Source organism: Pelmatolapia mariae, linkage group LG7, assembly GCF_036321145.2.
Source record: "Pelmatolapia mariae isolate MD_Pm_ZW linkage group LG7, Pm_UMD_F_2, whole genome shotgun sequence".
Classification (NCBI taxonomy): Eukaryota; Metazoa; Chordata; class Actinopteri; order Cichliformes; family Cichlidae; genus Pelmatolapia; species Pelmatolapia mariae.
In genome coordinates this window covers 29,791,471-29,935,649 of record NC_086233.1, presented here as the reverse complement: position 1 = coordinate 29,935,649, position 144,179 = coordinate 29,791,471, and the positions used below count along the sequence as shown (strand labels likewise).

Here is a 144,179-nt window from a genome sequence, read left to right as displayed (position 1 = left end):
GATTAGAATAACTAGTGTGATACATATTAGCATACTTGATTATTTCTATAGCATATTTTCTGCATTTCTGTGACTAAGAATGTCATATTAAACCAGTTTCTCCATTTTATTTTGCATTATTGTGAAACACAACTATTTTGTTTTCTTTGTTATGCTCAAATATGGAACAGGAATGCTTTAAACTTTTTTTTCCTCCCATATTTTAATTCCTCCAATACATTGTTTATGTACCCGGTCCCAAATTATATATTCTGAATAGTCCAGTGAAATTTTCAGGCTTTTGACTTTACAAGTATTTATGTTCAAATATTGTCTCAGATTTCAAAGGAGAAAAAAGGCCTGAAAGTGGATGGATGGGCCTTTTAAAAAAATTAAGCTAAAATTTCCCAATTAAAATAAATAAATAAATACAATTGTCAGTTTGAGATGGACTGATGCAAAGAAAATCAAAAGATTGTCAGAGTATGTACTAGCTTACCTACAACAAGCTATTCAAGTGTTTTAAATAGCTAAAAGAGGAATTCACATTCCCTATCACAGAGCCTACATAGACTCCTACTGGTATCTTCAACTAAAGACTTAAATATAAGGAATGGGGAAGAGTTTTTAATAAAACTGCAAACTGGGAAGCAAACTAAAGTTATCTTAACAGGATATTTTGGGGTATGAATTTGAGCAATACGCTTCACATGGGAAGCTAACATTAATACAGCTATATCACAAGATGACGGGTGAGCTACCCGCAGTGATGCAAGAGTTAAATAATGTCTTGGAATATTTCTAACTGAAGCAATCAAGTGTATCACAGTTAAAGTGGCTCAGACCTGAAGCATATATCAGATGGAACAAATAACATACTCAACGAGACTTCAAAACGATATATTTATCAAACGTTGGAGGCCGACTCAGTTTGCTAATCTGAGTTAACTGACAGAAACAATACGCATAAATATGTCCTAGAAAGTTACTTACTGCTCACGCATATGCACATACAATGGTGGGGTCTTCTTCCCTCTCTCTCATGCTGTTATTTTTGGTTTTTTGCAGCTATTTTTTCCAGTTTTCATCTTTATTTATTTTAATTTTATTTATCTATTTAATTTTGTAGCTGTCTCCTTACTCCTTGCAGAGGAGACGGGATAGTTATGTATCTTACTATCCAGACAAAGACAGCGTAGATGAGGCTTAAAAATGGAAAACAAGTGTCTGAATGCATAAAGGTCAAAATTTACTATGACTACAACCCCATTTTCCAAAAAAGTGGCACGTGGTTAAAATGTGAATAAAAGTAAAACACAGTGATTTTTTAAATCTCAAAATCCTATACTTTATTCACAGTAGAACATAGAAAAAATATCAAATGTTTAAACTGGGACATTTTACTATTTCATGAAAAATATTACCTCATTTTGAATTTGATGGCAGCAACACATCTCAAAAAAGACAGGGGCAACAAAAGGGTTGAAAAGTAAGTGCTAAAGTATTAAAAAGGAAAAAAAAAAAACCTGGAGGAATATTTTCCAATTAAGGGTGTTCTGTAACAGGTCAGTAACATGATTGGGTTTAAACAGAAGCATGTTAGAGAGGCAGAGCTTCTCACAAACACCAATCTGCAAAAAGCTGCATTTTTATAATGTGAAACAATTTCAGAATAATGTTTCTCAATTACGAAGTATAAAGTACTGGCCATTGTAGGTTGAATGCATGTTTTTCTATCAAAATGATAAGTAGTCTCTCTTTATATGACATTCTTTTGTTTGTTAACCAATTTTAATTAACAATAATATTAGTAATTGTGATAATAAATCACACCCACAGGTGTTTCTCTAAAGACACAGTTTAATTTAAGTGTTAAACATTAAAAAAACATTTGATGATGTTGAACGTCAACTCTGTCTCTAAGTGGAGAATCAAGGAAACTCCTGCTAAAAACAAAAGTCACTATCACGATTCCAGTTTTTTTTTAAAAAAATCTTAGAAATGGTAGATGACAACATAAATGTATGAAAATAATGATTTTCTAAATTTACAGTTGTCTCATGTCCGCATCATATTACCGTGACAGTTTTTCAACACTTGAGCCTAACATATCATTTTTTTATTGATATAGGTAGTCTCAGTTATTATTATTTTTTAAATTTTAAAATAAAACACTCGGTCCCAAGAGATTTAAGGAGATCAAGAAAAATTGTGGTTTAGCAAAGATACAAGAGTCAGAATTTAACAATCAATGGCAGTGAATCAGTCCACGTTTATGGTATCACCCTGTTGCCGTCGATTCAAAGCACCAGTTTTTGTTTTAATTTTCACCTGAGCAAAGTCCCCATATACATCTTAATCATATGTTACTATTTTTGTCCATGCTTTTTTCCCCCATTTGGGCCATTGGAACAGTCCAATAGTACTAGCATGTTGTAATGAGCCCTCACCTAGCTCATAGTGAGAAAAGCACATAGTCCTCGTGTGTCATGTATAACTTTCCTTCCTGGTGTCAGGAAAACTTTAACCAGCCTTTTACGAATGATTTAACGTCCAAGGTAATAGCTGGCACTAAGATGAATCTCTAAATCTGGATTCTACAACCCCGGGTTAAAGCCATTACGGACTTTGGCCAAGAGGTTCAAGGTATATAAACTGAACTGACTTATCTTTCATTGCAATAAACAATACTTTCATATTGTGGCACATGTGTGTTGTATTTAAACTGCACACAGAGCATTAGTCAGAAACTGAGTGGAAACTAGCTTGGGAATGAAAAAAAAGGTAAAAAAAAATAAAATAAAAACAAACAAACATCCATCCAGTTATGCACTACAGGCAAGCATGCAGAGATTCAGAGTTCATCAGTGCTTACTCTGCTATTACAACTTATTTACTGATGTCACTAATGCTTTTTCAGGGGTAGCTCCTGAAAAACATTCAGGTTCACTTAACTCTAGACTATGTAAAACTGTTGTCTGAACACTAATTGCAAAAGTCTATATTCAGTCGTTAGCACTGAAAAGTTTAAAAGCTATGTGTTTGTTTGTGTCGCTACTCCTCCAGCTCATTTCCTTTTCCTGCAAAGAGGAAACTTCATGACAGAACAAAACAAAACTGACTGCTACTGACTGAGAACACCTACTGCAGCTCTTTTTGAACCATTAATTTCACAATTTTCTTCATCTTACTTGGAAAAAATTAAGTAATGAAGTACACTTTAAAAGGATTTTAAAAATGCATGTAGCAAAGTCGGATTTCATACCTTAACTGTTTTTTTTACTTTTAAAAGCAGAACATTTGTTATATTTTAAGCCATTTCTCTCTCATTGGTTTATTAGTGGATATGTGTCTTCATCATATTGTTCATTTGCTCTGGCTCGCGTAACTCATTGCCAACTTGAATCCATTTCTTTATATCTTTGAAACAGAAGGCTTTGGATCAAATTCAATAGGCACAAAGCTTAAAAAATATCTTTTCCACTGTTTTCTAAAAAGAAGGGTTACAAAAAAGCATTTAATGCCCAAACTGATACTGCCTAAGCATTTTTTCACAATACCAGTGGGAAATCAAACAGAGGAACGAACCGGGCACATATTTTCTCTTTTCTCTTTCTCCTCTGGCTCACCTACACCTCAGAGTCCTCTGACCTGCTCTCTGCGGCTGCAGCTGCCCTGTTAGCATGGACAACAGCAGCGTGAACTGTGTGAAACAGAAGGCTGCCCATGTCTTCGTCATTCTTACCAAACAATTTTCCCTTCTGCAGGGTATCAATGAGTGAGGTGTTACAACAGGCAAGGAGTACACTCACACCAATCCCTTTATATTCCTTGACCAGCCCTAGAAAAGCAGCCAAGCCTGCTGAATCTATGAAAGGGATTGCAGAACAGTCTAAAACTATTGTGTGGAACTCCAGTTCTCTTTGGACCAGTCTCACTACAACATCTCCATTGTTTTTCTCTCCGTTCGCCTTGGCCTGCTTCGCAGATGCATCTTTGGCCTTCTTCTCTGCCTTTTTCCTTTTGGTCAGCTCCAAGAAGGGTTCGACTCCGACAGCTTTGTAGAGAGACTTGAGAAAAGTCTCCTTATTGGCGTAGTACAAAGGAGCCTGGAAGCGAAAAATCTGAACCCGAGATGGTGCCACAAGGTTCTTATACTCTTCCAAGTCCTCGTAAAAATCGGAGTCATCAACCCGGCCCAGGAGGGAGACCTGACATCAAACCCCAGAGTGTTGAGATTATTCAAAATTACTTGAATCATTTTCCAATTATTAGTATAAGCTTCATTTAAAATGACCTTATTTGCTTACCTTTGGATTTTGAGTCCTAAAGATGAAGCAGATCATGGAAAAGATTATTCCTACAAGGAGGCCCAGCTCCACACTGATCAGAGCCGTGGCTGACATGGCAACCAGCCAAACGATGGCGTCATTTCGGCTCGCACGCCACTTAGCCGGAACATCCCTGAACTTTCTCAGTGCCCCCCGAAGGCTAACAATTATGATACAAGCAAGCACGCATTTCTGGAGAGCTTGGAAGAAAGGTGCAAAGAAGAGGAGGACAAGGAGGACTACCAGGGCACTGATCAGACTTGATACCTGGTGGAGATGGTGGAAGACAGACAGAGCTGATAGTTAAGGTTATGAAGAAATCAAATTACCACATAAATACTAATACTGGACACTTGACGTCAGGACAGGTTACAAGAAAATGTTTTCTCTCACAGGAAAGTTTGAGCAGGATAATAACGTGGAGGTCTAAGCTGTCACCAGTGATGAACCTAACCCTGGATAATCAGACTAAGTCTTGGCAATCAGCAAAAAAAAGAAAATGATCTAATTGACATACATCAAAAAAACATTCACATTTTTTGCAAAAAAGTCAGTTTAGGTTAGGGTTAGGGTTGTCACCAGTGATGACTTACAACTCAGAGGGTATTCCCCAAGGCATTTTTAGTACGTCACTTGCTTTCACCAGCAATTTCACAACTAAATGTAGTGAGAACACTTTTTTCCAAGATCTTCAAGTGAGAGATTTTAGAGTATTCTTTCAGGTCAAAGAAGAAATTTACCTGTGTCTTGCAGCCAGTTGAGTCCTTCACCATTGTTTTTGCCAGTGCTGCACTGGTGGTGAATGAGTGGAAGAAGGAGGGAATGATATTACAGAAGCCGATAGCCAGCATCTCCTGGTTGGGACGAACGGTGTAGCCATGTTTCTTAGCAAACATTTCAGACAAAGACACCGTGAAGGCAAAACTACAAGACAAAAATAATATTTTTGGTGAATATTTAAGTTTGCAAATTCATCTCACCTGAGGTGAGCATGTTTTCTAGTAACTTATCAAACAGGATTTAACGGATCAAGAAGGCTTTTTAGAAAGTTCAGCAGTTTGAACAATCTAACTTCCCATACCACTTTCCTTTTTAAAAAAAATGCAAACAATAGAGGCGGAAATGACCCTAGTTATGTGTGTTTTGAAAGGAAAGCCCAGTCAAAACTCAAAGTCATGCATCCCGTCCAGACAATAATGTGGCTACTGATAGAGGCACAAGTTCCTCCAAAGTCAACCTGCTGTTAAACTGGTTTTACTTTACCTAATGACTGCCAAAGGAATGGCATCCAGCACCACACGGGACATCAGACTAAAGCCGGGCAGCTGGGGAGGCATGAACCCTGTGGGGATGTGACCAGAAACGCTAGAGCCATAACGGCTGTTCAGCTCTCCAAAATGACTGGCCAGTGTAGCTCCGGCCACTACTACAAGCTCAGTGGGTAGAGGCATCTTCAGACGATCCTTATAGCGTTCCTGAATCTCTTTTGCTGCCACTGAAATAAAAATGTATTGTGAAATAAAAATCCATGTTAAAGAAAATTTTATTTTTCCAGGTTACATTATATTGAGTGACGTATCAAAACGTGACTGACCTAATATTGAGATACAGATGGCACTAGTGATGAGGTCACACAGGTTGGTCTTGTGAATGTTAGAGAAGATGTTGACCCAGGTAACGACTACTGTGCCATAGCCCTGGTGACGTGGAATCTTTAGACCCAGGAGGTATTTAGCCTGCACGGTCAGGATGGTGAAGGACGCTCCGGTGGCAAAGCCATCAAGCATGGGAGCCGAAAGGTAAACTGAGACAAATCCCAGTCGAAACACTGCCATCAAAACCTGCCGAGGAGACAAGGATGTAGAGGATGGAGAGAGTAAAAAGACAAAACATGCTGGTTTGTTAAGTGTTTGCAGGTGTTTTGATCGATTTGTGAAAAAGGTTCAGGTTAGAAGCATACAGAAACCAAAGTGCAGTTTGACATGTGTGGAAATTTAAGCCCAAAAAGGAAAATAATAAATACCAGAAAACTGGAAAAATTCTAATGCAATAGCTGTGAGATCATCATCATAATAATGACCCTTCCACAGAAACACATCGTCTAACTGTGCTGTATTATTTTACCATCTTTAATTAAAGCATTATCACTGTAGTAAGATGAAACACTTGGCCAGGCTGCATACATTGTGTGAAAAAGTAATTGCTCCCTTGTTAAAAAGTAATTACCCCCTTGTTAAATCATGAATTAACTGTGATTGAGCCCATTTTTTGAAAAACCAAGCTCAATTTCAGTAGCTACACTCTGACCTGGTTACTAACAAAACTGCAGAATAAAAAAAATACCTTCAATAGAACCTGTCTGACAAACTGAAGTAGGCTGAAAGAGCTAAAAATGAAATGTATCATGCCACAATTTAAATACATTTAAATCAACAGCTGAGAATCAAAGTCATAATGTCTTAATGTCAGTGTAAATGATTCAACAATAAGAAAGAGACTGGGTAAAAATGGCATCCATGGGCAGTGAAAACCACTGGTGACCAAAAAGAGCGCAAAGGGTCATCTTATCCGGGTCGCTGCTCGTGCGGTCGACCGGCCAGTCAGCTGATTCTGATTATCAAACAACATCCTGACCATCCCAAAGACTTTGGGGACTTTTTGGAAGGTTTGAATCCCATTACATCTGGCATAAAACTAACATTTAACAAAGAACAGACAAACATGATGATCTCGGGCTGCTTTGCTGCTTAAGGATCTGGGTGACTTGCTGTAATTGATGGAACTGAATGAATTCTCTTCTCTACCAGAAAATTCTGATGGAAGATGTCTGGCCATCAATTTGTGCCCTGAAGCTCAAGGGTACTTGGGTTATGCGGCAGAACAATAATCCAAAACACACCAGCAAGTCCACCTCTGAATGGCTCAAAAAGGACAAAATGAAGTTTTGGAGTAGCCTAGACTTAAATCAGATCGAGATGCTTAACTAGGTTTAAATCGGTTATTCATGATCAAAACCCCCAATGTGGCTGATTTAAAATGATTTTGCAAAGAAGAGTAGGCCAAATTCTTCCACAGTGATGTGAAAGACTCATTGTCTGTTATCACAAATGGTTGATTGCAGTTCTTGCTGCAAAGAACTGCAAAACCAGTTATTAGGTTTAGGGTGCAATTACTGTTTTGCACAGAGTAAGATAGATTTTAATAACTTTTTTTCTCTTTATTAAATGAAATCAACGTTTATAAAACTACATTTTTGTATTTACTCTGGTTATCTTTGTATAATAATAAAATATGTTTGATGATCAGAAACATGAAACTGCAACAAATCTGCAAAAAACTAAGAAAACAGGAAGAGGGCCAACACTTTTTCATAGCACTGTATCAGTGTGTGCATCTTGCCAACAAAGGTGCTTGAAAAACAGAATACACAGAAAAACAATTGTGTTCTTTACCTGGTAGACACCGGCCAGGAATGTAACAGCAACAGCAATGCTGATGGCGTAACACTCCTTCCCACACTGCATACCCATTAACTCCACAGTGTGAACTTTAGTGACTGTGAGGTTTATGCCCACTGTATCATTAAGGACATCAATATTAGACACTGCTGAGTCCTCATTGAGGTCAAAACCTGCCCGGAACACCTCCCTATCCACCACCTGTAGAAAAAAGAAAATGACAACATAAAATCTTTAGCTGCATGCTTAACATGCACGTGGGAGATTGACCAGATTCTGATTTATTACCTGTCCAATCATGAGGCTCATGAGGCTGAAGATGCCTACAGACACATGCCTGGATGTCCCCATGAGGAAGTAGATGATGTTAGCATAAAACGAGGTGTATAGGCCATAGATGGGCTCCACCCCTGCCAGCAGGCAGTAAGCAATGGCCTGTGGTACCAAGATGATACCTACAATCATCCCAGACATCACATCACCCCAGACATACTCTTTAACGTTGTATTTAGGCAACCAGCGCATCACAGGGAAGAACCCCGACAGGGTGGATCGGATTCTGGGCACAGAGCAAGTTACAGCTTGCTTAAGCTTTGATTTAAGGACTGACACTGCAGGCTTTTGCTGGCGAACTTGTCGCTCCAAGAGAACTGGTACAGCTGGTGGGGTTTCTGTGATGTTGGCAGCTTCCTCCATGGTCTCAGAGAGGAAGAGGAGGGAGCACAGTGTAAGGAAAAGGGAAGGGTGGACGATGAAGTGGTCAGCTGTGCTCCTGCAAAAGAGAGGGACAAATACAGTTTTATATAATAATAATAATAATAGATTGCATTTATATAGCGCTTTTCAAGACCCTCAAAGCGCTTTACAATTCCACTATTTATTCACTCTCACACTGGTGGAGGCAAGCTACAGTTGTAGCCACAGCTGCCCTGGGGCAGACTGACAGAAGCAAGGCTGCCATATCACGCCATCGGCCCCTCTGGCCATCACCAGTAGGCGGTAGGTGAAGTGTCTTGCCCAAGGACACAGCAACTGAGACTGTCCAAGCCGGGGCTCGAACCGGCAACCTTCCAATTACAAGACGAACTGCCAACTCTTGAGCCACGATCGCCACAATATTCAGTGATTCCTACTTGAGTGCATTGTTTGTATCTTTGAGGTCTAACAAATTTGTTGACGGCTGTCAGGATGGTCCATTTAAACCATTTTCATCCAAAAGTTCAGCTTGGACCAAACAACAAATGCACTCCATCTTTTATGGATTCCTTAAGTCACAGTTCTCATGACATGCAAATGCTGTTCTCTGTAGCGGTCCCTAGTTTTTGTGATGACATAGTGTAATTTTGCTGATGTTTTTTCTTTGTGCATTCTTCCACGTCCTTTAAACTGCTGATTCAGAACTCTGTGTGAGAACGTCCACTCGGGGTTATGAATTAACTGAACACTATCTTTCTTTGTAAATAAACTAACAACAGGGCAAGGGTTAATTAGCTCCATTGAAAAGCAATGACAAGATGTGCCATTAAGTTAAACTTCCTCACTGTCTAGAAGCGAACATACCATACACACACACACACACACACACACACACACACACACACACACACACACACACACACACACACACACACACAGATCCTGTCATTAAAGATTTAAATACAATATGGACAAGGTTAAATTGTGATATGTAAGGCACAAGTGAAACATAGCTTATCTTATACCCCTGCAGTCTTTTATTGTGGCTATGCTGGGGTTGAGTGGGGACAAGGTTACTGAAGACCAAAGTGATGGGAAATTACTGACAATGGCCATATAAGCACAGAACAAAACATGACTGCAGTCGTTATAAAATGATCCCTGGTGCTGGTTTTGGAAAAGAGAAATATAAATGGAAAGGAATGCCCATGTGATGGATAGACCTATCCAGTAGTGCCTTCCCCCCCAATAACAGCTAGAAAAGGCTCCAGCCCCACATGCAACCCTAAATTGAGTAAGAGGTTAAGAAAATGAATGAGAAAACTAAGGTTTGTCTAGTTGGAAGCTTGCATTCATTTGAGTTTACTTTGTCATATCTGAACATTCCAATAGTTTAGTGGATGGATTCACTTATGTGCAAACCATTACAGCTCCCAGTAGATGAAACCTAATGACTGTGGTGAATTTCATATTTTGACCTAGTGCCACACTGAGTTAATGTTTGGTATTTTTAGTGAAATTTATTCAAAACTATTACCATGAAAATTGTTTCAGGGATTCAAAGGACAAAGCCTAATCTTACGGCTATCATGTATTACTTATCCATATCGCAATATATTTTATAGCCTCCAAATATGTGAGATTCCCAGACAATTAATCCAAATGTGTTTTGACACATTTCTTGAGTAAAATGTTTCAACAAATATGAATGAAATATGCAACAGCACTTACATCATCAGGTCATTTAAGCAATATTTTAACCATATTCGATACACTTCAAGCACTTTTCTACCTCACATCTACTGCCAATTTAGAATCACTAATTAAGCTAGCATACATTTCTTTGGACTGTGAGAGGAAACCTTAAGGGCAAATATGCAATCTCAGCACAGAACCAGGAAACGTCTTGCTGTGAGAACAACTGCACAAACATGCAGTCCAAATGCCTGCAGAACTTGTGTTTTGCTCTGTTTAGCATGCTAAAACTAGCCATGATGAAAATAAAATTGAAATTGTCAGTATGAGCTTGCTAGATTCTTTTTATTATCACCTAGCTTAAAGTAGGCATGAAACACTATACATGCTACGCTTTAGTACATGAACTCTAACTCTAAAATTTGTCATAGGTTTTCAAGTTGTACTGAAACTGGGTCAAAAGTGTCTAAATGTAGCATAGCAACATATTTGTCCCAAAGCACAGACGGTCATGAGGTGGTTGATGGGCTAACTATTACACCACATACAATAACTAACTCAAAATAAGTAAAATTAAACAAAAAAATGCTTCAAGTACTGTTTTTGGTTACAGGGATGAATTTTATTTTTTTTTTAATAAGAAAAAATTATCCACTATCTATCCAGGTGATGCTATAGCTAGCTATTTCATAAATGAGGACTATGTGGAGGACAGGGTTTTTTGAGCTAGGTGTATTGGTAGGCCACTCTATGTTTGATTTTTCCTCCTTCAATGTCATCAGGATCAGGATCGGCTCTGAGGCTTATTAGTTACTCAGCATTTTGACTGCATACGTTTTAACATTTATTGGAATGAAGCCTCAATACTATTTACTGAAGTGTTAAATTAACCAAACCTCTAATTTTTTAAAAACTTTTTTGTCCTAAATTTGAAGGCTTTAATATATCTAGGGGAGATTATCAGAGCTTTGTCGCTTGTAAACACATAATGTTCAACTAGCTTTTAAAAGCCATTACAGTTTCACCGAGTATAATTTATATATAGATATTAACTTATCACGTGGTCAGCACATTCCTGGTGTTCAACAATACAGGAGGGCAGAAGTCTTTTTTTTTTTTACAAGGCTAATTGTTTTCAGTAGCAGCAGCGCTGCAGCTAAGATAACATGTCTCAGAAACCATAAAAAAACAAGTGACATGTAATCTGTCTGTGCCATCAGAACGCTGGCATGTGCTGTGATTTACTGTAGACTTCCTGTGGCAGCGCTGGCTGTTATGTAGTCAATGGCTTGATAGGAATTGTTTATCTTTTATATATTTGCTGTTTTTGTTTCTGATTAGTTTTGCTCATATTTAACTTTTATGTTGCTTTTTATTAAACTCGCTGTCTCTGGGTAGTTTTGTTTTGAGATCAAAAACTGTTCAGGCAGCACAGAATCGGCTCCTTTGAAGCAACAAACAAGTCTATGTTCATGTGGGTATCATAAATCTCACCTGAAGTTTCTAACTGATAGAAGTGACAGGAGATAAATTGTGACCCTTCTCATTGACGAAAAACACATAAAAAGAAGTCAAGAGCTGCCTTGCTGTTTGCTTGGTAGCTCACCCCCGCCAGCAGATACAATCTGTAAAGATTAACTGCTTTGAGGAATAGGACTCACACTGAGGACCCAAACAAATTTAGTTAATTTAGTTCAGTGTCAGCCCCGAAAAGCACCGAAACCAACTGATTAAAGGTGTGACAGTCAGCCGTTTCTAATCAATGTTTTCTGCCTTTAATCATGTGATGAAAGCACTTTTCAGCTGCTTAGAATTCACCTTGAAGTCCATCCCAGCTGTCATTTAATCTCAAAATAAAAATTTATGACAGGGTTGACCGTGTATACCACAAAAAGTGATTAAATTATGACAGGTCTGCATATTATGTGCATACGCAGAAAATTTCATAGTATTGCAGTGGCCTAAAGTACACAGATAGAAAATGTGGCATTCCACATAATGAGTACTAAATCTCATGTCTTCCAAAGCCAATAGTCCTTCTGCAGGCAATTTGTGTTGAAGCTAACTTCAAGTCAGAGAACCGGCATTTTTGCAAGTCATTACACACGTTTAAGTCAGGCTGCAGAATTGTTTCACACAGATGTGATGTCAAAGACGACAGCGAGGATAACATCTAGAGAGAAAAACAATGAGTAAGCTAAAATGTCACACAACCATGCCAGCTTAGCACAGTAGGTGTAATTTATCATTAATACCTCTGAAACATCTCTAATCTGAAATGGGTGGAACTAAATAAAACACCTTTCTCTGTGGTGTTCAAAACCTTTGCAAATGGGGAATAAATAATTACAAATACTCCTGAAATAACACAGACACCTGTTCCCTGCAGACTAACTACTCTCACTATAAAGAACAACTTCGAACTGTGCTTCCCAGTGAAACACAAACTCAACTTTCAAAGCCAAAACTTCCTCTACGTCCAAATCCAAATTCATAGAAAAGTTCCAGTCAGTGAAATATAATAATGCACTCACCTGTAGAGTCACTGGCACAACTACAAACAGCCGTCTTCACTGTGTCATATTTAAGTCAACTCTGAGTGTATTTTTCTCTTCCTGTCCTCAAATCTCACATGTCATGCAAGCAGTCAGACCAGTCGATGTGAGAGCTGAATGTATATGGTGAGATAAGAGCAGCGCTTTGTTCCCCCTCCCTACTGGGTTGATAGCTGGGAGTGGGTGGGTCTTGTATTTATATGCAAGTGTGTTTGTTGGCAAGAGGTTAAATTGAGTCAATTTTTTACTGGATCACAGTGTTTATCCACTCTGTTGGATGGCTCGGGCCGTGATTGTGTTTGCAATGTTAAAATGGACCTAGACTCTGTGTCAACATATTCATAGTATTTAAATATACCTTGTAGACAGAGTGGATTACAAGGCAAACAGAAGATAAACCAAACCTGAGGTGTGACAAGCAGAGAATTGCTGTTGGGAAACAGCTTTCCTTAAAATAAACTCATGTTACCTGTGAGTTAAGTGGTCTTTGCATAATGATTTAAACAATGATTTGTTCCTATATGACTGGATTAAAAAACACAAAGCACACACAGAATGAGTAACATTGCACCAATAGTGTATTAATGAATTAGCATCTTAATCTAATCTGAGGTTATATCAGCTATTTTATAAGGTACAAGGTTCGGTAATTGATTAAAGTTCTTAATACACACACATATAATCATTTAAAAATAATTCAGTATTGTGTAATATAAAGCAAAATCTGACATGGTAGTATTTTTTGTTATTTATTTTTTTCATCAAAGCACATTTAATTAGGATTTACAATAAATATGGTATTTGTGCTTCCGGATAAAAAGGCATTAGTATCTTATTAACCAATTTACATGTGTTTTTTTCGTCTCATAGGCAGCTGCAGGTGTCAAATTGCTTCATTAGCGTGTAAATCTTCTAACAGCGATTGTGAATCCCTGTCACTAGAGAAGGGAAGGCAACGCTTTGCCTACATTTGTCAGAGATCTTGATGAAAATAAACATATACATACTGTTTTACAAGGCGTTACCTGCTTCGCGAAAGCTGTAAAAGCAAAACCAAAGAGGCACCTTGGAGGTGGAAAAACAAATTCAGCAGTCAAAATGTGCCAACATAACATTTAACAGTAGTGCGCATGGACACTGAAAGCTTTCGTTTTTAGTGTAAAGACTGAATATTGCAGAGAAACTGTGAAACATCAACCCTTTACAAACTGAAGTACCTATACTGACTCAGTAGCTGTGTTACTGATTGAATCAGTAGCTTTTTAAAGATGATCTCGCCTGATGGGGGACTGTGAGAGTTGCTCCAGGCTGAAATGAAATTACTTGGTTACTCTGGTTAAAATCTTTCTGAAAGATCAGGAAAACAGTCCTGGTATCTTTGCACTGAGCTTATTACACTTTAACAGGTTAAACCAGCATTTTTTAACAGCTATGCAGCTGTTCCACTTCATACTTCATCACTGTATTCCAAGGCAGTGCACTGTGAAGTGTGAGGTCGTGTGGATGAGCAGTTGTTATATTCAGCTTAATCTGTTTTATATTAGCAGCTCATTCCAATAAGCATTTGCATGTGAGATGTTTATGAAACATTGGTGAATTGCATTGTACAGAATCTGCAATTGTGGCATTAAGCATTTATTAAATAAACTCAATCACAATCCTGGGACACCAACTGATCTCAGCGTTATCGCACATCAGCTAACGGCTCTCCTGATGCCTTTTCACACATCCACTTGGTGGATGTGTGAAAATTTAGGTCCAATATTTAGGTCCAATATTTAAGCTGCTCAAGTCTTAATGCTGCCGTGCATTTAGCCAAGCCAGCCCGGTCCTGCTCTAAATGATGTTTCTGACCTAATCAGATAATCACAGTATCAATTGTCATTGATGCCTGTCTCTTTTGCTTGGTCTCAGCTGGTAGAAATGCCATCTTCTGATCAAATTAATGGTTCGACTACTGGCTAGTTTCCATGGACAAGATACAGAGTCTGAATATGACAGAAGGTGTTTGATGGCACAGAAGTTCTGTATGAATGGTTGAACGTTGATTGTAGTAAAAAGTGATTTGAGTTCTCAGAGTAGAAAAGCATTATATAGAGTATTGGGAAAAATAATGTCTTCATAGGACCTTGACTAATCGATCAATTGATTAACTGATTGTGAGTGTGAGTTTGGCAGTACGAGCGTTCAGTTGCAGTATGTCTCTTGGGAGTATGAAAAGGGGAATACTGGCAATTAATGACCCATACTTACACAGACATTCGGGTGTGTCTAAACATGATGCCACGTGAGAAAGACAACTCACAGGTGGAAAACATTCAAAATAGTTGCCAGTCTTCCCAGGAGTGGATGTCCCAGCAAATCTACCTCAAGGTGCAATCACAGAAATTGCCCAAAAAAAACCCCAAAAACCCAAAAGCTACATTTCAGACTCTGCAAGCTTTCGTTAGTATTTTAAATGACAGCACAATTTAAAAAAGACTGAAAAAGCATGGTTAGTTGGGTTGTTTTGCTAAGAGAAAGTCCCTTCTCTAAAAAGAACATAGTAGCATGGCTTAGATTTGCAAAGTTGCACCAGATCAAAGCAGTACAAATACCTCATATAAGCACAATGGTGGAACGGTGATGGGGATGTTTTGCAACCACAGGACCAGGGGACCATCCAGTAATTGAGTGGGCCATGAACTCCTCTCTATACCAAAGTATTCAAGAGTCAAATGTGAGGCTATCTGTCCGACACCTACAACTTGGCCGAAACAGAGTCATGCGACAGGACAATGATACCAAGTATAGTAGTAAATCTTCAACAGAATGGATAAAAACTAAAAGAATCAAGATGGTGCAATAGGTCAGTCTAATGCTGTGGCAGGACCTCAAGAGAGCTATGCCTGAAAACCTCAATAACCTTAAGTAACTTTGTAAAGAAGAGTGGACCAAAATTCCTAAAAGTCAGACTTTATAAGCATTACATAGCCATTGCTGCTAAAGATGGTTCTGCAAGCTACTGAAGGACGGGATGGATATTTATTTTCAAAGGGCTGTGAAAACTATTTTTTTACATTAATGTAGGACTGTTTACCTCGATACAATTGGGTAGACAAAACAGAAAGCTGAACATGACATACTGCTAATAAGACCATTTCGATAAGATACTACACGAAAAGAATTACGAGTTTACGAGATTTAATAGCCACACTTTGTCACATAGCTAAATTCAACATCCAAACAGCCTCCAGGGATGTTTTGCTGTTTCTGTTGCAGCTGTGACCCAGGGTTTCTAATATGAAGATAAATGCTTGGCAGGGCATGAGGGGCCAAAACTATTAAGCCTATTTTGAAAGAAGAATTTCAATATAAATGTGGACTGAACAAACCCGAGGATATCGTTAATGAGAAAAACGATAATGTGGGGAAAAGCAATTGGTAAAAGCACTTTACCATGGAGTAAGCTAGGAGAGAGTAGAATAAAGAAAACACTAAGTAACCTTATGAAACTGATAGTGTACTTATATTAGTTACATAAGTAAACCAATAAAACAAATCATCAGTCTGTCATCTCATAGTAAAAAGATTCTAGGTTTAAAGCTGTTCAAAGACATGACCGTCAGGTTATTTGATGATTCCAGAATACCTGGTGGCGTGCATGGATTGGTTATTTGAAAAATACTACTACTAATAATAATAATAAATTAATTATGAGAGAGTTAAGCCAAGGGTAACAGAGCCTTCATGCATTGACTACATGAAATTCACAGAATTCCACAGGAATAAATTGGCATCCAATAAATGTTAAATGTCCAAATGTAGCTGTACAGGACCTAGTGCTATCAATCGCCTGTCAGTGCGCCCCAGGGCAGCTATGGCTACAATGTAGCTTGCCATCACCAGTGTGTGAATGTGTGTGTGAATGGGTGGATGACTGATTGTAGCGTAAAGCGCTTTGGGGTCCATAGGGACTAAGTAAAGCGGTATACAAATACAGACCATTTACCATCGAACCACTGGATCAACATGAAACGTATGTGTCATGACAATTACAGTGCTGTGCAAAAAAACCCAAAAACAACTCTTCTTGAGCAACCCTTCATTTCTTTATATTTTGCTTCCAAGGAGCCAGACTTTCTTGTGATTTTTAAAAATGGTCGTGAGAAGGCTTTCTGAAGGTCCTTCAAAGTTCTTCTTTAAACATTGGTTGCTTTTTCACTGACTTTCAATCCAATCTTTGCACCGGTAATTTTCAGAGGAAACAGATTTTTGTTAAGCTACTTATCACTGACCTATGAATCATTCAAACTTAAAAAACACACCTGAGTCGAACCAGTGTTGTTTCTACACATAAAAAGAATCAATTTTAAATTGTATCTTTAGGAACTTTGTTACAAACAATTTGTTACAATTTGGTCACTTTTCTTTTTGTTCAATCTCCAAATAATGCCAAAGAAAGTGGCAGGCCTAAAACTACAGTGGCTTGCAAAAGTATTCGGCCCCCTTGAACTTTCCCACATTTTGTCACATTACAGCCACAAACATAAATCAATTTTATTGGAATTCCACGTGAAAGACCAATACAAAGTGGTGTACACGTAAGAAGTGGAATGAAAATCATACATGATTCCAAACATTTTTTACAAATAAATAACTGAAAAGTGGGGTGTGCGTAATTATTCAGCCCCCTTTGGTCTGAGTGCAGTCAGTTGCCCATAGACATTGCCTGATGAGTGCTAATGACTAAATAGAGTGCACCTGTGTGTAATCTAATGTCAGTACAAATACAGCTGCTCTGTGACGGCCTCAGAGGTTGTCTAAGAGAATATTGGGAGCAACAACACCATGAAGTCCAAAGAACACACCAGACAGGTCAGGGATAAAGTTATTGAGAAATTTAAAGCAGGCTTAGGCTACAAAAAGATTTCCCAAGCCTTGAACATCCCACGGAGCACTGTTCAAGTGATCATTTAGAAATGAAAGGAGTATGGCACAACTGTAAACCTACCAAGACAAGGCCGTCCACCTAAACTCACAGGCCGAACAAGGAGAGCGCTGATCAGAAATGCAGCCAAGAGGCCCATGGTGACTCTGGACGAGCTGCAGAGATCTACAGCTCAGGTGGGGGAATCTGTCCATAGGACAACTATTAGTCGTGCACTGCACTGCAGTTGGCCTTTATGGAAGAGTGGCAAGAAGAAAGCCATTGTTAACAGAAAACCATAAGAAGTCCAGTTTGCAGTTTGCCACAAGCCATGTGGGGGACACAGCAAACATGTGGAAGAAGGTGCTCTGGTCAGATGAGACCAAAATGGAACTTTTTGGCCAAAATGCAAAACGCTATGTGTGGCAGAAAACTAACACTGCACATCACTCTGAACACACCATCCCCAGTGTCAAATATGGTGGTGGCAGCATCATGCTCTGGGGGTGCTTCTCTTCAGCAGGGACAGGGAAGCTGGTCAGAGTTGATGGGAAGATGGATGGAGCCAAATACAGGGCAATCTTGGAAGAAAACCTCTTGGAGTCTGCAAAAGACTTGAGACTGGGGCGGAGGTTCACCTTCCAGCAGGACAACGACCCTAAACATAAAGCCAGGGCAACAATGGAATGGTTTAAAACAAAACATATCCATGTGTTAGAATGGCCCAGTCAAAGTCCAGATCTAAATCCCATCGAGAATCTGTGGCAAGATCTGAAAACTGCTGTTCACAAACGCTGTCCATCTAATCTGGCTGAGCTGGAGCTGTTTTGCAAAGAAGAATGGGCAAGGATTTCAGTCTCTAGATGTGCAAAGCTGGTAGAGACATACCCTAAAAGACTGGCAGCTGTAATTGCAGCAAAAGGTGGTTCTACAAAGTATTGACTCAGGGGGCTGAATAATTACGCACACCCCACTTTTCAGTTATTTATTTGTAAAAAATGTTTGGAATCATGTATGATTTTCGTTCCACTTCTCACGTGTACACCACTTTGTATTGGTCTTTCACGTGGAATTCCAATAAAATTGATTCATGTTTGTGGCTGTAATGTGACAAAATGTGGAAAAGTTCAAGGGGGCCGAATACTTTTGCAAGCCACTGTATCTATAGCAGATGAACAGTATCTGAAATTTATGACCTTAAGAAACAAGAAAAAAGACTGGACACCGGGGCGGATCTAGAGAAATTTTCTTAGGGTGGCATGGAAATCAGATGGGGTGGCAAAATCAAAGCAATTTCTTCACACGTATGCAGGTGTTACTTCTGTAGTATGTACTATTTATGGTTAAAATACATCAAATAGAGCAAGTATACACAGTTTTTATATAAATATAGTCTGTAATTTTCTTATTGGTTTCAGCCCAGATAATTAGACACTCGGTTACATAAAAAAGTTAATTTTGATTTTGTGTACTGTATAATCTATATAATAAATTAGCATGTAGTCCAATAAGAATAAAATCAAGAAAGCTACACAACATGAGGTGGATCAGTTAGAAATACAAGTCTAACTAGAAGTCTAAGTTTCACTCTTTTGGGGCTTTTTGTCTTTTTTATTTATTTTTTATTAATTTTTTGGAAATAATCAAATTGTTAAATGCTCAAATGTACACAAAATTTCAAATATCTGCACTGTCATGAACAAATGTACCTATTTTTCACAAAACTTCTAAACCCCCATTTTTGATTTATTAGTGCATAACACTCACCATGGCATTTCAAGAGTGCAACAGAAATATATGTAAACAAGAAATAAAGCAGTTTCAAATGCTATGGGCTGAACCATTTTTAATGGGGGGTGGGGGTAACATTATGTAATATTTTCAGTTATAGAATTTCTATTCAATGTTAATTGCAGCTAAGCTCAATGTGCTAGCTTACTTTAATAAACAACACTGCCATATGCAAAACCAGGGTGGCACTAGGGATGGCTAGAGATTACTTTAGGGTGGCACATGCCACCACAGTAGATCTGCTCCTACTGGCCACACAGCCTGAGAAGTGCATCTGTTGATGCTAAAAATCAGTGGTAACAGGTCTTATAAAGTGATGACTTTGTGATGATCCAAATTTGAATGTTTTTTTTTTTTTCAACTCATAAAGTGAAGGAAGTCAGATAAGAGGTACCACAGAGGTACCATTGTATTTTAGAGCATCCTATAAAACACAGCAGAGGCTCTGACATAGTTTGGGGCTGCATGTAGAAAACTCGAGTCAAATTTTGATCCATCATGCAAAACCAAGTATCTGATTGATAACAGGTTCATTTTTCTGCATGAGCATCATCCCAAACACACTCCCAGCGCACTAAAAACAGGCAGTAAAAACAGGCATGGATTGGCCTTCCCTCCCCACAGCCTGGACCTCAACATTACTGAGGCAGTTTGGGATCATGCTGACAGAGAACAGAACAAAAGGCAGTCAATATTAAATAAAAAGCTGTAAAGCCTGGAGAAATTTTCCTGAAGACGACTTAAAGAAATTACAAGAAAGCTTGCCAAAGAGGGTTCAGGCTGTGTTTAAAGAATAAAGATGGTCAAACCAAATACTGACTTTCAAGTTTGTTAGCAATGTACAAACTCTGTTTTTGGATATTGTACTGTATTTCCGTGTAATTTTGCCCTTTAGAAGAATCCTTGCACTTATTTCCCATTACTTTAGCTAAACAAAATGACACAAGAGCACTGTGAGTGCACACCGCCCCTCCCGGAAGGGCAAGAGTTATACTAAAACAGTGATGTTTATGATGTTTTTATTACAACATGCTGACGTTAGTCTGTTTTTATTACAACACGCTGCTGTCTGACCTATGACCTATGACTTTGAAGCATTACATACCAAATTGTTGTATTTTATTATCTTTACCTCTGTGATTGGAGCCGAGTTGCTCTCTCCATGCTGTACATGCTCGCTCCATATTTGTGATAGATTACTCGATTTTTTTGTCTAGGTGAACTTTGACCTTGTCCACTAACAATGAAGTTCAAGGTCAAATGCTTAGCCCGTCAGGCTATTCATGTCATCCACGGCCTAGTATATTGTCATTAAATTTGAAGACAATGAATAAAAACACTGTGGGTAATATAATGTTTTTACTGATTTTCACATTTGGTGTGACCTTGTTTGGTTTCACCAAAATTAAATCAGCTTGAGCTGTTACTGACAAAATTTGAACATATCTTAAAAACTGAGCACACTAGACTGCTAACAAACAGACATACAGACAAACAAACATGACCGATTACGTCCTCCCTCCCTCAGGGGTGTGAATGAGAGGTGGCTAAATCATAGTATTTATATGTTGTTTTAACAACAAAGGAGCTCTGAAGAAGTTTTTAAAACTCTAAACTTGACGTAGTTATAGTCAAAACCTTCAAGAGTAAGACCTCAGAAATGTAACAGGCAGTTGAAATTCGCCAGTAAAACAGTGCAATGATAACATAATTGGAATATGTCAAACTTTTTAAAATTCTGTAGCTTTTTTTTTTTTTTTTTTTTTTTCTCAGATTAATTGTTCCTGAGGGACAAACATGCAAATTTTGGCACAGATTGTTTGTTACCTGCTTGTTGCTGTTATCTAAATAAGTCTGCAAGGGATAATAAATAGGGCTGAAATTCACAGTAAAGGACACTGTGTCTCTCTGTGTGTGCAAGTGTGTGGGTGTGTCCCTCAATGCATTATATGCTAGACTGAATGGCATATTTGTCAGTGAGATGTGGCAATTTGCTTCTTTATCTTCACTCAGTCACTGTTGCACTGTTGATATTGGACTCGTCTTTGAAGTGACAGTTTCTTCAGTCTTGTAGCATTTGCTTGTCTCTTTCAGTAAAGGAAGAAAAAAAGACCCTTATCTTTTTCCATCTGAAAGGATTACTGCACTGCCCCTTTAAATCCACCGGCAGCATGCATATGTCTGCAAGCCTGCTCCACCATCTACATGCTTCATCATGATTTTCGGACGCAGTCTTGGTTAAACACAAGCAAAGTGAGGCAGGACTTACCTAGAGCGAAAGAGCTTGAATGTGTCCTGAAGGCAACACCGGCCATAACTCCCTCAGTCCTGCCTCCTCGTTCACTATCAGTCTGTTTTCCTCTGTACTGTCGTCCACTTTGCTGCTTGCTGACAATGTCTGGCTTCTTCCTGCTTCCTACTGCAAAGCATGATGGGAGCAGCAGCCCCTATACCTCTTGTCTGTGGAGAAGAGTCTGGCGGGGGGATGGGGAGAGAATGTGAGAGGAGGAGGGAGTGAGAGAGGGGAACCGTTGTCTGTGGATGATGGAAACCATGGTAACTAAGCTCCTGCTAGTGCGTGTGTGTCTGTGTGTGCATATTTGTAAAGATGATGTATTTTGAGTATAAAATTTCATCATATTCCAGTATTATCATAAGGGAACAAACAAATGCTGTTCTTTCGTATTCAGCTCATAAACACAGCTCATATTTACACTGTAATTAATTAAACTCTTAATGATGTCTTTTAAATAACAGATAAAAATATTCTGTGCCTCTCATGATCATCTGGAAAAGGGGCAGAATTATGCTCATTTCCTGCTTTAAGAGCTTAGTGTTGTGATTAGTGTAATTCACTATGTGAAACAAGCTGTTTTAGCTCCCTTCTCTCTAATTGCTTTCCTTCAATAACAGCAGGTTTGAACAGCAGGTGAAAGCAGGTGACAACGACCTTATTATTAAAACAATAGTAACTGTATATACTAGGGGTGCAACAATACTCGTATCGATATTGAACCGTTCGATACAGTGCTTTTGTATGTATCGAACAATACAAAATTTTTTATTTACTTTATCAACTTCTGACGACGCTGTCTGTGTTGAGCGCTCAGTGGATCTGCGTTCGACTACTCCGCCTAGGCTGCACTGTCGAGTGCAGATCCACTGAGCGCAGCGCAAGCTAGCAAGACAGAAGCTAAGCTCGTTGCAACATGGCAACTGCCTCAACGCTACCGAAATTGAACCTCCCCCACCCTCATTCAGATCTGGCGTTTGGAACTATCTTGGTTTTCATGTGAAGCATGACCCTGATGGTAAGCGCGTCATGGACAAAAGTAAAACAGTATGTCGGATGTGCCACCCAGCCCCACGCACGGACGATCCGCGGTAACTCGTTAACGGAGATTTACCGCCTTATGGCGTTAATGTCATTTTAACGAGATTAACGCTGACAGCACTAGTGGGAACACAACGAATATGGCTGCACATTTACGCCGCCATCATCCTAGTGCAAAGACAAGTGGAAGCAGACAAAAACAACAAGCACGCATGCTACAAACTTTACCCGAGTCATTTAGACAGCCGTTAGCACATGATTCTCCTTATGGGGACCTGATATGTTTAATATGCTGCTGAGAGTATATCCCAGAAGAAGCGTATAGTATAGCTTTTATTTTGGAAAGAGCCATTTCTCTGTAATAAACTCTCTTTTCCAAAGATGAGTGATTTCTCGATCAGATAGATTTATTTATTTTTTATTATTATTTTGTTGTTTCAGCAGCATTAAATTTAAAAACTGTACTTTTGAGTTAAAATATATATTTATAATTTTAATAAATGACAAATTAAAAAGGCATGAACATTTTTTTTGTATCGAAAAAATATCGAACCGTGACACCAAAGTACCGAACCGAACAGAAACCGTGAATTTTGTGTATCGTTGCACCCCTAGTATATACTGTTGTGTGTAAAAGAAATCACACGTTTAGGACATCATCAGTCATCTGGTCCTTATCAGGTTTTGAAATATTTACATCCAACAACACATGAAATATTCCACTTTTCCATTATTTAATTAACAAAAATGAAGCAGCAATGCAGGAGCAGCATGTGAAAAACAAAGGACACCCAATGCACTTGATTAACTGAGCACCAATGAGTGTGAGTGTTGTGAATTTGGTGGTCTGGAGCGTTCCAAGGAGGAAGATTATCAGCAGTGAACTTGCCCACTGTTGCTTCTAACAGTATAACATTCTAATTATAACAGTATAAAAAGACTGAACAAGTATGTCTTGTTTGAAAGGGATGCCAGGAGAAAGTTTCTTCTCAGGTTAGGTGGAGACGTCTAGCAATATCACACAAATACAGTATTTCCCAGCACATACATACCACAGCAGCTGTCAAACCTGGTGGTGATGATTTGGGCTTGTTTTGTAGTCGCTGAGTTGAACGTGAGCTCGTCTGTATACCAAAGTATTTTAGAGTCAAATGTGAGGTCATCTGTCATCTCCTTGGGTCATATTAGGTCACCAAACAGGAGAATGATTTTAAGCAAATCTTTAACCGAATGGCTGAAAATGAAAAGAATCAAGCTGTTGCAATGGCCCAGTCAAAGTACAGACTTCAAGCCGATTGAAATGATGTGTCGAGATCTTAAGAGAGCTGAGCCTAAACAAACATCAATATTTAAAAACCTCAGTAAACTGAAGTAATGTTGTAAAGAAGAGTGGGTCGAAATTCCTTAACAACAATGTGAGACTGATAAAGTCATAAAGAAAACATTTGCTTCAAGTTATTGCTGCTAAAGGTGGTTCTACAAGCTAATCAATCATAGGCTGTGCTTAGTTTTTTGTAGGACTGCAGAGAACACTTATTTCTGCAAGAAGCACCTGGTGAGACAAAGGTTCGTGTTATACACATCAACTGATATCCTTGGATTTCTGTAATCTGGTTTAATTTTTTTTTTAATTTTTAAAGCATTTAATCCAAGTGTTCCTAGCCGTAGTTGTTGCCACATTTAACTGCTTAACTGCCCTGTCAAAACGTTAAACAGTAATTTGCCACAAGTCCAAAGTTACATCTTGACAACCTCATGACACGACATCACCTTCTCTGCACCTTCAGGATTTCTCAACAGTTCAATGGATCCCACAGAAGACACTGATGGATTCATCCAAGGGCTCCATCAACTACATTTTAACTCCATTTGTCTAGAATTAACCATTGTCCTGGAATGTAAATGTTTAGGGAAGATTAGCAGTTTATGGAAGGTAACTTGAGTTTTAGAGCCCCATGCACAAAGAGCCATTGTGGTGCTCCGGTACAACCCTTCTTCAAACTTCCCTTGAATGATGATAATAATGTTTCCGTTAAAAAGTTACCCAAAGCAGCTGTTTGCTGACAAAGCACTAACATATCAACCGATAACCAAAAGACCTAGTTATTTATTTTACACAGGCAAAAGGTGAACTCCAAGCATGTTGTTTACTGTTTATAAAGTGGAGCATGCAGGAAAGAGACACACAGAAAAACACATGTCATCAAAGAATAATAACTGAAATATGCATAAAGAAAGAAATGCATGCCTAAACAATATCCCAAAAGTCTTAATTAGCTCATTTCTTTCTTTCTTTTCTTCTTTCTTGCATTAATTCATTCATTTTCAAAACATGCTCTTTGGTAGAAGTTCCTCATTCCCATTAATTCAGCTCTTGGCTCACTGATTACACTTGTACCTTTTAGATTTAAATGAATGCAAACAAGACTCTACAACCACTGATGTACATCAGACGGAAAGAAATGTTTGCTACTTTCTTTCAGTATGAAAGACATTTGTGCAGTGTGAAAGAAGACACGATAGAGAACATGGAGCAACATGGAGGTTGGGGAAACCTGCAGTCAGCTGAGACTAAAGAAGTCACTTGGATGAGTGACAAAATGTTTCTCCCACTGAAAATGCTATGTCCAGATGAACAGAATCAACCTTTTGGGATGCATGAAGTGACTTTGCAGTTTGGGCTTTGCTGCAGAACCATGCTATTATAACGGGTGCAGCTGTGCGTTGATAGCAAGCCTTTCTCTGTGTGAAAATGCCTTTATGATGTCAGAGGAAAAGGGTCAGACTGCAGCTGATGAAAGGCAAGTAACTCAAATAACCATTTGTTACAAACAAGGTATGCATTAAAGGATCTGTGAATGCACAACATGCCAAACTGAAGAATGTGGACTACAGCAGCAGAAGACTACACCAGGTTCCACTCTTGTGTGCTAAGAAAGGAAACTTACACAAGATCATGGGAAACAAACAACAGGAATATGGAAAAACATCGCCTGGTCTGGTGAATCTTGATTTCTGCTGTGACATTTGGATGGTACGGTGAGAAGATAAAGGCGTGGATCCCTCCTGACTTGTACCAATGGTTCCTGTCCCGTAGTATCAACTGTGCTTTAAATGCCACAGTCTTCCTTAGCAATGCTGCTGACCATGCTCATCCCTTTATGATCACAGCGTCTAATGGCTCTTCCAGCAGGATAGCATGGACAACATCTCTAAGGAATGTTTCCCGCACCTTGAATCACAAAGAATTTAGGCAGCTTAGAAGCCAATAGGGGGACCCGGCCCATTAAGAGCAATCTGTACCTAATAAATTGTCAGGTATATTTTATAAAGTGATATTTGTGTTTAATACAATGTGGCGTAATGGCCTGAAGAGCACAGTCAAAACTGATTTTCAGCTTTATCAGTTGTGTGTGTATATAGATTTTTCAGCATTTGGTCGGTTATTACTTTATTGTTTTGGATTAAATATAGACTTGAAGTTATTTAACAATCATTGAATTTGGATGACACTCCTGTGAGATTTCCATTTCATACCTTAATAATAATAGTAATAATAATAACAATAAAGCAATCATAAAGAGATAGTTTAGCTTAAGTTCCAGCGGTAGACTTGTAGCTCATAGCACTTATCATAGTGATGGAGGCTTTTCTGTGTTGGAAAGCTGACACTTATAACAGGCATGATGCTTTTCCTGTCAAAATCTGAACAAACAAACAAACAGAAGCCTTTTTCCCCCTCAGTAATATGAAATCCTACTCTACCCGCTGAATAGAAAAGCCCATTACAGTTAGTAGTGTTGCGACGACATCTGGTGGTATTAAGCAGGAAGTCTATGAGAGTCTCTGATTTCTGCTTTCTTTATCCCCATCCCATTTTTCTCTGCACTGCACCAGTCATTTTCTAAACTTTCAAAACCATTAAAGACATCTACACTCCGTCGCTTTATAAGTCTAATGGGTAAAAACAAACCCCCTCACCTGTATTGGCTCATCTGTTGTATTCCAAGTAGCACCGTGTGTCAGTACTAGTTTTTGTTGCGCAGCTGGATGTCTTCTGCTCATTTTTTACTTGGCTTGGAGAAACAACTGTTTGCGTGTGAGACAGGCCCGGGTGGTGCTGGTTGTGGCTATGCACTGTTCTTTAGCCCAGTTTTCCCAATAAAAATTACCTACAAATTTGCCCAACCAGTGGGATTTGTTTTGAGCTCTGATAACAGGGGGCAGTAGAGAGCCCGCTACAACTTGGTGTACACAATGAGTAAAACTTACTGCATGTTAAAGTAAGATTTGTGCTTCACTGAAGGAATTTTCAAAATCTTTTTTTTTTGGTGTTATGAAAGAAAATACTTTAAGGTTGAGACTAACAGGTTGGTTGAGCAGGAGCATGTCTAATAAGCTTAGTGAACTGCTTACAGTTAGCTTATTTAAGTTTTTCCAGTAGGAACCATGTGGGACTGCTTCCCAATGAATGAGACACACCTAAAAGTGGCTCTTGGGGCCGTGCTTTGAAGTAAACTCTAAGATCTTGCCTCCATGTGGAAAGAGTGATAAACCCCCATGATGAGGTACCACATTTTATATCCTCAAACAAATTGTTTTGCGTTGTGCAGGCCTGTTTGCTATAAGAGATCAGACGGTGTTCACCCTGAAACAAAAACATCTCCATTGCAGTCAACATTTTTTTTTTCAGTACCATAGATGGAAGTATGAATCTATGTCTTGTTAGGTTAAAAATAATGTTCTGTTCCTGTGTTAGCTTCAGATTAATCCTCGAGCCAAATGTTTTTAGAAGACCGGGTCCAGCTCTGGCACTGTGGTGCTATATGAGCCAGAGCCTTGAGATCTCCAGGTCTTGGACAGGATATAATCCCAGAAGGATTGCAGTGGAGTCAGAGAGTTGTGAGAAGGCTCACAACATAATGAATTCACCATTTAGTTAACGGCCAGCAAACTCCCAACCTAAGTCATTTGTTTTGTTTTTTCATTTTTTTTCAGCAGCAGTGGGAATGATTGGAGATATTCACGTTTGCTGTTACCAAACAGGATTCTGATGAGGGGCTTTGTGTGTAATTACTGCCTACCACCTCCAACAATAATGAAAGCTTGTTAAAAATGCTTCAGCCTCACAGAGTGCCTGCTTTCTCATGCCGGCTTGCTGAAGAAAGGATCACATCACAGGGCTCAATTTGGGACATTTGAACATTCAATAGAAGGCACAAATACTACAATAGGCTTCCTCCTGCCAAAATCTGGGGAAAAGAGGACAATCTGCTTAAAATACAGACTCTAAGGACCATATATGTGTATTTTCTTTTCCAGCAGAAGATGGATCTTAATGACTTTAGCAATCAGCTGGACTGTATAAAAGAGACAGAGCTAAAAGGAGCTTGTCTATTGGATGTTATTCTGTTAGGTGGCCAAAAACACTACCAAGTAAACGCTAATGTTGCCTGGTGCAGAGTCAATGTGTAAATAAACCGCTCTTTGATAACATGTGCAACATATGAACCTTATATGACAAATCTATTAATTTTTGTTTACACCTTGTTGCAGATTGGAAGCCATAATGTTTAAAATTCTTTCATTTCTTGGCATCTTTATCACGTCTAATAAACATGAAATACATGGAGGCTGTGGACTGAGAAGAAAAAGAAAGAAGAGGTGTTAACTGATGCTTTAAATGCAGAAGGACAATATAACGCAGATATTAGTGATGACAGACAGTAGGCGGATAATAGCTTCACGCCTTTGTAAGTCAAACTCAAAATGCGCTGTGATAGATGGAGACCAACTTAGACAGACAACATGTGGGCTAAACTTAGAATAAACCTTGGAATCAAAGGAGTCTGGAAAATGTAAAGGAGTCACCAGTGGTGCCAAACTGTACTGCTTTTAGTTGTTTTTAAATGTAGGCACTATGTCACGTCAACTTGTTTTCATATGTTCAATTAGACAAAATTAGTACTAAAAGCAGAGTAATTACAGGTACTTCCTTTAAAGTCTGATTTAGGCTTATGCACTGAATTTATGTAGAGCCTGTGCTGCAGGCTGTGCAACTGTTCTGCAGTTTCACTAATGAAACACTAGATGGTGCTGGAATAGGCAAATTAGAGTCGTTACAAGCTGCATTAGCACATACCTAGGGAAGTAAGTTATAGTGTAGATTTAACATTGAGGTGTAAATCCCACTGAAGGCCTCTTTGAGGTTGTTTTACAGTGTTTCTGCCCTCTAGTGGTCAAATGTCACCTAATTTGCCTTTAAAACAGTCCACTTGATCAGTCCACTGATCAAGCAACTCAAAAACTCCAAGTCTGTTATTCTTCGTTTGTGAAATTCCACACCTTCATACCCACCTCAGCTGAAAACTGCCTTTGTGCAAAATAAACCCGATCCTGAATTTATTACAATCTACAGCAGATGCAGTGCTTCTGTAAATGCAAGCATGAGGCTGCTGATATTTTTTTCATGTTGTAAAACATGACATCTAACAGGGAGGGCAACTGATTATATGAGCAATTGTCAGACTTTGTTCCAGTGAGTGTATTCAAGTCTGATGTGCTATGTGTATGTATTTCTCTGTGTGTGTTTTTTCCTTCCCACTGATGCCAAGTGTTTCCTCACTGGGGGGTCACCTGGTTGGGGTTTTCTCTGTATTATTGTAGGTCTTTAATTTACAACATAAAACACCTTAAGGCTATAACAGATTTGCAGCCAACAAATCTCCAGCAACTTCATCATGTCAATATGGGCCAAATTTCTCTGAGGAATGTTTCCACCACCTTGTTGAATCTGTGACACAGAATTAGGGCAATTTTGAAGGCAAAGGGGGTCCAACCCAGTACTGGCAGTCTAATACTTATAGCTCATAAAGCACCCAGTGAGTCGCTATATTGGTATATACATGTACTTATTTGTGCTCCACTGACATAAAGTCTCCTACTTCTCTAAATTATAATTGGTGCACCTTGGCTGAAAAGATTTTCTCCTGTTTCAGTAAAATTTTGTAAGATTTCTTTTGACTTTCCTTAAGTCACACATAATGAAATACATGATTGACAAAGGTTTGCAGGATTTAAGGCCCAACTTTGAGATAAACTGAATATGTGACAGAAGGTCGCAGGTATTTCCTGCTCCTGATCCATGTACAGCTGGTTCAGTTTGTAAATTGTACATTGACCTGCATATACTACGCTTTGGCTACTAGAAATTACTTCTGCTGTTCTAATATATTGCTGTTGTATCTATTTTCTGATATGTGAGACTGCTTCTTGTTTCAAAGTGTCTTATTCATCCAACTACAGTCACTGGCCACTTGATTAGTTATGCCTTGTTAGTACAAGGTTGGACCCTCTTTTTCCTCCAGAGCTCAGCAGTTTGTCTTGACTATGTGTAAATGCCAAAATGCACAGAGTTGCTGCCATGTGATTAACTAACTGAATGTTTGCACCTACAGGTGGTTTCACAGATGTACCTAACAAAGTGGCCGGTGACTGTATGCTCCAGTGATTTCTCTTCATGTTTCACAGCAGCCTTATTTACATTAAAGAATACAGGAAACTGGACTCATTCACAAGCACAAACACCAGAGCGTTTTTTTCTTCACATTCCTGAAACCTTCACTTTTTCAGACACATTTATGGCAATGTGCCTGAACTTTCAGTGCTTTGTTACAGAAGTTTATCTTATAAATTTACAAAAGTAAAGCATATTCTCCAACACAGATCACTGTCATTCTCTGTACGATCAATGAAAACCACGATAAATGTTTTGACATACATTTTTTCACATTGGCGTAAAGCTGCACTTCAACTTTGCCGCTGGCCTGCAGACAAAAGTCCAGCCATGTTTTATGTTCCATGAAAACGTTACGCACGTGCTTCAGCACTGTTTGAACTGCATGATGCCGCTGATGCCTTTCCTGGGAGAAATCAAATCAAAATGACCATGTCTTCAGTCTTTGGTGTTTTTGTTCACAGCAGGATTAGAAATGAAAAACAGAAATTATGAAGTCCTTTTTTAAAAAACTGTATGTCAGACTCCAGCGCCACCTTAGTTGTTTAGTTTATGCTGGTAAAAGACAGGAAAAGAAAGCAGTACTGTAAAAGAAGCCGTATTCTTATATGAACAAACATTTGTATGACCAGCAGGCAGGTAGCTCTGCTACAGCTTGTTGTTTTAAATTAGGTTAATGAGTCTCACATTATGTTAACATGGATGGGCTTGCAGTTCGCTGATCCCAGGATCCAGACTAGTTCTTTGGGTTTTATAATAAGAGCATGACTGGAAACATTTGCACAGTTCCTTGATCCAACTATTTTATAACAAACAAGTCAGTTCTGATGCTCCACACTTGAGTAATGAACATCTTTAGAGGTCCATGGACAGGACCAGTAAGTAAAGTAAATCAGACAATGATGATGCATTATCATAGCTCGAATATCCAGAAGGGACACGATCACTATTATTTGAGGAAGTCCACCTCAAGGTTCATCACAGTTCTGTTTTTTTAAAATAGTCATCCTCATAGAGGTCCAAGAGAGTCCTGGGATTCCTGCTCATTGGCCAGAATTGTCCGTCCATTGTCGCTGTAGCTCCGGTTTGGCAGGAAGGACAATCTGAAAATTAGACAGAGGTGCCTTTAGTAAACTTTAGTTAAGCCTTAAGTCAGACAGTCTTAAAGTAAACTTCATATACACTTCACATCTACAATGCTATAGGCAGAGGCAGAAAGAAAGCTGACATGTTAAATGAGGTCATTTAAAAGCCCTGTTTGTTTTTTTTTCATGCTAATCATGGAAGATGAATTCTTTTTAGCGATTTTTCTCCCTTCAGCAGAGGTCAAAGGGAAGCACCCCAACCTGTACATACAGTACATACAGTCATGCGAAAAAGAAAGTATCCCTCTTTTAGCTCTAAGGTTTTATGTGTGTTTATATGTATACATATCTAAAATTATTTAGTACCTTGGATGCACAACAACACACATGTCATTATTTATTTAAAAAACACTGACCTAAAAAACCGGAAGCAGTGTCTGAAAAACTAAGTCCACCACGTGATTCAGTAGATCAGCAGCATAAACTTGAAGTAATAATTTGCTGTATGACTTTATCAGTCTCTCATTCAGGAGGAATTTTGGCCCACTCTTCTTTACTGCATTGCTCCAGTTCATTGAGATTTGTGGACATGCTGTGCTGTCCTGCCACAGCATTTCAGCTGGTCTGGACTGTCTCTCGCAGATTTGCTGCTGTGCTTTGGGTCATTGTTCTGCTGCACAGCTCAAGGTACGCCAAGCTTTAGCTGTCAGACAGATTGCCTCATGTTTGACTCTAGAATACGTTGGTATACAGATGAGTTCTTGGTCGATTCAATGACTGCAAGGAGTCCAGGTCCTGTAGTTGTGAACCCCCCCCCCCCCCCCCCCCCCCCAAATTATCACCCCTGCACCACTGTGCATGGTGGTGATATGAGGTATTTGTCTTGATATTCTGGGTTTTAGTTGATGCTCTGCATTATATACAGACATCTATACACTGGTCTTCTGGACAGAAGGCTTGTGATTTGTTCAGATGTAACTTTGCAAACCTAAGCTCTGTCTAGTTCTTTTTAGAGAAAAGAGTCTTTCTCCTGGCAAACAAGACATACTTGTGCAATCTTTTTCCAATTGTATTATCAAAAACTTTAACATGTAACATGCTAACTTTTTTGGGAGTTTCTTTGAGCACTGCACAATCTGACCATGGTGTGAATTTGCTGGAATGTCCACTTCTAGGAAGAATGCAACTGTTCTCACAATAGAGTAATGGAAGAAATGGCCATATAACCATTCCCTGACTGAGCTCCAATGGCTTCTCATTCATCACTGCTGATGTCTTTCCTACTTGGCATTGTGTTAACACACACCTGAAAACTCCAGAGCAGCAAACTGCCAAAACTTCTGCTTTTATAGAGATGGCCACACTTGCTGATGATGATTACTCTCTTAATTCCTGTGGAAGCAGTAAAGGTGTAGTTAGTTTTTCACACACTGCTTCTGCATTTTGCCTTACTTTTTTTTTTTTAAATAAACACTGATATGATGAACTATATCATGTCATTCTGGTCATCTGAGGTCAGCGATTCTTTTTTTTTTTTTTTTTTATTATGCTCAGATACATAAAACCATGGAGTACTTTCTTTTTCACCCCACTGTAAATGTGCTTCTGTTTCTAACGGGTAATGTCACTTACTGTATGTCATATAGAGTGAAATTTTAAGTTCCATGTTTGAAGGATGAGTTGAGGTCAAGGCAAACACAAATGTATCATAGCTCTGCTGGTAGAAACAACCAGAGGAGAGCTTTTGTGGAAAAGTCGGTGGGAATATGAGAGGAAGAAGGCATGGGAAATCAGAAAAAAGGGGAACTGCTGTCAAAGCAAGGCACAAAGTTCCCCTGGAAAAGAGGGAGGACGGGGGAATGGGAGAAAGGGAGCAAACAGAGAAAATACTTCAAAATGGAAAAGGGAGAATTGTAGCATTTGTTTTTGCAAGGACCGTTTATTTAGAGTACAAATCAAAATTAAAATAAAAATAAAAAGCTCTAGATAGCACAAGTGAAGATATTTTGTGATTTAGTGTGCATGTCTGGCTCCACTGGTGTGTTTGCAACCCACTGAAGCAAGCCGAAGAAAACAGCAGCAAAATTTATATGTTTATATTCCAAATGAAGGCGCTGGTTGTTTTACAGCTGGGATACTTCTACTGTTTCCAAATTATGTAGAAACATACATATATCAGGCTTTTAACTGTAGATATCAACCAACACATGTAAAGATTACTTATAATGACGAAGCCAGTCCGTTTATAAAGCACATTGTGGTGCTTTTGGAAATATTGTCAGAGTGAATACTTCCTACAGCCTAAAGAAACCTACTTAAAGAGCATCATCAAGTCATTTTTGGCATTTGATGATTAAGTTCCCAATGATTCTAGTTGAAAGATAATGCAGTAACATTAAAAACTGCTGCTCAATTGACATTTCCTCATTAACCAGCCTTGTGTTAATGGAAACCTTTGGTATATTATTATGGATATATAGTGTGGATACTCTCACATAAATAAAATGAAATTACATTCTCATCCTGCTTCTCAAAGTAACTAAAACAGCAAAATATTTTTTGAAAGAATTAAATGAAAATTCCCAGTTTTCAGGTACTTAGGCAAACTGGTCTTCATTATATAGACACTAAGTTTAGAATTGATGTGATGTCCTGGTTTTTATCTCTGAACTCAGCTAATGGTATTTACTAATGTCTCTGCAGCTCAGAGAGAAAATATTTCTAATTGAGTACGCAAACCGAGGCCGTCCAGGGGTGACGATTATCCAACCTTTTCACATGAGTCATAATGGTGAGTCTGATAACTGTCAGCAGTATCAGTCAACTGGAGCTGTGGCCGACAACGAGAGGCAGAGTGATGATACAGGATCCCAAACACATTGTGTATTGGATTGTTTTCTCTTCTTTTGTTCTGAAAGCTAGTTCAGGCAGTGGACATGAGCTGCATCATGTACACACAGGCCACTTTTTTCAACTGCTCACTAACCCAACTATCCAATCAGCCAACCACATGATAGCAAGTCAATGCATTTAGGCATGTAGACGTGGTCAAGAGAGCCTGGTGAAGTTCAAACAGAGTATCGGAATAGAAAAAAAAGATGATTTTAGTGACCTAAATGTGGCACGGTTGTTATGTTGTGCTATTTTGATCATTTTGGAGAATGCTGATCTAATGGGAATTTTCTGCCCAACCACCTCTAATTCATTGAGTCACAACAACAACATTAAGACAGTAGGGTCAAAATTAGGTGTGAGCCACATGAAAGCCTGGATTCATCCTGGCTTGTATACACAGTTCAGGTGCTGGTGGTGTATTGGTGCGGGGGGTATTTTCTTGGGACACTTTGGGCTCCTTAGTACCAACTGAGCATTATTTAACCACCACAGCCTATCTGAGTATTATTGCTGACAATGTACATCCCATTGTGTCCACAGAGTACTCAATTTGCAATGGCTGCTTCCAGCAGGACAATTTGTTATGTCATGCTCAGATCTTCTCAAACTGGTTTCTTGAACACAACATACTCAAATGACTACCACAGTCACTGGATCACGATCCAATAGAGCATGTTTGGGATGTAGTGGAATGGGAGGTTTGCATCATGGATGTGCAGTTGAGAAATCTGCAGCAACTATTTGATGTTATCATTTCAATATGGACCAAAATCTCTGAGGGATGGTTCCAGCACCTTGTTGAATCTATTCCATTAAGAATTTAAGCTAGCTCTAAAGGTAAAAAGAACTCCAACCCAGTACCAGCAAGGTCAACCTAATAAAGTGTCAGATGAATATACATCTATATATCAGTTTGCTTGTAGTTAAAGAGTAAATTAACATTTCCATTCAAACACAGTACGAGTCACAAACCCAAAAACATGCAGTTGGAGAGGCACAACATCTAATTTTCCCTTTTGAGTGAAGACTGGTGACCGACCACAGAGGATCAACAGGATTAGCTCCTTCTTATCAGATCATTCACCACAGTGACCACAGTGACCACACACACACACACACACACACACACACACACACACACACACACACACACACACACACACACACACACACACACACACACACAGAGAGGCATACACTGAGTCCCATGTGGAGGCATGCCCCGGGTGAGGAGGCAATGGGAGAAAGACAAACAGAAATGTTCCGTTAGCTTCTGCTCCTCTCTTTTTTGTGTGTTTTCAGTACAGCAAGTTTGTTTACTGTTCAAACACAGCTCTATCTCTGTCCGTCTGTCCGTCTGTCACACAGTCATGGAAGAGATGCCTATCACTCAGCAGCCAGTAGAGGGATCAGCGTGAGTATCTGGCAAAACAACGCTCAAGCTCTGAGGATCTGACTCAAGGAAACGGGCATACAATTAAATACATACTGACAGTGTGTGGGGTAAAAAACAAACTATTAACATATCCTCAAAATCTACACTTCTAAACAACTAATTGTCACTGGCAAATATGCATCTGAGGAAAGGTAACTGTAGCAACAATTTGCTTTTGTTTTAGTCTAATGCTCAGGAGGAACAGTTTAGTGCCAAAAAGGCAACAGCGATCAGGATCAGTGGTAAAATTACAGTTTAGGATACCAAAACCTTTGAAAAAAGATGTGAAAAAAGTCACAATCTTACATAAAAATGGAACACTTTATGAGGATTGAATTGCCACTTTCTGTAAAACTTTTAATCTCTCACATTTTTTTTGTTTTGTCCCACTCTTCTTTGCTTTAGTTCATTGAGGACTGTGGGAATTTACTTCGGGACATCTCTCTTAAGGTCCCAGAAAAGGTCCCCAAAAAGCATTTCAATCGGGCTGAGTTCTGGACTGGGACATTATCTTTTAGGTTTCATGTGCTTGGGATTATTGTCCAATAGGAAGAGGTGTTTATGGTTGAATCAGTGACTGCAAGGTGCCCGAAGTCTTGTGTTTGCAAAACAAGCCCAAATCATCACCACCCCTCCACCACCGTGCTTGACATTTGATTTGAGGTGTTGAAGTACTGCGCTGCCATGTCTGGTTTTTACCAAACATGAAGATATACATTGTGGTCTCAACTGTCCAAATGACATTGTTCCAGAAGTCTTGTGATTTGTTCGGATTCAACTTTCCAAATGTAAGAAGTGCTGCCATCTTCTTTTTAGAGAAAACAGTCTCTCTCCTGGAAAACCGTAGTTGTTCAGTCTTTTTATAACTTACTTTCATGGACTTTAATATTTAACGTGCTAACTTAGAGTCAGTGGTGTCGCTCTTGGGCTTTCCTCTGAGCACACTCATTTTTTGCAAGTAGGTAGAAAAACAATATCATAAAAATAATTGAAACTTTTGTCTCTTCAAAAAATACATTTCTCATGTTCTGGCACACAAAGCTGTCCCTACTGTCTTTGAGGAAGTTTAGACATTTATTGAGTTTAATTCTATTCTTTTGTCTTCAATAGCTCTCCGTCCAACAGAAATTTATCTCATTGCTCTTTCTGATTCAAAATAAAACCCTGCTAATCCCAGTACTCTGAATGTGAAAGCTACACACACTATCTAACTGGGGATAGATAAAATCCCTGTTAATGCCATGATAAACAAATCCAAGCCTAGTTCTACAACTGCATATAAACTCCTTCCTTGATCTGACTTTGGATTTGGTTTTATTCTGCATCTTAAGAATGGTTCACAAACATGTTGTTTATGCTGCTTATCACTACAAAGAAAAGCTCACTTCCTGTGCTTACTTATATGGTATTGTTCAAGAGCAAAACATGAACATGAAGCGTGTTCTCTGACTGCAGTCAGTCAGTGTCAGACACATTCACAAAAAATATTAGCACACACAGTCCTCAGCCCGTTAGCAGCAGTCGTGTGAACAAGTGAATGTACTCTCTCGTGTAATCTCTCGTGCTAACCCATATGGAAAATATATATATAAATCTTATAAAGTTTGTATCTGTCTTGTGTGAAACTTGTATGAAAAGCATACAAGAGTGAAAACAGATATAAGATCCCTTGAAAAATCATATAAATGAAACTTGTATGTTTTGGATACTTACTAAAACAATATATGAAAGTAATGAGAAAGTGGCCACTTTCATGAGTAAATCATATAGGCCTTATATGATTCACTATATGAAGTAGGCCACATCTTATGCAAGTCTTTTATAAGTTTTTACTATTTCTTTTCCATATGGGAATTGTCATGGGAAGATAGATTTTAACCTTTTAAACTTAACTTTTGGTGCCTAATCCTAGCAATTCTGTTTGTTTTTTTGCCTAAAACCAATAAAATGTGACTCAAAATGAAAAGTTTGAATAAATTTTTCTTGGCTAAAAGTCATGGATGAGGTCACTTATTATACTTATAGTAACTGATGACAGGCATTTAATGGAGTCTCCCCTCTCCCATTAAAAGAGACCTAGTATGTGTTGTCTTATTTTCTGTCATATCTATGAATAGTAATTTCTCCTCTCTTCCCTTTTGTGGGGGTTGTGTATACATGTGTGCGTTCCTCAAGCTTGGACTCTCTACTAGAGGCCTGGGAGTTTGCGGGTTCTGCTGGATTGGATCAAGCCACTCTTCCAGTTTGGGGGTCAGAGCTCCAAAAGCTCCTATTACCACTGGGACCACTTTGGACTTTACTTTCAGCAGCTGCTCCAGTTGTTCTTCCAACCCCTGGTACTTTTTGATTTTCTCATGCTCCTTCTTTCTGATATCACTGTTGGCTGGGATTGCCACATCTATCACAACTTTCTCGTGCTGGGCGTGGTTGCTATGACGCCTGAGAGGCGCTTCCATGTTATAGAGAGGCGGGTAATTGTTTGTGTCGCTACAACATGGAATTTGACGATTTATTTATTTATTTATTTTCCAAGTAATTTTTTATCTGGTCTTGAGCGATAGTTGTCCAGGCTTTCTGGAGGCTTTTCTGGACAAAAATGTTCTGTGGCATTTTACTAATTTGTCTCAAGGGAAGATGCCTATTTTTACTCTAACAGCAGGTAATGAGGCTGAACTGAACAAACAGGGAAAGGGTAACAAAGATCATACACACAGAAATTTTAAACTCTGGAAGAGTTTTATGACTTGAAGCCAAACCGTTAGCAGTATTTGCGGATTGTATTTTACTTTACAGTACTAAACTGGATATGTTTATACCACAGTGACGACCAGGAACTGAAGTTTTACACCAAGTAAGAGATATGGTGCTACTTTAAATTACATATCAGAAAGGTTGCACTTGGTGAAATTTTAGGAACTCATATAAATAATTTAATTAAATAGGAAATAATAAATTAACTGATCTGCCAATTATGGAAAACAGTACTCTTCAGCTGTGCTGCATTAGATTCTAAAGAAAATAACTATTAACAACTTTATTTAAAACGAATGGAAACATTTCTTAGATACTGAGCAGCAGTTCTAAGTCAGAAGGTTGAAAACAGCCAAATGCAGCACATTTCATAACTGCATCTGGCATCTATAAGCTGCCAGCTTTGATCTTATCCGTCAGTTTGATCTGTGGCTCAAATCCAGTCTGACAAATTGAGGCTGTAGATCAAACCGTCACTCAAGAATAAAGGAGGGAACTTGGTCTCCTTGAACAAATGTTTAAAGAGACTGTGGTTGTTTTGGTAAAGAGGAAGTTTAAAAGGCGAGCAGGCAGTTCACATGAGCTTTATTTTTTCTTCACGCTGCTTTTTGTGTGCGATGGTGATTTCCTCTGTTTCTTTGCAGTGTCAACATTTGCTCCATTTTTCTTCTGGAAAATTTACTCTGATGCTTAAGTAAAGTTTGAAAACTTACCGACAGCATCAATGTAACTTTCTGAACTTTTAAAGACCCCAAAATGAGTTTTGAAGATACCAGTAAAAACGTACATTTTTATCTAGCATCTTTTACTTTTTGAAGGATTGTTTTAAAAAATACTTGAGCAAAGTCCCTACATTTTCTCAGGAAAATATCTGAAGCTTGAATGTTGGAATCCATATGAATGGAACGGTGTCATATCTGGAGATTAATACATCAAACTCAGATGAAAATGTGTCCATTTTTAAAAAGCTTTACCTTCTGTGAAGCCCTTTGACTGATTTGGACAGTTTGAAAGAGTATCATGTGCCTTGTTCACGAGAGGCTATAAACAAAATCTCAGCCCCCTGCACGAAAGACTGTGGTTCCTACAGGCCTCCAAATCTGCTGTCAGAGATCAGACATCGGAATATCTTTCAAGCATCAATCATTTTATGTCAACTTGAGCTCCATATTCATAGTACCAGATATTTGCCCCCAACTTTTAAGGTCCTGAAACTGCAGTCTCTGTACTGTGATGCTGTCCAAAACCTGAGTGAAGTTTCTTAGAGATGTTCTGATGTAATGCTCGTAGACTGACAGTCCTCTCTAATCTGATGGGTCAAGGCCAGGTTTTTGACTGAGTGATTGCGCACACAGGCTGTCTTCAAGTATTCTGGGACACAGCCAGAGGACAGAGAACGGTTAATTATTGAAAGCAATCAAGGGGCAGCGACTTCCACTGCTTCACAAATACATTTTTGGAGGTGTCGTATCTACGCAGCTTGAGGAGCGTTTCAGTTACACCACAGCTCAATCTAGACAGATGAACGGCACTACGAGGGAAACATTCAGGTTCATATATAGTTCAGCTTTGTGCCAGGAAATGATTCACATGAACAATACTGTACATATTATTTGAGCAACTTTATCCAATTAGTAGCTGCCTGCAGTGTGCACATTTCAATAAGCCATACTACCTATACTCCACGTAGCTTCTCAAATTTCCACTATTTTTCCACATATTTCCACTTCCTCTCGCTTGGTCTTCAATAATTCCTCATCTCCTTCTCAACCGCAAGACAACATCAGCGTCCTAAACTACAGACACCGAGTCGCTTGCATGAAAACATCATCTGATCCGCAACGTGACCTTAGAATAGATCAAGACGAGATAGAGGAGAGGTTTGTGTTCCTTTAATTTTGTCCTAATATCTTTTGAGGACATTAAATAATCAAATTTCACTCTGTGTGTGTGAGACAGAGAGAGCGCCGATAGAGAAAAAAAGACAAGTTTTCCCACAGGAACGCCAAGAAGCAGGTTAGCGAGATAAAGTGGGGACGTCAGCCTCAACGTTACAAGTTGGATGGTTGCCCTTTTAAAGGTGTTAATGAGTTGGCCATGTGAGGCGTTTGGGCTCAATAAGTGTGTGTAATTTACATAACCATTACCATTAAGCAAAGCATTTAGATCCACTGTATTTAGGCCAGAAAACAAAGTCACAAAAAACTAATAAATGCTCAAAAGATTTTATTAAAAAAACAAATAAATAAATTCAGTATATTTATTTCTCTGTCCTCATTTGTGTTTATATTTGCAATTCATCATCCATTCTCAAACATAAACACACACACAGATAGAACATCAAGTACAGGCTAAGACTCTGCACCAGAAAATTCACAAACTAATTGACTGTACGGTATGAACTGAACTGATACCCCAGATTCTGGGCCAGTAAGGCTTTAGTGTTTCCAGGTCAACAGACAGATCAGCTGGGAGTCAAAGGATGCAATGACCTCAAATCCAAGCATGACTTAAGGTGAATGTAAATTCTGGCCTTAATCAGTGAGTAGTTACAGTTGGCTAGACGTGGTTTTTATAATTTAGTAGCATGGGACCTGACCCGAACTGCACTGACACAAAGTCCTCTGAACAAAACATGACTCGAAAGCTAAAATTGGAAACAGAACTACTACTCTACAGGCCTCGGTTATCATGTTATGATAGTACAACAAGAGAAAGACTGAACAAGTACGGCATGTTTGGAAGGTTTGTCAGGACAAATCCTCTTGCCTATAAAAAGAACGTTGCTGCAAAGCTTAGATGTGCAAAGCTGCATCAGAACAGACCACATGAGCAATTTTCTTTAGATTGATGATACAAAAGTGGAGACAGCATATCATATCACTGCAAATCACAGTATATCACAGCATATCAGCACAAAAACCTGATACCTCAGCTGCTAAGCATGGCGGTGGGGGGATAACGATTTGGGCTTGTATTGCAGCCACATGACCCGGCAACTTGCAGATATTGATTTGACAATGAATCGGTGACATGAGTAAAATGTGAGGCCAACTGTTGGACAGCTAATGTTGTCTCAAGGTGCAGCAAGACAATGATCGCAAGCACAGCAGGAATTCTACAAAAGAGCATCGTGAACGATTGAAATGCTGTGGCAGGATAATCAGACAGAAGCATATGTCTGCAAACTTCAGTGAAATTATTATTTTAAGTTGTTTCTGCTAAAGATGGTCTACAAGCTACTGAATCGTGGAGTGTACTTGGTCTTTGACAGGACTGCAGAGAGTCCTGAGAAAGCTTTTCTTTCTCATCTGTACAGGCTGTGAAGCCTAAAAAACAGGTGGCTGTTTTTTAGGCTTCACCTCCACTGATTAGATTCGCTGAGCTTTATCTGTGGATCTGTGACTGTATGTGTGCATTTTGACCATTACAACTTTTGAAGAAGCCTCTGATTCGCTTTGGGTGAGTCAAATTCTAGTTTTTTAAAAAATTAATTATGAGCACTAATTATTAACTAATATAGTAAACTAAACTAATTATGTGCATCTGTGTTACACAGCCATATAGTCTATAGCCCCTCCTTGATGACCATGCTCATATTCATATTTTAATAAACCAGCTTATGATGATGTTACAGCGCTTATGCCCGTTATCGATGCCACTGCTGGTATTGGATCGATACTAGTGTGACCGGATTGTTGCTTTAGTTTGCTTACACATGACCTCTCACGCGGGCACACTTTGATCTGCTCCCTCCTCCCTGTTCTGCTGTGTTTAGTTGTCCAGCGATCATGTGACTCGGTGACACCAAGAAGAGCCATGCAGGCAGTAAGTGAGAAAGCAGAGCAACGCGTGGAACTACTTTACAGCTGTAAATGAAAACACTGCAAACATCATGCATGTTGGAAGATAAGTCTACACTGTGGCAACACTGGCAACTTATATAAAGACATGAAAGACCACAAAAAAGAGAACTTGGTCCCAGAACAAGCAGCAAAAGAAATGAGAGGATGAAGGAAATTCCTCAGTCATACCCAGACTGTCAGCACGGAGTCAGAGCTCACTGTCACAGTCCTTTTAGAGACGCAAAGAATAACCAGGTAGCTCATGTAACAATAACGGTGATTTAGTTGTCATTAAGATGTATTCAGAATTTGCAAATTGATGATGATTCATCTCATAAATCATGACACACTGCTCTCCCCTGCATAAGCTGCCTTTATAATTTTGGCTGTACTGGCTCTGAATTTACTTGGTCTCAGATTGATACTAAAATCTGCAGTATTGCACACCAGTAGCGGTGCCTCAGAGGAGTGTGTAGCCACACAGCATCCATTTGCTTATTTGGATAATTATCTCCGCTATTAGCAGATTAATGCCCGCACACTACAGTTCATGCATTACATGTGATCTGTACATGGGAACTGTGCATGAAGTTTAGAATCTAATTCAGCATACACGGCCATTTTAACAATAATTGATAATAATTTCTTCTTTCTTTCCCAGCACCCTGTGCACTTTCACTTCCACCCGTTTCCCTGAGATTTGTTTTGGCACTGGTAGTAAATGCATGAGATGTCTCATGGCTGCATGTAAGCCAACTTAATTTAAGAGTTTCTTCACAAAAGCCACAAGCAATTCCAAACTGAAGGGCTACGTTATTCAAAGTGAAATGTTCCACATTAAGGATCAGCTATTGGAGAGGCAATGCACATATATTTATGATGAGAGTTTATGCCTAATTACCTTGGTGTTATAATATGCGAGCCCTCATGCTAAAGACAACAGAAGACAAGGGCCCCGAGTCAGAATGATTTTCTCAATTAAAAAAAAACATGTTCTGGAGCCCTTGACTCTCAGAAAATGAAAACTCAAAAGTGGCAACACTGAGGCAAAAAAAGAAATAAAAATGATAATAACAGCTAAAATAAGCTTTGAAAACAAACTTTAATAATAACCAGCAAACCACAAACGGTACCATCAATCTGTGCTGCTTTTCTAGGACAGAAAATCCTCTGAGTGTTTGCTATGGATGAATGTGAGGCCATTCTGACTGAAGGCTGAGCTCAAGACATTACTCAAGAGAAACTATAATGAGCACAGGCTTGATTACAAATTCATAACATGACATTTTTATTGACTTTATTTTCCTTTCCATCGCAGACCACTACGCTATGATGTCCTAAATTATCATGGGGATGTTTTTAGAAGCATTGGTTACATTTGATTTTATGTGGTTACATAGCACAGCGTGATTAAATCAGTTTAAATATTTAATCTGGTTCTGGGTGTATCATTATCTTAAATTTCTTCGTATGTGAACAGATTAATTCTCACCATATCGCTCTGCCTCAGTGCTGTGCAGCTGTGTCTGCGGAGGCTCCCTTCATATATCCAGCACTGACTTTAAGAAAACAAAGGGTAAATCCCCTCCTTTCTCCAAACAGACCTTGTTTTGTTAGAGAAGTATGAAAATGATTTCATCTGACTGACATTTGGTCCTGATTCGCTCCCACTGAAGTTAAGTCAACTAACTTCCTGCTCAAAGATCGACTACCTGATAATGAGGTGCTGCTCCTATATTTGACGTTGGTCTTTCATTTGCATTTTTTAAAAGTCGTTTTATCTTTGGGTTTTGTGAAGCCTTGCCAAACGTAACTGAACCTTGTGACTCAGAGCTAGTTATTTATGAATACTACAGTGTGCTTCGCACCATTTTCTGGGACCCATAGTTTTCTTGAGATCCCAGCCATCACTGAGTTATCAAACTAATAATGGAACACAACTACGATTTGTGAGGCAACTACCAGTTAAAGTGAATTCTTTACAAGTTTCAAACACTTTATGCCAGTTTTCACCCTCCACAAGTTTTTTTAAAGCAACCTCCCTTTGACAGAGTAATATGAAAGATGGATATAGTCTTGATTTTAGCTGTAACAGGAGGTCTTTATCCTTCAAAATCGGATCCTCTACCAGAGGCCTGGGACCTTGAGTGTCCACCACTACTTTGTCCGGCTGGTTAGCCATCACCAGTTTGTCAGTCTGTATCTGGAAGTATCCACAGGATCTTAGCTCAGTCATTCCCAACCACCCTAGGAGGCGTATCCCATGTTGACCTGGGACTTCCAGGCCATACTCGGCACAGATGTTCCTATGCCAGCCACTCAGTTATGGCGTTCCATGTATGCCATCCCTGCTAGCATCTTGCACCCTGCTATTATGTGCTGGACTGTCTCAGGGGCATCTTTGGACAACCTGAACTTGGGGTCTTGCCTGATGTGGTAGACCCCAGCCTCTATCGGGCTTGTGCTTAGAGCTTGTCCCTGTGCTGCCATGATTAGTGTCTCTCTGCTGTCTTTTAGACCAGCTTTGTCCAGCCATTTATAGATTATTTCAATACCAGCCACTCCTTCTATCTGGTACATGCTGTGAAGAGGCCTGTCTTTTCATGATGGTTTCTCTTCTTGCTCTTCTTCTTTCTTGTGTTTTTGCTGCCTGAGATAGTCACAAAACATGATTAGTTATGGCTATCTTCCTAATGTACTCATGGAACTTTTTTTGTTCCATCCTGGACAGTGGTTCTAACACTCACTAGTCCTCAGGTCCTTCCTTCTCCTTAGCACGCAGTCTTAGGATGCTGTGCTTGCATGCATTTTCTTGATATCAGTGAATTCTATCTAAACCTTTGGCCAGCTGTCCCAGCAAAGTATCTGATGACCAGCAGGGGGTAGGTGTTGGTAAATGGACTGGTTCTTATATAGCACTTTTCTACTCTAGCTGAGCACTCAAAGTGCTTTACACAACTTGTACATTCATCGATTTACACAAGCACTTTTTTTTGTCATTGTTGATTGCCTGGATCTTGTTCTTCCCATTCAGCTGACTTCCCAGGCTTGTCTTTGGTGATTGCGGCTTTCCTAGTGGCCTCTTGGCCTCTTCATGGTTCCCATTTGCCACTGGGATTCCTTCTTGTCTTTTCTGACATGTGTGCAGTGTGTGTGTGTGTGTGTGTGTGTGTGTGTGTGTGTGTGTGTGTGTGTGTGTGTGTGTGTGTGTGTGTGTGTGTGCGTGTGTGTGTGTGTGTGTTTGAGGATCAATTCTGCTAATAAAGTTTTTCTACCTAAGAGATTTGCTAAAGTATATCTATCTGTAGCCAAGAGAGAAAGTTGTTATTATTTAATAAAAACTGGTTAAAATAAAAGGAGCGATCTACACTGAGTTTTATTTGGCATCACCAGAAATGTTGGAAGAAGCTCTGAGGACTTGAAAACTATGGAAATTGTTCACCTCAGACAAAAGAACAGGCGACTATCTTTCTGTCGATCGAACTCACAGCTATGCTGATGGGTCATGGTAAGTGGAATATTTGAAACGAGTCTCACAGATAGAATCTTTTGGCTAAAGCTGGAACACACAGGGATCAAGAAGTTCAGTTCAGTGACTTTAACTGGTGGAGTTGAAGCAGATAGTTCCTGGCTACAGCTGCCTGAGTGCATCATACACTTTATATAAAAGATGGACGTAGCTTCCAAGACAAAAAAACCCACCATCCATCTTCTGGCAAAATGTAACAATTAAAGTGAAAAGTCCAACTCAAAAGCAGCAGCAGAAGAACATCAGAACTGATGGATGATGGTAGCTCTGAGAGCTCTTTCCTCTCTTCAGTCCATCAGACTCTTTACAGATAGGTTTCATGCCACGAACCCCCAGGTTTCTGCAAGTCAGACTTAATTCTGTCATCCACCAGGAGTTAAATCAGTTTGATGACTAACAGGTCAGTTAAAATTAATTGTTTTTTCTCTCAAATTCTGTCTCTTTTAGCTTAATACAACGTTTAAAATGTGTGATTTGTTGGAGAGCTTATTCCAAGACACAAAAATCTGGGCTCAAAGCAAAGCTCATGGAGCAGCTTAGCAGGGAAACAGCAAAGCCTTGAGGCTAAACCGAGCTATGTGGATATGTGTGACTCGCTGAGAACCAGGCTTTTCTAAAAATACACAGTAAGGCTTGTCTGAATAAACAAAGCAAAAAAAAACAACAACAACAAAAGAAAAACTGAAGATCAATTACATAGTGAGCATGTGCTGATACTGAGGTACTGAAGGAAGTAGTGCTAATCAGATTGGGAAGTGACCTTGTTTAGCCTCTGCTGCAGTCTGTCTACAGCCTGCAGAACTGTGTCATCTTATTTTTAGTTCAATATCAGCCTGACAGTCTCATTCAAAATATTAACAAGCTTTAACCAAAACAAAATCAAAGTTCTCACTGAGATTATGATTATATACAGTGGTTTTAGACATTTAATAGCTAACTGGGGAAATAAGTAAACTGTGTGCTGAATATCAACCTTCATTTAAATCAAAGGGTTTAACAACAGTATTGCATGAACTTTTTAGGAATTACAATGACTTTTATTTATAGCTTCCCAATTTTTGCCTTTGTTTTCCAGCAACAGAATTCCATCAAAGTATTAACAGACCATTGAGCTGTCCATGGTGTAGCTAGCAGCTGATCCATAGATCCTAAATTGGACAGGCGAAAGTGAATGGAAGGGATGGGTTGTACTTCTGCTCTGGAAAACAAACAGCCTGTGGTTTCCACCTTGTTGCATGTAAACCCTCTGTAGTTAGACCTATGAAGGCATCTCTGGATTACAGTGAGATGCAGACCTTATAAGAGTGTTCTCAACTTGGTTCGATGTTGTGAAAGCTGTTTTCTTGACTTTGGAAATAATTCTCGAATCATGAACTTTTGATGTCTTATGTGATCTTTCAGACCTTTTGGTGTCGCTGAGCTGATCAGGGTAACCCTTCTTTTTAAGAATCTACCAGATCGTTGATGAGGTTAAAGGTTAACCTAATCATGACCTCCTTCACTTACATCCATATCTCTTTGGACCTCTTAGCCTCTTGTCTAAATGATACAAATTAAAACTCACTGACCTCTTGTCTAAACTTCAACGAAAAAAATGTTACCACGCAAGTCAAAAATAAAAAAGTAATAAAAACACTGATCACATTTGTCTCTTTTGTTTTATTTTTTTCATACTGAAGCACTTTATTATATTTTTGGAATTATAGTTTTTGCTGCATGTTTAAATCCAGTGTTTTGTTGTGCTTTCATTGTATCAGTCTTTCTCAGAATAATATCTGTATTTAGCTTGCTGTACATTTTACAACCTATAAAACACATAAATAAACTGTCAGATCTTGTCTACACACACTTACATAAAACAGAGAGTGACACTGGAATCAGTTTATAGTCCCTCATGCAACAAGGGGCAGTAAAGTCATATTTATTGTCAGGCATGCAGGGAGAGGCCTCTGAAGTCCTACCTGACATCAGAACAACTAGTTTCCTCAAAAACAATTTAACTCAAGTGAGCTGAATGACATCTTTACTGCTCTGCAGTCAGTCTGGAATAAAAACACACACAAGCAGAGCAATGGAAACATGAAATGAGCACACAAATCCTTGAACGTCTCAATCTCAACCCCAAAGTTAATTTAAGCTTTGTGCGGTGCACATATTCGTGGCTTGAGTTTATGTCAGATTTAAACTTTCCCATCGTTTGTATCGAACATGAGTCCGTTATTCTTCACTCTTTTGGGCAGACTGAGAAATGTAAAGTATGTGATTCACCTGAAGCTAAAATAAGTAGTTGAAGACTTCTGCCAAGCAACACAGAGACACAAATGTAATGTATAAAACTGAGCATTCAGAGAGGAAAGAAGTATCTGAATATTTTGCTACATGTGTTTTTAGCATTATTTTTGTTACAGACTATTCACTTAAGCTAATAGCATACTTTATGTCATTACTGAAAAAAATCACTGAAAAAATCAATTAAAAACACCATGCTGGTGAAACTCTTGGATTTAATATAAAAAGTGGCCAGAGCTCTGCAGACAGGACTGACTTTGAACAAGCATTTCCTGTTTCTGATCAGGAGGGATTTCGAACCAGTATTTCTTACATTGGTTACACCCTTCTTTTTGATAGCAAAACTCCAAAGTTAGCTTTTATTCAAATAGATTAACTAAGCCAGACTTTATTGTAATTTTTTTTAAGTGCCTGTTGCAAAAACACATTCTGTTCTGATTTCCTGAGTTGAATTTATGGAAAAATTCCAACAATAACAAAGTTTGAGAAGAATAAAATATTACTTTTGCACCAACAAATTCCCAAAGAGCTATTTGCCAAAAACTTCTCAGCATACTGAGCAGTGTGTCCTTAAAAATTTGAGGAAACTGGACAAGAGGAGGACAAAAGAAGTGATCCTAATAATCTATCTATTGCAGATGAACAGCATCTGAAAGTCATGTCCAGAAGAAATAGGAAAAAAATCCAGTAAAAGTTCTGAAGCAGGAATTCATCAGGGCCATCAGTTGATCCATCTCATGTCATAAGTCAACCTTAAGGAAGGGAAGCCGGGAGAAAAGGCTGAGCTATGCTGACTTACACAAGAACCGGTCTGAAAATCAGTGGCAACAGGTCTTATGGAGTGATGAATGCAAATTTGAATTTCTAGTGAAATATATGTCAGTGTGTACAGAGGAGGTGAAGAGAGAGGTATAACAGTGAGTGTCTACAGTCATCCTCACCATAACTATTTACTTTAATACAAAATTTTAACTTATTTAAACATAAAGATATTAATTGAAATATTTGAACTCTCTTTATTTACCAGAACACTGCTAAGTGTCAAGAATCTAAGTATAGCCGCCTAAAGGATAATGCTACATGATCTACTGTATAGATATTTAAAAACTTGTTCAGCTCTTGTTTAGGATGCTGACTAAATATGAAGAGCCGAAGGCAGCGAAAGGTTTCAAAAAGTCCTAAATTGTATTCAAAGAAAGCAAATAAAAAAACAACCCACATCTTTTGTCCCTCTCAGAAAATAGGCTGATTAAATGAGATTTCAAAGACCTGATTAGCCAGTGTGGGTCAATTTTACTGTCTGACTTGTCACAATTACAGTACAGAAGCGCAGAGACAGAGATGGATAGTGGCTCTAAGGGCTATATGAGTGTCTTTAAGAGTCACCAGTGAGGTTCAGAAAGTCTGGCCCAAGCTGACAGCGACTGATGTACCTCACCCAAAGAGAACAAATGAAGCAATAAAACCAAGAGGGGTTAGTAGTTTTTTTCTTTTAGTTACTGTCTAATTATTTTTCATGCAGTCAGTTTGTGTTTTACTCATCCAGTGTCTTGCTTTTCAATTACATGTATTATAACAAACAGCACAAATAGTGCACTGCATGGTATTTGTCTTTCTCGTACTTTTCCCTCCTTCTTCACAACGATCTCTTTAGATAAACGCAGAAGTCAAGGATAACAAAATAGAATAGGAAGTAGTAGGCTGCGGCTGGAGATTAGAAGGAAGGTGATAATCGCAACACAGTCCAACATTTTTACATTATTATGTTTAACAAGACGAAGGAACAAAGGAAAAGCTAGAAATCTGAGTAAGGAACCCAGAGCGAGAGCAGTGAGACGCAGAGAGGAGCTGCTGGAGGATCTGACGTTTCAATCAAACAATAATAAATCATACTAGTCTCATAATAAATCACAGACTGGAGTGTTTACACTGTCCTGCTTCGCCTGTCTAAACTGTCTGTGGTTAGTCATAACACGCTCACTTTCACCACTGACCTTCTTCTCATCCTCACAGTTACACACCTGGAGAAAGTGTTATATCAAAGCAGGAGGAGCTGGGGATTACACTGACAACCAGCAAGTTTCTTACGCTTTCATGATCATGCTTTGACTTTAATACATTTTAACATGTTTTATAGTCTTCTAATGACATGAAGGAAAACCGTGAGAGACTGACAAAAGTTCATCCATGAAAATACCAAATCTTATGCAGTCCTAGACGGTGAAATCATAACTTGCCTACAAGATGGGAAGATGTTTAATAAACCCTGTTACTTAAGTTGGGATCACTCAAAATGAGTTCAAGGTATAATATGTAACACTTATGTTTTGAAATGTCTGATTGTCTGTAGCGATGGAGGGCACATTTTCTCTTGCAATGATGATGTGATTACATCATCTTTTCAAAGAATGTTTAAAAACAGAAAAAGCCTCAAAGTTTTAGCCTCAAAGTTTTAACTAATAATATTTTTAACTTGCATGCAGGTTTAAAAACTCATGTATGCAAATTCAATACACCTGGTGTTACTGGGTATAGTAATAATAATAATATTTCACAGTTCTTCAGCCAGGATGGAGTGCACAAAGTTGAATACATCCCTGAAGACAGGTATGCTTTAATCCTGTTCTTACCATATATCTCTCCACAACAAGTTTCAACTGGCAACAGTTACCAACCTCCTGCAAACACTTGCCAACCAGTTGGGGAATACACATTTTTCCCTAGCGATAGTGGTTGCCAGGGGGTCTAGGCTTGCGCGACTGGAGCTTTAGAAATTGATTCCAGAGTGACTGCTAGCAACCTGTTGCAACCAGCTGGGGATTACTCACTGTTCCCTAGTGTGACGAGACCCTCCCACTGCCTCAAAGAAGTCCTGACCCGCTATTACAGATAGTCTTCCAAACTACACAAGCAGGCCCAGATAAACTACTCTGTCTCATCATTTCTTTTAATACATCTCCGTCTTTGTCACCCTAGTCCCTAGTTCTTTGCCCTTAGGGATTAATAAAAACCCTTTTGCTAGACTTTCCCTGCTTGAGAGTGCTTCCAAACACTACAAGTGCCAGTTTCCAACACAGCTTCTTTTATTTTTTACATTTTTTTTCTGTCTTCAAGACCCGACAGAGCTAATAATGATGGCACCTCCTAGATGTAATCACTGTGGGTGATTTGACACAGGCCCCACAGGGGAAGATATACATTTGTTTTGATAGGCTGAGAGGTACTTCTCTTGACTGCAAAATACATCTTGTCAATGTAAAAAAAAGTTTAAAAAAATCTGGAATTCCCCCTTAATATTCCTCAACAATTGTTTTCCTTGGGTCAATACCTTCCTGGTGTCATTATCGTAGAATTTGTGTGTTGCATTTTGCACTCATTCCTTATTTGTCTTCTAAATCCTTGGGAATAGACTTAATTTTCCAATATGGAGCTGAAAGTTTCATCTTATCTCAACATAAGAGAGTCATCTATCAGCAGGGAATGCCAGCGTGGCTTTGACCCAAAGAGTGATCTATCTTTCGTCCCAGATGACTTCCATTCCAGAGAGATTTCAAATTCTACTGTTTTTCAGTGGCTAAACAGAAGTGCTCTGCTACAGCAGATCATCCTGCTCAGTCTCAATAACAATCACACAGCTGATAACAGTATCCGCTACTTAGCGGAATTAACAGAATTCAACAGTACATCATCGCTACATCACACTCAAACTGATTATGTGTTACGGGAATGGTATGATATTCTGAGTTGTTGGTTATTTCTCATACCAGACATTCAACACTTAGGGGAACAAGAATCTGGCTTCCCCAAAATATCAAACTACACAGTACTTCAGTATGTACACTTTCTCTTCTTCTTTTCTTCCAGTAAAATGTCTGAGGATAATGTGCAGCTTGGACTGCGGCTTCACCACACTATGCATCATCATCATCTTGCACCTTTCACTCTTGTTTAACTCTGTTTCTTTTATTTTTCTTTTACTTTTTTAACTCAAGTTCACACATCCAGCCCACACTGTTTTAAGTACTGATGACAGCTGCTCTGAGGGAGGTAAAGATGATAGAGCTGAGCAAATGACAGAAGAGCAGAGGAGAGGTGAGATTCAACTTGGAAAACGTATCATTATCCTACAACTGTAGCAAAACAAACTTGACCATTTACCCGTGTCCACTGTGACTAAAATCATTGTGTTCATGAGGTTTTTGTCTAATACTAAAGTCTCTCTTTGGAATCTGGTCATTGGTTTATAATCACCAAGTCAAAACAGATTTCTCCTCAAATTAGCCAACAAAAGACGATTTAGGCTGTAGTAGCACAAATATTCTTATATCTGCAATGTAACAGATAAATACAATTTAAAAGTGGTAGAAAAGCAGTGTTGTGATAGTTAGATTCTGGTGTCATTTTTCATGTATCAATGGGTCAGAATAGAAAAAAATATCAAAGATCACCAGTGACGAGAACCCCATAGTGTGACATGACCCACAGGGCTAGTGGGGCAATGGAAAACACGTCTGATTACAGATCAGAAGATTTTAGGTTCAACTCCTGGCTAGCTCAATACTGTAGTTTTACAGAGGGGGGAAATAATAATAAGCCATATCACAAACATAGGTTAAGAAGTAAGGTGATGATTAGGAAGCTGCAGTATGGCTTTATTCTGAGAAAGCATATAGTAGGGTGCCAAGAGAGAAACTGTGGTGCTGTTTGAGGAAGTATGACAGAGACGTATGAGAGGGTGGTGCAGGACAGTAGCGAGATGTGTGGTAGGAGTGACATATGGGTTCAAGGTAGGGGTGGGATTACATCAGGGATTAGCTCTGAGCTGGTTTTTGCTAGTTGACAGGTGAGGTCAGGTGGGAGTCACTGTGGACCATGATGTTTGAAGATGACATTGTGATCTTCAGTGAGAGTAAGGATCAAGTGGAAGAGAGCCTGGAGAGGTGGAGGTGGAAAAAAGAAGAATGAAAATCAACGGAAGCAAGACAGAATGCATATGTGTGAATTAGACTGAGACAGGTGGAAAGGGTAACAATCAAAGAGTGGAGACAGTGAAGGTAGATGAGTTTTAATTCCCTGGGTCACAGACAGTACACGAAGAAGAGCATGCAGGCAGGCTGGAGTGAGTTGAGGTGAGTGTTTTGGGGGGGGGGGGGTTACAGGACAGTAGCGTCACCTGTTTGGCCTAACAAAGTTGAAGATGTTAAGGTTTTACAAGACAGTCACCAGAATGGGAAAGATTAGATCTGAGTACATCAGAGGGACAGATGACGGACAGCTCAGGCTGAGTAGTAGTAAGGCTGAGATGGTTCAGTCATGTGCACAGGAGGGATATATTGGACAAAGAGATGTTGAATATGGAGAGGAAGAGATGACATGCAGAGGGTTGGTGTGACAGGATGCTAGGGATGCAGTGAAATGGAGGCACATGACCCATTGTGGTGGCCCCTGAAGTTGAAAGAATAATAAGAAGAAGAAGATAGTATGTGATATGCTAAAAACTTGCTTACCATAACACTTTAACTACAAACACTGAATAATCAAATATATCTATGCAATATATATATATTTCAAATATGTACTACTAGTAATACTATTACTTATTATTAATAATAATAATTTCTGTCCTGACAGTTAATCTGTCCTTGAAAACAGATTGCTTTGCTGCATCCACTTGTGCTATGCTAGCTCAAGTTAACTGTCATCTGGCTGTGACAACTGATGTGCCGGCCGAATTAATATAAGATAAAACAACACTTAAATTATACTATATAAGCAAAATTGTGGAAATAAAAGCAGGAACAGCTCATCCAAGGAAACCCATGCCACGATTCTCCTAGTGCACAGTTTTTAGAACAACCCATTCATTCCCAACTGCATGGCAAGGCGCCGTGGTAATGGGACTGTGGCCTAATACTCGTGTCCATATTGTGTATCTATAGAAAGACATACTTTATAAAATGCTGTAAACACCATATTGGCGCAAGGACACAAGACAAGGAGCAACTCAACATTTTTAACCTGTTTCAAATCTCCAGATGCTTTTGTCCCTACAATGTTTACTAGTGTGTGAAACCAAAGGTTTTGTTATGACTGTCCACTGTTGGAGCTTCGTGTGTCCACAGCAGATGTTTGTTAGGAAAACAGCTCCAGGGAAATTCTAATATGACTTAATTTTCCACCTACCAGGATCTACAGAAGTATTTAAAGCATTACTGATGGACGAAAATACTGGGTAAGGGAAAATCCAAATGACCAAAAAATATGCACGAAATATTAATTGTTTAATTGTTGGATGTTTTGTTTTGTTTTTTTCAATTTTAGAAAAACAAAAGACGGTGGCACATTTTAAAAATTGACTAGTGGAGAAAGTAATTAGGCAAAGTAAGAAAAGAATGGACTTTATTCTAAATAACACCAATTCAATTCAAGTCAGTTTGATTTTTATGGCACCAATTCACAACAACAAACAGTTTAAAGTGTTTAAAATGTAAAGCATGTCATTAAAAGCAAGCTAAAGCAAAGAAATACCAATGTTAGAATCTGTTGTAAAACAATTCTGCTTTCCATTGGATTCATATCCTACTACTCTGCCAACATTTTCCATATGTGCCATCACACATGGACAAAGACATTTTAAAAAGGCAAGGACACTTTAATGTAACTTTGAAAAACAGTTTCCTTAAAGGCCGTCATCTCACTGAAATAAAAATGAGATTCGACAGGATTTCTCCAGTAATTTCAGCTTCTAGTATCCTGCCGGCCTTAATCTGATTGTCCGAGTCTGTTTTCCATCGGAGACAGATTTAAGACAGGACATCAGATTGGAGTTAACACTGTTTGCCTTTCTGTTTCCTACACACCGACGTGCAGAAATCCATGGAAACACGTGACAGCTAAAACTAGCATGCCATAAGCTGAGATATCAGGAAAGCGTGTTTCATTTTTCTATTTCATATAACAGACACGCACAGATGATGCACACGCAGAAGGTTTCTCGACACGTTCAAAAGGTGTGACTGCCTGTGCTTGCATGTATTTTGTATGAATTCATTTGTCACACGTGTGCATGAGTGCACACACACTCTCACTGTTTCTCTTCAGCAGTGAAGTACTTGTATTAGAGTTAAACAGTGCAGACACAAGCAGGTCTCCTCCATCTTTCTCCCAGCTCGCAGGAGCTGAGAGCACAAACACAGCCGTCAACTAAATCAGCACCATAACATCAACAGATGTCCTGGTGTGAAAAGCCTTCTGGACTTTTAGTGTTATTATATATTGTAATTACATTGAAGATCCAATCTGTAAAAAAGACAAATATGAAACTGTCCACTGTCCGTGCTATTTAACCACTAAGAACCAAGATTTAGCCAGATTTGGGCATTTTAGCTGCTCTTTGAAGGGTGCTTTTTGCTCCACTTTTCTATAATTTAATACTTACAAAGTTCACCATGTTAGATTGGTGCTAGTTTACCTAAAAAAAACCCAGACAAATTCTCCAGCAACAGGAAGATGGTTTGGTCCCCTGGGAGCCTCTATTGCCTGACTCCGTCTCAGATTACATGAAGAAGACAGTGAGAGAAATTCTCCAAGATGATTGAAGTAACCTGCCTGCCAAGTATCTTAAGAACTGTCCAAGTGCAAAATGCTATAGTCAAAGCAACTTTAGCGCATCAAGACAGTGACAGAAATGGAGTCTATCTGCTCTCATTTTACCACTGAATTAGCTGAAGTTGGTAATTAAGTTCAACCTGCAAAGACTGCCAATATTTGGCCTTCTATAGAAATTTACATGAACTAATATATTCACAGTATAGCCAGAATATATTCAGAGTATAGCCAGGTCAAATCATAGATTTGAAATAGAAATTCCTCCAAAAATAATGATGTCCTTTTGCAGGACAGCAAAAGGATTGACAAAAGGCCTTGCATAAATTGGAAGCCAATTATTTGCAAGCCTTCGTCAATCTGTCTGAGAGTGACTGCAGTCAGACTGCAATTTCTTTGGGCTCAAAACCGATCACTGAAACTAATTGTGATCATTAAAAGGAAAAAAAAAATCAATGAGTGGTTGTCATCCTACTTTTAGCCTATTGTGATGGAGACATTAAGGACAACTTGTAATTTACTAACACCAGCAGGTGAGTCACAGTAAATATTGATTTGACTCTAGTTTTTTCTATTTACTACACTTTATGATGAATAAAAACTACAAATAAATAACTTTTAGTGCCCAAGGTAAATTCTATTTCAGTGACTACCAAGAGAAAAAACACAATGGCTGATCTTCATATTGCTGTTGCTACATTCTGTTATTGCTGTGCATACGAGTTTATCTCCTCATCATTCTCCCCAGCTGCTACTGTGCACGTGCTGTATTAAACGGCATGATTAAACGTTAAAGAAGTTTCTGCAGAAAAACACAGCACAAGTGCAAGTGTGGGTCAAAGTCTGAATGTTCTCTTTCAAAATTTCCCAACGGTTCCATAAAAAGCATCTGACATGTCTCATGATCAGAAAACAAGGGATTAAAAGAAGGGATGATTATTAAATTCATTTTATCACAAATGTGAGCCTAGGATAGCAACTAGGTGTACACAGTATGTGATAAAATGAGATATGATCAAATAAGAAATACCTTATTTATCCCCAAAGTTGGGAAATGCTACAGTACTCAAAATGTGAAAAAGAACTGTGATTAAATAAATATCACAGTGCAAAAAAAACACTCAATAAATCAAAATGTAAATGTGATTTACTCAGCTTAAATCCACAATGGATACATGAATTGTGGTATGTGGAATTGTGTTTTATCCTTGTGTTGGTAGAGCTGAAACAGATGTTAGAGAAAGTCTTCAGCTGCTTGTCCAGCATGTGGTGCAAAGGGTGACCAAGATCCATTTCTTGTCCATGCTCATTCAGCCACAGTCCTTTGGATGATCTCTGTGTCAGCTGATGCAGGAATCCGAACAGTGTGATGAATAAAACTGGATTCAAACAGCAATAGAAATGTCCATTTCCCTCAGTGAGTAATACCTTGCCAGCTAGCAATATTCGGGCCATGAAAATCTTCCCCACAGTTACATGTCTGCAGCTACAACACTTTTCTATCACAATTAGTGCGATTTCTCCACTTTTCTTCTTACTGCTCAGATTAAAGTCCTTGGCTGACACTCTCTCTCTCCCTCTACAGCTCCATGAAGCAATGTCAAACTATACTCACTATGTTCCCCCTCTTCTACTGATTTGCGATGCAGTCCTGTTTTACCTTCATAAAACTGCAGGAGTTATGTGGCTCAACATAATGCAACAAAATAAAGTTTGGCAGCTCACAATAGGCCACAGGATTATCTTCGTCCAGGTGCATGGATATAACACTCCAAATGAGACTTAGTGGCAATAAATTTCCCTTGTGAAGGGCACTGAGGAAATCGTCCAAAATGTTCAAAATGTCCCTGACATTCATCAGGGACTGATGTGAGTGTCTCTTCTGTGTCATGTAGGACCATAACTGTGTTTCTTAATTGCAAGTGATCACTCCGAGGAGGTCAACAAAGGGACAATTCCAGTTTTCCACTTTTCAAGATGACGAACCTCTTTAATCTGCTGGTCTTCTTCTTCTTCTTCTTAACAGCTGCTAGTTAATTAAAAACATTAAAAATAATCTTTTTGGTGTGTCAAATAGATGGAGTAATGAACTAATAAAAGTCCAGTGTATCATCCTCTTCTCAGTTTTTTAAACTCAGGCAAAGACTAAGGAAAACAAACAATCTTTCAGTCAGATGACACAGAAAGGTTTAGGTGTAGGTCTTTTCGTGGGAAATGACAAATTAAAGTTCATTCTTGCCCAAGGCCTTCATTTCTTTTTGAATCAGTGAGGACAAAAACAGAACGTCAGTGACGTAGTAGCGCATCCGGCTTAGGTATTCATTACAATCCACAAGTTATTGCCCTGAAAAATGACAAATGTGGCCTTAATGTTAACCTGAAACAGGTGATTCTTGTTTATTGTGGACAATCAAAGCCTTGCCTTGATCACTGAGCGAAAAAAACATACACTCTCTCACTCAGATGCACTTACACCCCTTCACACACTGAAATTACTGCCCTTCACATCAACATTAAGGGACTGTGATGTCTGCCATCAGTCTTACATGATCAAATATGTCTTAGGCCACTGGTTATAGATAGACTGGTACAAATGTGACTTGTGCCTTGCCTGTGCGATTACCTCAGTGCCATGGATGTCCCATTGACTGATGCAGCTGAGCATGCTCTGTGGGTTGGTCCATAGGAGCAGCTCCCCTGCCGTGCGTACCGCTCATCCCCGCAGCAGAGAATGACCAGAAACGCCCTCCGAAAAGCCCGGTTTAGGAAGGCGTACAGGAAAGGGTTTAGCCCTGAGTTAATGTACCCAAGCCACAACCAGGCTGTCCACAGCTGCCAGGGTACCGAGTAGTGGATGAAAGGGTCCACTATGTTGGTGATAAAGAATGGAGCCCAGCACAGGCAGAAACAACCCATTATAACCGCCAGCGTCTTTGCTGCCTTGGTCTCAATGCGCATGCGGCTGTGACCTACAGGAGCCTGCTCTGAGGAGGAGGAACCTGTTGGTGTCCTAAGGCGGTAATGCTCCAAAGGATCTGAGGAAGTGGATGTCCTCACGGTGATGACTGGAATTGTGCCGGTGACCGGAGCAGAGCCGGCACGTTGAAGTGTCTCTATCTGCCGCACGTGGGTCATGGCAGTAACATAGATACGCTGGTAGGCTAGGACCATGAGGCCCAGCGGCACGTAGAAGGCCACTGCAGAGCAGATCAGGGCGTACGGCCGGTTAACCAGAAACACACAACTTGTGTCGTTCGAGCCTCCCGCCAAGGCTCGCCGCTCTTCAATCTGCAAAGAGAGAAGACACAGGAAGAAAAAACAAGTGAAATATGGGGCTCCCAGGAGGGGATTAGTTTAACTTAACAAAAAACATAAAAAAAAAACTGGAACTATGGAAAGACTTAGGCCAGCTGTTTCCCTCTGCTTCCTGCCTTTTAGTTAAGGCGGGCTAAAGAAAGAGGTAAATGCTACATATTGTAATAATAAAGTACTTTGGAATATCCTGTGTCTGGCCAGTTGCCCATATCTTTGTCCTCTATATAAACCATGAGTAGGTCAAAGTAAATTAAAAATCTGCAGGCGGAGAATTGCCTTAAGCTGAAAGATTAATTTTATCTCATCCCTCTATGTAGCATTTGGGTGCAGTAAGGTAATGCTGCACCCTGGGACACTAGAATAAAACCAAACTATCATCAAAGCAGAACAAAAAGTAATGTGTGACTCATCTTGAATTGAAAATGCACTCTTAATGGACTTTTAGTATTTAAAGTGCCAAAATAATGCATTTGAAAAGCTAAATAGCAATGTCTCTATCCAAAAAAGACAACCTTGCTACAATTGCAGTTGTGAGCTGCTTAATGTAGGAATAATTATTCTTTCTACTGTCTACATCCAAGAGTTAGCAGAAACTCAGCTGAGGGGAAGATTTCAGTAATGATGGAAGAAGCACGAGCCTCTTGTCACACGTTTCTGATTTGATAGTTTGGTGAAAAATGAAAAAATAATCATTTCTACCTGTAAATGAAACTACACACAATAAGGTTTGTATACTTTTTGAGCAACTAGGTGTTAATTGGAAAAAGATTTAGGTTTAATCAAAGCTTAACACTTACACAATTATCAAAAGAAAGTAAAGAAAAGAAGTCCATCACATCAATTTCCTCCCTAATTATTAAATGTGACGTTCATCTTTGTGTTACATTTACTAGGTAACCAAAAAGTTATTTAAGCTGACAACAGCCACATGGTAAACATGTATTCATAAAGCTTACTGAATAAACTGTAAGTAACCGTCTCACAGACAGCCAACTGTGCCGCTGTTGTTGTCCATTCTCCATATGGATGTGGGTGCTTACTCCTACAGTGTCACTTAGTTGCGATAAGAGCCAGAATAATCTAGCATTTTTCAAAGGATGAGATGTCAGAGTCTTGAAGTTGAATCTTGACTTTGCGGAGATGTGAAATCTTTATTTTAATACTTTAAAAAATAGCCTTTTTGATATTATTCCTCCAGTCTTGTGATTGCAACAAGTCCAACTACATGCAGAACAGGAGCCTCACACTTACAGCAAAAGTCCACGAAAGGTAACTTTCATCTGTGTAATTGTTTTGCTGTCTGTTGCCAACTGTGTATTATTTTCAGCTGTATACATTTATTATACATTTCTTTGTACAATGCCTCAATACTATGCAGACCATCGGGAGATATACGCACTGAGAGGTCATCTATCCATTGCCTCTTAGCTTTGAGCAAAGGGTCACATACCTGAGATATGTGAATCCTGGAATTAATTCTAAATTTTGGAAGTGTTTCCTTTGCCTGATCGTAATTTTTTTAGTAGCTGTTTGAGTGGACTATCTCGGGAGTTGTTTATTATTCCATAGAAGTGCTTGAGGTATAAGCTCTGTGTAGCTTATGGCATAGACCACGGTGATAACCAGTCCCTAAGGTAAATTTCTATCTGAAATCAACTTGGCCAGCTCAATTTAATTTGATTTTATTCTACAGACAGAAAACTTTGCTGCAGACAGTATCTCCCAAATTGAGCATTTCAAGACAGAGATCAGTTTCAGATCACTATCCCTGAGCAGACACTTTTAAAACCAACCAGACAAATACTGTTTGGTTTAGCTTGTGCTTAGTGAGAAGAAATTTCAGTTTCAAACAATCCCTCTGAAACAGAACAGAAGCGTAATGAAAAACGCATAGGCGCGCACACACACACACACACACACACACACACACACACACACACACACACACACACACACACACACACACACAGACAGCATTTAAAATAATCCTATGCAATTTTGTATACCATGTATGACTTCTAGCCATCGAGACAGCCATTAAAAAAGTAACACTGGCTTTGTACGCTGCCAGACAGAAAGATAAGAGAATAGAGCTTTTCATTAAGTCTGGATGAATAAATTCATCTGTCCCTGCCTGCCTCTGGGAGTCCTGCTGCTCATTTCAAGGCAGCTCTGAAACAAGCTCATGCCAAAACATACCTAAACCAGAAGAAAATGCTTGTTGAAGTGCTGTCTTTGCTCGCAGCGAGAAAGCTTCCACAGGGACTGGAATTGTTTTGTGATCATTCTATTACTGTGTCATTGTTTCAGGGATTGAAAATGTTATTAGAAACAAAGAATATTAGACTGGAGAGGTTAATGCCGCTTTTGCCCTCAAAGAAAGAACATACCTCTCTTTAGGCATTTGAGAGCGGTATGAACTTTTCTTTGTGATACTTTGTTTAAACATACTGTCTGTTTGGTTTGATTCAGGGGTTGTAGTAAAAAAAATGTAAGCATTAGAACTATGTAGCCACTTGTTTTGATCTCATTAGTGATGGTTTCTGATCTGAGCTAATGAGGACTTACAATATCCTCGATCCCGATGGCGTTCCAGCTTTGCATGATGGGTAGAAAGGAGATAAATGTGGGAATGAGCCAACAGCCACTGAGCATGACTGCCACTCTCATCGGGGTCATCTTGTGTCTATACACCAATGGCTGGCAGCAGATGGCATAATACCTGAAATAAGACACAGACACTAGCACACACATACTTTACACTAACATACAGATTTAAAAATGAATGGGGGGTTGTGCTTCAGAGGTATGGGGTATTGGGCACATACTCTATTCTGGCTAATTTGATCCCTGTATGACGGTAGTGCAGCCATTGCTGTGAAATAAATCAGACTTTTTCCTACTTTTGTAGGAAACCTTAGTGACTTTTTGTGATATTAAACTGTTTGGCTGCTCTTCATAGCTGATTCTGTTCACTTTTACTGACAGAAATACTAGGTTCAGCATGGTGGCATGACCAATGCTTGCAGCAGGATCTGCTTACACCAGTAAAGGCAATATAAGGCAACAGCTAGGTTTGCCTGTCAAAGTCGTATTTTTGTTTGTGACTCTCTAAGAGACATCAGAAGCCTTTGCTGAGATCTCATAGATTTTAGGAGGGCTACCTTCAGTTATCTCCCACCACCGACAGTCAGCGAATTTGCGGTAAAGAGGGTAAATGGCATTGAGTTTTGGAGGGCTGACCTCCAGCGACAACACCACAGCTGTCATCAAGAAGCCACAGCAGCTTCTCTGCCTCCTCTGCAGAAGGAAGACAGCGGACCTCCTCACTTCAGCACTGACAGTCTCATACAGATGGGCCATCAAAAACATTATTACATACTGGATCACTTCTTGGTTTGCAAACAGCAGGTCTGAGGATAACCATAAGCTGAAGAGGATTGTGACAATAGTAGAAATGATAATTCTCTGTTTGAAATCTACAAGCAGCACTGCATGGGCATGTCCTACCAAGAGGACTAACCAAGGGCCGACCTGCTCCGCTCCTGGACACACACGAAAGATTAGGTCTCTGCCAGTTTGATAATGTTTTGTTTTCTTCTCAAAGAGCGGGAGGCTCTGGATGAAGAGAGGAAAGTCTGGGGTACCTGCTTAGAGGGCATCCCCTACGACCCAAATAAATGGTAGAAAAATACAGACGGATCATTTGTTAGGTGTCCAACGTAAGTAACTGACTGTCTTCAACATTAAATCAAACCCTATTTTTAAAAAAATGTTTTCAGTGGGGAAACACATCAATATATGCCTTTTTTACACAAACACAAACCTATCCAGTGCAATGCAGCAGAGGTGCAGGATGGATGCTGTGGTCAACAGGACGTCCAGAGATGTTCGCACCAGGCAGAAAATCTCTCCATAGCGCCACTGGCCAGTAGTCAGTTCGATGGCAGCAAAGGGCATCACGACCAGAGCAACCAGCAAGTCAGCAAACGCCAGCGAGACAATAAAGTAGTTTGTCTTTTTCTTTCTGGGAGAAGAAGACAACCATAAAGAAGTTGGAGAAAAAAAAAGATCCAGAAAAAGTTTGATTTACTCTAAATGTTCTGTCTTTAAAAAGGGGAGCGGCTTAGTCGGCGCAACTCTGTAAAAATATGAAAGACAGGCATGTTTTTGAGTACAGTTTTATAAATAAATAGTATTAACTTCCATTTGCTTGTATGAACTGAGGAAAACCTGCAGTAAAGTCTATCTTAAATAAAGGTCTTTAATAAGGTCTCAAAACTTTTGAGGCACAGATCCAAAAAATTAATTTTTGGGGAAGTTACCAAATGTCAAAACAAATTAATGCCCATCTTTCTGTCTACCTGACAGGGTTTGTCATGACAGGCTGAATGAAATTTGAGTGCTCTGACATTTGATGGGTTTGTTTAAATATTACTGCCAAAATGAGAACCATGTAGTTTGAGAAAAAACAGATCTTCAAATGCTGGTTTAATTTTAAAAGACGGAAAACAAAATTCTGAAAGTTATTATCTCACTCAAAAAAACTTAGCTACATTATGTCAGGTTTATTGTATTTATTTTTAGGATTATTCGATTTTTATTGTGGCTTTTCTGGACGTTCTCAAAAAAGATTTTAGGGAGCATTTGCAAGTGGAGGAGACCGAAGATTTAAACCTCTGCCTTCTTCTCTGCTGAAATCACAAAAACCACAGCTGCTGCTGAGAAAGACAACAGTGCTCACCGCAAGTGTCGGTCCTTGCAGAGCGCCACCATGACCAACAGGTTGCCAAAAACTGTCATGATAATGATGAGCGAGAGAAAGATGGTGAGAGCGATGGTCTCCACGGAGCTCAAGAATTCCTGCTGCTCCTGTTGGCCCGGCTGTTGTTCTTCAGAGTTTTTTATATCATCCAACAAACTGCAAGAGAAAAATAAAACAAGTAGCCGACCAATAAATCAGTTATTAGTTGCATATGCTATAGTCTGGTTATTGAATGGGATATGCATGATTATAAGTTTTACAGTGGGTATGGATAGATTTATCTTAGTTTATCTTTGCATGTAAATTTGATTATATTATATTATGTTACTTGTATCTTGTATCTCTGACATGTATCTGAATTTTATGGGTCAACTGATATTATATGTAGCTACCAAGAGATTGCAGATGAAAATCAGCTAGCAGCTTAAGCTGGGACGAGACATTTTTTCCCCAAATGTGATAAATGTTTCTTTTTGTGCGTGTTCCCTCAGAAAATTTTTAAAAAAATCAATCAAATGGCTGTGGTGTGCTTTCATTCAGCACACTGTGTAATTATAGTTGGGCTGACACCTGTAAATGTGATCAGAAGGTTATAATCACTCATGGGTGTGATTGTCATGACAATTCAGAGAATCAGAACCAGAATCAAACTTGATTAATCACAGAGACACTGGTTTTTTTTCCAGTGTGTAAAGATGGTACAGCATACATCTTTAATGACTTCAACAAATTTGAATTTATTTAGTACTTTCTTGAATCCACACAGGGTCAAAATTATACATACATACTCGCAATTAAATCTTTTAATAAGTGATGTTGTAATGAGTGAAGTTCCTACATTGTATTTTAACTTCACAAAGCCAAGGCCTATTAAATACTTCTCATTAGTGCAACAACTGGTAGTTTCTCTTTGGCAGCAGAAAAAGTGTTTGTTTGACAGAACTCACTGGATTGACTAATATTCAAAACAATGGGAAAGTCAGTGAAGATCTAAGAAGAAGAATTGTAGGTTTACACAAGTTAGAAAGGTCTCTTGGAGCCATCTTTAAACACGGGTCTGGAAGAAGACCCAAACTGTCCCCCTCAAATGAAAGGAAATTGGTTAGGATGTTCAGGATCAACACAGGTACTACCAAGGCTCAAGTCTGTGTCCACAGTGAGTTTCACACCGTAATGGACTGAGAGAGTGCCAACCAAGAAAGAAGCCCCTGCTCCAAAATGAACACCTTCAAGTTCGAAATGCATTCTTGGGAAAAGCTTTATGGTCAGACCAGAAAACAATTGAGCTTTTTGGCCACAGGTTTGGAGGCGTAAAGGTAAAAACACTGTACCAACTATCAAGCATGGTGGTGGTAGCATCATGCCCTGGAGATGTTTTACTACCAGTTGTACTGGTACACAAAGTGGATGCAGTAATGAAAAGGAAAGACTACCTTCAAACTCTAGACTTCACCACAACAAACCTGGCTTGGGAATGCATAAAGGAGGCTAACATTAAGCCTCTGGAACAGCTTTTCCAAAGCCCTAACCTCAACCCTACTGAAAATTAGTGGACTATGCTAAAAACTCAGGTCCATGCCAGAAAACCAATTTAAATTAACTCTATTAATTCTGCCAGAAATAATGCTCAATCATCTGACCAGTGGATACTGAAGCATCTAGCTGAGGTGCAGCTTGCTAAGGAACATTTAACTAAATATTAGTGGAGGTCTATGTATATATTTGAACCTCTGTGTATACTTTTGATCCTCTTCGGATTAGAGAAAAATCCAAAACATATTCAAACTTGTGCATTCAATTCTTGTTTTTTTTAAAGTAGTTAAAGTCGTATGCTATTCAGTAATTCTATCCTGGAAAAAGAACAATTGAAATAAACCACAAAAAGCCCCAAACTGTGACATTCATGCTAAAATTAGCAGGGACTTAACATACTTGGCTTATGATTGTTATGACTTACTGTTGAGGTGATGCTGTGGCCATCACTAGTCATCTGCATTGAGATTAGCAAAGGAGAGTCCTCATCACCCCATGCTACAGCCCTGTTGAAACACACAAACACACACACACACACACACACACACACACACACACACAACCATGATGTAATGTTACTGGCTCCTAAAGTAAATCTGCATTTTTCTGAAAATAGTAGTTGACCTTCTTGAATCTGAACTGACTGGATTTCACATTCTTGTTTGTCCATCTTGTGGCACCCATTAAGGAGCCAAAAATGTGGTACTTGTACCTCAAATAAGTAATTAGATCACAGCTTGAAAACGTGCGATATTTATAGGGCAAACAGTCTGCAGCGGGCAGGCAGCAGCTGTTACTGCCAGATTAAATCAGCATGTTAGTTTATCTTGGTAATGAAATAATAATATCATACATGAGTGAGTACCACAAGGGGAAATTCTCCTTTCTTACTTCCTTTTCATGAAGGTCAAAAGTCGGATTCCAGCTACTGATGGACTGCCGGGACTGGTAAAGATCAAGACCTTTGTTCCTCCCGTTGAAAGAAACGCTGTTTACGTTTGCTGCTCTTAATTATGCCAATGAATAAAGCAATCCTAGTGAGACCACTTTAAAAGTCAAAGAATTATCAAGGTTTAGAGTTATCGAGAATGAACCTTGGATGTTTTTTGAACATCTGAGTCAGAAATTGCTCTTCACTTGCTATTAGATAATGAGTTTGCCATTTTCTCGTGTTTTGCATATATATGGTTCTTACTCCTTTTCCTTATATAGCGCACTTAATGCAACCCAAAGTTCTGTAGCAGTAGTATTGCAAATAAGTAGTAAATCTGCAGTGTACCATGAGGGCCCCACTATCCCTACCCAAGCACTGTATACGATCATGCTTGGCACTGAAAGAGAAATAACAGATGGATGAGAGAAAAGAGTGCATAAACAGCCATAAAAGTATTCATTTTGGGAAAAAACCGTCTGTTCCATTTAAACACTTTGATAAAAGGCTAAATGAATTGTGCTTTTAAGTGTTATTTCGTTTTACAAGTGAATTCAGTGTGTAGATCTACACCCTGAACTCTCTAAAGAAGAAGTAAGAAGGACTGAATGAGAGAATGATTTCAGAAAAAAATCAGTGTAGTCATAGTTACATCTATCAAGTTACTGCATCTGTGATAGATTGGCAAACTCTCCAGTGTGTATGACAGATACGGGATGGGATAGACTTGCGCACAACCACAACCCTGAACCCCAGATAAGGTGAAGAGGATGGATGGATGGATGGATGGAAGGATGGATGGATACATGCATTCTGGACAACAAATATCAACTTTATGGCCATGGAAAAATTCTGGGGATGGCCAATTTATTTTTGGACTCAGTGTCTGCAATCCCAACAAAACTCAGTATCAACTCCCGACTGCTGGTGAGAAATATACCACTTTTACATCAAAGAAAATTGTGATTTGCCTTAAAAAAAACTAACAAGTTCTGCAGGGGCTGGGGTCTGTATCCAGTGCTGTATCATTATTTTAGATTTTAGTTTCTTTCTCTGTCCCATTTCTTTTTGTTTTCAGTCACTGTTTTGTGTTACTAACCAGAACTGCTTGGTTAAGTTTAGGAAATGATGCTTCTGCAACATGAAGCACATGTTAGAGTTCCATTTTACGTTTGGCTAGGATACCAGAGTCACAAGCCCTGGGCTAAAAATATAGTAAAGAAAGAGGAGGAATCTCTGAGTCTCACAGCTGTTACTTTAAAACTAATACACTGTGGAGCATAGCTACAGCTAAGTGTGATACATTAGACATTTTTTCTTGTGACTTGATTCCCATTGAAATCTTTTTCATGTCAAACCAAAGAGGCAGACTTATCAGCTGATGTTAAGGTTAGGATTCATAAATATATTACACCAACTCAGGACAAAAGTGCATACTATTTGTTTGTATAGTCTTTGCATACTATTTGACTGGAAATGAAAAAAAAAAAAAATAAAAATCTAAAAATACTTGGAGAATATGCTCTCACATGTGACATTAAGCATCTGTTCATGAGGAACAACCTTTCATTGGCACAGTTGCCGATGCCTTATCAGCTTTAAGCACCTATTTCAACATGTGCTTTTCTGCCGTTTTATGATCCCCGTCCAAGCTTATTGCACTTGAGGGTCAGTATCATCACCTGACAGACTGTGAAAGCCAACGCTCCTGTCAACAGTACTTACTTCCTGTGGACAGATTACAGTTTACTGCATGCGATATCTGTGTATTATCCAGCTTTAAGTCTAATTTGAACTTGTGTCTGTTCCTGTGTTGACTTTAATAAGACACATCATGTAAATTTTTAAATTAATATTAATTTATTTCATCTGATTCATAATGTGTCTTAATCCTGGCTTAAAAAGTAAGTAATGCTTTTCTAGCTCTAACCTGTCCAGACTTACGTATGTTTTGAACTTGTACATAACATTTACTAGACATGAAAAATATAGTGGCGCTGAACAAGTGGGCTGAAACAAAACAGAAGCGACAAGAAAAGTTCAATGTGTCTTTTATCAAATGCTCCACTTCCTTAAAGCGATCAGAGAGATAACATGACTCAGGTAGATTACATCCTGCTTAAGAGCATACAGTGCATACCATTTGTACTTACAAGAGCCGAGAAGTTTTTGGGTTTTTTTTCAAACACATAAGGGACTCGTGAGGATAGATTATTTAAAAAATAATGTTCCTGAATGGGTTGTTCACCATATTGGGCAGTATTCACAGGCATTTTTTTAAATCCATGATTCCACGATCACTGTGTCTTTATTTAAAAAAAAAAATACAGGCATTGATTTGAAGTACCTTACTAGTATGGGGTTGGACCCCCTGCTGCCTTCAACAGTGCCTTAATTCTTCATGACACAGGCGCTGGAAACATTCCTCAGATCTTTTGGTCCATATTAACATGACAGCATCACACAGTTGCTGCAGATGTCTCTATCATGCATAGAATGCACCTCCCCTCCATCACATCCCAAAGGTGCTCTATTGCAGTGAGATCTTGTAACTGTAAAGCCCATCTGGATATGTTCAATAAACCAGTTTGAGATTAGTTGAGATTTCTGACATCAGAAGATAGGTAAATCTTCTGGGGGCTCATAAAGAGATAGACATGGTCAACAACCACTAAATATCCCCCACATCATAACTTCACCGGCAGCCTGAACCATTGATACAAGGCAGGATGGATTCATGCTTTCATGGTGCTTGACGCCACCATCTGACGGTCGCAGCAGAAATTGAGACTTGTCAAAACAGGAAGCCTTTCTTTTTTTTCAATCTTCTGTTTTTCCATTTTGGCACGCCTGCGTTAATTTTAGCCTCAGTTTCCCGTTCTTAGCTTACAAGAGCGGCACCCAGTGTGCTCTTCTGCTGCTTTGGGCAATCTGCTTCACAACTGATGTGTTGTGGGTTCAGAGATGGTTTTCTGCATACCTTGATTGCAACAAATGATATTTTTGAGTTTGGGTCATTTTGCTACAATGTGATTGGCTGGTTAGATATGAGCAGTTGAACAGCTGTACCTAACAAAATGGCCGGTGTAAATCAAAACTGGGGCATTTCAGGCCGTAAAGCATAAATAATGAAATAAACGTCAACTTTAGAGGCCCTGTAAAGTGTAGCTTTTCAAGAGAAAATACCTATAACCCTGCTTCTTATCTCACAATCATACACCTGGCCAATTCAACAGGCTCAAACAAGTATACTAAAACCTTTAGCTGGCCCCCGGCTCATTAGACATCTGAGCACGTACTAGCTAAGCCGATTTTCCATAATCTGTAGCAATTACAACACAAAACCACTGATTACAAACACAGTAAATATAGGTGAATGTCACGTTCCTGAAGGAATAATTCAGCTAAACAATGGTGCACAGATTGGATGGTGTTCAGCTTTACATTCAGCCCGTGTTCAATAGTCAGCTGAAACTTACTGATTATTGTTTGCATCTTAAATGGTGTTCACAGCAAACTAATCAGCATTTTTTCCTCTTTCAGCCACAAACACACTCATATGCTATCAACGCCACAACAACAACAAAACAAACACAACCCACCCTGCTAGTCGTTGCTCACTCAGTTACTCACATGTCGGAAATGAGAAAAATAGTTGCTTAATCTGGAATTTCCTACAAAGGGAGGAAAGGGAGAGGAGAGATGAGCCATATTTCTGACTCCAATTTTCTTGTATGATGTGAGTCCAGGGGGGTGTGTTTTCACAGCTCACCGTGTCCATTTCACATCTGACTGACAGCCAAACAGAACAGGATGAACTCTGGAAAGCAGAGAGCACGAAAGCACTAGATTGCTTTTATGTCTCCTTTTTATCTGCTGCATACTCAACAGTTGACAATGTTAACATTTATTTAATGTTAATATCACCGTCACTGCCATCATAGGCTCTGAGCCTAAATAAAAGGAATAAGGCAGGTAAACACCGCGCCATGTCTATTTATCTCAGTTGCTTTGGCTCAATAACAAAAAATGTGTCATTCCTACATTTGAGGAAATGTAATGCACGTGATTCTTTGTGGTCAACACAGGTGAAGCCAGGAGACTGAGCATTTTAAAACATATTCAATTCATGGGCACGAAGAAGCTGCAAGGGTCAAAACTTATCAGTGGAAAAGGAAGAAGAGTAAGCATGTGTTAGAGAAAGACAGAATATAGAAATATAGAAAGATGAGGAAGAGTGCAGAGGACGGATGCAGCAAACAGTGCAAGGGAGAGCATTGTGCAGTACTGTGTAAATTTTTAGCTTTTTTAAAAATCTGTGACTGTAACAGTGTTGTTGTTGTTGTTGTTTACTATACTGTGTTAAAATTAGATGAAAAAAAGATCTCAGAAATCATTGTGGTTCAATTTTTGAATCAGTAACTGCTGATGGTGCGGTGCGGTGTCAGCAGTGATGTGGACTCTGTACCAGCCTGTTGTGATGAAGTGAGAGCTCAGCGTAAAAGCGAAGGTGTTGAAAAAGAATGAGACTGGGGATATAAGTGGCAGAGTTTACTCTGAACGGTGGCTGGACTCCTCACTCATCCTTGTCTCAGCTTTAGACATGAGGGTGAAGAGTTCGGCCATGCAGAGTAGACCCGTTGGTTTACTCTGGTTCGGGCATCTGACCAGGATGCCTACTGGGCACCTTCTAGATCAGGTGTTCCAGGCATGTCAAACCAGGAGGACTTCCTGAGGCAAACCGAGGACACACTGGAGGGATTACACCTCTCGGCTGACTTGGGAACACCTTAAATTGTGCCCCAGACTTAGATAAGTAGTAGAAGATGGATGGCTAGATGGTGCACAAAAGAAAGAGCATTTCTCATTCCTCATTTTTCCATTTGTTCTGGAGTAACTGGGCAACTGACTTGACTTAGTGCAGCTGTTTGTGATTTACAAGAGCAATTTTATGTGGATCTGCTGGACATCCTCCTAAATAGGTAGACAAGTAACGCTAAGAGTAGAATAAATGGATGTCTTTGAATGTCAATACAATTTTTTTTATCCTGCACATGGCTTCAAAATACACCAGGAGCGTTTTAGCTGCAGAGTGTTTAGATCTACATGTGATCTTTTTTTTTAAAGAATAAAGAAAGCTTCTTTATGCAGTTCCACAGAAAAAACTCCAGAGCTGAAAAAGGTGGAAGCAGAAACAAAAAGCTACTGTTCCTTGGGGTGCGGCTTGAAGCCGGCTCCAAAAGGCAGTCAGCTGACTCATGTTAAAATGTCTAAATTTGCAGCATTAAAAAGCATATTTACAGCGCAGTAAGAAATATATAGTTTTGACCTTTATGGGTAATTTACCCCTGATAAAAACTCTGATTGGAGTTTTCATCAGCATTTTTAATGGATTATCTATATAAAATTCTATCATTTTATTAGTCCATTTAGTAGCACTAATTAGCCAGTATGAGTGTTTGTGTGTTCTCCTAGGCAATTTATGAGTGCAGCTTGCTAACCAAACCAGCTAGCATTAGCTGACAAATTAGCACTCCACCGTTTCATCCAAACAAGTTAATTAAGCCAAAATCAAGAGTTTAAAACCAATGACTGGCACTCATCTTTTATACTGTCTGTATGCTGTTCCTGCGTTTAACTTCCTGGCACCCCCAATTGCTTTGTGAAGCTCGATGTAGTTTAAAAACCCCCAAAACAAAACACTTTTTTTATTTTTCAGGGAGAAAAGCCACTTCTGAAATGCACAGTGCTACATGTGTCGGAACTCCAAGCATCATGTTGAGAGCGTACGATGAGTTGGTATATTGTAGTGTAGTGCTCAAGCTGAAAAGTCCACACAGAAACAAAAAAGTTGGAGGGTCCACAGATGTCTGCGCAGACAAAATTTGCGTCACTCGGACTCGAAGTGAAGTGGGCTGTTTATGAGAGCACTCAAAGCACTTTTATATTACAACCCACGTTCAACTATTCTGACACTCACACTTTGTTCCATGAACTTTAATTGCTTTATCTGTCTACACTCTGACAGTAATGGATGCACAATTCAGAGCCTATCTTAAACATGTGCATTAGACGAGCCAGGGACCGGTAGACAAGACTTGTTGTAGTAACAGTACCAAACTGTTCTGTGGAAATAGGCCTACTATGTGCCGTAGTGTACTAGATAATATATAGGTAGGTATCAACAGACAAAACTCTGTTGGTTAGTTCAAAGTGAAGGATTGAGACAGACAGATTTGTGCTGAAATAGAAGAAGAAATAATCAAAAAAAAAAATAATAATGTGTGAGAAAAGGAAAATTAACTCAAAAATCAACTCAGTACCCACAGGTGGTTTTGAGATGCAAGCACTGTGTGGCCTACAACATCATAGCACGGCTACACAGTACAAAATGAAGATAAATAAATATGACATCATATACACGCACAACTTCAAACAGATCCACGTATCTCGATACAAACACCTCTTTATGTCTTAATAGATGTAGACTGTATAGATGCAGACAGAGGCTGAGTGACAAACAAAAACAAACAGGCAGTCACATGATGTAGGAGAACTGACTGACTCATCTGAACTGAGCTGCAATTAGAAGATGCTCACTCGCCATCTGGGCATCTTCCTGATCTGCTGGCTGCACAAAGTGAAAAAAAAATGAATATGTGGATATCGAAGTCCACCAGGTTTGTGCTCCAGTCAAAGATATCCCTTAAAAGACACAGAATCACTTCTGTGATTCTTGATTTACGCTGACAGTCACTATTAAATGTGTGTAAATACTAAAACACCTCTTCAAATGCCAGAATACGGGACTGCACAGATAAGAAATGCAACAAACAATTAGCAGTTCATTAGACTTTTGGAAATGTGCTTGTTAACTAACTCTAACTCTATATTCAATGGGAAGACAGTAAGATAAAGACAATCTAGAACAATCAATGTGACTAACTGTAGTCTTCTTTATCAAGCAATCACTTTTGTGATTTACTTCATGCTACACTTACAAACTCTGTAAAAGTGAAGGTTTCCCAGCATGTGTAATAAAATTCAAATAATTTGTTCTGACACATGTGAGCTAATGCTATTATTTGTCAAACATATGAAAGATGCAAATGTTCTTTTTCTGCTAAACAGCAACAGCAGTGTGTGGAGACCATTGTACTGCTTATAAGGCAGTAAAGGCAACTAATGAATTCCTCCTTAATTCTCACTTGTCTCTTGTCAGGTGGGACGTAAATACTTCTCACATATTCTCACACCTCTGATTGTGAGCTTGTTGAATCGTTTGTGTGTGCCCATATGCACATTTGTTTGCTTGCTTGCATGTGGAGGAGCAGCCTCTCGCTCCATTGCCGAGGACACGTATCATGATCTTCAGTCCTTCATCCTGCAGTTTTAATTGTTTGAGAGTAAGGTCTGAGTAAGCAAACTGCTGCTGGAGAGGCTTTTCTCACCACCTGAAGCTGTGGAGTGCAAGTTGTGGAAATACTAACAATAGCAAGAAAAGATCAGATCTGGCATTCATTATATTAATTCAGTCCCATATTACACATCCATAAATCTATAAAAAGATCATTTTGTTTCATCTGGTTTTCCAATTAAGTCATTTGCCTGTATCCAAATCCAACCAAAGTGATTCTAGAACAGCGCTTACAGTATAAACGCCAACATGCCAGCCACCTACACACACACTCACACACTGTGCTGTAATCCTCCGTGCCACCCAGCTCCCCCCTCTCAATACTACTTGTGTGTGTCATAATAATTGGAAATGAAATGTAAACTGGATAAATTCACACCCAGTCAGGAAAACAGGCATTTTACACAAAAAATGACAGATGAAAAGTGAATATATTTTTGGATGAATGGTGCAAATCCACAGTGGATCCATTTGTGCTAGTTAATTAGTACTTTGGTGTTTTATTAGCAGTTACTCTGGGTATTGAGTGGCTTTGGGAGCTGGTAACTCTGATTCTGGTGACCTAATTTAGCACTACCATATAAATGAGTTCCTCAGATTTACCCTAGTTTTTTTTTTTTTCAAAATAAAAGCATAAAATAATGGCAAGTTTTAGGAAACTAATTAACTTTGGGCTGATGGGAGGAAATAAGACACTGAGAGATCTATATACTGATTCTACATTCTGATTCTGATTCTGATTCTGTGGTTTAGGGCTAACTGATGACAATAAAGAAATTCCAGTGTACCAACTTGCTTTTGTTTCCCTGTTTCGTTGCACTTCTTATGTTATGAGTCACTGTGCCATTTGCTTTGAGGACATTAGCTTTTACAGGCTATAAACTGTTTCAAAACAAAACTACTTCTGCAGTGGTATCATCATGCAAGCAGGCAGGAGGCATAGTCTGTGGTTTACTGGACAATTTTCAGCTAAATTATGACTAATACACACACTTTACACACAATCATTGCGAAAAGCTTGTGGCAGCTTTAGTGACTACATGCGGATCTTCATAAATCCTGTCATCTAACGCTATAGTCACGCTATGCAAACCAGTGAATGGAGACCGCAGCAGAACGAAATTATTGCATCGATGTGCAATGAGTTTGCAGTCCGGTTTCCGTTGAAACGGTTGTTTTAGAGACAGGAATCAGGTCTGTGACCTGTCACAGTCAGATGGTGAAATGGCAACGAAATGGAACCAATCTGAAATCAGTTTGTGATTGAATGTGCTCAAGGTGGCAATCACACGCAATCTGTTTGTGACCACAGAATGATTAACTGTGATAAACAGATGAAAATCGCAAATCTATTGCCATTTACATACACAGAAATTCACATTAACTACTCAGAATGAACTGGTTCTTATATTGCGCTTTACTATTGTAACTAAGTGAGCACTGAAAGCGATTTATACAACATGCCTCATTCACACAAGCACTTTTTTCTACCTGTGCTTTCTATCTAACAACAGCATCTCTGAGTTCAGTATCGTCCCCAAGATCAAAGGTATCAAACCACCAACGTGCTCTACCTCCTGAGCTACATACAGCCACTCCAGTACTCGACGTCCATTCAGAGTCCAGCCAGAACCTCACAGATATGGCACAGCAATTCCTTCAAAATAGTGACATAGTTGGTGGTTTAAAAATGGCATAAACACATTTGCTTCTATATAGGATGTAATCAATGTACAAAAAATTGGTAACCCATTGAACCAATTCTTGCATTATGAAAAGAAAGATTGCTGACAAGTTACGCTCACTCTAGTAAACTCACCCAGACTGAAGCAACCTTTATGAGTCAGACAGCAATTGTTTGCAAAACTTCAAAAAGCTGTTTGACCCTGATTGGTGTGCAAGTACCTTGCAATCAAAAGCTGGTCACCCTACTTACTTGCAATCAGTCTACAACAGCAAAGAAATCCAAGACAATTTTTTCTCTAGAACTCCAGAACTACTGGCTCTTAATAGACTGTTGAATTGTCAGATTTTCAGTGACCAGTCACAACACTGGCATCTTTGGAACTATCAAGAGTCACAATTTTCCTTTTGTTAGAGAGCTATAAACTAAATGGACCACCTGATTTTTAAAGTATAACTTACTATGCTATACAGCACTAGTATACAGTACCCAGTTCTTCAGAAATTCAGAAAGAAACAAAAATCTGTATAATATTTCACTTTTACACAAACAGATTAATTACTTTTGATGTATTAGTCACCTAAAGCAACTGACACCAGTCAAACAGGAAAAAGACGGACACATTCCAGACTGGTTGGATCTAGTCTAGTCAGAATCAACATCTCAAACAAGGCTCCAGTATTAGGTAGCAATTTAGAGACGACTGCAGTAAATCAAATCCAACGCATACTCCACTCACAAGCTTCTTTCTCTGTTAACAAAAGCTCTAAAGATGTAGCACTGATGTCAGAACAGGACAGTTGGTCTGGTATTTTTATAACCAGCTGACATCTACAAACAATTCGCTTTTTGCTTTTTTTAAATTTAACATCGCACTTAGCAGCCAAAAATAAGAGGATCGCTAAATTGTTAGAATATCAACTACAGCTGAAAACAGATGAACTCCACTGATAACTATAATTACATGTTTCACAAAAACTAAGCTCTCAGTCAACTTTCAGTTCTCAATTGATTTACATTCACTTGAGAGCACATAGTTCCTCTCTTTGATTTCAGAGGTATACTATAAAGAATAAAAACTCTTTGATCATCTGTGGAGCACAATTACAACACTCAAATTAACATCTATATGCGATTCTGATATTGTAGTAATATTCTAATATTCAAACCCTGTCCTCACAGCGATCCCCTAAATCACACACTAGTGTGCTACATGCATGACTGGAACAAGCTGCAAGTCTAAGCACATGGAGTGTGTATTGTGGATAAAACTATGTGGGTAATGGGTTGTGAGCGAGTAATCGAGCGTGCTCGTCACAATCAGCATGCAAGCTCAGAAATGAAAAGGGGAAGAATGGACAATGAGTAAATAATACAGTACAATGTGCAGCATATAAGCATGCATGCACAGAGGCTGTGTGGGAATGGCAGGCAGGCAGTGGAAATCAAACATCAACCAAGTGCCATCACCTACTTTGGGCCTCCCCGTGGATTTAGTTAGTTTTTCTCAGAGCGCTAGTGTCGACTTCACACTTACAAGACACTCAAGGAAACTATTATGCAATAAAAGGAATAACAATACCAAGAAAATCATCTTCTTATCAAAAAATTAGACCAAATTAAAATTAGAAGTGATAAAGGAAACAACTATTTAAAAGTCATGCTGAATGACATTAATTCAAGCATGTTTAATGTTTCACTTTGCTTTGCATGGCCTTCTTTTTAACAAAGGTCCATTTATTGAAGCTGGACTCCTATCTGATGGTCCATTTGAAGTTCTTCTTTCACGAAATTTTACTGCGATAATATTTAACTGAAAAACCGATACCATCAACTGTATACATCACCAAGAATAGAAGCATGTGACAAGCTGTTTCCGAGTAACTTTGCATCTCTGTACAGAATAAAAAGTCTCATTCAATTTTTCTTGGAAACACACACACATCCAATACACAATGATAACTTTTACCCTGTCTCCCTGATGTGCAATAGTACCAAGTGCAATTTTCCCAATATAACAAAGTATTTTATTCTATTTGTATCTATTGTATATAATATTTTATTCTATTTTGTATAGTATGTTATTCTATCTTATCTTATCTTATCTTATTCTATTCTATTGTTTTTTCTTTTTTTCTTAATTTTCACTGTTCTTAACTTTGTGCCGTGACCAAAAAATTTAGCACGGGTGGGACTAATAAAGGTCTATCTTATCTCTTATCTTAAAATAAAAAGAATACATTTTTCCAGTAATGAAACTCTACCCTGTTTTGTAGTCACAGGATTCTTTTACTGGGCATTTTAATCACAAATCTGACATTTAATTCTTGTTGTACCAAACACGAGGCTCACGCTCAGGTTTCACTTCTGCACAGCAGATTATTATCTGCTTTAGAAGCTCCCTCACCTAGATTAGTATCTGATAACAGTCAAATTTGGAAATGATGACCATGTTCGGTTGTCACTGGAGCGTGACAAGCGAACATCAGTGACCAGGGATGTAGCTCAGTCGTTTACTTAGTGCAGGGTACTTTCAGGCAATCTTCAGAACACTAATCAGCTGTCAGCAGTGTCATTCACACGCATGTCTAATACGTCACCATTATTTATTGATTTATCACCATATATAACATGTTAAGTAATACGGAGAGACCAGTATTACTATGCTACTTACTATGCTGATGCTAGTTCAAGTGTAGCCAGTGGAAGCTGTTTTTCAACCCAGACAACAATAAGCAAAGTCAAATGACTTGTGTTTACTGGCTGTAAAAATGTAAAAGCATTTCCAGTTTTTATTAGCAGTACACCAAAACAAAGAACTTACAGTATATCTGTGTTGACAGTAGTCTGTTTACTATAGCACATATTACGATAAGCTATCTTTGTCAATAAACTGAGATGCAAAAGACGGATATGGGTGAGGTAACACTGATAATGAATGAGTCCTGGTCCATGCTGGGAATCAGGCTAATGAGTTGGCATTTGTACAGATGGCCTAAATTTAGCCTGAAGGCGGTGGCTTTTTCCTACATGTCTGTAGAGAGTGGCTAATAAGGACAGTAGAGCAGGTGATGGGAGAGCCAGGAAACTAACTATTTCTGGGACCTTAAAATATTAAAATCTTGTTTGACTGCTGGAAGGTCACTCTAGTTCACTCACTGTCTCTAAACATTATCCTGTTTCATCTGCCCGATTCACCTTAAGACACCCATACCTGTAATCTGGTCAAGGCTTTTAGTCTGCTGGCTGCTGTCCAGCACTGGATTTGCACCTCCCTTAGGAGTGTGAGTTTTCTTCTAATATAAAAAAAAATTAGAATTTTTTTTTTTACCTTGATTTATAATTTTGGTACCATATGTTATCTAATAATAGTAAATTAAAATTAATGCTTTGATTTCTAAAATTTACTTTATGTTCCTATACCAGATGCTACCAAAGGATACAGGATTGGGGGTATTTAGTCTTAAAAACAGACAATGACGCTCTAGTGGTCCTTATTTTTGAAGCCACGTCAAGTTGATTTATTACAAGAGAGTGGAATTAAACAATGGCTGATGCATCCTGTGTGCAAACAATGTACACCCAGATGAAAAAGAAAGTTCCTCACAGGACTTTATGTAGTCCTGTGAGAAAGTACATACACAATAACTGCTTCCATAAGAATTAAGAGGGTGGAAAGCAGCAAGGTACTGAGCATCAAATCCACTTGATTAACTGATCATCGGCAAATGTGAGCACCTCTACCAAAACAAAAACTTTGGGAGGTTGCTAGTCTGGAGCATTCAGGTGTGTGTTAACACAATGCGCAGTCTTCCCAGAAGTGGATGTCCGGCAAATTCACCCCAAGTTCACACTGTGCAACGCTCACAGAAATTAGATAAATTCAAGAGCTACATCTCAAAATCTACAATCGGTTAGCATGTCAGCAGTACAACAGTAAACGGTAACATTAGAAAAAGACTAAACGCAGCTGGGACTAAATGCAGCTCCAGCCTCCACATAAATTGGATAAGGCAAGACCAAAGTGTAGATGTCTTGCCACAGTAGATGTCACCGCATCATATCTGATGAAAAACAAGCACACTACATTATCATAAATACCTTATACCAACTGTCAACATTATTTGGGTTTGGAAAAGTTCTCAAAGAAGTTCTTTGATCAACCTTCAGAGCCCTACTTGCACTCACTGAGATGCTAGTTCAAGTACAGTCAGTGGAAGCTCTTTTTCCAACCCCACACAACAATAAACAAAGTCAATTGACATTTGATTTGGGCTTGTTTAGCAGCCACGGGATCTGAGCATCTTGCAGTCACTGCAGTCGACCATGTCGACATTCTAGAGTCAAATGTAAGGCCATCTCTCCGAGAGCTAAAGGTTGGCTGAAACCAGGTCATTCAACGGGGCAATGATCCCAAGCACAACAGCAACTCTATAGCAGAATGGCTGAAAAATGGGAGAATCATGGTGTTGCAATGGCCCCCACAATGTAAGAGACTGAAGTCACACAGAAAACTATTACGAAACTATACTCAGGGTGGTTCTACAGTACAATCTACTGGATCTTGGCATTTTACAATAAATAAAGGCATGACAATAAACCACGTCAATGTTTGCCACCTTGATATGAATATCAGTTCCCAGTGTGGACTCAGTGAAGATGTATCTGACACCCCTACTTTCAGGCAGTGTGGAGCATTATGACTCTTTATACTGACCCACATTATCAAACACATCCCCTCACTCAAATCGGGAAATACCTCAAGTGAGTTCATCAAACAAAACCCCGCTTGGCAAATCCAGTGCAACATTAAAAACAACCTGCTGCCCTCATAAAAAGTCACAAAGTGATTTACTAAACTGCATTCAACATACTCCGCTGACAAAGACTTTCCCACAATAAAAGGCACATAAACATGATTAAACACCCTCACAAAACTTTTATAGTAGCAGTAGCTGTTGGTTAGGTTTTACATAGTTAATCAAAAGAATTTTGTGCAGAAAGCTTCTCCAACCCTGTCACCAAGCAAGAAATTTGATTACACTCAGTGTCAGCATTTTTAAAACTCTTCCTTTCAACATTTTTACACATCAGATCTACTTTCTGTAGATACTGGGCTGAATGTCCGTAATTTACATAAGCACATAATCTGCTTTTGTTTTAAATTACTGCCTGGGAGGCTTTTAGAAAGTCAGCTTTTCATGTCTTTAAAAAAAATTCCTGTCCTTAATTCTCTCGTTAACAAAGGCACACAGACGCACACTTTGTGTAACCAGCGCAGTGTATCAGAACACTCATTTTACTGTAGAGCGCTATTACATTGTTTACAGTCAATTAAAAGCTTAATCAAGTGAAGAGCAGCCTCCAGCAGCTGCTTGGCATGCTGAAGTGCATTCAGTAGATGGTGTGTGTATTTGACTCCAGCCTCAAGTAGATCTATATGTGTGCATGGCTCATGTTGTTATATAGCAGCAAAGGAGAAATTAGTGCATCACCTCTGTGATGAAATGTCACTCATTAGCTCCCTGTTTCTTAGTAACTGAACAACATTTGACCTTTTCATGTGTCCCGACACAGGCACTGAAGCTTCAATGTCCCCTCATTAAGCACATCGAGTGCATGTTTACTCATCCATACACTAAAGCTGACGCACCTCTAAGTCAAATAATAGATGTTAGGTCATAAAACATGCGATCAGCGGTGACCAAGAAGAAGAAGTTCCCCTGCATGAACTTACAGCAAAATGAAGAAGAAGAAGAAGAAGAAGGGTGGCATACTAAATGTTAGAAGCTAATTCACAAGAAAATAGTACACAGCAAGTTGAGAAAACAAATAGATTCTTAGGGCATGTGCATGGGTAAAGAATCAAGATGGGAAAAAATAGCTGTGGCCTAATCTTTTTTTTGCTCACAAGCAGGTGATAAGCTGCAAAAAAATTATAATTCATGACACTGCATGGTGATCAGGCATGAATCAAGGAGTGCCAGACAGGCTACTGAAATCATAAATGCATCTTCTTTCATGATGGAGACAGGATTGGTTACTTTGTCACTCACATAGTCTATTCCCACAATGTGCCAATCACTCAGCTTGACAGTACGGATAAGAAAATACAAGTTGATGAGGTAAGTCTCTCCTTTGGGTGTATGAGTGGGAAAATACGAGAAAAAAAGCAGCTGAAGGTATAGGGATGATGAATACATGTAAAAAAAAAAAAAAAAAAACAGCTGTGGAGGCACAAGTTGTTCATTCTTTTTGGCTAACAAATGTGTGGGAAAATTATAATTGATGATAAGCAGTGGTATTCACACAAGAGTCAAGTACTTATAGAGAGGCTTAGATTCAAATTAAAATCAATTTTAAGGCTGGAGACAGTATTAGGCTACTTGGCTGGTCAAGCAATCCTGCAAGATGTCAGTCAGTGTGATAACGGTGATAAGAAACTCCAAAACAAGAACATCAAAATAAGAAAAAAAGTTTAAATTTGCGTTGTTCTCTTTGTTATTATTATTGATTTATTAATGTTTGCTTGCTCTCGACAGTAGGTGTGTGTGAAGTTGCAGTGAGCACACGGTATCCCTCTTTCTCTTTGCCAAACTTTTAAAAAATGTTCATGTGAGGCTCTTACCTGTGTCGGGCTCCACGCCTCCCTTGCGCACAGTCAAATATTCCCCCTCTGCGCGTGTATTCCCCTTATATTCCTACTGACATGACAGAAGTGTGAAAGCTGCCGCGAGCCCGGCGAGTCTGATACGCGCGGGCTGCAGATGAGTGACTGACCTCCTCCTGTCCCACCAAGAGAGAGAGAGAGAGAGAGGGAGAGAGAGAGGCGGGGTGATCGTTGCCGCCATCGCGTGGCAAAGGGGGAAACTGCATGCTATAGTACAGCTGCGGGTGACCAACTGGCCCACTTCATGTGAGAGTGGACATCATATTTTATCTCTCTATCCCACATAATTAGAAGATACTTCACATTTGCAGTGGTCAAAAGCCTTCACTGTAGGACATGAATGCTTCTAAAGTCAGGCTTTTTACGCAGCTGATGTGATGAAAGAAGGTTAACCTGTTTTCACACCCGACGGGAAGGGGTGTTTCTAAGATTTTTTTTTAGACCGGGTGGCACGGGTGCGGGGAGGGGGGCAAGAACGAGAATATTTAATCAAAACAAAATCAGACGTGAAGAAAAAAAAAAAAACAAAACAGTAGTGCAGCAAATATACGAAACATACTTGGATATATGTTTTTCAAAGTGGATGACAAAATGCAGTAAGGTTTACAGTCTTGTGCAGCTCAGTGCTGAGGTGTTTGATGAAAATATTTCATCAAACACACCAGCACTGAGTTTTACCTAAGGTTTTTCAGATTCAAATGAAAAAAGTGATTCTGTGTTGTGTCTGGGTTAGGGTTATATATCACATTTTTGTCACTTGATTTTTGGTGCATCATTGCATCCTGGTACCTTACATTTCCCTTTACCCTCTCACACACACACAAACTTGCACACATGTCATCATTTACATACATACTATTTCTTAACGACACACACAACCATTAACTGATCCCTGGTCTCCTTACTGTTCCTTACTGTGGATCTTGCTCACCGTTTCTCTCATCAAGTTCACTGAATGAACTTGAATGACCCTAACTGTCCCATTACATTTTTTCATCCCATAAAAAGTTCTTGTGCCCATGTTAGTCAGTGGTTTGCCTGCTTATATATCCCACTACTCCGCACTCTCAAAATGTGAACACAGAGGTTCTCCCTGTGACCCTCCCTCTCCACCACACCTGATCCAAATTTAATGTTGACCAGTTAGCTGAACTTGGTGACTGCCCCTGATGTAAAACGAGTTTGACATCCCTGGACTAATCCGTCTGTACAACGTCAATCTAAATTACGGGCAACACCTGAACGCATCACTGTCTGGTGCAGGTGGGCACTTTGAGGTACCTCAGAGAAAACAGAAATAACATTAAGCTAGCAAGAGTTCGCAAGGTCGCTCGTGTGGATAGTCACAGATAAATAAGGAATTAGTTCGGACCTGGACCTGGTTTTAAAAAGTTGAGAGTTCCTGGTGTTCTGACAGTGCCATTTACAAGCCAAACAGAAGATAAACGTCGTTGCACTCAGATTCTGAATGTCTAAACTACCAGGAAATGCAGGTGTATCGCTGCTCGGCGACAAGTCCCTGGAGTTCTACCGGGACCCGGTGAGCTTCTGCCAGCAGAGGATCGAAAAACACCGGAGCAGAATGTTTCTCTGCCGCCTAATGAACAGACCGACAGCCTTTATCTGCTCCGTGCAAGGGATGAGAGAGCTGCTGTGTGGTATAGTGTTTGAACACTTTCTCTTATACGACACATAGTTAAACTTTGCTTCCACAGTCAAAGGGATATATGGAAAGAAATTTCCTCGAGTAGTCCATGGGAGAGACTCGGGATAGTATTGGGGGAAAATATTATTATTATAGAAGTATAATTGTTTTTACCTTTACAAATGCTTTAAATACTTGCACTCATATTATATTGCACACTTTAAATGAGGATAGGCCTATTCAGTGACCAAAATATACCAAGAGACAGAGAGAAAATAGGGTTGTTGTTTTTTTTAAAAAGCGTTAATGTTAACACACTGTATTTATTTGTGATTTCGATTTTTTTAATACATGACTTACTGGACATTAAAGGTTTATAATTTAAATTTTAAAGCACATGCTAGCGGTAGGAATTTGTGTAAACAAATTTAGTCCCCTAAATACAAATATCTCCAACCTTAATTTAATCGTTTCTTCCTCTCACATTTAAACAGTTTAAATATCCCATGGCATGATCTATTCAACTTATGCATCGCGATGTGATGATATTTTTGTTATGCTGTAAAATAGGAATGAGATCACAGATGCACTCATGAGGAAAAGCAGAGATTTTCCATGCATGTCCCGCTCTGTGTTTAGTACAAATGAACCAAAGTGTGACGTTTGATTGAAGAGTATGCAGTGATGTTATGTGATGTGTTTCAGAGAAGTCCAGTTTGTTTCTTAAGGATCCAACTGACTTGATGACAAACATGTATGGTGACACCATTGTTACTACTAATGGTAAACACTCACACACATACAAGATGGCCCACACTTAAAGTACATTCAATTTGAGTATCTATTTTCCCTTCCCTACTCCACATGCTTTAAATACAAGCAAAAAACTTTGCAAACAGTGACTTGCATTGGTATATTTTAGGTGAGGAGGCATGCCTTCTCCGCCTGTCACTTACCAGCCTCTTTACAGGAAGCTGTTTGGGATCGTGGAGTGATTATATCGCAAGGTAATCATAATATTGTTACAACAGTAATTCATGTATTTAATAGCTGGGGGATGCCTCTGACTGAAGTTTGGGTTGTGGCGGCAGAAATAATTGCATAGATATATGTGACGCAACTGCAAACCTTTCACTGCTGCAGCAGTTGAAATGTGTCCATCCATGTCAAAGGTTTCTCTTGCAAGAGCTGAGTGCCTGTTTGTTTGAGAAACAACAGTTCTTTACAAAAACAGTTGTACTTTTACTTAAGACTAAAATATGTCTGTGCTTGTGTGTTTGTGTCTGTGTAGTGTATGTGAGCGCTGTTTGAAGGACCTCTCTGTCAGGTAACACTTACACCAGTTATATCCACACATATTTACCTTTTTCACGGATATATTTATATGTATTAATGTAGCTCAAAGAATACAATGAGATTTACAACAAGTATTGTTTCACAGTCCGAATAACTAAAAAAAGATACTCTTTGATAAGCAAGAGTAAAGTTAGGTCCATAAGTATTTTTACTGTGTGCGTAGTCCTTTATTTCAGAGGCTCAAAATTAATCCGACAAATTACTTACAAGCAGTTTCATGGCCAGGTGAGACATGTTCCCTTGTTATTTCATGTTGTTTTCATGACTAACAGAACATCTGAAATTTTGAATTTACATTTGAGCTTTTCACTGGAAGTGTCAATAGGATGTTTAAAGAGATGTGAATGTAAGTGAAGGGGGCCATCATTAGGGTTAAAAAAAACAACATAAATCTATCAAAGTGATAGCAAAAATGTTAAGATCAAAAACTTCAAGATTGTCTAAATCAACAATCTAGCACTTTATTAATAAGGATCGCACAGCTCAGCTACACTAAGAGATCTTAAAAAAGAACTAAGGTGTAGCATCACAGATTCTTACCTTGTTTAAGAAAAAAATCACTTAAGAAATAAGAAATCTGTAGAAGATAGGTGTATCAGTCTCATGTGTGCAATCAGTGGATGCCATCATGAATATAAATACAGAGGGTTCACCATAAGGTGCAAACCACTGGTTACACTCAGGAACAAGAAGATCAAAGTAGAGTTTGCCAGAAAACTAAAAGAGCCTGTACAGTTCTAGGGAAAAAAGTCTTTGGACAGATGAAATCCAGATTAACTTGAAGGGAAGAGGAAATTATAGAGAAGGAGAGAAACATCTCCTGATCTGAAGGAGACATCACCTGTCAACATGGTGGAGATGATGTTGTGGCACGGGCATGAATGGCTGCCAGTGTAACCAGGTCACTCGTGTTTATTGATGATGTTTATAGAAGGAGCAGGATGAATTGTGAAGGGCACAGAGCAATGATGCAGAACTGATCAGACAGCGCTTTACAGTACAAATAGATAATTACTCAAAGCCAATTGCAAAAGCAACTCAAGAGTTTATCAAGGCCAAGTCACTGAAAGAAAAAGAAAGGAAGAAGAATCCTTGTAATAAAAAATATGTTAGTGTATCCGATTATTTTAGCCTCTGAAAATGGGAGACTGTGTGTAAAAATGTCTGCAATAACTAAACAAGTAACCGCCTTGAACCCCTTGAAGTAAAGCTGAAGGTCTGCACTTCAGTCACATCTTGATTGTTTCACTACAAACACACTGTGCTGATGTACAGATACAGTGTACACCGCCCACCGCAGATGTAATTCACACAACCACAATGACAATATTTTGTCCAAACACACCCATCCTAACTGTGAAACCAAAGCTGTGAAGATGAATATCACCATGTGAAAAAAGTACAGAAGATTTTTTTTTTTAATGTAGTTGATAGGACACAAAATATAAACGTCCAATTTTTATAATATTCCTGCAGATGTTGGTTTTTATTATTTTCATACATACATATACAGCTTTATGATGTGTTTCTATCAGTATTTCTTGAAGTCACTTGCTTAAATTACAGTCACCATGTTTTGGGGTTTGGCCGCCCTCCCTGAGCCTGGTTCTGCTGGAGGTTTCTTCCTGTTAAATGGGAGTTTTTCCTTCCCACTGTCACCAAAGCACTTGCTCATAAGGGCTCATCTGATCGTTCAGTTCTCTGTTGTATTACTGTAGGGTCTACCTTACAATATAGAGGCACCTTGAGGCAACTGTTATCGTGTTTTGGCGCTGTATAAATAAGTTGAATTGAGTAATTTAATTGAATAAACTCATCAATGTGTCTCTGATTGTATACTTGTGTGTGTCTGTGTAGTGGTCAGCCAGAGTGTGTATACACTGTTTTTAAGTCTTTGGGGACAGAGCTGGTGTTGGGCCTTTTTCTGAACGTATGAGCTGAGGAGCAGCCTGAACTTTTCCAGGAAATCAGTCAGCTGTGCACCCAGCACTGGCATGGTAGGGCCATACAGATAAATCATACACACACACACACACACACACACAAAAACCCTCATGCTAATTTTGTATTTTAATTTTTTTGCAGCCTTTTGCATTGATGTTCTTTCTGCAACTTATTTTTATTTAAATATAACACTAAGAAGTGATCAATCTTAACACCTCTGGTAATGTTAAAACATGACAATTTTTTCTTTTGTCTTTTTTTGGCAACTTCAGGTTTTGTGCAATAGACTATTGCAACATCTCCAACTTCCTCTTTCATTCTGGGACCGCACACATTCATCTTTGTGTTTCTGACTCTTTTGTTCTGCGCCTTCTGCCCTCCTCCCCCTCCCCCTGCAGGCCTGATCTCTGCTCCAGTAAATGTGAAGGTTCCTATGTGGTCGTCGGGTTTCTCCATTGCCCTCGATGCCAGGAACAAACTGATGGACATCATCAAAGATAAACTGGAGAATGACAAAGAGGGGTGAGACTGCACACACCTCAGTTCATCTGCCACTGCTGCTTTCACAAAAACGAGTTTTTCTCAATTAAATAGTTACATTTCTATCCTGATTGTTTGTGCATGTTTTATATCAAGACAGATATGTTTTATATGTTTTGTATTCCACTTTCTGTTCCTCTTGTGTCTGAATAATGCTACACAAATAAACTTGACTTGACTGAAGTTAAATGATGTATAAATCTCTCCTTTCAAACATAAATCAGACTCTAGTGGAGGCCTTGGGTCTATACTGATGCTCTGATTTGTATAAGTGGCCCTTGATTAAGGATCCTTTCTCTTTCTTTTCTGTCTCTGCGGCCCTCTCCAGTTTTGTTGGCTCTCTCGGTTCTTTGCCCCTGCCTGACTCAAGTTCTGCAGCCCAGCACCTCCTGTTGTTCATTTCAGCGCTGATCCCGAAAGCCCTGGCATCACTGCTCACCTCCTTCACATTGGCACTCGGTGGGAATGGACAGGTACACAAATACAGGAGAAGAGTTTACAATAAAAAGAGAGAACGTTGGTGTTACCCAACTTGTTATATCTTTTTGTAAAGGCAGTGATTATTGTTCTTTCACGTTTATTCAACAACTGCAGGAAAAGCAGCCATAAATGCGCAGGAGGAATCCACGGTAGTAAACAGGCCAGTCACAAAAGCTGTAGATAGCATTGACGCAACATTTAGCTACTTTTCCAGGGAGGTGTGTGTCAGGTCAGGCATAGCATATAGTGTACGTTACAGTGTAGTGTTTCAGAAGGGTTTCTGGTTACAGTGTTCCTACGGCGTAGATTTAACACTGAAGTATAAAATCCCCGTTAAGCTGATTGTCTTAGTGCCTCATAAAATACTAACAGTGATCAAAACAAGCCGGTGTTAGGGTAGAAATGGAGTCCACCAATCACACTGTCAAGAAGGACTCAAAAATGCTCAACATACTCAAAAATGCAGTTTACACAGGGACAAAAAAACAAACCTGAAGCTAAGGTTAGCCAGCTAGCTGCGATGTTTGGTAGCCATTTGTACACATCAACATGCAGTGGTCTAAGGAGCTTAGAAAGAAAACGTCTGGACTTCTTTAAGTTTCCTTGAAGAGGTTTCACCTCTCATCCGAGAAGCTTCTTCAATTCTGAAGAGCTAAAGAAGCTTCATGGTGGCCATCCACCATGCCACCATGGCATTACCTGATTACTTTAATTTTTTTTTTAAAGACACAAAAAACTAAAAGATTCAAACCTGTCGTCCCACACCTCTAATTTTGAGCTTTACCAGTGTAACTCAAACGTCAGCATCAGCAGGACTTCAGATTCATGTAGGCTCTATATTTAAAATGTTTCAGTTTTCAGTAAAAATCTTTGTGCTCTAAACTACAGCTCGTCGTCTCTGTCTCCATGTTCAGGAGGAAGCCCGTCGTCAAGCAGCAGAAGACCCTGATTACCTGCGCCGGGTGCTGCTGGAGGTGCAGAGGCTATGGCCTCCTTTCATTGGTGGACGCAGAATAGCTGATCAGGTAGTTTTTATGTAAATTTCAGTGAATGAGCCAGTGCTCCTCATCTAGCACAATTATACCGTGGGTAATGTCTTAAAAGTGAAAGAGAATGAAGATTTTAATTTTGTATCCATGTCAAACACGTCTGATTTTTCCACCACTCATCTGGTCAGTTAGAAAACTTATTAAATCTTTTTGCAGAATCTATTTAGTTCTATTCAGAGGTCCAAAGTTTATGAGTGCGGAAGTGAACATCATCATGAGAATATTTAACAACTGAAAAAATACAACCCTGCAGCAGTAATGACTTAAATTGGGAACTTATTGGTTAGTCTGGTGACTTAGCCTTTAGGGTAATGACTAATCTTTGGGGCAGATTGTTTACTGTTGCGGATTGTTGCATTTTTAAAAAGCCTAGTCATTGTCAGATGACCAGTGGTTTCAGTGGATTGCATTTTGGCAAATCCTTTTCCTGTTTTTGGTCCACATGAACTCTTCACCTGCATGAAACCAAAGCCTGCTCAGACGTCACCGGTCAGCACAATTTGAACTTCAATAAAAACTTGCTGAATTCAAAGGAAATAAATCCAGCAGCATGTGAACAGGTTGCTATTGAAATACCTCCCAGCAAACCTGTGTTTTCAGATATTTTATGGTTTGTATTTGTGTTTATAATTTTAATCCTGAGGTAGAAGTAGTTGTAGTAAGCATTAGTTGTTTTGTCTTGCTCTGCCTTCCTCTAGATGGCGACAGCTGACTGTAGATGAAAGACTTTTCTAAGAGCGTTGTCTGTGTATGCTGTCCTGCAGAAGGACTTAGTAAATAAATATTGTATATCTTCAAATGCAGTAATTCAACTTTACAGTCGTTTTGAGACTTCTTCTGTTCTCTCACAGTAGCAGTCAGTGTTAGTGAAAGTCCTCTTGAAACCTTTATTTGAGTGCTTTTACAACTACAGCAGTGAAGGTTCGCCCAACTGTGAGGTTTACCACAGGTTTACCACTCCACGTGTCAGTTATTATAATATCTTAAAGTTTGTTTAATTGTATTATTATTTTTCTTTTCCCCCTGTTTGCTGTGCATGGTCCGTTGGTTCTCATGTGATTATGTAAACTGATATTTTGTAGGTGTGTTTGCTGGGAAAAGTCTAGTAAAATGTAATCTGTACACTGATCAGACATCTGTCTGATAGTCAAAGCCCACGTCGACTCGACTTACCGCCTACTGACTGGCGTGCTGCTTTTACCCCAAGGATGGGGCATTCAACAGCGTGTCCGCCTCCTCCCTCCGTGGCAGTCTTTGAACCCTGTGACTTCAGCAAACAGGCTTATGCAACAGTCCAATCAGAGACATTGATCTCTCTCTGTGATCGATTTCCTCCGCTTCCCCTCCGGAAGGAAGCGAGTGTGGGAGGGGACGGGGGTGCCAGTGTTTTCGAGTGGGGGTAAAGTGAACTGGTGATGCTCTGAAGCGGAGTGGAAAGTTTTGTCACTCCTGTGAAACATACCAGTGCACCATTCTTGCCAGCCTCGGTGGTTTATACAGAGATATAAATAAGATAAACACAAATGCACGAGCAAGACTTACAGGACTGGGCGCTAGAATATCTACAGTGACTCGAGCAGCTGTGAGAATATTTGTATACTTAAAGATACTCCAGCTAAAGTTTGAAAAGCAGTACTTTGAAGACAACTGGCTGTTAATAATGACATATTGCCAGTGCCATAGCTGATGCCCTGCCAGAAAATGCGAGAGGCAAGTGCTGTGCCTGCTCTGAAAGGACTGATGAGATGTTTATGTGTGCAGGGAAGTGTGTAGGAGAATGAGTGGTCATTAGTATTCACAATCAGGTGGAAAAAAGTGGATCCTCCCATCAGGTGGAACTAAGATATGCAGTGGTGTTTTACAACCTGTGTGCAAGAGTGAATGAGAGAAAGGGGAGGGGGGAGAAAGAATGAAACCAGCACCAAGTGCTGAGGCATTTCTCAATGAGAAGAGGGAGAATGAAAGAGATTTGTAAAAGATTTTCCACTCCACCAGAGAGAGGCAGAGAGAAAAATGAGTGTGCACAGGAAAGAGAAACAGTGATCATGTTCTCCGGCAGTCCATTAGTGCGGCTGCTAATGGATGTAGTGAAAAAGGTGATTTAAAAGGGCAACAATTGGTCTTTTTGCCCCAAGGTGGCTCTTTTCACCAGGGCTTAATGGAAAACCGGGCCCGGGATATTTTGTTTAAAATTGAGTTTTTATTCAGAATTAAAAGTGGGGCCTATTCACTGTGGTTTAAAAGGGTTTTTAACCCTTTCCCCTTTTTGCCAAATGTTGTCTTTATGGGGGAAAGAGTCAAAAGTTTCTTTCTTACAATTGTGCCATTTTCACTGCAGGTCAGGTGCATATGTACACATGTAAAATGCAGTGTAAAGTAACACAAGTGTTCAGTAAAAGACCAGGAAAGCATTTCAAAGCCAAGTTTGTTACCCACATGATATTTAATAATATGATAATAATGTGAATATGTCTCTCTGTATGTTTGTGTAGGACTCCACGCTCATGGGGTTTCATGTTCCTAAAGATTTTGGTGTGATTTATATCAGCCATGCCGTCCATCGAGACCCGGAGGTGTTTCAGGAGCCTGATGCCTTCCTGCCAGAGAGATGGAGCGGAAGGTGAGGATCTTTTCTCTTTTTCTCTCATTCTTTTATTTTATTTTCTAGTTGTCAAGGAGTGTTATCGTGGTAGTAGAATTTCAAACTCGATGTCGACACCTTGGAAATACTTGATACCATTGTCAATACTATGGGGAAAAATAGAGTCATTACAAAACAGAGATTAGAACAATGCAAACAATAACATCAATGACAACACGATTTTTTAAGTTGTCTGATATGGTGCAAAAAATTGCATCACTAATGCAAAGTGTAGATATGACAAATATTTAAAGATTGTAAAAAGGTAGTGAAAAAAAAACCCAACACATAAACACAAAAGGACGAGGGGCAGCGAGGTAGTGCCGCGCTTCTGGTGACTACCATATTTTTGTTGCTGATGAAATAGAGCAGTTAAAGTAGACTGCTACTGTTTCTGTGTAGTTGCTGATGAACTTTTCTCACATTCAATCTGCTGACTGACTTTAAGAGAAAAATAACACTTTTCAAACCCAAATAATTATGTTATCCTGTAAAACTTATGCTGTCTATTAAAACTACAGTCAGGGAAATTAGATAATGTTTTGCTACCTACTCCAACATTAATGTTATCGTTTTATTATTTAGTTGTAACTGCTAACTAAGTAGTAACTGGTCAACTGCTAATAGTTAAACAGCAAATGTTAATGTACGTGCCAGCCAGGTAAACATTTATGATAACGGTTTAATACTTCAGTGCTGATGAAACGGGAGCTCTACTGACCTCTCAAAATTCCTCATAGAGTGTGAAAGTACAGCAGTGCAGTGTGAAGTTGTGTGTCAACTGGAGGACACGAGGAGAGCACTAATGGTAACAGTACTGTTGCAAACGAGTATATAATCCAACAGTAATTTTGAGGACCAGTTAGTATCTTTTCCTTTCTTTTTTGACAACACTATTATCAAGTTAACAGCTCTTTACAGATATAGACCAAAGTGTCTTTGGCATCCTAGCACCAATGAAGAGGAGTATTGTACAAGAACATGAAAAAGCAAGAGGGTTAAAACGAAGGTTTCTAGTCATTCCCAGCATCACCGAAAGTCGCAAACCATGCAGTATTTAGTCATTAATGTCTTTAGAAAAAGCAATCAATTATGCCTATAACTTCAGCCTTGAAAAGGTAATGTATCAGTCTTTCAGGGAAAAACATTATCAATCAAGGCTTTCCCACAGACTTAAAATATATGAGTTGTGCCTCAAATGAGGTGTTAATTTCATGGGCTTTTTTTTTTCAAACATAGGTTTTCTTGATGTTGCTGGATTGACCTGCACATTAAATAAATGTGACCGACACACAGCCAAAGAGTAGAAAATTGTAAACTGACAAAATAGCTTCAAGAACGGACAGGACTTTGTGGACCAATGGAAAAAATGGTAAAATTTAAAAAAATGGTGATTTTTTGTTTTTTTGTTTGTTATTCTGAAAATTTCTTAGATCAAGCAAGAAGGAAGCAAATCTGTTTATACTCCCTTACTGATACATACTTACAAACACGCACGCCACATTTGCACACTCAAACACAATCAGCATTAGAAAGAGTAAGTGGGAGGAAGCTTTTAGTGCTGTGACACATCAGGGATCGAGGAAATGCGTCACAAAAAGATATTTTAAAAAAACACAAAGAAAAAGATAAAAGAATAAATAATAGAGCATTTTCGTATAGTTATTTATAAGGCACTCGATAAAATCTGAAAAGAAAGAATTATAGTAATGGACCCTGCTTTGAGGCATGCCACAAAGCAAAAATGATTCAGGAATAGTTTGAGTAAAATGAGTTGAGTTAAATGGACTTCCAATTAGTAGATGATCTGCTCTACCTATCGAGCTTCAGCCACCCCAAACGCCAGCTGAGTCCAATTGAGCATCTGTGGGATGTGCAGGACAAACAAATATGATCCACAGAGTATGGGCTCAAAATGTGGTCATAAATATTTTGTACTTGTAAATCAGTTTTGTACTTGTAAATCAGGATTTGTACATACAAATGTGTGTGTGTGTGAAAAAGATTTGTATGTGTAAAAAAGATTTGTGTGTGCGTAAAAAAGATTTGTGTGTGGACTTTGCCAAAAAAAACCCTGCAAGTTACACGTACGAATTTTGACCCTATTTTTCTTCCTTTCATCTGATTTGCCAATGTCATGTCAATCACAAATGTAATAATCCAATCAGAGAACAGATGGGTTTGGCTGTCGGAGGGGCACTTTTTTGAACTGCAGGTCCTTGAAGGGTAATACATTTTGAATTTGGAGGATCTCTATATAAATATCCGATAGCAGCTAGCTAACTTTCAGCAGCTGTTGAAAGGATAAAGTTGTGGTATGTCAGTGGTTAGAAATACCATCATTACTTTAGGATTAGTTTAACACAAAGGGACCATTGCTGTGAGTCACACTGCGCAGCATAAAGGTCCTTTCACATCAGATGCAGGATGTGCTGCTAATGCTAACTGCTAACTAAAAGCTAAGGATCCAAAATTTGTTGCGCTGGCTGCTGGGCTCTGTGGGTTTTTGCAGCAGCTCTACCTGTACTAGATGCACCTGCTCCTTGTCGTTTCTATCTCTGACTTTATGTCCTCTACAAGAGTTTCGTTTTATTTTTGCTAGTTCTTCAAATGTTCAATAAAAACATGTATGCTAATTGATAACGAAGAAAGCTTTGTAATGAAGACTGTCATTTCCAAAACACTGCCCGCCCGCGGTCCGCAGCGCTGTTGAAAAGGCTGTGGAAGTCCCTGTATTAAGCACGTAGACCTGTGACACAAAAATCACCAAACTCAGACGACCACAGACTGTTTTCCTTCGTGGTGATGAAGGAAAACGCTGGGTTGGCATGTAAAAGGGCATTTATTCCCTTCAAAGACCTGCAGTTCAAAAAAAGCGCCCCTCCGACAGCCAAACCCATCTGTTCTCTGATTGGATTGTTACATTTGTGATTGACATGACATTGACCAATCAGATGAAAGGAAGAAAAATAGGGTCAAAATTCGTACGTGTAACTTGCAGGGGTTTTTTTGGCTAAGTCCACACACAAATCTTTTTTACGCACACACAAATTCTTTTTTACACATACAAATCTTTTTTACGCACACACAAATTCTTTTTACACATACAAATCCTGATTTACAAGTACAAAATATTTATGACCTCATTTTGAGCCCATAACAGAGGCCCCAACTCAGAGCTTACAGGACTGTAAAGGATCTGTTGCTAACATCTTGGTGCCAGATAGCACAGCCTACTCTCAGGGGTCTGGTGGAGTCCATGCTTTGATGGGTCAGGGCTGTTTTGGGAGTGGGACCAACACACGGTTAGGCAGGTGGTCATAATGTTATACCTGATGGGTGCACATATGGCAAATATAATGCTATTCACAATTTACATGTCCCCAAAATGCTTTAGCTTCATTATATAATGGCCAAATGGCTTGCTGCGCAGGCAGGGTGAATACCTGTATTGTCTATTATTTTTTGTGTAATGTAAGGTTTTCAGTTCAGCACCTTGTAAAAACTATCTCGGTGTTGGGTTCTTCACCCTGTTGGAAATGCACCCTACCATATTGTTCAGTCTTTATAGCACAGTATTATGCTTAGAAGTATGAACAGCTGAAGAGGTTCTGAAACTGTTGATGATGTGACTAAATGACAAAGTTATACTGTATTAACATAGGCACTGATAATGGATTACTAATTGCAGCAGGTACCACACAATAACTTCCTGTTTCAATGATAACTGTAAGAATAGCTGAGGGGGTTTAGGCCACATTTGCTGCGGTCAGACTAAAATACACAGTTTTACTGGATAGAAATGCACTCTTAAAATAGATGACAGCAAGATTTAATCAATAGTCTGTTCTACAACTTGTTTTATGACCGCAAAGCGGAAAAGAGTGCTGGTTAGTACTTTATATACATACGCCCACGTCTTTACTATAGCAACCAATGCAGATAGATAACAGCGCCTGAGCACACAAGTCTGACTGCATCGCTTTTACATGTACTTGCTCAGACTGTCTGCTGGGAAAGTAAAAAAAAAAAAGCCTTCTGAATACAAAAGGAGATGCATAAAGACTCTCTGTCTGTTACCTGCTCTGGTAAAATGAAACCCGAGCTGGCTCATTCTCTCAGACAGCCATTCATCTGTTCATTCACTTCCTTCATTCAAGTGTTTATTGTCATTCATGCTCTCTCTCTCATGTGACAGAAAGTGGAGAAAACAAATCTATGAATGTATGTGTGTAGGAAGGAAGCTGCTGCCATGGAAACTGGTCACCTGTCAGTATCTTCACCAATAGGGATTCCCCTGTGTGTATTTCTGTGAGTGTGTGTCTGTGTGTAGAGTGGGGGGAGAAGCTTTTTTCTCTCCCATGATGCCCTTGGATAGAGTGTGATGGGTTACAGAAAAATGAGTCAGAGAAGCTCCCATCCTTTTTGCGATGAAACAGTAATAATGTTGCATTTCTTATATATACTGCATATATTTACTTTATTTACTTTTTTGTTGAGCAGAGAAATCTACTGCCATCAGTTGTCATTTTTGAAGGTGTGTATAGAGACCTCTTCTTCACTCTTATCTTGTTAAAACTAACCTAATTACGTGTTAACTTTTATTTTAAACCAGATAAAACCATCACACCAAATGAAGCAATCTAATGTTACAGTTGGCAGTTTGGAGTTTCTCTCTTTGAGCTGATCCATTATCTTCCGATTGGTTTGAAAAATGAAAGCAGAAGAAATAGCCGGAAAAGCTCAGGAGGAATTGATGGTGCTGAATTCAACAGTCACAGTGCGAGCTGTAGTCAGGTTACGGCATTGGATTTCAGAGGGGTTTGCATTTACAGCATAGATTAACTCTCTCAGGTATTAAAGTAGAAGGTACTTTCTGCCTTTTCCCAAGGGGTCGTCACACCAGACGATTCCACATATTTGGTTTGGTACAGATTTTATGCCAGACGCCCCTCTTAATGCAGCCCTTCCATTTATCAGAGCTGGGAACCAGCACAGGGAGCACCCCCTGAGGCTGGGTTTGTGCTTCTTTCTGGTCTCGAACTGGGGGTCTTCCATCTGTGAAGTAAGGAGACACAGATGGAAGATGGTACACAAACTCAAAAAAGAAATTATCCTAAAACAGCTTAATAACTTAAGACATAGATCCAACTAGATACTTATAGCGCAAAAAAAAAAGAGTCAAAAATCTGTTCAGTCTGCCTAACAGGCAGATACTTTTAGCCTGGAAATAGACACCATTTTAAATACTCTGAAGTGTGTGAACAGCGCACTCAGCTGAGAAGAGAAATCTATGAATGAATAGATGGCATGCTTTGTGTCTGCGTTTGTGAGCATCAGGTAAAATGGTGCAGGGTTAAGGAGTGAGTCAGAGGAGATTTTCCTTGAGATAGTATGATGTAAAAGAAAACTCTAGAAAAGTCATTAATAAGAAACTGCACAAAAAAAACAAAAGACAAAGATGAAACGTGGAGTGTAGGCGCTAGAAGTTTGACTATACCTCGATTAAAGGTGTGAGTCATCCACATTAAGAAGATGTGTGTATTTGTATGGATGATTCTGGTCACCTTTTTGATATTTCTTACTGTCAGTAAATTTTATTGAACCCTGAGAAGCGATCTATGTGACCAAAGCTGATATATCTTTCATCCTTGCTGTGCAAACCTCTGCTGCCTGTCTTTGCTTGTCTTTATTTTTCATTTATCACCGTGTTTGTTTCCCTTTCCTCCCAACTGTTCCTGTCTCTGGTTTTCCATCTGCCAATCTTCCTGGTGACCGGTTTCCTGTCTCTCTTGATAGTTGCCCAGCTCATTTTCTTGCCACCTGGCTGTTTAATTTAATGACTGCAGTCCCATTACATAACAAGCCCACCTACAATCACCACAGTTTCATCTGTTTATTTATTTTTTTTTTTTGCGCAGTAGCTGAGTGTATTATCTACCGTGTGTATTCCCGTTCATACTCGTCGTATATTGTGTATGTGTGCTTTTCCTGTTGGAGGCAAATATTGGAGCTGGCAAGTTAACATCCTATCAGCTCAACGCCCACACAGACTCTGGCCCTAGATAAGTGAATCAGAAATGCTACCAAGCACAGATAAAAATCTTAGCTATTGCAGTGGGCTGTGTTGCTAGTTTCACATAAATCCGAGAATAGGGACTTTTCTTCTTGTCTCCAAAAATAGTGAGAGACATCTTTTTTTAATTTGAAATAGAAATTTTCTGAAATTTCTGTGTTTGCATACGTCAGCCACTGTATGAATTCTTAGAAACGACACAAACCAGTCACAGTTCATAAAGATAATGCCAGGAGTTTGTCATAGTCTAGTTGAAGTATAACAGTTTTGATAATAGGCTTTACATTTTAAAATAATAGACTGCATATAAATAACACATAGAATTCAAGATGCCGCCCATTAGTTTGTGCACTAGTGTTCCTAAGCCTCAAGTTTGGCACGTGAGCTAGGCTATAGACTCACACTCCACTTTCTTAGGTGCATTGCTAGTACTGTGTTGGACTACTTTTGCTTTCAGAGCTGCTTTAATTCTTCATGGCGTAGATGCAACAAGGTGCTGGAAACATTCCTCAGAGATTTTGGTCCATGTTGACATGATAGTTTTACACAGTTGCTGCAGATTTGTCAGCTGCGCATCCATGATGTGACCCTCCCGTTCCACCACATCCCAAAGGTTCTCTATTGGATTGAGATGTGTTGGAAGCCATTTGAGTACAGTAATTGCATTGTCATGTTATCGAGCTGGAAACAGCCATCAGAAGATGGGTGTGTTGTGGTCATAAAGGGATGGACATTAAACAATGCTCAGTTAGTATTAAGGTGCGCAAAGTGTGCTAAAATAATATCCCCCACACCACCAGCCCGAACTGTTGCTGTTTACAGTCTTCTGTTGTCCAGTTTTGGTGAGCTTGTGTGAACTGTAGCCTACGTTTACTGTTCTTAGCCAACAGGAGTAGCACCTGTCATGGTCTTCTTCTGCTGTTGCAAGGTTTGATGTATTGTGTGTTGAGTGGTAATTTGAGTTACTGTTGCCTTCCCTGTCAGCTCAAACCAGTCTGGCCATTCTCCTCTGACCTCTGGCGTCAATAAGGCAGAGAACCATTGCTCTGCCTTCTTGGATTGGATATTTTCATTTTTGGTCCATTCTCTGTAAACCCTAGAGATGGTTATGTGGGAAAATCCCAGTAGATCATCAGTTTCTGAAATCCTCAGACCAGCCCATCTGGTGCCAACGACCATCCTACTTTCTAAGTCACTTAAATCACCTTTCTTCCTCATTGTGATTCTCACTTAGAACTTCAGCAGGTCATTAATGCTGTTAATATTTGTGTTAATAAGCAGTTGAACAGGTGTACCTAATGAAGTGACTGGTGAGTGCAACTTTGATGTAGGGGGTTTTTTTTGCCATTGAACTTTAAATGCAACAAGATGCAAATGAAAATAAATGATGTGAGTTTTTAAGTGATTTGCAGCTATTTGTTCGTCCTCTTCCCTATCTAATAATTAATCTGATGATGCCCTCTTGGCCTCAGTCATGATCTCTCACAGAGCTTTCTCATTATACTTTATTGCAGAAAAATGAATTATACTTCACACAAGAGTATACTGCTCTGATTCACTTCCTATCCACTCAACATATTTGATATAGCATTACGATGGAGTGCTTGGTAAGACTTCCTTTCCCTTCCTATAGTGTACGCCGCACATCTTACTGTTTCAGGATGTACCTAATAGTACATTAAACCATTAGTCAGATGCTAGCGAGAACACTAATAATAACACTTCTCTAACACACAAACCATCTGACACAGTGGACCCAGACTATACGCACCACTAATGCTTCCTGTTTGCCTTTAATCAGAGCTCAGGTTTCAGGAAGACAGGATCCATTAGAGGCAAGACACGGCCTGCATCAGATGGATATTGAGTAATGGTTGGAAAGGACCTGCTTTCTTAAGTATATTTTTAGGAAATATTAGAAAGCAGGCATGATGGAGTAAAGTTGGGTCCCTGATTTTTGTTCATTTGTCTTGTGGAACTTCATTCTAAGCTGCACTCTTGGTTGGTTTCCTTTGAGGTCTAATTTATTTGCCTTTTGTGCCAAAGAGAGAGGGGTCAGCTGGATTGATCGAGAATTCTGGGTGTTTTGTATGATGCATTGTAGAGTTTTTGATGATGAGCAGCACCGTGCAGCAATGCTCTCCTTATTCTTTGTACACATTTTTTCTTCACCCAGCCAAGAGCTACAAAGCCAATTTTCATAAAACTTGGTGCAGAGGTGGAGTGTGGGCAAAAGAAGAGCCCACAGAGAAGCTGCAGTTCATTGTCTTTAAAAGTGAGAGATAAGAGAATTGGCTTTGGTGGAAGACCTGCTTTGTCTTAGTGCCCTTTTTGTTGTCATTAGTAAAGTGAAACATAAAGTGAAACAATGACCTGAAAAAAGCAGTCAGGGTGTTTTAGTTTGAACAACTAACTTAAAAAATACTTTGTATTGACAAAAAAATCTACAGGATACATCTCTGGTTGGTCTATATCAGATTTAAATATGGTCATATGCCATGCTGTGAATTTCTTATGGATGAAACACAACTTTAAATGGCTATTTTTTTTTTTTAAACAACCTCAAATACCATTTGGGATAAGTTTGCATAACGTGCATCTTTTTTTTAAATCATTTTTTCAAGATATACCTTTTGATTGACGTTTGTGAAGTCTGTTCAAGATAGATTATTGATTGATTTTTGCATCTCTGATTTGTCTACCCTATGCAAAATTTAATTGTAGCTCTTGTGTTTTGCATATGCAGGAACGAAGGCCATGAGCACTTCCTGTGTTCCTTTGGCAACGGGCCCAGGAGCTGCATCGGAGCTAAACTTACCAACGTCTTTCTGAAGGTGACCTTCACACACAAGCGTGACAAAGAATACATCGACACACACTCTTTAATTATCACTGTAAAAGTGACTTCTTTAACATAAAAGGTTTTTTATGTGGGTTCTGGGTTGTTGTTTTTTTACTTCCTCTCTGAGACTCTGGTGCATTTAATGGCTTGTTGAAAGATTTGTGGTCTCTGAGCCTCAGCTCTGCATTTTATATTTTGGGCTTCTGGGTTACATTTGGAGGGAAATCGGCTGAAAGGTCGATGGAAAGTTTACTTGCAATGGATTTATCCTCTTTAGAGACAGAGCAAGCGATGCAGCTAATCAGATGTGAAGTAAGGTCTCAGTTGAGCGAAATATTACTGATGTGAGATTGAGGCATCCAGTTAGGTTGTCCATAGTTGTCCCCAATAATTTGACTAACAAAACTAATATCTTTCAAAAAAAAAAATTGACAAGAAGTTCTTAATTTAGATTTTCACACTCTGGATGCTGAACATCAGCAATATAATTTCTACATGTTGTGTAAACAAGTCTTAAAAGTTTGGTTAAATTAGTTAAAGAGTTATCATTAAATGTAAAAACAGAAACTTCATAATCCTCTTAAAAAGATATTTGTGTTTGCCCGCAGTCAAACAAAAATTCAGTGTCTTGTTTGGGGTTTTTTTGGGAATATGTAGGCCATATGCGTTAAAACGTTATGCAAACCACAGAGATACGGCACCTATAACAGCATCTTTACTAAAGCTTTCCTGCACTGAGATCTGATTCGAGCTTCTCATGTCAATCCTTTAATGCAAAAACAGCTAAGAGTGAACCTGTTTACTGCATCTGTGTTAAGTGTGATTAAAGGGTTCAGTTATTGTTGTATGTTTATATATCATTTTAACTGTAATTAATTGTGTATGTAAATGGGGGAGGGGGGGTGTAAACTAACCATATCTGTCATTTGTAAAGAGGTTGCTATTTGTAGCGGTTACAGTAATAGCTTAAGCTAGTAAACTGACAGATGCTGTTATTGTTCAAAGTTAGAGGAAATATAACGTAAATGAAAGGTGTGAGTCAGAACAGAGAAACAGAGGATAATGCTACCTTGTGCATAGCAGTTTATCAAGCTACTTTGATAAGCTGCTCCTTAATGACAAGGGGTCACCACAGCAAGTTGCTCCACATGCAAAGTTGGCAAAGTTTTATGTTGGATCTCCTTTCTGACGCAATTCAAAAGCCAGACTGCTTCAAGATGATAGAAAGGTAGCAGTAGCTTAAATACCTGCTTGCTCCAACTAATGTGTATTGAACACACAACACATTGAACTTTGCTGTCTGCTGAGAACAAGAAACTGTGGCTATGGTCCACGTGTGCTCAGAGAAATTGGACAATAAAAGATTAGAAAAATGATATCTGGTTAATGAATCTTAACTTCTGCTACAACATTTGGATGGTAGGGTCAGAATTTGGCCTAAACAAGATGAAAGCATGGATCCATCCTGCCTTCTGTCTATGGTTCAGTCTGTTTTCTTGGCGCACTTTGAGCCCATTAGCACCAATTGAGTAATTTTAAAAATGTAACAGCTGGCCGTGCACATCCCTTTTTGACCACAGTGTACCCATCTCCTAATGGCTTTCAACCCAGTTTTTAGAATCTGCAGCAACTGTGTGATGCTGTCATGTCAATATTGACCAAATTTTCTGATAAATGTTTCCAGCACCTTGTTGAATCTATGCCACGAAGAATTCATGCAGTTCTGAAGGCAAAAGAAGGTCCAACCCTATACTAGCAAGGACCACAAGTTACAATATAGACATCATGACATATATATGAAGACGTGAAACCAGTGATTGAGCCCGCAAAGTTACCAATAAAGAGTCCACTGAGATTGCATGCCATGTGAGCAGAAAGGTAGGTTTCTAATTGACTGATATGTAACTGGCCTTTTTCCTTGGGTAATCAAAGAACCCCCTGCTGGCCATTAGACATTAGAGTCCAGGTTTGCGGCACTTCTGGATTGGCTTCATTGTTTTGGGGGTTTTTTTAGACCTGGTGGCCACATCTTTCTTTTATAGCCTACAGTTTAACACAGAGTTAGCAGAGCTTTATTAGCAGAACAGGTCAACTACTTTACCTTTCTGTGAAGTGCACTGGGAAAAACGCTCACAGCGAGCCAGCTGTGGATGACAGCTGCGGCTCAACTGATTGTGGCTGTGCAACCCCCCCAACACACATGCCCACACACACACAGTGGAAAAACCACTCAGAGAAGGAAACCATCCCCCAACCATTCAGTAAATAGAGCACTGCTCATGGGAATGACGAAATGCTTGGCTGTCTGTGTGTTTATTAGATATACCAGAGGGAAAGATCGGGCACTGACTGTCCCCTTTTAACCACCTCACAATCCCAAAGGCATATTCACCATAGCTGCCGTTGCCTATATACTGGGCACACGCATATACACACACACACACACACGCAGCCCATTAAAGCCATGAGAACAAGACAGGTGTGTTACAGGTGTGACAACAGGAAGCAAAGAGATTTAATTTCCCATGTGGGGGCATTCCTTCTAGAAAGAGGAGTGCACGTAAATAAACGTGTGCGTATGTGTTGTCAGCTTGACACTGGAAAGTCAAAGCGGTGACACCAAGTCAAGAACAAATGCTGTGAGCCAGTGGATTTCCAGGAAATATTACAGACTTTCAGTCGTCACTGATTTACAGATTTACCTGTGACCAGCTTTGTTTTTAGGCGGTGGTAGATGAAAGCAGGCTTCTTATTTCTGCATATTTGCCAAAGATTTGGTTGAAATGGCTACAGATTTTATCCAGTAGGTCATTTGATAACATTAGCACCATGAGTTTTTATGTATTACAATGTTTCTTTTCAAAACAAGAGTCCTGTTAAATTACTCATAAATATGAATTAAATGTTTCGATGGCCATGAAAAGCCTAGCTGCATGCATGCATGCCTCAGGAAAAAAAAATCCCCTTGCTCACAAGACAACAACGCTTGCTTGTGTACAAGACTTTGAAGTAAAGGAGCGTTTTTGTTCTTGTATTGCTCTGTCATATATTAGTGTGACTGTAATAACTCAGTCTGGATTCTCAGAGCACTGTTAGAACAGTGTTTCAGTTTTTTCTAAACCTCCTCAAAAGAGGTACTCAGATGCTAACATTACCACAATGAAGGACACACAGGAATATCTTCCACACACCCAGGAAAAGCAGAGCATATATGTGTGATTAGTATTTAACTATATCTGTACAAAATGTAGTTGGCTAATGAATCTACTTAGACTAAAATCTACTAAAACTAATTAGTTAAACTAGTTCACCTACTCAGTTTATTTTTAATTAAACAATCAGGATGTGATTGATGTGCAGGCTTTCAGCTTTATTTCAAGGGGTTTAAAAGTAAGTATTGCATTAACTGTTTAGGAATTACAGCGATTTTTATAGATATAATCGCCCATTTTCAGAGGCTGAAAACTTATTGTGCAATTGACTGATCGGCATTTTCATGGACATTTGAGCCTTGGAGTTGTTTAACTTGCATTTGGTAGCTGTTTGCAATATAAAATCTAAAAGTATATCGAATGCAAGTAAAGGATGAAAAGCAAACATATCAAAGTGATAGCAAAAATTTCAGGAGTGGCTAAAAACCAAAAAAGAAAAAGTGCTTCAGTGAAAGACCACAGAAGACAACTGATGTGGATGATCACAGAATTATTTTCATGGTTGAGAAAAACTGCTTCACAACACCTCACCAAGTGAGGAACCCTCTTGGGCAGCGGTCCCCAACCTTTTTGTGCCATGGACCAGTTTAATGTCAGACAATATTTTCAGGGGCCGGCCTTTAAGGTGTCACGGATAAATACAACAAAATAAAATGATATCACCAAGACAAAAACTGTGGTATTTTGTAAATATAATAATAAATGCGAATTCACTGTGTAATTAGGTAACTTTATTAGCAGCGTCCTCCTGAAATGCGCCAACAACATTAAGAGTAACATCCTCCTCTCTGCCCCTTAATGCTCTCTGGTTGCTATGGTAACACGTAAATATTTCTTTCAAAATAAGACACACAACTACAACACAGGAAAAGATCCAGGGTAACCGAGTTAATGGTAAAAACCATGAAAACCATAAATTTCACACCCGAGCCTCAGCCCAGTACCAAACGACTCACAGACCAGTACCGGTCCATGGCCCGGGGGTTGGGGACCGCTGCTCTTGAGGAGGCAGGTGCATCATTGTCAAAGTCTATAACCAACCAACAAACAAAAATATTAGACTTTGCCAGTAAACATCTAAAAGAGCAAGCACATTTCTGGAAAAAAAGAAAAATCTTTGGATGGGTGACAGGGCTTATATTTTGCATTTTATTGTTAGCCAGTGGGCAGCAGTCTCCCAAGGTCAAGAGCTGTCCTGTTTTCTTCACTGAGGAACAGTGAAGAAAACAGGATAGGAAAGACATGAGAGCAGAGAAAAGGAAAGGAAATGAGAGGGTTATCGCAGCTGTCCACATCCACTGAGCCAGATAAGTGACAAACGCTAAGTATATTATTGAACCTCGGCTGGTAGATTACATTCACTAAGACATCATTTATATGTTTTTGTTCTCAGATTATTTAACAGTAAAAACAGCAAGATACATGGGGGTGTTAATGCACGCTATCTAAAATGCAACAGTGAGGGATGACTCAACCCTGCACTCACACTTATGAGTCACTGAAAATGTTGGGTGTGATTGAGTGGAGCTCAGGTGTAGTTCAAAGCAGTTTAATGTCTCTCCTCGTTCGGCTATTGTCCCTCTTCAGCAGGACAGTTATTGTTTCAAATTGGATTACTCATCATAGATAATCAGTTGCTTGTTTTGGATTATTTACGATTGTCATGATTTGTCTCTGTCTCTGGAGATATTGATATATTTGGCCACAGTAGTGAATACACAAAGTAGAATTACCACCTCTCTGATACTTAAAAAAATGAAAAAGTGTTAAATGCAGATGCTTAAGAATTTATGTAGCTTATTAAAGCTGTATAGATGTAGAACTCGGAATAGATCGCACAGGTATTCTCTTCCTGTTTTACTATTTACACTTTTATATATTTAATTTACATTTATAAAAATTATTCTACTTTTGATGTGTACAGTTTTAATAAAATTTCTTTTTTTTTTACTTTACTGGATATTTTTAAGTACATTCTAAATTAAATGACACAGACTGGCATCCATAGCAATGAGCAGCGTTGCCTCTTAGTTTAGAGAGGACTGAAACAGTGTTTGATGCTGCTTCACAACACAAATGTACACTATATTTTTACTGCTTTTATTTTGCTGCTCAAACAGAATCTTCCCTTATCTCAGTTTTTAAGTTGTTAATCCTGTCTTTAAATAGTTAATTATGATAAATTTATAACTGTCAGTGTGAGCTATCTGCTTTGCTTTAATAAGGCATGTGTTTGATTACATCTCTTACCGTGCTTAATTACAGAAAAGATCAGACTGGCAGATTAAAGTACATCTGCTTGGCTTTCAGCAGGGTGACCATTTGCACACACACACACACACACACACACACACACACACACACACACACACACACACACACACACACACACACACACACAGAAGGATGAGGGCATGACCAGAGTAAAAAGTAGACTGCAGGGATCTAGGTCAGAGATGTGACTCATCGCCTCACTTCATCCTTCCCCCTGTCGTCCTCACTACCCACCCCCACTCTCATAATTCTCCCTTCATTCCCTCTCCTCTCCTCTCCGTTACTCCCTTGATCCTTCCCCGTTCATTCATCCTCCCCCTCACCAGGAAAATCTTCATTCATAAAGTGGAGAGACGCAGGGGAAATATGTGTTGGTTAGACAGGTCCATGGCTGAGGATAAGCCAGTAAGGAGTGTTGTCTATGACATCACCAGTTCTGAGCTCTCAGTGCTCTCACTAGAATAAAATAGAATAGAATAGAATTTATATGGGGAAAATGAAATAGAATAGAGAATGGAAAGTAATGCTTAATAATATAGAATAATAGACTATTCTATTCTAATAGAATAGAATGTAGAATTATGTAGAATAGAAGAAAATAGACATTATAGAGTAGAATAGAATAAAATAGATTAGAATAGGAATATATATAATTACATGAAAAAAGTAATAGAATTGAATACAAGAGAATAGAATTATGTGAAATGTTATGAAACAGTAGAAAAAACATAATAAAATAGAAAGTAATGAAATAGAATAGAATAAATACAACAAATACAATACAATAGAATGATGGGGTATTGGAGGGAAAGCAAAGAAAATCTAGACGAACTGAACAGAAGTGAAAATTGAAATACAGTAAAATAGAAAATAATACAAATAGCACAAAAAGTAATTAAACAAAATAGAATAGAGTTATTTGGAAAATAATAAAATAGAGTAATAGAATGGAATAATAGTGATATATAGAACAGAATGATGACTAGAACAGAATATATTGAATGAGTGAAAGAGAAGGGAATACAAAGGAGTGACACTGAGAGAAATGATATGGAATGAAATAAAGGTCTTCTCTTCAAATTATGCAAATTTCTGTGTTGCTCAAAGGAAAATGTGTTTCTAACTGTACGATTTTGTGTCTGAATGTAAGCATTGTTGATTCCAGGTCTAAAGGACCAAATGTTCCATTACAGCTTGCCTGGTAAAAGTTGTTGCATTGCTATTTTCAAACCTGGAAAGGAACATACAAAAACAGGCTTGAAGTGATGTGGAGGCTGTAGCTTTGCAAGTTGGAGACTTATTCAGCATTGGTGGATGCTCTAGGTCTGCCAAGTGCCTTCAGTTTTAACATTTTGTTTTCGCTCGGCTGTAAAATAGAAAATTGTCACTTACACCCATGCAGCTCTTCACTCTACATAAGTTTCGTTTATGTAAAATGGAGCAAGCACAACCAGAAAACAGTATTTTTGTGTTTCGCTGCCAGGAAGCGTGCGTGTACCTGTTAAACAACTTTGACTGGTGTTTGGACCCTCCAGTGCAGAACCTCGAGTACAAATGGCTGCCCGTGTCTCGCCCTGCCAACCCCCCCGCCGTCACCTTTACCCAGCGGGATCACACCCTATCTGGCAGAAGTGACACCAGCTAGGGATGCACAGTATGCTCCATGATGCACCTAAAAACTCTACTAAAAGTCAAACATGTCTGTGCAGAAAACGCTGGAGAATATCTTAAGACACGCCGAGGGAAGCCAGCAAACTGTGAGGCTTTCCCCCTCCCCGCTGTATATAATACAGTAATCATCCCGGGGAAAGCCGGAGAGAGTGCTGGTTTCACTCTGTCTGTTCCTCTGCCAGATATTCTGCAGCTTTCCTTGATGACTGCAATGGGAGACGAGATAAATGAGTCATTCTTCAGTTGTTGACTCTGAAACTGCTAAACGGATGTTTGTGTTCTGCCTTTTTTTAATGAGTAATTTGCAACATTTTAAAAACATTGACCAGATTTTTGCCGAGAAAATCTTTATATGAACACTGCCTCTTGCTTAAAATTCTCTTGTGCTCATTTCTGTGTTTGTATATATGAGAGCAGAACGTGAAAAAGCTAAAAAAAAAAAATCCATCCAGGGGGGACACGTGCACGGATGAAAATCGAGGTAAACCCTCAGATTCCATCACTGACTGCAAACCTGTCTCCCCCACCACCACCACCTAGCAACCACCAGTGCTTAGCAACAGTTCGTCATACCGACTTGCCTCCTTTTAGTATGCAAGTCTCACACGCGCACACATACACACACTAACCTGGTTATTTTTGAAAGCGTTCACTTGGCACGCCATCTGAATTCCATGTAAATGACGCCAGAAGGCAATTCAGAGCACGCGTCTGAATTTTAAGCACCATGAATGATTTGAGTCATAAATGGAAACGATTCTGTGCCTCCTACATTTATAAGAATCAGTTTAATGTCATATTTATTAATGTGCAGCTGAAGTACACATGCATCATATTGTGCTGTATCACTTAGATGCCTTGTTGTTTCTTGCATTTTGCCGTTTTTATGTTATCGTAAGGTTTGACATAGGATTCATGCAATGTTCTGAATATCTGAATGTTATCTTATTGGCTGAAAAAAACTTTACAATTTAATTCTTGTAGTATTTTTATGCATTAAATTAGTAAATATTAGTAATTTATTTTTCTGACCTCAAGATTTTAGGTTTTACTGTGCAGTGATTTTCCACAGGATGGTTCTAAGAGGTCATCAAGCAAAAAAAGGTGATAGGGAAAAGACTGTTTACAGGCCAGTATTTTTAAAAGCATTTTGAAGTGTATTAAAAATACATACAGTTACAGTTAAAATGTCCCAATTTAAAAACAAGTTATTAATGCTGTAATTTATGAAGTGTTGGAGGTGCTGCAAGAGCACTCTTTTTTCTGTTTTTTTGTTTTGTTTTGTTCCAATAAAGATTTGTCAGTCAAGTAACACCTAAGCTGTCTAACATGTGAAATGTAAGCTGCGCTGTCTGCATAATCAGCTAAAAGCACATGTCTCGGAAAGATGTTCTTGTCCTGTGGGAGCTGCTCAACAAACCTACTGTTCTCTTTGCTGCACTCCTCTCTCTCTCTCTCGCACGTACTCGGCTAAGCTGCCGCCATGCATGTTACTCGTCTCCGTGTTTTTCACTGTTTCTCTCTAACGCGCACACTTGCAGACATACATCACACAGGATCTGGCAGAAAATGAGGTTCTTGTGAGCAGACTGGTATGACTCACTCTTCTGCCTGCACTTGTCCATTAGCTGACGCTCCTACTCACAGTTTATGACAGGCAAAAGCGACTTAGAGTGTATCCTCTTATGCATAAGGACATATGGCTCTGTTTTATTTATTGGAGCTTTTTTTTCTCGTCATTTAACCGTCCACTTTCTGCTTCTAGTTTAAAACACCGGCGAGATACCGGCAGACTAAAGTGTTCAAGTGCGCTGGGTAAAATGCTCCCTGTTTAAGTTCAGCAGTTTATTTTTCAGAGTATGCTCATTTGGTCTAAAGATTCTTTCACTGGCTTATTTTAAATTTACGTCATTATGGTAGAAAATATACTTAGAGAGATTTGTCATTTTCTTGATGTTTCCTTCTGTACAGAAACAAAAGTTCATAGCCTGAAAAATAAATTGGTGAAATTCTCACGTCATTCAAGCATATCACCTTTGTGTACCCTTTAACTTGCCTTATTGAGATATCTGCAGTTTTATTGCATACCACTCTGTCTTGTTGCCCACATAATCATATTTTAAAACGTGATTTAAAAATTAGGTCTAGTTTAAACAATGACCTTCTAAGCTGTTTTTGTGAATTCAGCATTGAGTGAATTTCAGGAATGTGCTAGATAATGATAAGTTCATTCAGTTCATCCAGAAGTAGGTGAAAGCTCTAGTGTTCATTATGTAGAAAGGATCTTGCAGTACAATGTACACTGTTTGTCATGCACACTGGAGTGAAGGAGGTCCTAACAGATAGATCACATCCACAGATTGTAGAGTTAAAACTAAGGGCTTATTGTTGTCCAAAGACAGAGGGTTTCCATTGTCTCTGACATGTTATGTATTATAAAATGGTCAGATGATAAGATATAACCCGATGTGTGAAATTAAAGAGAATGTGAAAATTTGCGAACCATTTAAACTCAGTATTTTATTGAAATGCAATATAGACAATGTCAAAACTAAGAGTGTTCTTTCTTATTTTGAATATGGTGCTGCAAAAATATTTCACTAAAGCTGGCACAGAGAAACTAAAAGGCTCGAAGGCTGTTTAATATTAAAAAAAGGTCTGTTGAAACATCTTGCAACTGAGTACATGGTAACAAAGAAAGTATACCCTCTTTCAATCCCAAGATTTTATGTAACAGGACATAATAAAAATCAGCTGGTCGTTAGCAGGTTCTAAAATTAACAACACATGACACATTACCCCGTGTCATTATTTCAATAATAGAAACTAAACCAAAATCAGAAGCAGTGTGTGAAAAGACTAATTAGCCCCTTACTGCTTTCATAGGACTCTAATCAAGTGCAAGTGATTAATTGAGCATCAGCACCTCTATGAAAGACATGGAGAATTCAGGTATTTGATAGCACAATGCCAAGGAGGAAAGACATCAGCAATGATCTCAGAAATAATTGATCTCAGAGAAAAAACTGTTGCTGCCCATCAATCTGGGAAGGGTTATTAGGCCTTTTCCATACATTTTTAAGTCCATCATTCTACGTTGACAGTTTCCAGTCTTCCCAGGAGTGGACATCCTAGCAAATTCACCCCAAGGTCAGACAATGCAACACTCAGAGAAACTGCAAAAAACACATCTCACATCTCAGACTGTACAGGCCCGAGTTAGCTAAATGCTAAAGTTCGAGTAGAAGAAGGCTGAACAAGTTTTTTGCTTTTTTGGAAAAGTTGCCACTTGCAAAGATAATACATACATAAAGATTATCCAAAAGCACCCATTTTCAGCTATGACAGTTCAAAACTCAACATCTGAGAGGTGCGGGGATGGATCAGTGCACATGCCACAGGTAACAAGAACATCTGTGGAGGTGCCAAAAATGGTTCAGCGTGTTTTTTAGGTAATGCATTGCTTATTGCACCAAGAAAATACCAAACTACAAGCTGCAACAACAGTGTGGATCTATAGAGAAAAAGTCAGGGTAGTAATTTGGCTTTCTGTCCAGTGAAGACGCGTGATCTCTGGTCGCCGCTTAGCTGCAAAGCTTTGAAAACAGTTTACTTCTGTGAGGGTTTTTAAAAAACAGCACCACCAAGGACCAGGCAGTCACATCAGTCACATGGCAGACAGGACTGGGGGTAGGACAGTGCATCCAGATGATAAAAAAAAGCCTGAGGTCAGTTTTAATGAGCAGGGCTAACTACTACACCACTGTTCACTGTCCATCTGTCCACTTCCAGTGAGCTCTTGGCCTGCAGCGAGGTGTACAAGTAAAGACAAGAAACCCAACATCTACAAATGGCCTACACACGATTTGATAACATTATGTAGTAGATGTTTATTGGGTGTCATAGTAATTAAAACCAAACTAAAAACTAACACTACATGAGAAAAAAATAGAATAAGAATAAACTATCAGAAATAATATAAAACCAGCTGAAATATTAAACTGTTCTGAAGCTTCTGCTGATGACAAATACCAACCACACTGCAATAATTTAAAAAAAAAAACCCTAAAAACTAATAGTGAAACTAATAACAAATTAAACTGAAACTAACCATTTTCAAAAGCAGAACTAAAGCAGATCTATCTTGAACTTCCTGACTTTTATGATGCTCTTGTTTTCAGTATAGAATTTCTCGGCGCTTTATTTATAATATTTGAAAAGACTGAAAACAAACTTCTGGATGAATTCAAAAATAACAAATGTTCTTTAGTACAAAACGATAAGACTGAGATCTATCACAGTAATACTATGTGTAAGGAATTATCAATTGATGCATTACTGATGATGTTTTAGTACAGCCACAGTGTTGTTAGGTGTCTACAAGTCTTTGCCTGTTTGCTGACTGAATTCCTACAGCAAACCTGAGAAGTCACACTCTCATGCACATAAACACCTAAGTGTGTGCCCGTCAGTGTTGGACACACTGTCCTTTGCTGCTTACTATTGTTTGTCTGTACTTAAGCAGGCAGGAAGGAAAAGCCCTTAGTCACAGAGGTGCCATCGAGCCCCGTTTAATTGTCTCATTTATCTTCCCTTTGCTGCTAAACCTTGCACTGCCGCTCGAATTCACCCTGGGAGGCCTCAGGAGCAGATACAAGTATATCATCATTTATTACAGAAAATTGTTCATATAATATCCCAGTCTGTGTCTGATAGAAGCTGAGGTGGTAGTTTCAGGTTGCTCAAAGAATGAAAGCCTTCATGAGAGGATTTAGCTGTATGAATTTAAAATTGTGCCTATATTATGTTTTCTTTAATTAAGAGGAAAAGCTCATGTTTAGCTTTTATGCTGAACATGTGTAGAAGTAATCGAACTAGTTCAAGCTACGTAGAAAAAGTTAGCACATCCAGTAGAAAACCTTTTTGCTTTTTTGACATATTTGGACATTTCTTGATATGTATACTCAATATTTACAGATGGAATATTCAACCAGTCTCTGATTTGGCTTGCAGGAATTTTTTATGAACCTCCCATGCAAAATTCCTTCAGTTCAATGATGTTTTGAGGGGTTTTTTTGTCTTTTATGTCTGTTTCAAATCCCTCCATAAAGTGTCAGTGGGATTCAGATGTAAGCTTTGACTGGGACGTAACTCTCTGCTAATTTTCAAGACATTTTATTTGGATTTGGGAATTTGAGCCAAAAGGTCCACTTCTGATTCAGGTTCACTGTCATGCAGATGTCCTCACCTTATCTTCAAGTAATCTTTCACATGATGCACAACTCATTGTTGATGAATAACTGCAAGCTACATTGTGCCTGAGGCAGCGAAGCAACTCCAAACCCCGACCAATTCACAGATGGTTTAAGGTTCTTCTGAAAAGCCATCTACTGTAACTGCGGCCAGACTTTTTCACTCCGTCAACAAAAGCACAAAACCTGCTTTGTTTGGGAATGCAGTTTTGTTGTATTTATGAAAATGATTATGAAAAGTGAACTTTTGTGTGATCAGTTTGTCATCAGTGCATCACCTATATCTGCACGTACTGCCTCCAAGGGGGTTATGGATTTGCAAATATGCAAATACATGTGCAAATATGTCAAAAAGCCAAGTTCCATGGTATTGACTCACCTTTTCATGACTCTAAATGGCGTGTCCACAAGTTAATATGTTATGTTTATGAAATGAAAAAGGCGCTCTGCTGATGATTCGACGTTCAGAAGAATTCAGGCCCAGACCTACTAACTGCCCTGTGGCGTAGCCCCCCAACTTTATTCAGAATGTGATTATATTATTTATTAAATATTATTAGTATCTAAAGTAAATGTACTCACTCTAAGGTAACTGCTGGAGATTGTAATTTCTTATAGACTGCTGGGTATCTTTATACTAATACAGAACCAAAGCAGAATTATATTTTAAAATCTGCAAAACAATAAGTGCCTAAAGCTTTCAAATGAATGGTACAGAGTACAAAGTATAACATTTGCTTTCAAATGTGTAGTAGAATTAGAAGTAAGCATAAAATAGATATATTTAAATAAGGTATATTAAACCTCTACTTTTACTCAAATAAATTTAGTCAGTGACACTCACCACTGGTCCTACCCATGCTCTCGACCAGTAGAGTTGTGCATTGTAAGGTTAACAGTATTCTAGTTTATTGGCATTGGTGGAGGGGCTTATCCAAGGCCAGGCCCTACTCTTGACGTGACCCTGCCATCATCCCAGTCCAACTTGTGGGAAGAGATTTGGAAAGCATGTAGTCGTATTTCTTCAAATTCTTCAACAAACTAAAAAGCTAGAAAGCTAAAGGTCTGCAATGTCTGTGTACTAGAAATAAGCTCACTGGCCACTTCATTAAGTACATCTTCCTGTGACTGGTTTAAATGCCCTTTTAGCTTTAATTCTTAGTGGCCCAGATTCCATAAGATGGTTTGCAGCCTTCCTCTGAGATTGTTGTCTATACTGAAATGACAGCATCACACAGCTGCTGCAGATTTGTCAGCTGCACATCTATGATGCGAATCTCCTCACACCTCCCCATCCCAAAGGTGCTCTATAAAACTGACATCTGGTGACTGCAGAGGAGTACAGTGAACTCATTGTCATATTCAAGAAACCAGTCTGAGATGATTTGAGCTTTGTGACATGATGTCTTATCCTGTTGGAAGCAGGCTGTGGTGCTTAAACAATGCTCATGTTTACTAAGGGGCCAAAATGTTCCAAGAAAACATCCCCCACATCCCACTACATGACTACCAGCAGCCTGAACCATTAATACAATGCAGGATAGGTCCATGCTTTCATGTATATTATGGCAGATTTGAACCATACCATCTGAATATTGCAGCAGAAATCAAGACTTATCAGACCAGGCAACATTGTTCCAGTCGTCTGTTGCCCAGTTTTGGTGAGGCAGTGTGAACTGTAGCCTCAATTTCCAGTTCTTAGCTGACAGGAGTGACACACAGTGTGGTCTTCTGCCGCTGTAGCCCATCTGCTTTAAGGTCCCATGTGTTGTTCATTCAGCATACATTGGTTGGAACAAGTGGGTATTTGGGCTATTGTTGCCTTCCTATCAGCACGAATCAATCTGGCCATCCTCCTGTGACCTCTGGCATCAACAAAATTGGACTGAAATGATCACTCTGATGTGTGGATAGGAATGAATTAAACCAAATTGCCCTGCTGCTTTTAGTCTTTGCATAGGCAATACCTTGACCTTGAAAATCATAGGCTACTGTGCATGGAGACTATTTTAAGACTCACTATCCTGTTGTGACTGTCATTGTGATTTCAAAATCAAAGTGTCGTTCCATGATGTTCCGGTCGTAATGTGAGAGGGAGAGTGGGAGAGCCAGAGAGGAAACAGGGGAGTTGGATGAGCGGCCGGGAACACAGTTGAGTAAAAGCATCGCTCTCTAGACTCCCCCCTCGCTCTCTCTGTGACATGTACTCACTCTGTCTTTTAAACACTTTCTACTGCTCCCATATCGCTGCCCTCCATCTCACCACCTTTTCCTCTCCTTGGGACTGCAGCCAACATCAAGGAGCAACACTTGACCTGTTTTTAGCTGCCGGGGTAATAGTTATGTCTCTGGTGACGTCCGCTCGAGAAGAAAAAAGAGGAGGAGGCGGAATAGGAGGGGACTGTTAAAAACATCCAGGAGCTATACAGTGTTGCAAAGGGCAAAATGTTCCAATGTGGTGTTGCAGATACTTATATAATCATTTATAATGATCCACCTTTTAAAACAGTCACTAAAACATGAATCTGCGATGCCAGAGAAAGTGTACAGGAGTCTACTAAGAATATAAAATCTCTTAAGTATTGCCCCTAAAATGAAATTTTTGCTTAAGTTTGGGATTTTGGTAATGATATGCATGTTTAAAGGTAAATATGTTCCTTTGTGTTGTTAGTTAGAGTTAACATTTTACATAAAATAAGATATTTGTCCAGGAAAAGAGCCATGTTTTTGCTCAGACAGTGATACATATATATATATATATATATATATATATATATATGAGATATATATATTCATATTTAAAAAACTGATCATGCCCCATTCCCCTCAGTGTGCAAGCAATTGAGCAGACAAGGAATAAAAAGAAACAAGGAAACAGCATCCACAAATACTGCTGTTTTTTACCCTCAGTGCAGTGCAGTTTTCTTGGAGTTACACCTCTGAAAAGCATGTTTATCCTTAGCTATTAGGAAAGTCGCCTGCTAACACACTGAGTTACAGAGACAACAATACCAGGCTTGTTTGTTTTACAGCTTTAACCATGCTCACACAGTTCAGATTAAAATGTCAGGACACTGACACTAAGAGTCCAACTTTCACTTCTGTTTATTTTGCACGTGATAAAAATTCTGTAGTTGCAAAACCCAGTATCCAGTTATCCAATACCCACCTCATTTGAAGTCCAGCTTTTATTTCTGTGACTTATTCACATCACTACGTAACATACAGGTACTTTGGTATGCCTCACAAAAAGAGTGAGAAGCTGCATTATAGTCTGACCTTTTTGCAATTTAGTTACCAGAGCAGCTTCTCAGTTCAGTTCAGTTTCAGTTTTATTTGTCATATGCAAGTTAGCACAGGGTCAACATTGCAATGAAATGTGTTTGACGAGCAGAAGACAGTCACTCAACAGCATGGTACAGTAGAAGAAAAAACAAAATAAAATAAAATAAAAATAAATACAAAAATAGTAAGAGCAAAATATTAGAGAGACGTAGTAAAAGACAAAAGATGACTAAATATATATGTATATATAAATATATGTACACTAGTGATTAAATAAAGGAAATCTTGAAAAGGAATATGACGGGTGGGTCTGATGGGATATTGCACAGGAATGAGCAGCAGTACAAACTGAACAGTACAAAGTTTTTTAGTGGTAGTAAATTATTACAGTATTGCCCTTTTTAAATATAAATATCAATAAAGTGGAGTAACCAGTGCAGATTAAACAGAGTACTTGTGAAGCTGCAGGTAGCTTCTGAGTGCGTCCTGTGGACTGTGTTGTGTGTGTTTAAGTGTTGTGGTTGAGGTGTCGTATGGCTTGATGGTAAAAACTGTTTTTAAGTCTTGTAGTCCGAGCAGACAGACTCCTGTAACGTCTGCCAGATGGTAACAAGGAGAACAGCTGATGTGCTGGGTGGCTGTGGTCCTTGATGATGCTGTGTGCTTTACGGAGGCATCGCTGAAGATAAATGTCCTGAATGGCAGGAAGCCTCATGCCAGTGATGTGCTCTGCTGCCTTCACCACCCTCTGTAGTGATTTACGGCTGCTGGCAGAGCAGCTTCCGTACCAAACTGTAATGCAGCTCGTCAGCAAGCTCTCGATTGCACACCTGTAGAAGTTTGAGGTGATGTTGGCGTTCATGCCAAACTTCCTCAGCCTCCTCAGGAAATAAAGCCGCTGGCGAGCTTTCCTGATAGCAGTGTCTGTGTGAAGGGTCCAGGAGAAGTCCTCGGTGATGTTGACTCCAAGGAATTTGAAGCTGCTGACCCTTTCGACCTTGACACCGTTGATGTTGATGGGCTGGTGTTCACTGACTGGTCGCTTCCAGTAGTCCACTATCATTTCTCTAGTTTTGCTGATGTTGAGAGTCAGGTTATTTTCCAGACACCACTCGTACAGTGCCATCACCTCCTCTCTCTAGGCCGTCTCATCGTTGTCTGTGATGAGGCCTATGATGGTTGTGTCATCCGCAAACTTGATGATGATGTTGGACTCGTGTTCTCTTGCTAAATTTAAAGTAAATTAAATATTATTTATATAGTGTCAAATAACAACAGCATTCCCTTCAATTACTTTTTATGGCAGTTTCCTAGCAGTAATTTGTGAAGATTATTAGTGTTAGCATGATGTGTGGCTAATATGGCTAATATTATGATTAACTTCGATTATATGTCTGAATTCTGGAGTTATGTCAAAGCTGTATTACTAATGGACAGTCGTTTTTTAAGGTATTAATTTTGCTAAACTTAGTTGGTTTTTGTTAGCATTTTCTGACTTTATATCTATTAAAAACTAGAAGCGAACACATCTATGACAGTACTCTGTTTTGAAATTTTAAGAAAAGCAATTGAGAGTCTAAAAATTTTATGCTTCACTTCTCTACCAAGTTTTTTCAAGTTCAGCTCTGTAGTTTTTGAAAACTCTTCTTAACATCTTTAAAGTGAAACAGTTTAGGCTTTGTTAGGGTACCTTGGTCGTTGATCTGGTGGTTTCAGTTTTGTACCTTTATTTGTGTTCTGATCTTGGTTTATTATTGCGATGGTTTTGGTTTCTGTTTTGCATTTCTATTTTCCCCAGTTCTTGTTGGTGTGTGATTATGTAGTTCTTAAGTTTTGGTTTCCATACTCCCTCTATTCTGTGTCCAGTCAGTGTCTGTGCCTGCCCTGGCCCCACGTCTCTGTTCCCTCTGTTGCAGTGTCTGCTTGTGAGTCTGTCTGTAAGTTCAGTCTGTGGTTCCTGTTTTACTTTGCTTCCTTTGTCTCCCCTGATTTGCCCCAGCTGTGTTTCTCTCCTGTCTCTCATTCCCTGATTGCTCCCTCTGTGTATTTAAACCTTGTGTTTTCTTTGGTCTGTGTTGTGATCTACCCTCATTTCATGCTGTGTGTTCCATCTGTCTGTCTGTCTGCCTGTTCAGTTTATTGTTATTTTCAGGTTAGTTTTTGTATTCTCAGTTTTACCAGTTCTCTATTTGCCATCTAGCAATAAATCTAAGTTTGAGTTTACTTTCTGCCTCCGAGCGTCTGCACATTGGGTCCTCCTTACCACCACTCCTGCCTACATACAGCCTCACATGACAGGCTTGGGTTTTGTTATAGCTGCATACTGAAAAGGCAAATTGTAAGAAATTACAAGATGTTACATTTAAAAAGAAGTCTCGTACATTTTAGCATTAAAATGTTTGCATCAAAAGTTGTTCTATTTATTGCAAAAAGCGTAAATTTAAAGGGGGAAACTATAGAGTGCCAGCTTAGCTCACTGTAAGTGACACATAAATTGTGAGGCTGATGCAAAGGTGCAGGTTCAAATAAATTTTTTAAAAAAGGGTGTGGGGTTTAATCAAAGCATTTTGCCAGTGACCTGATGGATGTTAAGTGACACAGGTTTAAAAAAAATGGATGTGTGGGTGTGTCCTGCCATCTCGCCTGCCTTTGCCACATTTTTTTGTACAGCTGACTCCCATCAGCAGTTAAGAATACTTAAGGCCAGAGAAAGGTGAGCTTTACTGCCAGAGAGCCTTGTTGGGTTGCAGCTAGTTAGCTGTGTGTATGGTGGTTGATTGCTCCGACTCTGTGGAGAGGAGTGTGTTTTGGTACTAACCCTTTTTGACTTATTTTCATTTTATTGACCAACATCTGAGCTTTGTTTTCTTTCTTTAAAAGGTGTTAGCGGCTTGTCCGTCTCATTTAGTTTAGTTAGTAATAGAAACATTTATAAAATCCTTTTTTTTTTTTTTTATATCTAACCATTTTGCCTCCGTGTCTCCTTTTTTCAACCTGGACACCTTTTGTTACTTTCCCTCATCACCTGGACCTTTTATAGGGGAACGTAACAATAGTGTCCACTGAAAATGCCAACTTGTCTTGCAAACACTTGCCAACTACTAACTAACTTGAAAAAAGGATTAGAACACAAACCAGAAATGAAGAATGTTCATCTTCAAAGTAGAAGTTGTGCCTTACTGCTGCAGCCAACAGATTTCAGAAAGCACAGCTTTTACTTTGATGGGAATTTGTCTCAGTTTCCAGTTTGTGTTGCAGTTTTGACTGTTTCAGTACTGCTTAGTGAGCAGTTGGTAAGGGTTAAGAGAAAATTTGGCATCTTCCATGCAACAGGCTACTGCGATAGTCTGCTAGTAATCAAAGAAATTTGGAGGGTTTCAGTGTAAGACCACAAATATCCATCCATCCATCCATCCATTCGCATCCGCTTATCCTTTTCAGGGTTGCGGGGGGTGCTGGAGCCTATCCCGGCTGTCATAGGGCGAGACACGGGGTACACCCTGGACAGGTCACCAGTCTGTCGCAGGGCTAACGCATAGGACAGACAACCAGTTGCACTCACATTCACTCCCGCATTCACACCTATGGGCAATTTAGATTTTTCAATTAACCTATCCCCACAAAGTGCATGTCTTTGGACTGTGGGAGGAAGCCGGAGTACCCGGGGAGAACCCACGCAAACACAGGGAGAACATGCAAACTCCACACAGAAAGACCCTGCAAGACCACAAATATCTCGCAACCAATTTCAATTTTAGAAACTACCAGCAACCGCTTACTAAACGAATAGGGAATACACATTTTTTTCCTCACACCTTGGCGTTCCTCCTACAAAGATTCTGTTTATGTTAGTGTTAATTTTAATTTTTAAGCTGATGTCCACAACTGATAATGAAAAAAGTGAGAAAATGGGGGTGTGTAACAATATACATAAATAGGTGAAGAGATCGAACTGGAGCTGTGTTGATAATTGAGTGTTTTCACAGTTTAAGTTCATATCCATAAGATGAAAGCATTGCAAATTATGTAAAACTTAAGCGTGTAGGCATCTAATTCTTCTTTAGTTGCACTCGTAGTGCTAAAGACAGCTGACCAATGACAGCACTCTTTCTTTTTGGAAAGAGCCTCTATTGTATTTCACATAGTAGGTGAAAATATCTGCATGCAAATGTGTTCATGCAGACTGCTAAAAAAGTAATGTGAATGAAGGCAAGGCAAGGCAAGGCAAGTTTATTTATATAGCACAATTCAACAACAAGGTGATTCAAAGTGCTTTACAGAGACATTAAAAACAAAAACAAATAAAAAGCACGATTTAAAATTGATTAAGACAAGCAAACAAACAAACAAACAAACAAAACAGTATTTAAAATCAAAAATCAAAACAGTAGATAAAATCAGAACAATAGATAAAATCAGAACAGTAGATAAAGTCAGTAGTTAAAATGTAAGTTTTGAAATTTAAGCTTAAAAGTGTGGATTTGGTGCTTTATTCAAAAGCAGCTGAGAATAGGTGAGTCTTCAACCTGGATTTAAATAAACTGAGTGTTTCAGCTGATCTGAGGCTTTCTGGGAGTTTGTTCCAGATATATGGAGCATAAAAGCTGAATGCAGCTTCTCCGTGTTTGGTTCTGACTCTGGGAACTGATAAAAAACCGGATCCAGATGACCTGAGGGATCTGGAAGGTTCATACTGGGTCAGGAGGTCACTGATGTATTTTGGTCCTAAACCATTCAGAGCTTTATAGACCAGCATCAGAACTTTAAAGTCTATCCTCTGACGGACAGGCAGCCAGTGTAAAGACCTCAGAGCTGGACTGATGTGGTCCACTTTTTTGGTCTTAGTGAGGACTCGAGCAGCAGAGTTCTGAATGAGCTGTAGTTATCTGACTGATTTTTTAGGTAGACCTGTAAAGATGCTGTTACAGTAATCAAGCCTGCTAAAGATGAATGCATGGACTAGTTTTTCCAGGTCCTGTTGAGACATCAGATCTTTTATCCTTGAAATATTCTTGAGGTGATAGTAAGCCGATTTTGTTATTGTCTTAATGTGTTTTTCTAAGTTTAGGTCTGCATCCATCACTACACCCAAATTTCTCGCCTGGTTGGTGGTTTTTAGGTGTATAGATTGAAGTTCTCTGGTGACCTGTAATCGTTTTTCTTTGGCACCAAAGACTATTACTTCAGTTTTGTTTTTGTTTAGCTGGAGAAAATTGTGGCACAACCAGTCATTAATTTCCTCAATGCATTTACCAAGAGCCTGTACAGGGCCTCGGTCTCCTGGTGACATTGTGATATATATTTGTGTGTCATCTGCGTAGCTATGATAGTTTATTTTGTTGTTCTTTATAATCTGTGCCAGTGGGAGCATGTAGATGTTAAACAGAAGGGGTCCCAAGATGGAACCTTGGGGAACTCCACATGTGATACTTGTCTGCTCAGATGTGAAGTTACCTATTGATACAAAGTATTTCCTGTTTTCTAAGTATGTTTTGAACCAGTTTAGTACAGTTCCTGAAAGACCTGCCCAGTTCTCCAGTCGTTTGAGTAATATGTTGTGGCCAACAGTATCAAATGCTGCACTGAGATCCAGTAAAACTAAGACTGACATTTTTCCACTGTCTGTATTCAAACATATGTCATTAAACACTTTGGTCAGAGTGGTTTCAGTGCTGTGGTTCTGTCTAAAACCTGACTGGAAGGCATCATAGCAGTTATTCTGTGTTAAGAAGTAATTGAGCTGTTGAGAAACTGCTTTTTCAATGATCTTACTTAAAAATGGGAGGTTTGAGATCGGCCTGTAGTTATTCATTTGTGTCTTGTCAAGATTGTCCTTTTTCAGTATAGGTTTAATTACAGCAGTTTTTAGTGATTCTGGAAACACACCTGACGTTAAAGAAAAGTTTATGATCTGTAACAGGTCTGACTCTAAAGTCTTTGAGACCTTTTTGAAAAAACTTGTTGGCAGGACATCTAAACAGCAGGAGGAGGAGTTCAGTTGACCTAAGATGTCCTCCAGGTCTTTGTTGTTAATAGGGTGAAACTGTTTGATGGTGTTTAAACAGTTTTTTGGTGGACACAGTACATGTCCTGGATCTGCTGTTGATGTACCAATTGCTTGTCTAATCTTTTAGATTTTTTCTGTGAAGAATTTGGCAAAGTCATTGCAGGCCATGGTCGAATGAAGTTCAGCTGCCACTGACACAGGAGGGTTTGTTAGCCTGTCAACTGTAGAAAATAAGACCCGAGCATTATGACTGTTTTTGGTGATGATGTCAGAGAAGTAGGACCTCCTTGCACTCCTCAGTTGTAAATTATAATTGTGAAGTTTCTCTTTATAGATGTCATAATGAACCTGGAGGTTTGTTTTTCTCCATCTGCGCTCAGCTTTCCTACACTCTCTTTTTTCATTTTTCACCAGTGTGGAGTTTCTCCATGGAGACTTTTTCCTTCCAGAGATAACCTTCACCTTAATGGGAGCAATAGTGTCCATTACATTTAACATTTTAGCATTGAAGCTAGTGACGAGCTCATTGACTGAACCTCTGGACAGGTCAGGTGTTAATGGGAAGACCTGGTTAAAGATCTCACTACTGTGTTCAGTTATACACCGTTTTGTGATCACTGCTGTTGATATATTTGTGTGGGCTGAGATTTTACTTTCAAAGAAAACACAGTAATGATCAGACAGGCCCACATCAGACACAGTAACCTTTGAAATGCTCAGGCCCTTGGAGATCAGTAGGTCAAGAGTGTGTCCTCTATTATGTGCGGCCTCTGTTACATGCTGAGTCAGCCCAAAGTTGCCCAGAGTGTTACTCAGGTCTTTAGTCCCTTTGTCCTGAGGGTTGTCCACATGGATGTTAAAATCCCCAACAATAATTACACAGTCGAAATCAACACAGATCACAGACAGCAGTTCACTGAGGTCATTAAAATTAAAAATGAACACAATGTCCCTGTTAAGTACAGTCATTTAACTGCCTAAAGAAGTGCATTGTCAACAGGAACACAGAACTGATACAGTATTATTAGGAAATTGATAATAATATGTCAGTTTCCTTGTTTCAACATTTTGTTTTTAGACTAATGCAGTGAGTCTAACCACACTATTGACCACAAGCAGCATTAGCAAAGCAAGGTCACAAGAAACGAACAGTACAATTTGCCATTATATGACATATAGAAATATGCCATTATAGTGCATAAATACACTGTAATAATAATCAGAGGAGTGAAAGTGGACATACTACTTTATAGATTAAATAAGCTACAAAAGATGAAGCAAACAAAAATAGTACTTAACACCACCACGACAAAGGGGATAAATACAGAAGATCAAAAACAACAAACTCTCATAGAGTAATTCTTCAAGTTTTTAGTTTGATTTTAGTATAGCCCATCTAAAAATGTCCAATCTGAGCACATGTGGTGAAATGTAATATTTGTGTTTTTATTATGTAAGAACTGTCTTTGGACAGAATAAGACACATTTAGACTTATTTTAATTGTGTCATCCCTGTGTTCCCCATCCTGTGTTTTTTCTTGGAAATGTATCCCATTGGGAGCTTAGGAGGAGATGTTTGTCTTTGGATAATTAGAAAGGATAACAGCCGTTTCAACACTGTGAAAATACTTGCACAAAAATATATATTTTTAGAGACTGAAGGATGGCCTCTGTGTGGATGTAGGACTTAAACTGACTTCCAGCAAACCTTCAGTGTATTTCCCTCTTGGGGTTTCAATGGTTTCAAGAGTTGAAGATATAATTAAGTAAACTACCCACAATAGTGTCTTTGCTGAATATGATAAACAAGGTGAATTTCAAGAGCAGCACAGATGGGAAGAATTCCCAGCCGGAGACAGCAAATGAGAGAAGTGGCCTAAAATATTATCAAGTGTTTCCTGGCAACCACAAGTTTCGGTTCCTTTAAAGCACAATCCTGAGGCATTTGTGTGACGCTGCTCAAGGCTTAATTCATGGGAAACATTTTCAGTATGGAAGCATTTCCCCTGCGGTGAGAGTGGGCACTGATTAGTAGGACGTATCTGAAACAAGCAACGCTGTCATCTTTTTAAAAAAAAAAAAAAGAAAATCCCTTTAACTATCTTTGGTTCCCTGAATTTGGTCCAATCTCAAAATTATGTAAGGTCCTCACATTCTCACAGCAAAACAGGATAAATATTGTTCAAAAGTTGCCCTTACCCAGGGGTAGGTATTTATAGACAACACGTTAAAGCAAAGGGCACAGGCAAAATGGCTTGCAGCGAAAACATACAATTGGTATCCATGGCAAAGTCAAAGTGGATAATGGAGTGTGCTTTTAAAGAGCAAAATATCATGTCATATCAGCCACAACACAATAAGGTCAGCGGAGAGGTCCAGTAAATGTGACTCGACCCTCACTTCTGAAATATAATGCTATTTTGTGGCCTGCTTGGAAGTTAATCCTAAAAAAGGATACGTCAGATTAGATTAAGCAGAATGAGAACCATGTGAAGTTGCGCTAACCTGTTACAGCAGAGAGCAGTTTGACCAGCTTGTCACTAAAACTTCAAAGTTTTCAGGTCCTGCTGATAAAGAGAAATTTGAAGGAAAAACACAAAAGCACATTTGTTATAGTGTTAACAATTTCCCATGTGATGATGAACATGACACAGCTTAATGGAGGTTAACTTACTCAAATCAATTATGCCTTTGTTTACCCTCATGGTTTTATGATACATACACTCACAAACTTTATTAAGTGTACTTGTTCAACTGTTCATTAAGACAAATATCTAATCAGCCAATCACATGAAAGGGAATACACATTTGTATTGTTGTTGGTTGTTGAGTATGTCAAAAAATGCTGATCTACTGGGATTTCACTGCACAACCATCTTTACGTTTACAGAGAGTTGTCTAAAAAAAGAAAGAATCCAATGAGCAGCTCTCTTTCATTGGAGTGTGAATGTGTTTGAAAGTGCTAAGGTGTGGAAAAAAGTTTTGAATAAATCTTTGAGCAAAATAGAAAAGTGTTGCGGAGGTCAGAGATCAGAGAAAATGGAATAGGAAGGTAACAGTAACTATACTAGCCAGTTGTTACAACAAACTTAGGCAGAAGAGCACGAAAAAGCTCATGTTATTTAGATTAAAAAGCTGTTAAGTTTGAGCAGCAAAATACCAAATGATAATCATGGGGATAAATGAAACAAAAATCTTAATCCTTGACTTACAGTTAGGAATGAGTGGCCCTGCTGTGCCGTGGAGTCATTTGGTGTCAGGATTTAGACCCACTTGTCACATGATTCCATACAAAGTTGTATTGTTGCAGATAAACATTTCTATCCTAATGTGATTAGTCATTTTCAGGACAGCAGTGCCCTCATCGGTAGGGCCACTGGATAGTGTGGTGTTTGTTGTTAGTTTCTCCATCGTCTATATTTATATAGGAGTCACGCAGTATGGGCAAATCACTGACTAATTGGAATAAATCTTTTCCTTTATGTTTTTCATTTATCCAAGCATAAAGATCAATATGAACTGAAAAGTCTGGCTGTTAATGACCTCTGTTTAGATTTTTGTTTTTTCCTATGTGGTGATTCAAGTTGTAGGTGAATATGCCCTATACACTACTGTGGGTTTTTCCGGGGCAGTATTTGCTGAAACGTTGACTCATAGAATTAAAAATAAAACGCCTGCATCAGAGTCATGATTGCACCGCTCTCGCCTCCATCTACTTAGTATTTTTATCGTTTGTGAATTTAAATTGGTCGTCTTTAGCAGCCAGTCTAATTCTCACTGCTTTTTTCTGATCTTGAGCTGCACTATCCAAGGTTTTGATGTAAAAATATACCATATATGATTCACTAAATTAGCTGAAATAGAAAAGTTGACAGAAGTAGTTAGTTTGTAACAGTTAAAAATTTCTTACAGTGTAGTACAGAGTTGTTGAGAAACATGTTTATTAAAAATCATGTGACCCCCCCCCCCCTTCCCCAACATGAGCAAGTGCTTTGGTGATAGTGGGAAGAAAAATTCCCCTTTAACAGGAAGGAACCTCAAGGAGAACCAGGCTCAGAGAGGGACGGCCATCTGCCATGACTGGTTGGGCTGAGGGGAGAAAGACAGGACAAGATCCCCAACACCGCTAGCTGCAGTGCAGCTCCAAATCATGAGCCTCCACTGTGTTTTACAGATAGCTGCAGACACTCACTGTTGTTCTTCTTCTGTAGATGTTGACAACAACAACCAAAAATGTCACATTTGGATTCATCCTTCCATAAGACCTGCTGACATGTATCCAATCTATAGGGAAATACTTTGTAAGACCTTTAGAAAGCCTGGAGAATTATCAAGACCACTTTAAAACATAGAAATAAATGTGGTTCCTTAGAAACATAATATAAAGAAAATAGGGTTAGCTCAAGACTTTGCACAGTATTAGAGACTTAAAATATGTATTCACAAATGTCAATAAAATAAAACAAATATACAGAATTCTTCATTTATTTTAGTCTTTGTCAGTGTTGTTAAATCTTTTAACCCAACATGTTCTAGGACCCATCGATGTATATGTATTTTTGTGACTGGCTACAGATTATATGTTGTGTCTGTAATGTGATAATTGTTCCAAACAAACCCACAGTGGAAACTAACTGGAACTAAACCAAACTTTGACATGATTGCATAATACAACCAAATTTTCAAATCTGCAGGTCTTGAATTCATTTTGAAGAAGCGTAGGTGAAAAGAAATCTTCCCACACTGCAGACTACAGCAAAAAAAACAAAACAAAACAAAACCAAAAAACGAACAAAAAAAACAGTTAAAAAGCGACATTAGTTTTAACAGTTAACGGCTTTATTATTTAAATCTCAGAGTTTGAATAAAAGTGCGGAAACAACTAAAACCTTACATTTCATCGTGACTTTGTTGGTGCTTATTTTTACTGCTGAGGGAGACACATGAGTACTGTAGGAAACAGACAGGAAATGATAGCTTGTCAAATCTTACCACAGACAGTACATAGAGTGATTCAGCGATGCTGTACTGCGGCAGATTGTGATAACACCTCAAACCCAGAGTTTCATTCTGAGCCACCAAGGAGCCACCAGGGAGGCGGGGAGGGAAATTTTCACTTGTGTGTTGGTCATGTTGGCTGTCAAGCAATTGGGCAGTTGACTCACTGCACTCATACACAAACACACACAGTCACACACAGGAAATCTAGTCACTTAAATGTGACAATGTCACATTAACAAGGACACTCCACTTCCTCCCATTCCTCCCCTATTAATCTCCCGTCCTACCCCTGTCTCCCCTCCTCCTATATCCTCTACCATGGTCAGCTGGCCTTCTTGTTGTTTTCTAGGAAAATAAACAGGACGTCATAGGAGACACAGGTCAGCGTGAGTTCAGCGTAGTTTGCTTTTCTTTATAAATGCATTTGAGAACCTATGTACAAATACGTATTTTTGCGTCTCTACCTGTCATTTCCGGTCATACTTGCTACCCCACCCAGTCGTTGCCTTAGTAACCACAGTTTCTTGCTCTGTCACACTCTCAGACAAAAAAATATGACAGACTAATGACGTCAACCTGTGTCAGGTCGGATGCACCTCTGCCACATAACACAGAGAGTGGTGCCTGGTTGTGTGTGTCTTTGTCTGTGTGCAGTAGGAAAATTTACTACTTTTGCATACAGATTTCCAAATTAATTGCACCGTTTACAAACAAACTACAAGAGAGTGACACGTAAACAGCCAACAGTGTGTGTGTGTGTGTGTGTGTGTGTGTGTGTGTGTGTGTGTGTGTGTGTGTGTGTGTGTGTGTGTGTGTGTCTGTTGTTGTGCAGATGTGGAAAGGGTTTCAACGGCAGGCTGTTTCCTGTCTTTAATCCCTGCGTCTGTGTTCTGCTTACACTGCCACATGTCAGACACACACACACTCACACTCACACATGCGGGCATGTCACGCGTTAGTCCTCCCTGTTTTTGACCTGCAGATAATCCTCACAGTCATTCATTCACAAATACACTGTGGATGAGCCAGTCACAAAAAGAAGAAGAAGAAGAAGAAGAACCATTAAAATGTAAAGGTTTTTAAGGGTTATTAAACGGTTTACTTTGTGCACACATTCAAGTGTTTATTGTATGCTGTATATTTCGTTTCATTTTGTTTTATTGTCTTAAATAGGTGGATATCAAGTTGCAAATCTAGGTAAAAGGCAGTTTATTCCAGTAGATTGACTCAATCAAGACTCGTGAACTTTGAATGGCAAACTCATGCTGTGTACCAATAGTAAGTCATGTTGACAGTGAGTGTTTATTTATCCCTTATTATTTGACTTAAGATTATGGGAACTCTTTTGATCTGCAGACCAAAATAAAGCTTCCTCCATGAACTGAATGGCCTGCGGATGTTGAACTTGATTTTTTGCATTTTTTTGGTCACATTCCGGCATCGCTAGATGTAACATGACCTAACTCGTTCTTCTGGCAAATTTTAGCAGAGGGAAGCTTGTCTGCTTATGTGGAGCATAAGCAGACAAGCTACGTAGCTTAGCAGCTAGCTGACGAACAACTTGCAGTTAGCTTTCTGAAGTCAGATTAGTTTCTCTTGTTGTGCGAACTGTGTGTCTGAGTTTAATGCTAGTGAATAGTTGCCGTCATTAAAGTTACTCGTAAAATTATGCTGCAGTCACTTTGGGGAAAATAATGGTTAGAGACTATGGCACAATAAAAGCTATGGCCGCCATGAACTTGCGGTCTCTTTGTCTTTGAAATGGTTGCTTCAAAGACAGGGACTAGGTCTGTGACCACTTATCATCTTCAGGGCAATTTTGGTCCATCAGTCAGACAGAGTCAGTCTGCTATCAGTTTGGTTCAAGCTGGCAATTAAATGGTAAATGGACTGGTTCTTACATAGTGCTTTTCTACTCTGAGCACTCAAAGTGCTTTACACAACTTGCCTCATTCACCCAAGCACTTTTTTTCCTATGCTCTTTCTACGTAAGTGCTTTCTATCTTACGTTCACACTCGGAAGGATGCACCGCAGAACAACCTGGGGTTAGTATCATGCAATATTTGGCATCCAGTTGAGTCAGACCAATCTGTTGGAACTCTCTTCCCTTCTGTTTGGAAATAGGCTTCCCCCCACCAGGCGACCTGTGCAATCGTATTACGATCAAAAGATGGTTGCTTAGAGGTTGAGGGTTTTGCATGGCCAACCTCTGAGCAACCAGTTGGTTACCACAACTATTTTTAATTGGTCTCCATTAGCAAAATAAATCAGTGCAATCCACAGGCAACCATAGATTTTCCTGTTTTCACTCTTGTCACCAGGGCATTCATTAATGTCTCTGTTGGTGCATTTAACCCAAGCTATTCGTATAAAAACAGTCAAATGGACTGTTTGGTGTGGGAGAAGGCTTCAGTTTTGACGTCAGGTAACAGCCCATTCACGCACAACAAGTACAAGTATTCAGTACAGGAGAAAAGCTTCCAATAGAACGTAAGCATTAACAGTAAGTGATGCAAAACTCTGGTGGGCACTGTTTAATATCTTCCACTACATGATGACTGCCTATCGTCATTGCTCTTTGGCAGTCCAACTGTCTGTACACCCCTCCGCACTAGACTGTTTATATTATGCCAAATGCCAAATATTAAAGCATTCTGGACTCATGCCCAGGCTGTGAGACAGTATTTATGACAGGAAGGTACCACAAAAGAGCAATAGCTTCATCCTGGCCACGATCGTAATCGTGTTCACATGAACTGAAACAATATTTGTCTTAATGCGGTAATTTAAAAAACGTAGTTTGAACGCTGTAGTCATACACAATGTGAATAGCTTTGAATATGATCTCACTGTTTCATCCTGTGCTGCTTTGACTATTCAAAATATGCAGTGATATTTGAATGACGAGTGAGTTTTTCTATGTGTGTGTGTGTGAGAGAAAGACAGAGAGAGAAAGAGATAGGGACCAAGGGGAAACCAAGCTGATTCACACTGTAATGTGGATTGTAGGTATTCATAGTGCTCCTCACAGAGGTTAATTTATTTAGCGTCTTAGAAAAAAAGAAAAAAAACATTTAGTTGTTTGTCACCACTTTCTCATCTTGTCAGTGAATCTGGAGCGATGACCAGAGATAGTGAGCTCAGCAGCTAAACAAAGCTAGGCTCTGTCCAAAGATACTTTACAAAAAGGGTTCAATTTCTATATGAATCTTTTGAAAACTACAATTTTACTTCTATTATATTTTCTGTGGTTATCGTATTTATTGTTTGGGGGGGGTTTGCATTCAATTAAAAGTAACAGCCTTTAGGATAAAACTGAAAATTGCACAAATAGTTTCCACAAACTGAGGCTCATTCATGGGAGAAGTCAGGCTGTTTGTGCTTAAGGCTAAGAAGGAAGTGGGCAAGAAAAAAAACAAATAAGGAAACTGGTGGGAGTGTGTGTGTGTGTGTGTGTGTGTGTGTGTGTGTGTGTGTGTGTGTGTGTGTGTGTGTGTGTGTGTGTGTGTGTGTGTGTGTGTGCCCCCGCTAAGTTGCATTGAAATGGGGATAAGTAGCTGGTGACCTGTTAGATGTATTACTCATTAACGCATGCAGTCTCCACAAACAGGACTGGGCAAACATTACACTGGCACGAAAACAAGCCCAAAGCATTTCGCCATTGAACTCCATCATGAAGAATGAAGGTATAAAAGCAACATTTGTTGTCTGTGACAGACAAGCAAGAGAAATGCAGATAAATCTATCTGATAAATCAATCTAGCAAATACAAACAGAATCCAACCATTTGTAAATCTCATAAACCCAACATCTTATTCACATTCTTTTCACAAAAGTTTTCTTTTCCAACAGTTCTGGGTCTTCTTTGTTATGTTCTTCATTTCATGATTTACCGAATATTTTCAGCTGATGAAAGGTCTGGACTGCAGGCACGCAACTTCAGCATCTGGACTCTTCTACTGCGACGCATGCTGTTGGAATAGATGCAGTAATAAAATATGGCCTAAAAGATAGGAACATATGTGGCTTTAAAATATGTATATACTTCCCAGAATTGATGTGCCTTTTAGATATGTAGATGCCAATTTCATACGCACCCCCATACCATGCAGGGTTTTGAACTGAAAACTGTGAACGAGCTGGATGGTCCCTCTCTTCTTCATTGTGGGGAAAGTGGCATCCATGTTGATTCATCTGACCATAGGTCAGTTTCCCACTTTGCCTCATTTCATGTTGAATGAGTTTTGATGAGCCCGAGAAGATGATGATGTTTCTAGATCATGTTCACATATGCCTTCTTCTATGCATGATAGAGCTGTAACCTGCAGTTGTGGATGGCACGGCATCACAAAAAATGATTTCTGAAAGTGTTCCTGAGTTGTGAGTTCAATGACAGAATCATGCCTGTTTTAATGCAGTGCCACCTGAGGGCCCGGGGAGCTCCATTGTCCAGTATTGATTTTTGGCTTTTTGTCTTGCGCACAGAGATTTCTCCAGACTTTCTGAACCTTGTGCTGTAGAGGATGAGATATTCAAAGTCTTTGCAATTAAATAAGATAAAAAAAAAACAACAAACTACTGCATCTATTAATTGTGAAACATTATTGTGAAATTGTTATACCCAATCATTTTACTTACCTTTTGCCAGTTCCACCTGCTGTTTCGTTTTAGTACCACTTACTTTTCCAACTTTTTGTTGCCCCATCTTAACTTTTTTGAGACGTGTTGCTGCCATCAAATTTAAAATACGCTCAATATTTTTCTTAAAATAGTTCAAACCTATAAAATATGGGTTTATTAGAACAGTTCCTTAAAATCAAGACTGCATTTTTAGCTTTTCTAAATACTAAAATGTAGATTTGGAGATAATTCCTCACTTCACTCATTGCCGATCACAAACTCAGGCCAGAGTTGGTACTACTGGTTACAAAAGAGAAGAAATATTCTCCTACATAGCAAGACGGTTTCCATTTGCTCTTGTGATGAGTAAATAATTTACCCCTTTAGGCCTCTGAAACTGCTGCCATTATTTGGTGGGGCGCTACTTTATGACTGATTTAAAAATCAGCATTTTTAAGCATTCCTCTGGAAAGGTTAAATTTCTTAGTAGCTAAAAAAAAAGCGATATCTCCACTGCATAAGCATCAACATGTCTCTGAGAGAAAATATAGATCAGCTGCAAACAGGAACAACCCCCACCTCATCGCTTGCCCACTTCCGCTGCTTAAATCATGCCATCTCTCTCCCTCACCCTTTCTCTTTACTTTATTCTTTTGCTTTCTTTATTGCTTCCTCGTGCTTTTTTTTGACATTTTTTTTCTTTACATGTTACTTTCACTCTCAAAAAAGCACATACACTCTCTGCCTCTGTCAAAGTCACACATGACAAAACACGAACTCATTCATGAGAACGTAGCAGCACTCAGTCAAGGCTTAACCACTGGATTATGGGATTAAAGGGAGGCATGGATTTGGTTATACGTGTGTGTGTGTGTGTGAGTGTGTGTGTGTTTGTGTGCGTGTGCGTGTGTGTGTGTGTGTGTGTTGTTTTTATAGTATGCTGGTGTTTAAGTTATCTCATATCTTGGACTTTGTATTCTATATATGGGGAAATTCAGCACACTCTCATCGATGGCTGACTACTCATAGCATGCATGTACATGCAATAAAAAATGTAATCTCAAAATAGCAACACTTTTAAATCACTCGATACGTCGCACAATATCGTTTGGGCACAAAGTCAGAGAAAAACAAGCCATAGTGCAGGTCACAGCAAATTTGGTGATAGTGATTCTAGTGTAGGAAAGACTACAGGCAGACATGTACAATCCCACAAGCCTTTTTCATTTCTGCTGTTGTTGTAAATTGAGTTCTAGCTGCTTGGTTGCGCACCCGTCATGTTAGGTCCAGAGTTCTTTGTCTGCTAGCTTTGTGTTAGGGTCATAGATTGTGTATAAAAGTGGTTAGCATGCTAGGTTCACAGATATTTGGAAAGCTTTGATGTGTCGTTTTTGTTTCCAGACAGAGTGTTTTTTTTGTCCATTCATGCAATTAATTACACTGCTCACAAATTTGCTAAAAATGTGCTAGTTTTTCTGGATTTCAAATATGTGTCAATTACAATAACTGATTTTCAAGATATTTACATTCTACACCTGTGTATGGTCGCTCGATATGATAACATTTCACCTGTACTGTGGAGTTTCATCAATTACCCTGAATACTATGACATGTAGATATGTTGGTTTCATCACTTAGCTACATGTCTGTCTGTGCAAGTCTTCACAACCAAACCAAAGAACTTTTGGTCTCAGGATGTACATGGTAGCTTAAAATGAAAACTTGAACCAACCGGGAACTTTAAGCATTATTTTGAATGTCGGTGATTATTATTAAACACAAAAACGTTTTGCTACGAGACTAGAATTACTCACAACTTTCTGAATGATCTGCACTATAACACAAATGCTTTTGTGTATTTTACAGATACATAGTGGCCTTTGACATTTGGATATTTGACTCATCAGTGACAAAATGCTTGCTGCACACATAGACAGACTCTGTAAATCTTAGATTCCACAATTTTCCTACTCTTTTTTCCTCTAATGTCACAGGTCTTATTGCCATTATCCACTTGTTTGTTCTGAAACACTCAGTTATTTCATTCTTATGTAAACTCTTTTCTGTGTTCCTTCATTTTCTGGTCTCTACATTCCAGTTTATTATATCACATAGAATTGACAAGGAAAGACCATGAATAATTTTCCAGAACCTAAACTGTCACTAAAGAAGGAATCAGTGTTTTGCTCAAAGGCACTTTGATATCCAGGCATAAGGAGCTGGGCCTGTGAGAGGCGACCTTTTTTGTGCCTTGTTCTTATATGCTGTTGTAATCTTGCTATCAGTCAACAGTATACTTGTGCTGTGTATGTGAATATATAATTTACACTGACATTTATTATTATTGCATTATTGTTACTTTCATTAGTGCACAATTAAAAACAAGGGTGAATAAATAACCCTTTGGTTGCCTCTGCTGCATTCACAGCCCTGTTGTCCTCCTGAGCTTATTCACAAGGAGAGCTTGTGAATAAGCAAAAATTAAACGTGGAATGGGCAGAGTCAGATGTGTGAGATGGAAGCGGAGTAAACAGAAGCGGGAGATATCCTCCCTCTTTGTGTTTCTGTCTCTCTCCCGTCTGCTGTATTGACAGATGACGGCATGCCAGCGAGGGATGTGATGTGAGGGGATGAATGGGTGGACATGAGAGCGCAAAGGGAGGGAGGGGAGGATGACATCAGCGCAGAACTGATTTCCAGCCAATCCCCTCGCAGCCCCCCTGGCTTCTGTCTCCGCCTTCCCACACCTCTCCCTTGTTGCTACGGCAGCAGCACCATCCCGTCTGTTGGAGGCATTGTTTAGGCTTGATAGTAATGTGTGGTGTTGTGCGTGTGTGTCTGTGTTTATATGGGATGCCAGAGGCTGCAGTCCAGCACAAGTAGACACCTCTTCTTTTGTTCTTCTACCTCCCCCCCTCCTCCTCTTCTTCCTCACCTTCTCCGTTTTCCTTCCCACCCTGCCTTTCTTTGTGTCGGCTTCCATCTCACCTTCTGTCAACTCTCCGGCTTAACAGTCACAGTCCTTTCATTCATTTTTTTTCTGCTATTTGCCCATTGTAGTCCATACACATACGCTAAACATGGTGTTCCAACTCTCAGTTTCTTTTTATATATAAAATGGGCAAATCAGATGTAAAGTATCAAGTCTGATAAGGTGACAAATAAAGAGGAAAAACCTTGGTAAAAAATTGGCAAACAATGACGGTTGTCACATGTCTAATTGGGCACCAATTTTACATCAGATGGCCTTCCTCGTGCAACCCCAAAGTGATTTCTGTCTTCTCCTGGAATCAAACCAGGGATATATCCCTTGTCGGGTGAATACTAAAGAGCAACTACAGCAAATACCAGGAGTGAGAATGACCATATTCTATCATATAATCACTACAGAAATAATGAGTGAGGCCTGAAGTCCATTTGTCTTAATTATTTGCTTCCTGTCATCCATCTTTAAAGGCACAGTTTTGGGATTTTCCAACATCACCCAGTGAGGCAATTACAGATCATTTTTGTAATCCTGGGCATTACTATTCTTCCTGTTGTACTAAAAAAGGGAGTCGTGTTCAGCTGCATTGTGGGAAACGTGGGCATCAGTTTATGGATAAAAGTCAGTCCTTTGCTCCATCACTGCCTACCTTTCTGTCTCTTGAGGAAGTTGCCATAGTACCAAATTGCTATGGTACTGCACCGAGACAGCCTCATTTTTTAACAAGCAGTATAGCAGTAAGGATTATTCAAGGGTTTGTTCAACTTTACCATCAGATTTTACTTATAGTGAACACATGAAGTCATGAAAATGAAAGAGACAGCCTCCACAACATAGATCCAAACACTCACAGGAACTCAAACACATTATTTTCTCCCACAGCAGCCCACCCATAAAAGTGTTGAACATTTTTCCCTGCTGTCTGTTTGTTTGTCTCTTTCAGATGTCTTCTCTCCACCTGTTTGTGTCAGGGTGTCTGCATTTTCCTCCTGTCATCCGCCGCCGTGCTGCTCTCTTTCCTCTCGTAACCATGGAAATGAGATCAACATGCAAATACCTGAGCATGCTCGCCAAGGCTGCGCGATAGAAGATGCAAATTGCATCCGCTTGTAGGATTACACACACCCACACACACAGATGCACACCCAGACGTATGCACACGCACACACGGACCCTTGTACGTAAGCGCACACCCACCTGCAGTCCACCAGCAGCATTTCTAACACTGAGCCTTGAATAAAATGAAACTGAGCTAAGGATTTTCAAGTCTGACATATGCAGTCAGTTGAATTCCAACACATGCGAAAACCTGAAATTTAGATTAATTTATTTTATGACCTTAAACTTGTAGACTGAATATAATACAGCTTATAGTAGCCTACATTTGTAATGACAAATGATATCCTTTACAAATTATGAGTCTTATTTGGTTCATTTGATTATGAAAAAAAATCATTTGTAAGTTTAAACTGTAAAATATCAGTAAGATATAAAAAAATATATAGTTCAAATTGACTTCTATAACACTTACATTTATTTGCACTGCTTTGCTTACTTTGACACAGACTTTTAAAATATCTTTAATTTCCTATTTATTTATTTTTTACCTAAAAATGATCCTTAAGTTATGAAGAAGAGCTTGTTATGGTATGAAGCCAAACTCTCCTGCGCTTAATCTTCGGTCCCATGGCCTCTCGTTTCATTGATGTGTGTGTGTGTTTTTTTATGAATGAACGGTAGAGGAGGAAAGGGCACGGGAAACTGGACGCGTTGCGATAGGCTGCTGGTTGGTTGACGTCACCTCCGCCGTGACGCGATGCACCCATTCATAAAAAAAGGAAAAAAGAGAAAGAGTCCTGTGGAGAAAATACTCGGAGGGGCAGAGAGGAGAAAGAGACAGAGGTGACCGGACTGAGCTTAAGAAGTAGTGCGGTTACAACGATGATGATGATCATGACGGTGTTGATGCGCAGATAGAGGAGAAGCGCAAGGGGAATCCACCGCAGGATCTGTGCGCCTTCTCCGGGTTCCGAGGGGTCCGGTGGTCGGGAGGGGGCTTAGAAAGAGCGAGAGAGGAGATTTAACGACCGTGAAGCACAGCCTAACAGCCCGAAACGACGTGCCAATGGAGGAGCTATGCGAGATGGACTGCACGGTGCTGAAGCGGCTCCTGAAGGACGACAGTGCCAAGTGCCTGCTGCTGGACTGCCGCTCGTTCCTCGCCTTCAGCGCGGGGCACATACGGGGCGCCGTCAACGCCCGCTGCAACACCATCGTCCGCCGCAGGGCGAAGGGCTCCGTGCTGAGCCTGGACCAGATCCTGGCCGGGGACGAGGAGGTCCGAGTCCGCCTGCGTTCCGGGATGTACTCCGCCGCAGTGCTGTACGACGAGAGGACGCCGGACTCGGAAACGGTGAAGGAGGACAGCACCTTGACGCTGGTGCTCCACGCGCTGTGCAGGGACTCCTCCGGCACGCGCATATACCTGCTCAAAGGTAAATTATGTCGTTTACTCTTTAATCCTAGCCTGTGATGTGTAGCAGCGCCAGTTACATCATAAAATTTAATGACTGACATTAATTATTTCAATTAGAGCAGTAAATGTAATGTAACTGATGAATGGCTGGGTATAGTAATTATAATAACTGATACATGTGTAAGCAGTAGGCATTATGCTTAGCAATAAATAATTTTTTTTTTTAACAATTGATTTTTAAAAAAACAGTAAAATAAGATAATAATTGGAATATATGTACTGACATCCATTAATAATAATAATGACCACATTTTAATGAATTGCTATATTCCAGTGGCTAACCTACAATCCTCTCTAGGCCACCAGATATTTTATTTTTCAGCAGTTCTTAGAGATATTGGATATTTAAAAATATATTTTATGTGTGTAGCTATTTGTTATTCAATAAACTAGAAATATCCTGCTCAGTGTGTTCTCCCTTCAAATGCACTGGTGTATTTTTGTTTTTTAAACAACACACACTCTCACTCACTCATTCACATCTACACACATTCACACACAGACCAATGGCTGTGAGCTGAGTGAATGAGGTAATGCTGATGCGTAGAAGCCACATCAAACCGGAGGGACTTACAGGACACACACATAATCTTTTTACACAGAGTCCGCTTCGGGTAAATCACCCACAGGAAGCACCGAAATATTAAAATCAGCATTTGATTTACACACCCTATATATAGACTGCTGAAAAATCTCGAGGCTGTTGCAAGCTGTGGCGTATTATTTTTTTCACTCTTTCTTTTTTTGTGCATCCTCTTGATGCTGATGCCTCGAAGAACATAAATGTATGCTTGCAGCTTGTAAATCTGACACATTTCAGTTGATCTGATTTGATCCTTGAGGTGCAGAGAGCGACATACTGCCTACAGATATATGAAAAAAAACCAAAAGAGTGATGAAACTGTTTTCAAATCCACAGCAAGCAGACACAGGACAGCCCGTCAGGGGTTTAATAGACTTTGCGTTAAGCTACCTGAATGCAGACTAGAAATCCTGTTGTAGATTGTGCTGCGATGTGAATGCAGGCTTCTTTTGTCCTCATATGTGCATCTGTGGTGTGTTTTGAGAAGTAAACAACCCCCCACCCCTAAAAAAGGAAGCTGGTATTTCTGTAATATTTTCCCTTCCCGTGGTACTCATTCTTACATGTTTTGCGTACTATTTTGCACCACTTATTAATGTCCTACAGCAAAGCACTGCATATGTGATTGTGACATTATGTATTTTGTTGTTTTTGTATGTTATAGGGGGATATGACAGATTTTTCACAGAGTATCCAGAGTTTTGTTTAAAGGCCAAATCCTTACCGTCCCTCACGAGCCAGTCGAGCATCGACTCTGCCTGCTCGTCGTGTGGAACGCCGCACAATGACCAGGTAAAATGCAACGCGACACAGATAAACTGTTAAACGCACCTCACCTTTAAAATAACATCTGCCTGTAATAACATGATTAACATCCGCCAGTGTCAGACTGATGGAAGTCCTCTCTGTGCTGCAAGTAGTGTGCATGTTAATGTGTTTCAGCATTCAGTTTATAAAAACATGTGAAAGAAAACATCCTTTTTTATGTATCACACTGACACAGAGCACCCTGACAGTTATTTGCTTTGCTCAGCGGCAAGTCAGCTGCCATTCTGACTGCCAGAAAACAACACAAGAGAAAATAATAATTATGAACACATAAATTGAATATTTTCTTGTTATTTAAATAAGTCTTTTGGCGCATAATAACACGCTGGCCTGGATGTCATAGATGGGCATTGATTCACCTCTGTAGCACTTCCTGTGACCTGGTTGGCCTTGTTTTGCTGGTTAGTAAGCTGTTGTTCGAGTCTGCAGAGTTTACGCAATGCTCACAGTCACATGTGGTCAGGGTTTAATTCCCCTGGAACCCACGAGGGGAGTGGCACAGACAAGCCAGCCTCTGTGTGTTTTATAAGAAAAACGTCTGATAGTCTCTGCTCAACCATCAGATGCATTTTTAATTCAAGAAATGCTTCCACTTCCTGCACGAGCAGCAGCGGCAGTATAGATTTAGCAGGCTGCTCACCACCACCACCACAAACATCCCCCTCCTCACATTACACCTCTTAGCAGTATCGATCATTTCCTGACGCTGTGTCACTACCGAGTTCGTCAGCAGCACTGACACAAACAGCCGCAGCTCTTGTCAATAAGCGCCGGTATAGACTGCTGATCAGCTGACCTTTCAGATCCAGTAAAAGGGGAAACGGCACGTCAGCTCTTACTTTAACATGTCCTCTGAGATGTGGCTGAGCAGTGACATAATCTGGCTCTAAACTGGGAATATACGTGTTATTAAATGTGCGATATGCGTGCATGTAACTTGCACCAGTGCAGTGTCAATCACAGCGAAATTGCCTGTTTTCCTTGAACGATTTTTTTTGTGTGTTTAATTGTCTGTTTCACATGTTTTCACGCGTTTGTGCTTACAGAATCACATTCTGTGAAAATGCTGTCGCGGAGCATGTTTTTCCCCAGTAGAGCTTCTGAAAGAAGGTTTTCCATATGCTGATACAATAAAGACGCACAGATATTCACGCTGAATTCGGTGGTTTTGTGCTCATAATTATAAGCCAGTCGATGAGACGCTCAGCTCCAACAGTAAACTCTGTCTCCAGATGTGAAAATATAAATCAGCTGAAGAGAGAAAGTGACAAACTAAATGGCCCATATCAAATGAGTTTCGCATTATTCACACAGATATTAAGCTGAGAAGCATGGCTAATGTGATTAACAAAATATTTAAGGGAGGTCACGCTTATACTGAAGTCATCTGGTATCTGGCCTCTGCGACTTACCGAGACAATGAATTCTTTGTCTTGCCATGCACACTGGCTTTCACCTAAGGACAATTCTCCAGTGTAGCTCCACATGCTGCTCGGGTCAGGAAATGTTCCTACAAGCTGCCTCATAACAGTAAATCTTTGCCTTTACTGCTGATTATTAAAATATAATAATAAATGATGGCCCTGCGACAGGCTGGCGACCTATCCAGGGTGTACCCCGCCTCTCGCCCTAGGACAGCTGGGATAGGCTCCAGCACCCTCCTGCGACCCTGAATTGAATAAGCGGAAGAAAACGCATGGATGGATGGATAATAAATGATCAACTTGCCGTTGTCCTTTTTTTCCAGGGTGGCCCGGTTGAGATCCTCCCCTTCCTTTACCTTGGCAGCGCCCTTCATGCCTCTAAGAAGGAGGTTTTGGATAGGATAGGGATCTCTGCCTTGCTGAACGTGTCAGCTGACTGTCCCAACCACTTCGAGGGGGCTTACCAGTACAAATGTATCCCTGTGGAGGACAACCACAAGGAAGACATCAGCTCCTGGTTCCTGGAGGCTATCGAGTTCATAGGTCAGTGTGTAAGTGTGTCGTATGCATGAGAAGAGTTTTGTTCATTTTGGGTGAATATTTTGTCGTATGAGTTTTTGCAGTGTTTGCTGATACACGTTAAAGATTCGTTCTCATTATTGATTAATGCACTTATTATTTTTCTGATAATGTGTCTAAAGCTATAGGAAAAGACTAATAGAACATCAGAATAGTTGCAGGTCAACATATTACATGTCTACTTTAAGTAGACTGAGCTGGCATTTTTAACCAGTATTCCTCCTCCATCGAGCAGTGTGGGTTGGACTGCGATGTTCCTTCTTTCTTTGTGGATTCAGTAGTTTCGAGTATCCGGAAAATGGTGGCTTTTCACTGTTCATGCTGATGCAGTTCTCCTTTCCTCTTTATCTGAAACATCACTTCTTGTCTAGAGTTTGAGAATTTTTTCCCATAAAGGAGCTTTTATTTGTTCAGAGACCTGCCATGGAAAAGCTTTTAAGCTCCAGCGATGATGATGATGACAATTCAGACATTTATTCATGGGACTCTGTCACCAATTGTTATTTCCAGGTTAATCATATACATCTCAGCAGACACTGCAGAAGCACTGAGAGATAAGACAGATTATTTGGAATGATGAAATATTACCATCAGTAATTTCTCTGCGACATAATCTTGTTTTGTGTGTGTGTGTTATAGGCGAGTCTAAGCTTTGCTTTTGCTTGGCATATCCATGCTGTGCATAAGGCACGGTGTGTGTGATTTCTGTGTTGTGAGCGTGTGTTTGTGTAGGTGCTGGTATGCGTCATAGTTAGATGCTGTGGGACCAGAGTCGAGTCTGACTCATCCAGTGTTACTGAGTGAACAGGCACTGTGGTGGAGTTACCTGAAGTCTGTCTGTGTGTGAATAACTGAGGGAGAAAAATTACAGATATTTGATGTGAGAGATCAGGAAGCTGGTTGTTAGCAATCAGGCAATCTATGCATTTAAAGAAAGGCCAGTAAACATCTGATGTTGTGTAATTCTGTTCATGTGCCCAAGAGGTTGTGGAGTGAGAACTCAGGATATTAGATTAGATTAAACATAAAAAACAACACATTACATAAATTCACTCTGTTTTCTTCTCATACTGTGCATCTGACTTCCTGGAGGTAGCCATACACATTTTACAGGAATTAACACGATGTCCCACTATTCACACTAACTGAGGCTTTAGGGGAGAGGAGAAACTGTAAATGCTTGGCTTAAATTGTTACCTAAATCTGGTTATTCTCCTTAATGGAGTAATGGCATGCATCTAAACATACTTCAAGAAGTAGAAGCAGAAATAGGTTGGGGGAGGAAGTGTGAAATAAAGGCTGATGACTCAAATTTTGCACTTGTGCGTGTCAGTAAAATGTGATTCGCTGCTTTCTCACTTTGAGGTTAGTTATCGGTTTGACTGTGCAGCGAGGAGAAGGCGTTAAAGTGTGGAGGACAGGAAATGAAAACAGTTTGAGGCAAAGCCTCACTGTACATCTGCTGTGTTTAAAAATACTTGGTGGCTGTAAACAAAATGTAGATTCATGTGACACTTTGTTCACAGTGTATGTGATGATTGGTGACTGGTAGTTATTTCATTTTCTTCATTATAAATCATGAATAAAATATTTTTTCTAATCAGTTGATAATAATTCAGCTTACAAAAAGCACAACATGTTATAATTTCCTCTTATGTCTTGTTTAAAACCAAAATATATTGTTTTTACAGTAATGAGAGAGAAAAAAAATGTGTATTTGAGAATTGGAGACCTTTTGATTTTTGCAATTTTTCCTTAAAAAATTATTAAAATATCAAATTTTTGCTGATAAACTTTATGTTGAAAGTGCTAATTCTATTCAGAAGGAACTAGTGAAATTTCTTTTATTTTTAATGTAAAATTAGATTTACATTATCTCACTGCTAGCCAGACACCTAAATAATAGGATGGAAAGCTCACTCTTAAATAAAGTGCTACAGATTCCACAAGCACTTACAACTCAAAATTATAAAAGTGTCATTACAACAGAAACATTCAAGCAAGTTTAACTATGCATAAAGACAGTGTTGTATTTGGTCATAACTTGGTAACTAATCTTTCTAGAAAAATACAAAATTACTATAGAAAAATCATGGGTACATTAGTGACAATGTAAGTATTATGTTACATCAAACATGGCATAATGTTAATATGTTATAAAATGTAAATGTAGCTTATTTACAACATTGTTTCGTAACACTGTGACAGGGCCTTGGTCTTACATTATTTGACTCTTGAATGCTAATTGGGGCCAGTAAACTAAATAGAAAGATGGAAAGCTCAAACTTAAATCAGCTACTACAAATTATACAAGCTTAGTGCTGAGATAAAAATAAAAACAGAACAAACTAGGTAATTGAATTTATAGCAAAAAAAACCACCAAAACAAAAAATGCGCTACTAAGCTAGCTTGGTGATAGCATGCTAGCATGTGCAGATTGACAACGTTACCTTGTTAATATATTACAAAATATTGAAAACATTGTTAATATTTAATGCTTACCCCAAGTTTTCCTAAATACAAATTCAATAAAAACAAATCAAACATTTTGACCTCATGCTTACACTAAAAAAGGGTTCAGAGACTGATGCTTCATCTTAGGGTACATGCTTGTTAATTATTTAGGCCTGTATAAACTTACCCAGCAAACATGCCTGAAACTCTGGCATCATATCCCTGGTCAAAACTGACAATGGTAAGACTGTGAAAACTAATTTATAGAGGAACAGATGTTGACATTATCTCCATGTAGAATAGAGGTCTAAGCAATATTTCTTTACAAAGTGAGACATATTAATCATATTGTGACAATGAAGAAATTAAATCTGCTTTTTTAAAACAATGACTAATCTGGTTAGAACATGATATTGAATAGACGGCCACATATTATTTTTTTTTTGTACAAAAAATAACATTTTTAAGCCATTTATGTTTCTGTCTAATTTCTGTCTTATTTGAGCATAGTTAACATAGTGTGGGACTAATATAAATGTTGCCTCTTTGTCAGCATCACAAACCCAGGGCCATGGCTAGCTCACTAGAAAATAAAGTTGGACAAGAAAGCCTCAAGACAGTAAAAAAAATAATTGTTGAACACATACTTTATCTTAGTAGAAAGCTTACAAGAATATCCAGGGAATTGTCCTTGCCATTTGCAACTATTTTTCAACCATGAATAGATGTTGATAAAAGTCCACCGGCCAGTGATTAGTCAACATTGAACTGTTTGCTGGATATTTCCAATTCATTCAGTACTTGTTGAGACATTTAACTGGGTCCATAACAGTCATTCTATGAAAACTATGGACATCTTCACAGATTCCATGGCAATCC

At 39.2% G+C, this 144,179-nt stretch overlaps 4 protein-coding genes across 5 annotated transcripts in view; 2 read left to right on the top strand and 2 right to left on the bottom strand.

The window, feature by feature from the left end:
* Positions 1-1,397: 1,397 nt before the first annotated feature.
* On the bottom strand, positions 1,398-21,811 carry slc26a1 (solute carrier family 26 member 1). The gene is made up of 8 exons (XM_063480818.1): positions 21,684-21,811; positions 8,057-8,540; positions 7,763-7,969; positions 5,905-6,151; positions 5,574-5,805; positions 5,051-5,234; positions 4,290-4,577; positions 1,398-4,190 (listed from the first exon to the last, which is right to left on the bottom strand). The coding sequence occupies exons 2-8, from the start codon at positions 8,462-8,464 to the stop codon at positions 3,609-3,611; spliced, it is 2,148 nt and encodes a 715-aa protein (XP_063336888.1). The 5' UTR covers positions 8,465-8,540; positions 21,684-21,811; the 3' UTR covers positions 1,398-3,608.
* Positions 21,812-29,837: 8,026 nt separating this feature from the next.
* si:dkey-247m21.3 (5-hydroxytryptamine receptor 4) lies at positions 29,838-82,078 on the bottom strand. 2 transcript variants are annotated; one of them, XR_010094474.1, is made up of 8 exons: positions 81,972-82,078; positions 65,736-65,817; positions 63,758-63,934; positions 62,840-63,040; positions 61,582-61,735; positions 58,322-58,986; positions 32,656-32,741; positions 31,270-31,367 (listed from the first exon to the last, which is right to left on the bottom strand). XR_010094474.1 is itself a non-coding variant. In XM_063480817.1 (7 exons), exons 2-7 carry the CDS (start codon positions 65,756-65,758, stop codon positions 31,274-31,276), a joined length of 1,314 nt encoding a protein of 437 aa, XP_063336887.1. In that variant the 5' UTR covers positions 65,759-65,817; positions 81,972-82,078; the 3' UTR covers positions 29,838-31,273. The 2 variants fall into 2 exon arrangements, 1 of the variants encoding a protein (XP_063336887.1); XM_063480817.1 differs by lacking the exon at positions 32,656-32,741 and having other exon boundaries at positions 29,838-31,367.
* A 1,258-nt stretch (positions 82,079-83,336) lies between these two features.
* LOC134632167 (putative cytochrome P450 120) lies at positions 83,337-108,978 on the top strand. The gene is given in 11 exon segments (XM_063480815.1): positions 83,337-83,671; positions 84,364-84,441; positions 84,581-84,665; positions 84,950-84,985; positions 86,872-87,011; positions 87,357-87,480; positions 87,827-87,971; positions 88,893-89,003; positions 91,520-91,647; positions 100,491-100,578; positions 107,556-108,978. Coding segments are annotated over 11 exon segments (1,287 nt in total). The 5' UTR covers positions 83,337-83,481; the 3' UTR covers positions 107,718-108,978.
* Positions 108,979-136,724: 27,746 nt separating this feature from the next.
* dusp4 (dual specificity phosphatase 4) overlaps positions 136,725-144,179 on the top strand; it is a 10,191-nt gene continuing 2,736 nt past the window's right edge. The window contains exons 1-3 of the mRNA XM_063478776.1: positions 136,725-137,390; positions 138,679-138,806; positions 140,590-140,809. Coding sequence (XP_063334846.1) covers positions 137,021-137,390; positions 138,679-138,806; positions 140,590-140,809 — 718 coding nt within the window. The 5' untranslated portion in view covers positions 136,725-137,020. The remainder of the gene's footprint in view (positions 137,391-138,678; positions 138,807-140,589; positions 140,810-144,179) is intronic.

Coding starts and splice junctions, on each gene's coding strand:
- slc26a1 (XM_063480818.1), bottom strand. CDS start 8,464: ATGGAGGAAGCTGCCAACATCACAGAAACCCCACCAGCTGTACCAGTT. Junction 7,970..8,056: donor TGAGCCTCATGATTGGACAG/GTAATAAATCAG, acceptor TTTTTTCTACAG/GTGGTGGATAGGGAGGTGTT. Junction 4,191..4,289: donor TTAGGACTCAAAATCCAAAG/GTAAGCAAATAA, acceptor GTTTGATGTCAG/GTCTCCCTCCTGGGCCGGGT.
- si:dkey-247m21.3 (XM_063480817.1), bottom strand. CDS start 65,758: ATGGCCACAGCATCACCTCAACA. Junction 63,041..63,757: donor TGCAAGGACCGACACTTGCG/GTGAGCACTGTT, acceptor TTCTTCTCCCAG/AAAGAAAAAGACAAACTACT. Junction 58,987..61,581: donor CCATCGGGATCGAGGATATT/GTAAGTCCTCAT, acceptor CTCTCTTTGCAG/ATTGAAGAGCGGCGAGCCTT.